Source organism: Danio aesculapii, chromosome 3 (assembly GCF_903798145.1).
Source record: "Danio aesculapii chromosome 3, fDanAes4.1, whole genome shotgun sequence".
Taxonomy (NCBI): domain Eukaryota; kingdom Metazoa; phylum Chordata; class Actinopteri; order Cypriniformes; family Danionidae; genus Danio; species Danio aesculapii.
Window position 1 is genome coordinate 52,420,626 of NC_079437.1, and position 144,179 is coordinate 52,564,804.

Sequence of the window (144,179 nt, forward strand, 5' to 3'; positions counted from 1 at the left end):
TGATCTGGCTGTAGTTTATTTATCTGACACCAGTATTCCCCAATGCATTCCGTCACTCACCTCTTTGTCTTGTTTTTCCCTAAACGAAAAAAAAAATAGTGAACCCCATCGGCACGGTCCCCCAGGTGAGCCAGTGGACTCATGCAGAGCAGGCATCACATTTCATTTCCTTTTCAATTACCGGCAGAGTGGCCGTGGAGCTGTGGCCTGGCGGGCGAGCGGAGAAAAGGCCAGCACTGATGGTGAGGTCTGGCTGCTCAATCACAGTCTGCCGGAGCAGAAGAGCAAAGGCAGCTCGCCAGATGAAATACAATAATGACTTCTCAAATGCTACGACTGCGCCTAGGAAATGGAGAGGTAAAATCGGACAACTTGCTCTGTTTCTTTTCCATTTCCGCTGAGAAAAGAGAGACGGGAGGAGAGAAGAATGTGATAGGAAGTGAAGGACAGATGAGGGAAGGGGAGAGTCGGTATATGGAAATCTCGGACGGAGCAAATTGAGGCATTGACACTGACAGTACAACTCTGACAGTTTACTCATTATAGTTGAGATGTGTCCTGCCAGTATTATAGCACTGTCAGTCAGAGGCACGCTAATCAGACACACCAAATATGTGATTAATAAAACATTTCTCTGAATTATGGCTTATGTCGGCGCTCGAAATGTAATACGAAACCTATCATCGTGTTAGAGGATGTGTTACGGACAATCTGAGCTGGAGCCATTTTAGTTCAGTAATGTGACATTTTTTCGTTTCCAAAGATCCTCATGAATGGGAATTGTTTTGAGTATGTTGTCTTTTCAAAAAACATTAAAGTAATTGGATGGGCTACAAAAACTATGTGGCTTGCCATGGTTTTTTTTATTCCATAACAGCATGTGGTCATTAAAAACTGCACTAGATATCAGTTTCTGTTGGAAAATGAAATTTTATTCATGATTTCTTGGCTGTAATGGCCCATTCTTACCGGCAACTTGCTTCTTTTCTCAATGAATAAGTTTACATGGACACTAATAATCTGATTTTAATGTGAATAAGACAATACTCTGATTAAGAGTCTACCATCTAAACAGTAATTTCTAATTAATTTAATCAGATTAATGTCATGATTGAACTAAACAGAAATCGAATTAATCAAATCGATTTTAGTCGCATTATTTATCTCATAAGTGTAATAGAGACATGTAAACACCTTAAGCAAACTATTATCATCATGCAGGGTTTTTGTCGCATTTTGCGACAGGATAGTCTATACACACATGGCTGTTTGACACTATTCTCTGCAAAGACTACAGACACCTGCATCGTGAAATGATGAGGTTTTTTTTTTCCTACACAGCGTGCCGAATCAACTTCCATTAAATCTACACTCTTCCAGCAGTTCCTCACATTCAATATCTTGTTTGTCATTGGGAGCATGCATGAAATATTCCTGAATGAAAGGGAACGTGCCAAACTGCAGTTAAAGTCAACAAATTAAAAATGAAACTCTCAAAATTACATGAAACTCCAGAGGAAATGTGGATAGTGTTGATGTTAATCAATTTATGTACTATAACATGTAAAATGGGATCATGACAGGAACATTCAAAAAGCAACTCATGTAAAACTTTATAAACGAAATCTTCCGAGACTTCCTCCATTGCTTCGTCATTGTGTACATTGATGACATCTTGATCTACTTCCATAACCTCACCGAACACCAGTCTCATGTGCAGAAGGACCTCCAGCGCCTCCGAGAAAAACATTCTTTATTTGAAGGCTGAGAAGTGCGAAATCCATCAAACCTCGATCTCCTTTCTCGGGTATGTGATCTCCACTGAGGGGGTTAGTATGGAAACTGGAAAAGTGGACGCTGTTTCCAAGTGGAACGAGTCCAAAACCTTAAAGGAGCTACAAAGGTTTCTGGGGTTAGCAAACTTCTATCGACGCTTCATAAAGGACTACAGCCTCCTTTCAGCTCCTCTAACCTCTCTCCTCAACGGCGGTCGACATACACTCTCCTGGAACTCTTATGCACACCAAGCTTTTGAGCTCCTCAAGTCTAAATTCACTTCTGCTCCCATCCTCTGTCATCCAGATCCAACTCAGCCTTTCAAAGTAGAAGTGGACGCAGCTGATGCTAGAGTGGGAGCCGTCCTTTCTCAGTGATCTGGTGAACCCCAAGCCCTCCATACGTGTGGTTACAATTCCAAGAAATTGACATGAGCAGAGCACAACTACGGCATAGGTGACCGCGAGCTGTTGGTCATCAAACTCACCCTAGAGGAATCGCGACACTGGCTTGAGGGATCTCAGTTCCATTTTACAGTCATTACTGACTACAAGAACCTCCAATACCTGCGTAATGCCAAATGCCTCAATGATCGCCAAGCCCGCTGGTCTTTATTCTTTGCATGGTTTGATTTCCAAATCACCTATCAACCAGCTCACAAGAACTTAAAAGCTGATGCCCTATCTCGTATCCACTTACCAGAACCTGATGTCGATACACTCGAGTCAGTCTTGCATTCCTTTGTCTTCCTTGCACTCATACTGTGGCAAATGGATGAAGAGATCCACACCACCACTGTGGACGAGCCAGCACCACTCAAACTTCTGGGTCTGGTGTACGTACCTACTAGTTGCCGTCTCCAACTCCTGGATAGTACATACACCTCCCTTGGCTCAGGACACTCTGGCAGCAGGCGGACCCTCTTGCTCCTCGAACAAAAGAATTAGTGGCCCACCATATCTAAAGACGTCACCCGGTATGTCCAGGATTGCTGGGTCTGTGCCATTTACAATACTTAACGTCGTATGCCTGAAGGGAAACTGCAGCCATTACCTATTCCCCGCCGACCCTGGACCCACCTTGGAGTGGATTTTGCCAACAGCCTACCTCCATCTCAGGGGTATACAACCATTCTCGTGGTGGTAGATCGTTTTTCAAAATCATGTAAACTAATTCCTCTGAAAAGTCTTCCCACAGCCCTTGAAACAGGTGCGGAGCACAGACGCTCTTGATTCTGGAGGTCATTAATGAAAAACTAATACTTAAACGGTAAGGCGTTTTAGAATGACCAAAACAACAGTTCAGATGGTTTACAGTGTGCTCAGCCTGCTGGTTTGTCCATTTATGCACATTTTCATCATCACATGATCTCTTATAACAAAATCACATGACCTTTTTTAATGCACATACTGAAATTTGTGTGGTAAAAGTGTTTCAATCATAGTTTATGCGCATCTTTTCTTATTGAATAAAAAGTTTATCCTAAGTTTTTTATGCAAATTTTCAAAATATATGAGCATCATGGCGTTTCCATCAACCGATTTTTTTTTTTTTTTTTTTTTATGCACATATCCAAAATGCGCATAAAAATAGGTGGATGGAAACTACATACAAGTCTACTCTGCATCTAAGTATTTAATTTACCTGCTTCTCCTGTTGAACAATCCACTGTGTTCTAAATAAATTGATGAAAAGAGATAACCATCCTTGTCTTCATTGTGTGACAGTAACATTAATCATATTATTGTCTTGTTCAGATTAAGGCAAATAATTCGATTACTGATGTTCATGTAAACATAGCCATTGAATCAACTATTTGAATAAATCAATTGAATTTGTTCACAAATTAAAAATGACCGTTGCCTTTCAGAATTACTTTGGAGATTTCATATTAAAAGATTAATCACACAACAATATGTTAAGCATTTAAATACATTCATATTACTTGTTAAGCTGTGCTAGCTCTGCAATACAATGATGAATTTTGCTTTTCAAAAGATTTTATTTTATATATAAATGTTATAATTTTGCAAAAAAGACTGAAATTTAGATGGATGTGTATGAAAAAAAATAAAACACCTTAATAAAAATTTAAAATAAATAAAAATACAATTAAAAATAAAAACATCTGATATTGAACCATATTGGTTATCTACAATTTATCAGAAGATGCTTGCATTTATTTTCTTTAATTTTTAATATAGAGAAAAAGTAAACCTAAAAAGAAATGTAAGCTTAGATTCATGATTCTAAATTTTGTATATACAGTATAAAGAACATCTGTCTAACACATGCAAATAGCATGGAACACAACGGAAATGTGCTCATTGCTCAGTGAAGTTTCTTTGAAAGGTGAGGTATTTTTTGGTTTATTATAACATCTTGAACACATGATTCACTTGTCTTTTCTATTTTGTCAGACTAAATAACCATGGCTGCATACGTAATTGCATTCTTCCTTACTGTATGGTGTGCTAAAAACAGTATGCGAGCCAAATAGTATGTCTGAATTCATAGAATTCGAAAAACCGTGTGTGATAAGAACCCAGATGACCTACTACATCCAGCGAGATCCTGAAGTGCGCATATATTGTGCTACGCTATCCCGTGATGGTCTGCAAGAGAATTCATGAATGGGAGGGAAGCGACGCAACTGACGTGGATTGGTCGCGTATTGATGACAAAATGGCAGATGTATCACATCCAAGTTCCATTCATACTACTGACATACATACTGTATAGAACATGCTTTTCTAACGGCCTAGAAGTATATTTAAATTCCAATGCAGTACATATTGAGTAGTAGGTGGTTTCTGACGCAGCCTATAACTTAAATAGCTAGGTTCGTCACTTTTTTGGGTCCCCTTAAAGCATTTCCATTGTGTTCTGTGCTATATGTATGGCTTATGAGAAAATGCAACATGTTTTCTAAATTTGTTTGTATTATGAGTATTTGCAACATGTTTGCTGTCACACTGATGAAGATCTTTTCCTAAGTTGCTTGTGTTTTTTGTAATTACATGTGTTTTCTTAAATTGCCGCACATTAAGCTCTCTCGGGCACCATAGAAAAGTCCAACAAACCTTCGCAGAAAAAAATTCAGTTATTTTACCTAGTGTTTAATTTAAAAATGTTGTCGTTTCTTAAAATAAAAAGGTTTAAAAAAATAATAAATATATATATTCATTCATTTTCTTTGGCATAGTCTTTTATTTATCAGGGCTTGCCACAGCAGAATGAACCACCAACTATTCTGGCATATGTTTTGTGCAACAAATGCCCAGCCTCAACCCAGCACTGAGAAACATTCAAACACTCATTCTCACACTCATATACTATGGCCAATTGAGTTTATCTAATTCACCTATAGTGTAAGTCTTTGGACTGTGGGGTAAACCGGAGCACTCGGAGGAAACCCATACGAACACTGGGAGAAATTGCAAACTCCACACAGAAATGGGAACTCGAACCAGCAACCTTCTTGCTGTGAGGTGACAGTGCTAACCACTAAGCCACCGTGCTGCTCTATATTACTCTTTAGCAAAAACATGCACTGAAAAAAATGGTCCACAAAAAAAAACAAAAGGAAAATACATTTAAAATATGATGTTTATATGTACATGACAATGGTATCTCATAAGAAAGCTACATGACTGAGGCTGTCAAGTCAAGAGAATTCAAATATTTTAAGTTTGCTCTTGGAACATTGCAGAAGAGTGAAATAGCTCATAAAAAATAAAAAAATTATAATAACTTGAGTGAAATAATCCAGGCACTGCAGACTAAAGCAAAGTTTGAATTGTGGCTCAGGTGCAATGTATCAGATGAGATTTTATCTAAATGAATTCCAGACTCACAAGAGCTACAATGACAATCCTATAGGAATAAAATGAGATAGAAAGCATTCCCCTAATTCATATAGACATCCTCGAGTATTGTAAACCATCTTAGACAGTTTTTACCGTTTTTGTGCAACACAGGCTTTACAATTTATGGTCTGAAAAAAGCACATGTCTCTCTGTTTGTAAAAATACATTTCCAAAGTAGTTTTATGCACACCAAAAGAATAAAACATGCAAATAATGTGTCAGCTTTAATGTTTCTAATACTTATATATTGAAAATAAAATATTAAAACATGGTAAAAAGACATTCTTTTACAATCATTCAGAGAAGATTTGTTCAATACATTTTGTAAACATAATAGTTTTAATAACTAATTTCTAATAACTACTGCATTTATTTGTCTTTGCCATGGTGACAGTACACATTGTTAAACTAGTTATTTTGCAAGATATGGTATTCAGCTTAAAGTGCAATTATTTTATTTATTTTTTATTATATATATTCCAGTCAAACTAATGAAATAAGATCATGATCACACTAAATAATATATATTTACTCTACTATATAATTTTAAATTATTAAAAACATGCTCACAAATGGGTAAAAATCTTGTAATTTAAAGCAAGGGTGATGAACCCTTTTCCTGGAGATCTACCTTGCTGTAGAGTTCAGCTCCAATCCTGGTCAAACACAACTAAACCCATTAATTAGGACCTTATTAGCACTTGATAGTTACAGGCAGGTGTGTTTTATATGGGTTGCAACTGAAATCTCCATAAAAGTAGATCTCAGGAACAGAGTTGGCCACCCATGGTTTAAAGCAAAGTAGAAATGTTTAAACATCTTTTAAAGAGACTAAAATGATTAATCAAAATATAATAAATAAATAAACATTAAATAAAAACATACAAAACAGATTAAATTAAAAATATAGCTGCAAGCAGCAATTATCAGGGCCAAGCAGCCCAGCGGCCACATCATAAACAAGCAAGGCAACAAGCTACAGAGCAACTGGAAATTTCTATAACTTTTTTGGCAGCATGGTCTGAGCCAAGTTTGGTGGAAATGGCTAACAATCTATGGAGAGTTCAAAGCAACAGATTTTCAAACTAATTTAAGATGATGAACAGGAAGTCGTGTCAATTAGTGAATAAATTATATCAATGTTCTCTGTATGATACAAAGAATCTACAAGACTAGTCTCTTGACAATAGACAAAACTATTCAAAAGTAATTTGATAAAATTTGTATTTCTATTGAAATAATTTCATTGTTTGTCAATTTAACCCAGAAGGGGGCTCAAACTGATGTAGGTTGGTCAATGTCAGGTCTCGATCACACACATTAGGTTTGGTTTCAATACTTTGAACCATTGCAGTGATTCAGCCTGGAATGTCATCTGGCAGCATTACATCAAGTTTACGCATATGCTAACAGTTTTGTCTATCAACATGAATTTCATAACTTTTGGTGTACATGGTCTGAAGATGATCCAAGTCAAATTTGATGAAGATTGGGCCAACGGTCTAGGAGGAGAACCAAAAGAATGGTTTGAACAAAATCAAAATGGCGGACAGGAAGTTTGGCAGATTATGGCATAATTGGTGTCTGTGTTGTTGGCGTGACCCAAGGAATAATTTGAGACCAATTTCATCAAAATAAGCACATGCAGTCAAAAGTTATTACTTAACGTGTAAGTTTCATTATTAATGGCTAATAAATGTTTTATAACTCTTGACCCATGGGTGGGTCAAATTTTTATGGTGTGGTCAGCGTGAGAAGACAATGACAGACCTAAATTTTTGTGTCATTATCTTTAACTATTGATTCAATTCAATTCACCTTTATTTGTATAGCGCTTATACAATGTAAATTGTGTCAAAGCAGCTTCACATAAAAGGTCACAGTAAATAGGAACAGTGTAGTTCAGTTTGTAGTGTTTAAGTTCAGTTCAGTTTAGCTCAGTTCAGTGTGGTTAATAATCACAACTGAGAGTCCAAATATTGAAGAGCAAATCCAACGATGCGCAGCTCTACAGATCCCGAACCAGAGGGAAAAAAAACTTCACTAATGTATTGCAGAGATACAGCCTCAGATGTAGTTTGGCATTGTGCCATCACATTTGTCAGTGCTGTAAACAAAAAACGTTACACCTATCGACACAATCTCCATAAATTTTTGTCAGCATGGTCTGAAGATGATCTGAGTCAAATTTGTTGAAAATCAGTCAATCAATCTAGGAATTAGAAAAAATAGGTCTCTGACTTAAGGCTAGATGGTGGACAAGAAGTTCAGTTAATTAAGGCATAAATGGTATCGATATATAATTAGGATAACCCAAGGAATGAATCAAGACAAGTATCATAACAATAGGCAAAATTAGTCAAAAATTATTAGCATTTATAGAAATATTGTTATAACGTTTGATCAAAAGGTGGTGCTGCAATGAAACTTTTGAGCACCTTCAGGGCACAGTCCTGAAGACACATAGCGACTTACATAACAATTCGGCAATATGTCTGTAAAATAAAGCAATTTTTTGCATAATTCAAAATGACAGTTAGCCAAAATGGCTGACAATCAGACATCATTCGACTCAGCATACTTCACCGGATGAGACCAAGAATTTCATACAAAGGGTTGAGAAGTTATTAGCAAAAATAGTAATAAGTTCATTCAATTAGGTTTTACAAAAAACTCTAAATAGCAAAAAAAAAAATTCATGACATCATCGGGTGCGTTTGAATCGGCTTAAGCCAAGGATTCAGAGGACAAAATCATTTTGATTGTAGCCAATTTGGTACAGTTCAAAAGTTATAAAGTTAAACATAAGTGAAACTTTGGACAAGTGGTGACGCTACAGAGTTTGAGTTAGAGAATCCAAATTTGTAGTGGTTGAAGAGCAGACTGTCCTCTATCAGTGTACCAAAGTTTGTGCAAATGCCGCAAACGATCCATAGGGCAGCCATAGACTCCCAGAGTGGAAGAAAAAGCCTGAAGAATAAGAAATGTAACGGATAAAATAGGCGCCTAAATGTCGGGGGGCTTGGGGGGTTGGATGTGCGTGTGACTGTGAGGAGGGGGATCTGTAAAATGAGGTGCTCGATCCGGCTTTAAGCCCTGATCAGAGTAGAATATTATCAAAACATACTACTTGCCGTGTGCTGCATGTATAAATGTTGGATAACAGCCTGCTATGAGCTCTGCTTCATATTTCTATCATTGAAGTTACTCTTTCATGCGAGCTGAGTGCTTTGGCACGTCTAAAAAAAAAGTTTGTTTGCTAGAGGAGAATTACAAGCTTTTTGATATTGCAAATACAGTTTGTTTTATCTTGAGAAGCCAGCTGCTAAAGCAAGGCTGGATATGGGAATTGAAAACAAATGCAATTTGCAGATTTATTTTCTCCTCTGTCACACAATCCCCTTCAATGTCACTGTCATTTTGTGTGCTGCACGCCTGCTCACGACAGCCACGCTTTTATACTAACAACCAGAAAAAAGAAATCCATTCTTCTCATGAGCTCACGCTATTGAAACCGGGTTATGTTCTTTATTGAGTGCAAACTCTCAAAGAATTGTAATCAATATAAGCTGGACTGAACTATTACTGGGAAAGCAGAGACGTCTATAGGTGAACACTCTACTGGGATTGACTTTGATGAATATTATAAACACTGAAGTGCTTTGAGAGGCTGCTTGTTTGAGCTAAGCTCATGGTTAGGTCAAAAATTACTTCCAAAAAGCAGCGTGTTCAAAACTAATATTTTTCCAATGGCTAAAGAATCTGCAGACTTTCTCAGTAGAAGTTTAGAACATCAATTAACAGTGGGGTTTGCACTCTAAAAAACATGTGATATCAAAGGTTTAATTTTTTTTTTTCAAATGCTAAAGTAAAAATACAGTATGTAACCTGGTAACCAGTTTCCATAATATAATGAAAAACTACAGTAAAAATCTGCAACTTGGTTAACAGTTTCCTTAAAGGTGCAGTTTGACACCCAGTGGTTGAACTAGGTATTACACTCCTGGATCATAACATATTTTCACTAGACTCCTCCTCTAACAAGTGCACGCAAGTGCAGGTTGCCAGATTTATTTAAGTGCGCCAGACTATCAAGCCTAAAGGTTGATTTCAACCTTTTTTTAACTTATAGCAACGATACACGATAGAAGGAATATTTTCCATAATAAAAGGAGTTTTTGTCCTAATCAATGTCTGAAATTTAAATTGTAGAAACTGCTTCTATTTCTCACAACAATCACCTCTGGTAAACCTCACATGCTTTATTCAGTGCTAAATGCTAAAATTGTGAGTTTGAATGTCTTTTCAGATGACATTTAGTGCCATATACTGAAAGCAGCAGATAGTTCACCTCAGATCTTGAAAATATTTTTAAAGAGGTTTATTATGTATTAATTAGATTACAAGTCTTACCATTTCGTTGGGTGCAGTAAGTGCACTATTCTGTGCTTCTGAATGGCTGTAGTTAAATTTATGTCATATTTCGTCTGGGGCAAACAGCCATATTGCTTATCACTGGAAATCTTATCATGTAGCATGTTGTTAGGACACGTGGTTACATTGTAACCTACTCACCTAATGTTTGAGTTCGCAATATTTATATTATTTGCTAATTAATAACCATGTGGAACTCTGAATCTGCATCTTATTTCAGAGCTGCTACTATCCACCGGAGGTTTAATCGTGGGCACATGCTTTGAGAGCTTTCTTAACTGAATGAATCAAATATGCTGTTTTCCATGAAGGCAACCCAGGGTGCTGAAATATAATTGGTTAAAGTGGTGGGTGGGTTAAAAGAACCAAAATAAAGATACACATTTTATAATAAATAATACACATTTTCAAAGCAGAATATCTGACTTTAGCATGCCTTTTCAGATAAACAAGAATGCTCACTTAGCATGTTTCTTAAATATCTGTAAACATATTATGGTATTTTTATGCTTCAGAGAAGTCAAAAGCTTACATACAGCTCCTTTAATGTATTGTGAAAAACTGTCAATTGATTTTGCAAGAATTCTCTGCATGACACTTTTTTTGTTGACATTACTGGTTCCTTATTCATTCATTCATTCATTCATTTTCTTTTCAGCTTAGTCCCTTTATTAATCTGGGGTCGCCACAACGGAATGAACCGCCAACTTATCCAGCATATGTTTTACGCAGCGGATGCCCTTCCAGTCGCAACCCATCAATGGGAAACCCATACACACTCATTAGCACACATACATACACTATGGACAATTTAGCCTACCCAATTCACCTGTACCGCATGTCTTTGGACTGTCGGGGAAACCAGAGCTCCCGGAGGAAACCCACGTAAACACAGGGAGAACATGCAAACTCCACACAGAAACACCAACTGACCCAGCCGAGGATTACTGTTTCTTTTTAGGCTTTTTCCTTATCAGTGTTGTACATTGGAGTTTTATGTTACATCTGTTTAAATGATGTCTATTGCATTGCTTCAGCATTCATATGTGTTCCTTTGGTGGTGTTTAGTTGTTTGAATGACACTGAGCATCTTTTTATATCAGTATGTGTTTCTGCTTGTGGGAACAGTTGCTTGTTATGACCTTTGGTGCATCATAACGTTTTCATCATCACATTTACGGATGTATTTTTGTCTGTGCAACAAAGTATGAAGTGTAGATGTTAGTACTTTAAAACATTGGTGTATAATACTATAAATTAATGAATATGGTAGTTTGCCATAGAATTTTGAAACCTCTATAATGATTTTTACTTTATTAATAATGTTAAAATTCTGGCAAAAAGCTGCAAGTTTTTTATTGTAAATGTTATGATTTTTTTTACAGCCTAGCTTGTGATTCATGGGTGTTTTCTGTTTATTTTGCTTTCTTATTGCACCATGGGAGCTTGTTCTCTGCCTCGACAGCTTTTGTTGAAAAGTTTAACAAAGTGACTTTTATTGAAATTTTAGTAGTTTGAGTAGGGCGAGGAACTTTGTCACCCGGCACGAAATCCAAGAGAACATCGAGAGAAGCCAAATGAGATCTGTTTCGGATACTTCCTTGAAGCCTACCTAGGGAGGTGTTCTGGGCTATTCCCACCGGGAGGAGGCCCTGGGGAAGACCCATCATACCCTGGAGGGACTATGTCTTGCCTGTGAATGCCTTGGGATCCCCTGGAGGAGCTGGAAGAAGTGTCTGGAGAGAGGGAAGTCTGCTGAGGTTTCTCCTGAGTCTGCTGCTCCTGTGACCTGGCCCCAGATTTAGTGGGAGACAATGAACGGATGGATGGACTCGAGAAATGAACAGATCAAATATTTTTCCGGCTTTGACTGCATATTATTGGCTAATGTCTTTCATGTGATGAAGGAACGATTCAAACCAAGAACTCGAGAGGTCAATGGATCAAATTTTTTTCTGGCTCTTATTGCATAGGTTTGGCTTTTTTCTTTCATGTGAGGAATGAATGACTCAAACCGAGGATTCAAGAGATCCTGAATCAAATTTTTTTCCGACTATATATGATTGGCTTATGTCTTTCACGTGATGAACAAACAACTCAAACCTGATAAAACACCCAAAAAAGGAACTAATCTTTCACCCCAACTGCACAATGTGCGCATGAGTTAATGAACGAATCACTCCCTGAGAGGACTCATTGTTCTTGAGTCACATAAAAGATTCAATCTAAAATGAACAAATTGTTCAAGAATGATCCATCACTAATGGAAAGTTGAGATGATTTTAAGAGTTCACACTTAGCTGATGATTTATTAAAAGCTTGTTTGGCATGCTGTCCCGGGAGAGAGAGCTCAGGTAGAGTGAGAGGGGAGATTGACCTCAGGTAGATCCCAAAAACTCCTCGACTGACTGGCTAAGGTGAACTTCTTTGTGAAGGAAAGATACTGATTCTGGGAGCTAGACAAATTGCCCGTTTGGCTTAGTCTGTTACATATAATGCATACTGTACCTTTGGATGTTAGGAAGAACCCAGGGGAAACCCACACAGAGACAAGAGGCAGTGTTCTTGTTGTGGGGTAACAGTGCTAACCAATGGGCTACCGTGTTGCCCAATCTAGGAGAAAAGATAAATGTGGAATGAACACTGTGGTTGCTTATACTAACTTAGGAATCATATGATTGGAGGATCATGATTAGCTAATGTGGGAGCGGCTGTGGTTAATTTAGAAATAAACTTTACATATTAAACTTTACATTTTGGTTGTTCATGCAAAATATGGTAAACAAAACAAAACAAAAAAAAACAGTAATGACAGCATGGTGACTTAGTAGTTAGCACTGTCACCTCGCAGCAAGAAATTCGCTGGTTCGTGTCCTGGCTGGGTCAGTTGGCATTTCTGTGTGGGTTTCCCCCACAGTCCAAAGACATGCACTATAGGTGAAGTGGATAAACTAAATTGGCTATAGTGTATGTGTGTGAACGAGGGTGTATGGGTGTTTCACAGTACTGGGTTGCAGCTGGAAAGACATCCGCTGTGTAAAACATATGCTGGATAAGTTAGCGGTTTATTTCGCTGTGGCAACCCCTGATGAATAAAGAGACTAAGGCGAAGGAAAATGGATTAATCTTATATAATATGTTTAAGCTTAAAGATGCTGTATCTAGGCTTGACACCAAGTGGTTGAACTAGGTAACTGCACGTAAGTGCAGGTTGCCAGATTAAAGAAATCAACATGACCAAGCATGTCTGACTATCAAGCCTACACTAACGACACATGATAAAGGAAATATTTTCCATGTTAGGAGTTTCCATGTTAAAAGGAGAGCGACGCCTGATATTTCTGACATCGATCACGTACATTTTACTGATTTTTCACAGCTACCGACATGGAAAGAACCTATATGAGAATATATAAACATACATGAAACCTATTTGCAGTATATACACATTTCTAAACATAATAGTTTTAATAATTCCTTTCTAATAACTGATTTATTTTATCTTTGCCATGATGACAGTAAATATTATTTGACTAGATATTTTTCAAGACACTTCTATACAGCTTAAAGTGACATTTAAAGGCTTAACTAGGTTAATTAGGCAAGTTATGGTATAATGATGGTTTGCTCTGTAGACTCAAAAAATTAAAAAAAATATATGGTTTAAAGGGGCTAATAATTTTGACCTTAAAATGGTTTTTAAAAAATGTAAAAAAATAAATAAAACATTTTATTCTAGCTGAAATAAAACAAATGAGACTTTCTCCAGAAGAAAATGTTCTTGCTCTGTTGAACATCATTTGGGAAATATTTAAAAAAGTAAAAAATGTCAAAGGGGGGCTAATAATTCTGATTTCAACTTATTGCTGCATATATGCATATATATGCAAAATTGAGGTGCATATATGTGCATATACAGGCCATATAGGTCTCCAGTATTGCTTCTTAATATCCACATATAAGCCCTATACGGTATGTACATACAAGATAAGTCTTCTACATGCTCATATCTCACTTTAGTAACTCTCGCCACCCGTGGTCTTCATTCTTTATCTGGACTTTTGCTGTATCAGCCATGCTGTAAACTAAAGACTATGGGTGGTCGTGCTTTTTCGCACAGTGCGCCTAAGCTATGGAATGGCCTGCCCATCAGTATCCTCCAGGTGCTCTGGTTTCTCCAACAGTTCAAAGACATGCGATTTTTGAATGTACGGTTGAATAAACTAAACCGTAGTCTATGTGTGGAAATGAGTGTGTATGAATGTTTCTCAGCACTGGGTTGCAGCTGGAAGGGAATCTGCTGTGTAAAACACATCCTGGATAAGTTGGTGGTTCATTCCACTGTGGTGACCCCTGATTAATAAAGTGACTACGCTTAAGGAAAATGAATAAATGAATGAATTTCATACAAGAAGACTAACCACAGGCAGCAGACAGATTCAACCACATATTGTGTAGTAGTGACAATGATGTCACTGATGATGTCAAGAGACGGTCTCCACAATTGCTTTACACATTTTTCACTTTAAATACTCCTCTGTGGGTTGCTGCTACATATCTTGAAATCATATTATTAAACTGAGTCACTGTCTGGTTCCTTTTCACAAGAGAGCGTCATGCACAGCACCGTGTCCTTTTCTAGCGAGCAGCGAGTGATGGAGGGCTCACGTCACACTCCACATGGCCAGAGACAGAGATCAGCCAGGCCTGACAGCAGGTTGGAGGAATGACGGACGGCAGATGCTGAGCTCCAGACTATAAGCTCATTGAGTGGCATGGGGGAAAAAGTGGCCTGTAAACTAAAGTGTAGGATGCATAGGGTTTTTTTTTTTTTCTGTGGTTATGTGATATTTCATATTTGGTAAAAATACTAACTAACTAATTAACTAACTAAATAAATAAACAAATAAATAAACAAAATAAAATAAAATAAATAAATATAAAAAAAATTATAAATAAGAAAAATAAAAATACTAAACAAATAAAATAAATAAAAACTAAGTAAATATGAAATAAATAAATGTAAAAATATAAAAAAAATAAATTCATACATATAAAATAAATAAATACTAAACAAATAAATAAATAAATGATGAAATAAATAAATTAATTAAAAAATGTTTTAAACAAAATGAATAAATAAATTCATACATAAAAAATAAATAAATGAATAGTAAATAAATCAAATAAGTGAATAAATGAATAAATATAAAAATAAATGCATGTAAAAATACTAAATAAATCAAATAAATAATGAAATAAATATTAAATAAATAAATATAAATAAAAAATATTAAATAAAATAAATAAATGCATACATATAAAATAAATAAATACTAAATAAAATAAATCAATAAATGCATACACATAAATGTAAATGAATACATAAAAATAAATAAATGTAAAAAAATCCAAAGTAAAATAAATAAATGCATACATATTAAATAAATAAATAAATAAATAAATAAATAAATAAATGAATGAATGAATAAATAAACAGTAATTTTAGTTTTAATACACTGTAAAAAGGTGTTAATTAACAGTTGTATGACCATGGTCACATTATATTTTAATGTTTCCTCGTCACAGTGTAACTATTTATTTAACTGTTGAATAATATTAATGAATTCAGGTTTTGGGTTAGGTTTTGCAGTCATGCGGGTTAAGTTTGAGGTTAGTTAAGCGTAACTATCATTAATTAATCGTAATTACTATAGTAACTACACAATAGCCGCGTTTCCACTATCGCGCCTAAAGCGAGCGAGCCAGGGTGAGCCAAGGCCAGTCGCGTTTCCACTATCACTTCCGGGGCGTAATCGGGCCAAAGCGGGGCTTCCTTGGGGCCAGCGTCCGGCCTTTTTCGGCCCGCCGAATACCTTGGGCCAAGAAGGGCCAACTGGGGCTTCGGGGCGGGGTTACGTACAAAGGTGGAGTTTTCCTGTCAGGTAAAGAGGAGACAAGATGCTTTCTTCCCTTACATTTGTTTTGCTATCGCGCTTGATCAACTCACTCGCCTTGCAGCCAAAATCTGTGTTCGAAGTAAATGCCGCCGAACTCGAATGTCCTTATCCAGGGATCGCTGTCTGGCCTTACACCAACAGACCACAAACAGTAAAAAAGCAATCGCTTCGGTGTTCTCCATCTTCCAGCTCTCGTAGTGATGCCAGGTTGTGTTTGTGGTTATAATTTGAGTTTTTTGCATAGACTGTAAAATATATGGACAGAGTATCCGTGACGTCACCCATAGGTTTCTGAAGAGCGCAAAAGAAGCCACAAGTAGGCGCGGCCAACCGTCGCCATTTTGTTCGCGCGTCATCGCACCCACGGCGGGATACCAAACAAGGGCAAAGAGGCGGAGAGTGGGAGGAGCTACAGACACCTGCTGGCACTTTGCTTAGACCCTATGCTTAGACCTGGCAGACAGACTTTACTTTGGGAGAAATGCTTGATACTTTATTACCCGCGACTCGTTTGTGTTCTGACCACATGTGCTTGGCTGTACACTATATCAATAAAGTGTTTAGACTTTCAAAAACACTGTAGTAATACATTGAGCCACTAAACATTGTTCTTATGACGTTTTTCTACAGGAGGAAAACGCAAATTACTTCCAAACACTTCAGATGTGTGTGTGTGTTAGTAAATGCAAGACTATTGATAAAATCCAGCACAACACTGTATGACAACGCTTCAGATGACTGTTCTAGAGCCTACAGCTAATCAATCGGTCACATTCTGGAGTGCTTTACGGGTCTAAAGAAAAATATTAATGATAAATGATCTTAAATAAAACAAATACATTTATAGAGATGGTATACAAGTATATAACTTTACTCACATGGGAAACGGAGGCCACGTAAACGGTTTGTGAGCACAATTAAATGCACACAGCATCCCATATCATCTGATAATTGTAAGAAATAAGTCCAAAAGGCAGCTGACTGTGTAAAGCCACATAAAACAAAACAAAAATACGATGAATATGCCGAGATCAGTGGCTAATCTGCCGGATTCAGCTGAGGTGAAGTGACGGCGACCAGCGAGACCTAGCTGTCACTCAAGTGGCCACGCCCTTAATTATGCAAACTTAATATAACCTAATATAAAGGAAATGGATGAGTTATAAAAAAATTCACCCCCTCACAGTTGTCATGGAGGGTAATAATGGCTATATGAACCAAAATCGTTCTTTGTACCAGGCTGTAAACACCTTTTTTTCTGCTGTAAAGTTGGCCATTCTAATAGTGGGCTCAATTGCAACTTGCTCTATTATGGAGCCAGGACTAGCGGAATTTTGATGAATTGCAGTTTCTGTTACTTCCGTATTGGCTTCCCGAGGGAGAGCGGGAGGTTGCCGCTTGGTTTTTTGTTCCCGCTGAAGTGGGCGGGTTGTGTGACGGGTTGTGACGTTTGATTCGGGGGACGTTCTGGGGGCGGTGTTTGCGTGACGCGCTGCGAGCAACTAGCCCGACAGTGGAAACGCGACATGATTTCTGCCTCATTTCTCAACCTACCGGGCTGTGGCCCGGCCTGGCCCGATTAAAGCCCTGGCTCGCACTGGCCCGATAGTGGAAATGCGGCTATTGTGTAACAAGACTATAGCTTGAAATAAAGTGTTACACTGTATTTTAACAGAGATTAACAGTTCTGTTTATTTACACTTTAAAATTTTGCTTTGACTGCATCTGATGTTGAAAATGTATATCAGGGGATTTTTATGGATACTTTCAGTTTTGCAGTCAAACGATATACCAGTGTTATTGCTAACACTGCTTCTAAGATTATTTTCATGGTGAGACAATTACAGTTAGAGGTAGATTATATTACATTTTTACAATTGTTTTGCTAAAAACTCTAAACCTGTATTTGGTTAAACAGTAGGCCTGCACAATATTGGAAAAATCTGATATTGCAATATTTTATTTTTCTTCATGCAATAAATATTGTGATATAAATACAGATTCACAAGAGAGTTTGAATATCTCTATTTGACAGATTTCTGGGGAGTCTAACAGTATTCAGGTACAGAAATTATATTTTAATCAAATATATAAAAATACTTAGATCAATGCAAAAAAAAAAAAAAAAATGTGGTAACACTTTATTTTGATGGTCAATTTGAGTTTTAGTAGACTGTCTGCTTAATATCTGTTAATACTGCTGCTAAACAGACATTTAACTGACTATAAGAAACTTTGCAAGTACAATAGTCTAAGGCAACCTAACAGTCTGCTTATAATCTAATGAGAATTAGTTGGCATGTGGATGCAATGTAACTTAAATTCAACAAACGGGCCATATGGTTACCCTTTATAGTAAGGTCTGATTTGTTAACATTAATGTATTTAACAACCTGACCTAAGAATGAACAATACTTGTACAGCATGTATTTATCATAGTTCAACATTTTATAATGACTTATTAAAATTTCAAGTTGTGTTTGTTAACATTTGTTAATGACTGATGTAACAACAATAAAAAAAACATAATACTTGTATTGTTCATTGTTTGTTACATTAACTTAACATTAACTATTTGCTATTTGTTTTAGTCAGGGTTAGTTTATAGTTTAAGCTAAATATATGCAAACTAGCTTTTACAAATAGTTGTCAAAGCTTAGCTTTACTAAACTAAACTAAACTAAAATATTAGCATAAAATTAATAAAAATCTATATACTGTTTAGGAGTATTTACTGTATAAACTAAAACCCAACAGATAAATTTATCAAATGAAATGAGTGAGGTTAACTCAAAATTGACTGAAAGTTAGTTCTACTCAATTGAAAAGAGTTTCGAACTCAGCGTTGAAGATAATGAGTTAATTAAATACATCATTACTTCAATTTAAATTAAGTAAGTTCACAGTACTCATATACAGTTGAAGTCAGAATTATTAGCCCCCGTGTTTAACAGAGTTTAAATGATGTTTAACAGAGCAAGGAAATTTTCACAGTATGTCTAATAATATTATTAATAAATTTGAATTATTATTAATATATTTGAATGAATTTGAATAAAAAAAATCTGAATAAAAATTTTTAAATAGAATAAAAGTAGTTATAAATTTTTTTAAAAACCATTTTAAGGTCAAAATTATTAGCTTCTTTAAGCTATAATTTTTTTTCGACTGTCTACAGAACAAATCATCGTTATACAACAACTTGCCTAATTACCTAACCTGCCTAGTTAACTTGATAAACCTAGTTAAGCCGTTAATTATCACCTTAAGCTGTATAAATATCTAGTAAAATGTTATTTACTGTCATCATGGCAAAGATAAAACAAATCAGAAACGAGTTTTTAAAACTATTATGTTTTAAATTGTGTTGAAAAATTGAGGAAAAAAATAAACTGGGAGGCTAATAATTCTGACTTCAACTGTAGATTAGTTTTTTTTAACTCAAATGGTTTGTAGCAATCGGTTTCCTCAAACAGTTTGAGTTGCCTTAACTTTTTACAGTACTCGGTTGGTTTGAGTTCTCTTCATTTAATGGGTTTTATTGTGCTCAAATTGCTTAATTTACTCAAATGGATTAAGTTATAAACAAACCAATTAAAATAATATCCAATTCAAACACTTAACTAATAGAGCCCACAATATTTAATACTTTATTGATATTCCATCTCACATATTACACATTACCTTACACATATTATCCACATTACAAAGCATAACATAGTCTGATTTCACTTGTGAATATTTACAGAAATCTTTATAATGATTTTAACAACCCTGAAAGGATACAAGAGGTTTAAAAGGTTAAATGATGTATAAAAATAACCAGCAACATTTGTGCAAACACTATCTGAGAATGGCGATTTGAAAACGTATTTAAGATTTGGTTTTATCTGTCAGGTGACCTTTTCTCAGGGCCGCACAGTATTATTCGGCCCCAGCCGGAATCCATAAATCCTATTCATTCAAGATATACTGCCGCCGCTAAAACAGTCTGGCCAAGAAGTAAAGTATCGACAAGCTAAATTGGGCGTGATGTTTCATTGCTCACCATTTGCCATTCTTCCAAAGCCAAAGTGACGCAAGTCAGAGCTTTTTCAATGCCATGGTCTGATCAGCATCTCCGAGACGCTCGTGCATGGTTTCATCTCTCTAAACAAACTTTGGTTCAAATCCCGGAGGAACGACTGCACTATTTACAGCAGTCTTTAAAGATACAAAGCGGAAAAAGAGCCACGAATCCCCTGACAGCCAATTGTGAATAAAGAAGCTTTCTGCGGCTCGGACGAACATCAAACGCAGATGAGCTGCATTTCTCAGGTGGCAGATGGTGCTTTCAAAAACACTGTTAAAATTCCAGATTAACACCCGCTCCCAAAATAAATGATCTATGACAAACTTTGTGTACGTTTGTGCGTGATCAAGGCCTCTCATTGTGATGGTGATAACAGAGAACTTGACAAATAAACAATAGCTGAGCATGCAAATGACTGCGCTATCTGCAGTCTATGGAGAGCACTGGAGAATTCGTCCTGAAAACTGCATTGACAGTATCAGTTTTAGTCATGAATATCTTCCTTTTTGATGTGCTGAAAGTGTTGCTTTCAATTACATTGCATTAAACTGATCTAAACTTAACTGAAACATGGATAACTTACAGTATTTTGATCCTTCAAATAAGCAAAAACGTTGTTGTAACAATGGGTTTGACAGCAGGGGTAGGGTTCAAATGCAGCATTTATAAAGCTTATAGTCAGGCAGACAAGGTTAGTACAGGAGCAAACAGTAGCATAAAGATGATTCAAAAGAATAGCCGTATTAAGCGAAGAGGTCGAAGCAGGAGACAAAGCAAACATATACAGTAAACTAACAATGGGTCAAAAACATAGCAAAACAAGACAAAACACAGGAACTGCTTTGTAATGCTCACTGTTGATAACAAGACTCAGCACTGGAAGTGTGTGAATGGTGTTTATATAGTCCATGTAATCAGCGGTGATGATCTGCAGCTGTGTGTGTGTAATTTGAAGGTGAACTGAAGCTAGTGTGTGACTGCAGGGCATGATGAGATTTGTAGTCTTGTTCAGTAGCAAATGTGATGTGTAGAGTGCCCTCTAGTGTGTCTGGTGGGCATTCCACTTGGTGATTGTGACAGTTGTAATGACTTAAGTAAGTGCTTAATTTGATCCGGATCTTGCTGGATCCTGCTTCGGAAAATGTCAGATATTCGTGTTTTGAGTTGGGTATTTATTTTTTAGTAGATCAGGTATTAACTTGTGGATGGTGCATACCTATGTGTGTTTGTGTGTGTGAGAGAGAAACAATATTTTCAGCCTATCGGCTTTCTTATGTTTACAATCCCAATTAATTGGTTGGCGATTGTTTCGTGTGCAGTGAGCAGCAAAAATAAACAATAGCATAGTGGCCAACCTATTTGTATTTTCAAAATTACAAAGAGGCAGTCAAGCATATTTTCATTTTATAAAACCAAGAGTAAATCTGATAATAAGCTTGATCAAAAGAGATCTTGAGAAGATGAAACTGCGCGAATGGATCAGGATAGCGGGAGACAGAAGCAAATCGATCTCAAGTCAGCCAACATGACAGAAGAGGTAATTGTGGGCTTTTGTTGAAGACTAGACAGAGTGAGTCGTTTAATTATTTTTTTCACTTGTAACATAATAGTAAAGTGAACTGAATAGTGATTGTTCATACGATTTATGTTTGTTGCTACATGTTTTTATTATCCATGACTGACCTATAACATTATGTGACACAAAATAATTTAAGACCAACCAGAAATGTGATGCTGTTTTTTTTTGCGGTATCACTGAAGGATGTTATGTTCAGGGAAAACTGAAATTGTTTGGTGGATGTCAGTCATGTTACCCTTTATTTCCTGATTTTGTTCTGGGAATTATTCACCTACAGATTAAACACTGGGTGTAACTGCATGTCTCAAGCTGCATTTTGACCGTCTTTCAAACATAAGCAGGCGCAGCAATTGGAACCTAATTGACTTTTTTTACGCTAAAGTTATGCCGACTGTGGTTCAATAACAGAAAAGATTAGTTCCTAAGTCTTGAGTCTTCACATTATCGAGTCATCCATTCAGCCAGTGGCAGCACCAATGACTGACAGCTGATTGTGATCCGTCCACACAAACGTTTCCATTTCATATACTTCTCTAGGTTTCAGGATGAAATGGATGAAATTGTATATTATCCAGCCTGCTGTCTGCTGTGTGCAAGTCACTTATGAACACATTTTCACCATTTTTCATGTCAATCGCCAATGTTACTCTATTATGATGCCTGTAGACAAAATGGCTGAAAGCGACAGGGGGCACAGGATATTGCTGTTATGATTGAACAAATCGCATGTCGATCAAACTGCTGGCGAAGGGTCAGTTGTTTCAAGACTTCCAGTCTCATTCACTTCCATTGATTTTTACCTGTAAACTTTTATTAGATTGTTTTTATGTATGTATAGTCATAAACCCAATTGCTTGCAGAGCAGGTACTTTGACTGTTTATTTTGGTTTGTTATTCTTAGTAATCTACCCCATATGCAAATGAATCTGAAATCTTAAACAACAACAAAAAAAACCTTCCACTTCCACATTGTAGGCGAATACTGCTAGTTCCACTCTAAAACCATGTTTCTCACCCATGTTCCTGGAAGACCACCATTACTGCATGTTTTGATTGTCTCCTTTGTCTGTCACACCCATTAAAGGTCTTTGGTGTGTTTGGTTCAGGAGACACTTGAAAGTGCGAGAGCTGGTGGTCCTTCAGGATTGTAGTTGAGAAACACTGCTCAAAAATATACGTTTTTTTCAACTAGATATGGACAAAACTCAACCCCAAATTTAATAAATATTTAGTAAATGTTTAACATACTTTACATAGAACTTCTAAAGAATCTGTAGTCGACACTAATAACCTAATGGTTACGTGTGTTGTCATATTACCAAGGTGTTCATGGTAACCCAATTTGATTTTTGCCAATTCTTCCTCTCACTATCTTCTCCCCATGATTTTCTGTCAGTACTCTCCACTGTTCTATCATTTAAATATTCAATAAAGAACCTGTAATGACTCTCCAGCTATTTTTTTAGGGTGGCTATGGAGTTATATGCTATGCTATATAGCACCTTGAGCTCAAAGAACTGCTGGAGAACCATTACAGGCTCTTTATGGTTCTACAGCACTTAAACAGTTTGCTATGATTTCAAGCCAAAGAACCGCTAAAGAACCTTTTTATTTTTTTGTGTGGGTTTGTCCATATGTTATCCAAGTTTTGACAGAAAGAACGCAGAAAATTTTGATGTGTCGTTATTCCCTTTTTCATTTATACTTCTGCATCGAGTGATCAGTGTGACCTGCAATACCTGCCTTGTGCTTAGTTGTGCATTTACTGTATACTTCTGTATACTACTGTATACTGCGTGCTGTTTGTGTAGCTCTGCACACTGTAAAAAATTACACAATAAATTAGTCCTGACATCATATGCTTTTAGGTCCTTGTAACTTATTAAGATATAAGTTAATCATGTTCTAACTTAAATTTATACGTTTCACAAGCTGTTTTAAGTCAGTTTAACATAATATACTGTAAGTTCAATGGACTCATGAAGTTAATTTTATTCAGTTTAAAAATTTAAAACAACCAGGATTTTTTACAGTGTAATAACATGTCCGAAACACTAGCTGGCAGTAGGTTATGTTATGTTCCTCTGTGTCAAGTTTCTTCGTGGGTGTTTTGTTTTTTCAATATGCTTGTTCAGAGGTGGGAACCAGTGGATTTGCAACAACTTCAATCATAAGGTAAACACAAAATAAAATTTTTCATCTGGAGCTCCATCACGGGACTCAACACTTGTAAACAATCGCTCCATTGAGCTCGATGCTCTCAGCACCTCCCACACTTGTCACAGCTACCCAAGCCGACCAATCCCAGAGCTAGCGAGAGTCACTTCAAAGGCTATGCAACCGGACCATACCATATGTGCGGTAGCATAGAAGTACTTGTCTTGACACAGAAGTATAAATTAGCCTTTAGAGGAAAACCTAACTTGTTATGTTCTTGTATTAATAATTCATCATAAGAGGGTGCTATGGGCTACTCTGTTGGGACATATAAAAGGTGTACAGGAAGAATTGAAAGTGAGCAGCCATGTGGCATTCTGACATTGTTTATTGTTGAGCTTTGACGGTAGTAAATCTGTGAAATGTAACTTCTGAAATCTGATTCTACAAGCTTGTTTGGACATACAGTACATAACAAGATGGCAATGAGGATTTTACTATTTTGAATGGCAGATGGCCTACACCACTGAAACAATCAGGAACAAAGGAAACATGAGGACTATGTATACCACACATACCTGTGAGCACATGATTTGAAACAACCAATGAGAAATGAGAAGAAACAAGAAAGCAACAAGAAGACAAGGCTAAAACAAATAGACATGACAAGACATGACAACAAGACATCCATAAACACAGGTTATATGCAAACATACTCATGAACACACGTTTAGTTATTGGATTAGATTGCAAATTCAAAATGTACAATTTTTTGGCCCCTTTTTTGTACAGTGGGGAAAACAAGTATTAAACACGTCACCATTTTTTTCAGAAAACATATTTTTAAAGATGCTGTTGAATTGAAATTTTCACCAGCTGTTGGTAACAAGCAAAGGAATCCATTTATGAAAAGAAAACAAATCGAATTAGTTTACAAATTAGATCATGCATAAAATGAAATGATGCAGGGAAAAAGTATTAAACACATGAAGAAAGGGAGGTGTAGAAAGGCAGTGAAAGCCCAGATAGCAGCTGAAATCTCTCAGTAGTTCTTCAGCAACCCTCTGCCCTTCCCTTATTGTAAATTAATATCAGCTGCTTCACTCCGACATCTCCATTATCAGGAGGATGAAGATGAAAATAGAGTGGATAATTCAGCAAGGCAATGATCTAGAACACAGCCAAGGAAACTCTCAAATGTTTTCAGAGAAAGAAATCAAGCTGTAGAATGGCCCAGCCAACCACCTGACTTGAATCCAGTTGAGAATACAAAATAAGATCAGATTTCATAGACGAGACCCACAGAACCATCAAGATTTTTACTCTCTGTTGTAGTTTGTGAAAAACTCCAGAGCAATGCATTTGACTTCATTCTTCACATGAGTCGTCTTTATTCATATATAGCATTGAATGCAAGAAAAAAAAAAATTTTCAGTGTATTAATATATCATTGGTTAAATAATACTGTATCTGTTAAAATATATCAAATAATCATTGATATTATCAAATTATATTACATTTAAAATTATTAAATTTAAATAAAATACAAGGTCTTTTGATCTATATATATTGAATTTTTTTTCTGTTTTAAATATTTCCCAAAAGATGTTTAACAGAGCAAGGAAATGTTCACAGTATGTCTGATAACATTTTTTCGTCTGGAGAAAGTCTTATTTGTTTTATTTTGGCAAAAATAAAATCAGTTTTTAATTTTTTAAAATCCATTTTAAGGTCAAAATTATTAGCCCCTTTAAGCTAACTTTTTTTTCGACTGTCCACAGAACAAACCATCATTATACAATAACTTGCCTAATTACCCTAACCTGTCTAGTTTACCTAATTAACCTAGTTAAGCCATTAAATGTAAATAAATAAATATAAATATAAATAAATATATATATGTATATCTATATATATATATATATATATATATATATATATATATATATATATATATATATATATATATATAAATATATAGATATATATATATATATATATATATATATATATATATATATATATATATATATATATATATATATATATATATATATATATATATATATAGATAGATAGATAGATATATATATATATCCCCATTTCATCTCATATCAAGAAAAAAGGCCATTATTTAGTCAAGATAACAAAATAGAGCTCTCAAAATCTTTATCATTTCTGAAAGACATATTCGGTCTCCAGAGAGAAAAGGCCTGCTGGGATGCACAACAGAAAAATGGGATAATTCACTATGTATTGACCTTTAAACAATGGGGTGCATCTCCTGCGCAAACCATCATTCAGCTTCAGCTCTCCTTTATACAACTTTGACTATCTTTGACGTTTTATGAGTTTGCTCTCTACATGAATGCTCCAAAAGAAGCCATAAGCCTTGCTTTAATGTGAGACACTGCAGGCAAATGCACTGTTTATTCATGCACATGTCACTTCCGAGATTTTAAGCTTTTCATAAAGTGTTTATTTTTTTTTTGTCTAAGGCAAAGAAACTAAAATCTAAAATACTCTTTTAAATACAACACAGGCTCTTTTGTTGCAATTTATCATTTTGTGTCTCTCAATTTTAATTAAAATACAAATAATTCTTTAAAGAAATTAGCCATAAATCTCCAACAGATCTTACTTATACCAAACTGCTCAGATTTATTCCTATCTACTGTATGTTCTGAATTAAAAAAAAGGATACATTCATACATAATATGGCAGATACAACGTTTTATTCTACAATAATTTGTGAAGAAATGTTTATTCCATCCCCCAAATTATGTAGTGTTAAAGAAAGAGATTTCCAAAATACACTTAAAAGGGTAAAAACCCTTTATTTTAATATTTTGAAAAAGGAAAGCAAAATGTTGAGCCTAACTCCATCGAATGTTTTTTTTGTGTGAGAAATGTCAATAAATAATACTTCTTTTGCACATTTAGCCAAAAAATCTTTAATATTTAAATAAATAAATAAATTCCTAATCAATTAACTGACATGATTATCCACTTCAGAATCAATCAATCAATCAATCAATCAATCAATCAATCTATCTATCTATCTATCTATCTATCTATCTATCTATCTATCTATCTATCTATCTATCTATCTATCTATCTATCTATATATATATATATATATATATATATATATATATATATATATATATATGAGGAGTTCAGATGCAAAAACCTCACTTTAAAGGTTATGGGTTAGGGGTTATATTTATATATGTTCTTAAGGTTTTTAAAAAGGGATTCGATTAAACACAATTTGCCTGAATAAATACTACAGTTTACTTCACAAAAATTAAAAAAATGTATCTTTTTCTTGCAGTATTTTCCACAAATTATGGAGTTATAAAAGGAAATTCCTGAAATTCCCCTCTGTAAAAAAACTTACAAAAAAAACAGATTTGTTTGTCCTAAAAATGTTTGCAAATGGGTCCATTTTTAATAATAAAGCCTCAGAGGCACATTTATTACACAATAATTAAAAAGAAATGTTTGCAATTCTTAATATCCTCAATCAACTGGGCAAGTATGTTGATAATATATTAGTTTATTATTTTCACCTGATTTACCTGAAGTGTATTGCTTTAATACAGTTGCATTAGCACTTTTCCCTTCATACAGGTTACAGTTTCTTCCACCTAAGGCAGGTATATTTGTCCTCTCGGAGACAAACAATGCAGATTGCTCGTTCATCTGAATCAGTGTATAATTAGCTTATTCTGAGCTCAGGTCTTGTTTGCTGTGCCAAATGCCCAAAAGGACTGACTGATCCTATAATTTTGTAAATAGAGGCCATACAAAAAACAAGGGATTAGGTCGGAATGTAACAAAATAAAATTGATTTATATCATCTCTCTTGAGATACGCAAGCCTGTCTGGGGGTTGAATTTTAATTGTGTAATCAGATGTGTACTTGCCAGCTTTACAAAGGTCTGCATACAATAAAGACTGTGATCGAAAACCCTGAATCTTGACAATGAATCAAATGGACTGGATGGATTCAATCAGTTTATTAATGTTTAATGTGTGTTACATTCAGATCAGAATTGCAAAGAAAAAATACACAGAAGTCTATGCTTTCATTACATTGCCTAAACACTCAACATATGTTAAAATCAAAACAGTGAAATCTAAAGGAAAAAGATGAGGAGTTTGCAATAATGGACACTTGATCATAAAATGTATTTATTTATTTATTTATTTATTTGGTTTACATTGAGCTTTGTTAAAATGCAAGCACATTTTAATTCTATAGACCATTTCAATGTGGTCATATCATTGGCCCATGAACATTTTCATCTTGTTATCAAACTATTTCATAACTGTAACAAGAGGCAATTCATTCATATCTTAATGTTAAAACAGCAGTCATAACATTATTTATCAATATATGGACCTTTTCGGATTCTCGAAAGCTATAGAAATTAAAAATGTAAAACAGGAAATAGGTTAAAACATTGTTATTGTTTACATCCCTAAAAGTGGACTATCAATGATTTTACATTGCAGCTTCCAAATTATTTTCACATATTAAAAATAATTTGATCAATAAAATGTGCAGGTGTTTCTTGTCAAAATGAACCAGCTAAAAAAATATGTATTTTGTAAAACAATGATTAATTTCCTACATTTTAGGGCTGAATGAATTAGGGCTACAGCCAAATTCATTGATTTTAATATATGTTCTTATTAAACTTTGGACACTCATTCAAAGGAGGGTGTCCACACAGTAAAAAAAAATGCAGGATTCTACACAATTCATTCATGTTGTCCCAACACAAATCAATTAAGTTATCTTAACAAATTCATCCACACATTTTCTTCATGTTGGTACAACACAAATCAGTCAAGTTAACTTAATCGTTTTTACAAATTTAAGTTGATTAAACATATAATATCAAATACGTTGCCCTGCCACAAAATTAAGAATTGTGTTTTTTCACAAAGAATTGTGTTTGTTTTATATTCAATCCACCTATTTTTTTTTAAACAATTAAGTTAACTTGTCAATTTGTGTTGGGACAGATTTGAGGTATTGTGTGTAACCCAGCATCTTTTACAATGTAGGCTACATATGTAATATAGGTGTGCAATATTTGTAATATTGTTGTCCAACAACAACAACAACAACAACAACAACAACAACAACAACAACAACAACAACAACAAAAGGATGGGAACTTATTAAAAACTCTTTGAGAATATTTTGAGATATTTGTATTTATATATTTATGCACGGTATGGTGTATGTATTATTCAAGGTTACAAGAGGTATAACAAGAGGTTTACAAGAGTTTTTTTAGCCAGTTTTACTTTAGTGTTTGACAACTATTTTTAATTTTTATTTAATTTTTATTTTTTTCTGTAAACAATCAGTTCCTGTTAAAGACAGATGATTTGCACGCTGCTACAGTCGCGTTGTTTGTTTGCGAAAACATTTTTACGCGCAACACGTGCTTTACGTAAAAATGACAAAACATGATATTGATAGACATCTTCTGCTCCCCCTCTCTTTCTCTCAATCCTTTTGTTACTTCCATGTGCCCATACTTGGGTCTCTCCCCTCCTCCTTCTCTCATCATTACGCATTCAGTCTCACTCAGCGCTCCGTTCCACAGCCGCTCATTGCGCTCCAGACGTTCCACGCACCCGAGTGCGCAAGACCGCCGCTGATTACGATCGGTTATAATAGTAGAAAAACTCAGTAGTGTTTATTTCAATGACACACTTGGAGCGCTAGGAATTTGCATTAACACGTTCACACATTTGCACGCTCCAAAGCCTCTATTAACCAGCCGTGGCGCAGAAGTATCCTCAAACATGAGCAGCATCATTTCGGATGGCGGTGATGTTCTTGATGGAGATCTGCGTCCTGACACTTCATGACAAAAGACACACAACTCTATCTTTCAGCGTCCGATCAGCCGTGGCAAAGAAGAGAAGAGAAGAGCGCAGGATGAAAAGCACTGGCTTACTCTTGGGCTACTTTTTGATGAAAGTTCTTGTGTGCGACGCGGAGGGAGAGCCAGGCAAAAGCCTGGATGGTGCGGTGACAGCGTCCGGGTCCAACGACTCTAGAGACGGGGAAAACGGCCTTTCCGAGACCCCCCACACGGAGGACAGGTGTCGGGGCTATTACGATGTGATGGGTCAGTGGGATCCTCCGTTCGTGTGCCGGACTGGTAGTTACCTGTACTGCTGCGGGACCTGTGGCTTCAGGTTCTGCTGCGAGTTTAAGAACTCCAGGTTAGATCAAACCACCTGCAAAAACTACGACACCCCGCCGTGGTCCATGACGGGCCGACCACCGCCGAAAATGATGGACCAGCACGACCCGACTAAGGATAAAACCAATTTGATTGTGTATATCATATGCGGAGTAGTTGCTATCATGGCGCTGGTTGGGATTTTCACCAAACTTGGCTTGGAGAAAGCGCATCGACCCCACAGAGAGAACATGTCCAGGTGAGTTGAACAGACGTTCAGTTTAAAAGCTGTTGATTGTTGTCTGTGTGACTGCTGTAGATCTCTGTGAAAATTGATTCAGCCTTACTGTATATCGGGCTGTAGATTCTTTGTTGACATTTTTGGATACTGTTATAATCTGTGTTGTTACGGAGCTGATCTGTTCATCCCAGAGTACAGAAAGAAAACCCAAATTATTATTTTTATTTTTTTATTTCAATGTTGTGAGTTAATCTACACCATGACTGTGTTGCTACTGCATACAGCTTTATGACCTGACTGTATATGCATATCTATTGTTATTTATAAATGTTGTTGTGTATCTGTATTGTTGTGGAGCTGAAAGTTTTATTCATTGGCAAGCAATAAAATACAAATAGAATACAATAATAATACAATATCTCAGCTGTTTATTACAACAACACAAAAAATTAAGCAGCTTTAACTAATAATTATTTAGTAATTAATAATTATTTAGATCCAAATATAGAGTTGAAGTTATAATTATTAGCCCCCGTTTATTTTTTCCCCCAATTTCTGTTTAACAGAGAGATTTTTTCAAGACATTTCTAAACATAATAGTTTTAATAACTCCTTTCTAATAACTGATTTATTTTATTTGACTAGATGTTTTTCAAGACACATCTATACAGCTTAAAGTAACATTTAGTAACAACTTAAAGGCTTAACTAGGTTAATTAGGTTAACTAGGCAGGTTAGGGTAATTAGGCAAGTTATTGTATAGCGATGGTTTGTTCAGTAGACTATCAAAAAAAAAATCAAAGGGGGGCTGATACTTCTGCCTTCAACTGTATATTTTTAATTTCTCTCTTCAAAAATGTTAATTGAATTGTAACCTATTTTCAGTTGGCCAACTTCAACTTTCAACATATTATTATATTGTCCGTATTACCTACTCTGAATCTTGACTTGGATGTGAAAATAACCCTTAATTTAACATTTTAAAATTAATTTTTGCACATTTTAATAGAACATGTTCTTAACTAAGCGCAAGAAAGAATATTAATTCCATTTTGCTCTTTCAGCATTTCATTAATTGACATTTCTGAGCATTTCATTGGACATTTCTGAGCACTTATTGCAATTGCTTCCACTGAGCATTTCATTAATTGAATGCATTCAATCTAAGAGTCTGTTACTTCTTAGAGTTTCAGCAGAGATCACACAATGTCACAATTTGTTGAGATGCCAAAGTCGGGGCAATCAAGTGTCGCACATTTTTTTTGAGAAAAACTATACAAAAGCTGTCAATGGAGTGGTATATGCTAGGTGTTTTTTTAACAGAAATTCATAGCTGATGATTCACTGGTGTTTATGTTTTCGAACTGCGTTCTGGGACCTTGATCTCTGCTTTGTTGTGATGTTGAAAAATTCATTCTGTAGTGTAACAAACTGACTTTTATTGACAATTTTTAGTAGTTTAAAAGATATATTGTTTCAGTTGGTCAGCACTTTATTATTGTAGTTTCAAAGACGTATTTATTGAGTGCAATATCAAATACTTTAGTTACTAACATGTACTTTTTAGATACTAATATGTACCCTATAAATGAGGTACAAAAGTGTTTAAAAAGGGCCTCACCAGTGAGAGATTTTCTACCTTCTATCTATTTTATTACATTGTAAAGTTTCTGTTAATTAACAGTTTATTTGTGATTTTCAAGTGTTTTCCATTTATTTACAGTTGTGAATTGTATCATAGGACACTGATCTCTGTTCTGTTGACTTTCAATGTTGAAACTTCAACTCTACAGTTTAACAAAGTGACTTTTATTCAGTTTTTTGTTGTTTGAAATAATATATTGTATAAGAAATAATATATAGAGAAACAAGTCTGTAAAATAGAAATTGTACTGGCAGTTTATTTTGCAAGGATTTTGTATCGTAATATATAACACCAACTATACTGCGAATAATAATTATTGAATATTTTTAAACAATACATTGAGGAATATTAGGAATTTTTAATTGAACCATTTTATTTTAATTTACCAACATTACCAAGGCAGATAGTTTTAATAGTCAAATAAAAACATATTAAAATAAAATAAAATCTCATTACAAAAAAATAAATAAAAGTGTTAAAGAGACTCTTAAACTTGATAAATAAAATATTACAAAGTGTGTGCAATGGTAAAGCGTAAATACTGATTAAAGCAAACTTTAAGGTGTGAATAATAATGATACAGTAAACCTCAAACTCAAAAACACTAACTATGATAATCAAATCTGAGGTTTCAAGTAGAGGAACCAACCATCCTTATATATTGCAACATCACAAATTGTGAAGTTGGATGACTATATTACTCCCTATGCTAAAAAAACATCTTTCAGATGGGGAGCTAGTGGCTGGGATGCACAAGAAAAGAAACCAAAAAGCCACTCCAGCGTCATCTTTTTTTATTTACAATCTCCTCACTGCTGCTAGCCACAGCACTCATTTTCGCATTGTGTGTCGCATTTTCGTTAGTTCTGCTTACATTAATCGCGGTGTGCTCACGGCATTCTGAAAAGTTCAGATGTTTTCAACGTGCCCTAAGCTTATTGGAATTGCTTCCAAGGCACATGCTGAGCAGCCACATTTTAATAAAACTATAGCCTTCATACCAAAACTACATACCAAATCTTTTTTTTAACCGATGCTGACAATGGTGTTCGGTCAATAAATATCAATACCAATTCTATTGCCCTAACACCAGCCCAGACAGTACTACATTTCAACTTTAAAGTTGTTGGAAGAAAGATCAAGGTCCCATTATGCAATTCAAAAGCATAAATAAACATGGAAAAATAAATCAAATAAAAACATAAATCACAAAATATGAAAAACTGCTAATTTACGGATATTTTTGGTCAAATATTTGTCATTATACTTCTCCAAATTTAACCGAGCTATGCAATTTACATAATTTGTTTTATAGCTTAACAATATACAGTATGTCAACAATTGCCTTATTTGTGTCCATGTTTAGATTCTGTCCTAAGGACTTGTATTTTGTTTCATCAAAGTTGACACTGTATCACTATGAAGCATAACAGAGAATGCTTATGTATTCTGAGCTATCAATGAGTAAGCTCTAAGCATGAGAGTTTTCCTCTGGGATGCCATTCAGTGCAGCTCAAGGCTTTCAAGGATCGCACCGACACCATCTATCACCATGACCTTGTGCTAGTTTTCCTACAACTTCAGCTTGCTTCATTTTCCTGTCGATCCGTTTATCACTCATGCAGTCTACAACACTGACATGTTCAGAAGCTGGGAGTACAGTCCTTTAGATTCACAGGCAGACGTTTATCTGACGTTCAAGGTTTAGTAGACTGTTTTAAGACATGGAATGTGCAAAGTAACGTTCAATTAAAACTAAGAAGGAAAGATTTGCTTGCTTTCAATGAGCGGTAAAAACCAGACATGCTTTCCTCTGAAGACACGGGATAAATTGTGAATAAATCAGAGAGAGAGAGCTGAAAGCAGTCGCACTACAAAAGTCTGCCATTCAGGTTTAATTCATCTGTTGATCAGCGGTGTTTTAAACATTCATCAACATCTCCCTAAGTCTCTAATTATCTCCATAGCGAGGCGCAGATTTCATTTGAAAAAGCGTCTACTCCAAAACAATCGAGCACTCACGTACGCTCGCATCGGTAAAGAGGTGTCCGTGACATTAGTAGGATAATGGACACTGATCTGTGTCTAATGACGCTAATATTTCAAGGACATTCTGTTTGCGCGGTGACCTTTTGCTCTATTTAGACTGACCCGAACAGGCGTGAGCACAATCTAAACTCACACTGGCCATAGTAAAACACCCACCACTCACAACTATTAATTTACACCCTTTTAATCGAGGGTCTATTGAGAACTGCGCCATGCAGACATATTAAGGATGATTTAAACGATACAAAAAAGCTTTCATTTCAGATTGTGCATGTTGGTTTCATGCATGCATGCAGTACATAATGTGGTTTAAAGACACCTTGTAAAACAAGTGGGGCTTTTGTTGCTCTTAAGTAGGGCCAGATGGAATCTGCAGACATTTTTTGCTATTTCTGCGCAGAATTTTGTTAAAATACTGCAGATTTATGCAGAATAATTTTGGGAGTGTCATAACAAAAACTTAATATATGAAATAAAAAGTAATACCTTTGTAACTTTTATTTAATGTTTACAATACAAATCCAATTAGATCGACTTTATTTGGTAAAGAAAGCAAGTCTCTCATATAATATATATACTAAAAGACAGAAATGATACTTTACAAACTGTATTGTAAATAAACCATATGATTATTTTCATATTAGTCAATAATACTACTGAAATTAATTTAAAAACTGAATAAATATAAATGTACACACATTTACACAAGTAAATAAACAGAATGATGAGCTAAAAATCTGCGGAATTCTGCGCACGTAGATTCTGTGTGGGCCTAGTCTTTAGGCACGTTCACAATACAACTATGAAGAATTTACATGCAGAAATCTCTACTGTATGTGGAATTTTTGCTCTAAAATGAGCATTTTTTCTCAGGCCCTGTGTGTAGGTTCAATATGTTCCCTTCTTTTGCCATTGAATAGTTTGTTTTGTGAAATAACTGAACATAAACATAGTAGGCTGAGAAAAATGCTTATTTTAGGGAAAATTTGGCGCATATATATATATATATATATATATATATATATATATATATATATATATATATATATATATATATATATATATATATATATGCGCCAAATTTTCCAGAAAGAGAATACAAATTTTGCATAAAGAGTTCAGATGCAAAAGCCTATATATATATAGGCTTTTGTATCTGAACTCTTTATGCACATTATAAGTTAGTTTAATATAAGGGAATAGGGGCTCAGTGGTTAGCACTGTCACCTCACAGCAAGAAGGTTGCTGATTTAAGTCCCGGCTGTGCCACTTGGCATTTCTGTGTGGAGTTTTCATGTTCTCCTCATGTTGGCGTGGGTTTCCTCCGGGTGCTCTGGTTTCTCCCACAGTGCGAAGACATGTGCTTTAAATGGATTGAGTGTGTATGGTGTTTCCCAGCACTGGAAGGGCATCCGCTGGGTAAAACCAGAATACTTGGTGGTTCTGCTGTGGCGACCTCTGAAATAAAGACAAAGAAGAAGAGAACTGAATGAATGAATGATAAACACTGTGTTGTTAAATTTGGTAGTGTGACTACAGCATACTGTATATGATCAGACTGGCCAGACGCTTGCGTTATGATTGTCTCATTAATATTTTACACAAAGCTTAAAGTTCATACTCCTTCTTCACTTCTTTCAAATCTGTTTGACTTTCTTTCCTCTGTTGAACACAAAAGAAGATATTTTGAAGAAAGCTGAAAACCTGTAAGCATTGACTTCCATAGTATTTGTTTTTTTTTTGTATAGTTAGGTCTTCAGCTTTCTTCAAAATATCTTATTTAGTGTTCAGTAGAAGAAACAAAACTCATTATTAACTCAATAATTATTTGTGGGTGTACTATACCTTTTAAGGCTGGGACACACCAAGCCAATGCCAAATAACAAGCGTAGATGAAACCCAACTGTGTTGTTGCCTTGTGTCGGCAGCAAAAAAACCTGTTTAACAACTATAGTGAGACGCGATCTAGCGGTACATCCTTGATAAACCGTCCGACATGCTCTGCTCTCTGGGGTTTAGTGCTCAAAGTACCTGCTGACTGCCTGGAGCTCAGACGTGCGCATACAGTATGCTGCAGCACATGCCAGAGTGTGTGTGTATGGTCACGTGATGTGTGTTTTCAGCGGTATAGTGTGGACGAAGATCTTTTTAGAAATGCTAGATGAAACGCCAGTGTAGACGTGGATTGTTTTCGTTGCCATTTTAAAACTAAGATTACGCATCTCACACTAAGAAAAAGATAGTTCTATAAAGAACTTTTCATTGAAAGGTTGTTTAATAGGAACCACAAATGGTTGTTCTATGACGACATTAATAAATTGTGAATGCTTATAAATAATATTTTAAATATACCTAAATGGTCCAAACTGTGTGGTGATAGGGCAGAGCAATGATGTTAGGGTGGAGCTATGGATTTTTAACAGGTTTAATACTTTTCAATGGTTAAGTATTTCAAAACCCACAGACAGGCCTGTTCAATACTACTGAGATTTGAAATATGGATTTCTACCTGATTAAAAATACACAGCACTATTAAACATGACGAATTTCAATTATTTTAAATAAATATGTAATATATTTTCCATTAAAACAAATTGAAAATATTCATTATCCTGTACCAAGGGACTTTCTACAACCAGAATTCCCTCCAACTAAAATGTTCAGTGGTTCATAGTGTTTATTGAAAATGTTTTTTTAATATAAAAATCAACTACTGAAGTTTTTTCACATAGTTAATATTTCAGACTTTTTAGTTCTAATTCAGGGTGTCCATGGGGTCTTAAAAAGTATAAAAAATTGATCAATCAATTTAGAGAAATTTAAGGCCCTTAAAAAGTATTAAAAAGTCTTAAATGCTACTTTACAATGTATTCAATTTGGTATCAGTATGCTAAAGTTTACCTGAATTTAATCTTTAAATATTGGGATGATGTGTAATGTATGAAATAAAAAAAAATCTGCTAGATTTCACATCACTCTGCTTTGTTTATTGCAGTAACCAGGGGAAACACTGTTATTCCTGTTGCTGTAAAGGCGCCACCTGCTGGATTAACATTTTTATTCAGTATATAAATACAGTTTTAGTTTAGGATTTGTTTCTTGCAACCAGTAAATATACTGCAAGTTAATGTCGGCAATGTTACTGGTTAAATCCTGAAGTGGTGATGAGGTCTTAAGGTCTTAAAGGTTATTTAAACCTCTGATTCCTGTAATTTAACATATAATTTTTTAACACATCTGTCAGCATTTCCTTTAATATACTCAACAAATGATTGTGATTAAGAAATGTCTGTCAAGAACAGTATATAAATATGTATCGCTCTACATTAATTAACAGTTTTTTTCGAACGTTGAGTAAACAAAGCCTTTCTCTGCAGAGCGCTGGCCCAGGTGATGCGCCAGACAGCTCCAGGAGAACATGTGGAGAGAGAGGAGAGCTTGGCGGTGCATGGACAACCCTACGAAAACCTGCAGGCCCGAGCAACAGGAAACAACCTGCGTAAGTAAATCTCCTCACACACAACAGGTCCAATCCATGTCACTTAACGCTCAGTTCGGCCCGTTTTAGAAAACACTCTCCGCTGTGACAATCCAATGGCAGCAGATGTATCTCCTTCACCCCGGAGAAGCAGCTGTGAGGTCCTATGGCTATTCATCAGTAAATATCTTCGCCTGCTTGATTCGACTCCTACTGAGAACAGGGGAAGTAGTTACAGAAGCCCATTTTTGGCGTGTCCGGTGGGCTGCAGTAGCACTTGCGTCTATAGTGATCATTTAACATGCTGAGATAGTAATTACCACAGGCTAAGTGGCTGACTAACACACACAGCAAGCCACATACACACTCTTCTCTTTCGCACACAACTCCATCTCCCTCTTACTCCCTCCCCTCTTGTCTCCTCACTCATGCTGTTATTTCATGCAAATAATACAAATGTGCAGGGAAATATGAGAACTGGCAAATTATCACCTTAAAAATATCCCACTTGATTTGGCAAGTGTTAATTTTTTCGGAGAGTTCTTATATAAAATGCATGGTGCTGGGTGCTGATTTTCAATATGGAATAATATAAAATGTGTTTTTCTTGGGCTTGGATGCATGATTTGTCCAATCTATTATAAACTGGATAGTTGTTGGTTGCTGATGATGAGTCAATGGGAAACTTATGTGGACTTTTATTTATTTTCTTTTAGTTTCCCATGTTTTCTTTTATTGTCATGGGTTCTTACTAGTATATTTTCAGTTGTGATCATCATTATTAGATTCATTTTGCACATATTCTCGATTCTTGCAATATTTAGCTAGCAATGTTACAATATTATTCTGATGCTGGATGCTAATTGGTCAGTAAAATGCCTTACAAAATGCATTATGTCATTCTTGCATTCTGGTTGGTCAATAAACGTAGTCAATGTAAAGCATTACAATGATATTACAAATTCTATGCAAAATATTATAAACTTATTATGCAACTGTTCTGGCATATGTTTCATGCAGTGGATGCCCGTCCAGCCGCAACCCAGTACTGGGAAAGTAATAAAATATCTTCTAAATAATTTTGTTCGGGTCCTGGATGGCGATTGGTCAATATGAAATAGGATAGCATAGGATTGGTTTTGGGTTTCGATAATAATTGTTCAATATGAATTATTATATACAACTGGTCTATTATATTATGTATAGTTCTGCACACTGATTGGTTAATATAATATTTTATAAGAAAAACTGTTCTGTCCTGAATGCTGACTGGATAAAATAATATTCATTCATTCATTTTCGGCTTAGTGCCTCTGGGGCCTGGGGTCGCCACAGCAGAATGAACCGCCAGGATATAAAACTAAAAAATATATATATATGTATATTTATATGTCTATGTATATATATATATATATATATAACAGATAACAGGTAACAGATATGTAACAGATAATCATGCTGGTCAATGTGAACTATTATGAAACAGGTAGTTTCAGTGCTGTCTCATTGCAAGTCATTAATTCAGCTTTATTGGCTAATTTGTATGAATTTGTACAATCTCATTCAGAGGCTGCATCTGAAATTGCATACTTCCATAGTATATGGTACGCTAAAAACAGTATGCGAGCCGGGTAGTATGTCCGAATTCATAGAATTCGAAAAACAGTATGCGAACAGTAAGAGAATTAGTACATTAATGTTAGTACAATTTGCTCATCTCCCAATGAGGGTTGGGTTTAGAGATGGGGTTTGGTGCCACACCTCCTTTTAAAAATCATACATTTTCATATGACTGAACTAGCCACTACACTGATAAAGCGTAAAATAGTTACGTTTCCTTATGAGATCAGGCTGGTAGGTCTGGTGATGCTGGTAGTGTTGTTGATCAATTCAATTCAATTCAATTCAATTCACCTTTATTTGTATAGCGCTTATACAATGTAGATTGTGTCAAAGCAGCTTCACATAAAAGGTCACCGTAAATAGGAACAGTGTAGTTAAGTTTGTAGTGTTTAAGTTCAGTTCAGTTTAGCTCAGTTCAGTGTGGTTTAATAATCACTACTGAGAGTCCAAATATTGAAGAGCAAATCCAACGATGCGCAGCTCTACAGATCCTGAACCATGCAAGCCAGTGGCGACAGCGGAGAGGGAAAAAAAACTTCACTAAAGGCGGAAGTGAAGAAAAAAAACCTTGAGAGAAACCAGGCTCAGTTGGGCACGACCATTTTAATTTCTCCGCTGGCCAAACGTCTTGTGCAGAGCTGCAGTCTCAGTGGCGGAGGCTGGAAGCTGGCCTCAGCGAAGGCTCGTCTGTCTCTGGAGCGTCATAGGAAACAGTCTCATGTTCTCCACTCTTCCATGACCATCGCAGTAGTTGTTCAGGATTCGGCCAGGTCCAGGATATGGAAACCTTGGGATCATCTCGTCGTTGGTCTTGGATCGAATCAGTGACTCTGCATAGTCTGAGGGCCTCGGGAAGAGTATCCCCAGGTGGAAATGGAGAATAAAGAAAATAATTAGCGTAGCTGATGTTCACAGTGTATATCAGCAAGATGCATAACCTGTGTGGAAGCCCCCTAAGTGGTGCACTAAGTGTATGCTTTACTGAACAGATAGGTCTTTAATCTAGTTTTGAATTGGGAGAGTGTGTCTGAGCCTCGGACGTTATCAGGAAGGCTATTCCAGAGTTTAGGAGCTATAAATGAGAAGGCTCGACCTCCTTTACTCGACTTTGCTATTCTAGGTACTACCAGAAGTCCTGAGTTTTGAGATCTTAAAGAGCGAGTTGGATTGTAGCGAGACAGAAGATTGGTTAGATAAGCAGGAGCTAGATTATTTAGAGCTTTATATGTAAGAAGCAATATTTTAATATCAGGCAATATAAACTATTATGAAGCAGGTAGTTGCAATGCTAACTCATGGCAGTTCATCAATGCAACTTTAGTGGCTAATTTGTATAAATTTGTATCTCATTCAGAGGCTGCGTCTGAAATCGCATGCTTCCATGCTATATAGTACGCTAAAAACAGTATGCAAGACGAGTGGCATGTCCGAATACATAGAATATGAAAAACAATATGCGAGAAGTACCCGGATGACCTACCACTTCCGGCGAGATTCTGAAGTGTGCATCCGATGGACGCCATGCTATTCCATGATTCACGGCGAGAGAATTCATGAATGGGAGTGAAGCGTTCAAATTCATTTGTTTAAATTTGTATCTCATTCAGAGGCTGCGTCCAAAATCGCATACTGACATGGGTAGGTGACATGATCATGACAAAATGGCGGATGTAGTACGTCCGAGTTCAATTCATACTACTGACATTCGTACTGTATAGAACATACTTTTCTAACAGTCGAGTAGTACATTTAAATTCAAATCCAGTACCTACTGAGAAGTAGGAAATTTCCAATGCGATGTTAGTACGATTTGCTAATCCCAATGATGGTTGGGTTTAGGGGTGGGGTTTGGTGCCAAGCCTCCTTATAAAAGTCATACATTTTCGTATGAATGAACTAGCCACTAAACTGACAAAATGTAAAATATTTAAGTTTCCTCATGAGATCAGGCTGGTAGTTATAATGAATGCTAATTGCTCAATATAAACTATTACGAAGCAGGTAGCTCTGGTACTGAATGCTGACTGGTCAGTACTAAGTACAATTCACATTTCAGTAACAGCTGTGCAGCTCCCATAACCAAACGCTCAGTTATATAAGGAATTGTATCCACTGTGACACCGAATAAATTTGCTTACTTAAGTGAGACTTTAATGAAAATTTGTTTTCTTGATATTTTTAATATGTAGGAACCGATAAGGCACTCAAGGCTACGCTCACGACTGTATTTATAATATATCAATGCCTCCCTCTCAAGCTGTCTTATTGCCTAAATATAACTTCCTTTAATTTAGCCGAGGCAAAAAAAAAATAAGATTAAACAGTGTCTTTCAAGTCGATGCAAATATTTCATTTGCCAAAAGATATCTGGCATGAAAAACAATCACTGTGAAGTTTCCTCCGTAAATAATGATTAAAATGAAATATTACAAGCTAGGAAGTCTAATTCAATAAACTTCAGACTACAGACAGCGCTGATTTACTTACATTGTCTGGTGGCTTGTCACAGTGTTGCCATGGTGCTGACAGATTACCGATCTGTTTCCCAGTTGTCTTCCGGATGTTTAGATCAATATGCCTCGCATCGAGTCAAACAGTTACACTTTATTTGATAGCCTCCTAATGAAAGTAAGAAAAGCAGTTGCAGCAGATGCTCTTATGCTCTTTTTATAGCCTGCATGTTTCATGCAAACGCTCTGATGTGCTTGGTAACACATGTTTATGTAACTAAATCGCCGCACACAAACTCTGGTGGCTTTTATTTTTCCACATGGTAATTCAGTGGCCTGACAGCTGTTGCTTTGAAGGAAATGTTCACACAAAAATTATTAATATGTTGTAAATTTAGTAACCCTTTAAGCCATCCAAGATGTTGATTGAAGAAGATCTTCAGAAGAAAATGATCTGAAACCGTGGTGTATAGTGGTGTATAAAATGCATTCAAGTTCCATACTCATGAAGTGCCATTAGCCTTGATTAGCCTTTTAGGAATAACCAAAGACAATAGCTTTTGAGCTAATTATCTTCTTTAATGTACATAATGTTTATAATGATTTTTTTTCTAGAAATATAGGGATTTCCAAACATATTTGTCAGGTCGAACCAGTTATTTTGAATCCAAAATTACCTCAGTCCTAAAGCTAAGTAAGTTAATATATCAACAATGTAACACATGCAACACAGGCTCTTTCTGAAAATGTAGGTCTACAGACATTTCTGAATGGCCAGAGGTACGTCATACCTGCCAACATTTGCCTCTGAAAATCCGGGGTGGGCGCGGAGGGGCGGGATGTGTAGGTGCCATGCAGAGACGAGTGGCATGCTGGAAATTACGAAAAGTGGGGGCGATCTACACTAGTTACAAAAAGCAGAGGAAGGGGTGGGGGGTCGGGGTGGGGTGCATAAATTCCGGGAGTTTTCCCGGAGACAAAACAGGAGATGGGTCTGAAATACGGGAGACTCGCGGGAAAAACGGCAGTGTTGGCAGGTATGAGTTATGTATGGCTGCATTTTTTTTTTTTTTCCAACGAACACTAAGGGGCGGTGTGACATCGACTTTTCGTGCTTACCAGCTGACCGCTTACCTCTGTATGGACAGCATTCCGGCTGCAACCAATTTGTCCAGTTAGAGCGTGTACATTGGCGGACTTTAAACGCAGAGAGGAGTTGACCACGTCGCCGGGGTTTGAGTCCAGTGAAGAGCGGTTCCAGAAAGCAGGTAAGACAAAAACAAAATCCAAAAAATAAAACAAACAAGTAAATAGCAGGGTGAGAATGTGGTTAAATCTGAAAACGTGGTAAAAAAAAATCAGATGAGGGCTTTTCTTTTTTTGGATTGCATTTGAAACGTGTTGGTTGGGTTTAGGGAAGTGGGTGGGCGGGTCAATCAATAAAATTGGTTGGGTTTAGGGAAGGGGGAGGGTAGGTAAGTCGATCATTCGCTCAGTCAGTCAAAAAGTCTGTCAAAAAGTCAGTCGACAGCAGCCTCTGGTGGGTTTACGCGAGAACAGCAGGCTCGAATGGCACTCGCAAGGGAAATTTGAGATCTCAAAAAGCGTACACATCGGCCTCACGTAGATTCGCGAAAACAAAAAGTGCAGAAAAACGTGCCGCCGGGACATATTTCGCACTCTTCAAAAACGTCTGTAGAGGTTTTGTTTTCAGAATGAGCCTGGGTTACACACATTTGCTGTGTTCACAGTTCTCTAATAGTTACACTCAGGTAAACAAAATAGTTACCTCAGCTTTTTTAGCATTAAAGTGTTTTATTTTGACAAAATTTTGGTGTTGCAACTCACAAACCTTCTTCAGTTCCTACGCTAACCTGTAAAATTGACATTAAACTCGAACAGGTTTGGAACAAGTAGAGGGTGTGACATTTTTGGCTCAAAAGCAGGGGTGCCCAAACTTTTTTGTATAAAGGGCCAAAAACCAAATATCATTGAGAGCTGTAATTTTCCTAATTTATTCATAATATTTCAAAATAAATAGAACACATTACTTTAATTCCTATTAACTAATGCAACATAACATTTAAAACATTTAAAATAGTAACTTATTGCAATAAAAACATAAACAGTCACCTTTATATCACAGGGGAGTTCAATGCTGAATACACTAGTCAAGCAGAATCTGCCTTTGCCTTGATTTGCTCACCATAGTCAGTTGGTGGCAGTATGTACATTTACACTAAATCTCAATAATTTACACCATTTGATTAAATAAAATAATTTCATTTAGCTTTTAACAAAAAAACAAACAAAAAAATGTTACATTAGATTTGAAATGACAATCTCTAAATCTTCCCCATCATTCTTACTCTCTTCTTAGATGGGATGGCAGACCAAATCAAAGGTTACCATGTGCCAACTTTGGCCCGAGGGTCCTAGTTTGGACATCTCTGCTTGAAAGTGATCTAAAAGTAATCAAAAATGCAGCCTGATTACATTACTTAAAACACAATGCATTTAGAAAGTACTCACAGACTTTCCTTTTTCAACATCTGGATATATTACAGCCTTAATCCAAAGTTAATTTAATTGTTTTCCTCAAAGTACTACAAAAATACCCCTTAATGACAAAGTGAAAGAAGTTTGTTTGAAATACAGAAGCACCGTGAATACTATCCAGATACAATTTACCTAAAAGTGTCATGTGATTTGTAATCAGTACTGCAATTTCTCAATAATCACACAGCATCTCCGTAATTGACAGCAGCTTTCCATTTTAAGTTGAATGATCCTTTTAACTGCCGACAGGGAGAGTATAATTTCAGAATTTAAATGGAAGTGAAAAGCTCTTTGTTTATATCTGGCTGTTAACAAAAAACAAGGTGCATGCTTGAGTGTATTCATTGGTCTCTACTGATTCTCTGAGACAGAAAGGGGATTTTGCGGAAAGGAAACAAATCGAGCACTTAAAGGTATCTGTCAGCTCTGAGCGAGAGAGTGAGATCTGTAGTGCACACCCGTGTTTTTCCTGCATCAACACTTGAGAGGCAATGGGGAACGTATGTTAACAGGCTGCCTGAGTGATTGAGCTTCTGCTGCTTCTGGAAGTGCAGCGGAGCAGAGCGGAGCGACAAGCAGGTACTGCTCCTCTAAAGAGCTGTCTGGGTGAACGCAGGGGAGAAATAACCAGAGATGGGCTAAGCAGGAGGAACTCTACAGTGTTCAAGGCTCTGCAGTCACAAACCTATTAAAAAGGTCTGCTTGAGAAGTGCTGCCATGCTGGAACCAGTGGCTGGTTTGGTCTTGTTTTTTGGTAAACAAAGTTACACGGATGGAAAGAAAAGCAGAGAAAAGTCAAGCTGAGCAGAGGGAAGGAACTTACTGAGCAGTGTTTGGTGTATTTGCTTCTGACACAGCGCTGTGGGTGACAAGTTTAGCTTTAAATGAAAACTGAAGTCTCACCTATTATGTTTACCTATTAAAAATACAGTAAAAAGAGTGACATTATTATTGTGATTGTGAAAAATATCGCTCTTTTATTCATTTGGTTGGATATGAAAGTGCTTATAGAAAATCATCATGCCCCTTTAAAATAATGACTTTATTTGTCATAAAGCTTGAAATCTAATCACATCCCAAGTAACTTTTTTGTAGCCTTCTCCTATCATGAGCCTTTCTACATCTTTATCTCAAAGGTCTTTTGAAAGGAGGGTCTGATCTGAGTAAAGGTATACATTTTCATAATGGTATATTGCCTTTCTAGACACTATATACAGTATATGTTTAATATTTTGTTCTTTTTTAAGTGCTAATGTCAATATTATTAGCTACCTTAATAAATAATTTATTTTGATTGGCTACAGAACATTCATGACTTGCCTAATTAATATAGGCAAGCCTTAACATACACTTTAAACTCAATACTGATACAGTATTTTGCAAAATAACTAGAAAATATGAACTGTCATAATGGCAAGGACAACATAAATAAGTTATTAGAAGTTAGTTATGAAGCTATTGTTTAAAAATGTGTTGCTAAACAGCAAAATAAATTCTTAAATTTGCTTAATTATTGCAGTCTATACTTCTCACCATGTATTGTATCTTTTCTAAAACATACAGTATAGTGTAAAAGCATGTTTATTACTTAGAAAACTAAAACAAACAAAGTTAGATTTTAATTAAATACATCATATCACATAAGGTACAGTACACATACAGTACCATTGTGAAAAGGCAAAGCTGAAAATATATGGTTAAAGCTCCACGCAACGGGCAAAAATTTTTGAAGTGGTGACATTGTATATATATATATATATATATATATAAGCAATATCACACAAGTAGCAGTGCGATTTAGATGTATATCGGCACTGGTGGGAGGCGTGTGTTAGTGCGTGCCTTAGTGTCCTACCAGTGACAATATACAGCTATATCTCACTGCTATAAGTGTGATATTGCATTTATACAACAGTTCAATGGCATAATCGTATATAAAAAAAGAAAATCAAACAGTCTAAAATCCTTTTGTGTGAGGAACTACTTTCTTCCACCATTTATTCAAATCAGCAGCTGACATCAGAACAGCAGAAACCGTTGCTACTTCACCAACGTTAGTTTAGAGCTAGTATTTGAATGATTCTCTAGCATATTGTCTAAAGTGATGACAAAACAGGTGATTTTGCAAACACTACCAGATCGGCTTAGCAGTTTAAAAATGATTAAATCAGCTGTAGTTAGAAATTACGTTAGAGTTTTTCTCCTCTAATGGCTTATTATGCGGTCTCTTTTGTTATCTTGTGAATAGACAATGCCAACTGTCTTTGCTCTGCTTAGTATGACAGGCTGGTGGATGCCGACACGCTGTATCTCCGAAAATATAAATATTTAAAATAGGCACTATCCTTATAAATATACTGCATAGTTGCAATCTAAACAACTACATTCTTACCTGAAAAAGCCTCAAAGGTACATTACTGTATGTTGTCCAACAGCTGCAATATTTTTCAAACTGTAGTGAGTTTATTGATCTGCTGTAACTCTGTGTGGATGGAGTAATACAGAAGGGTGAGGAGGCTGTACGAGTGCAGTTATTATGGGAATATGGCACAGCTATAAGCCAATCAGATTCAAGAACCAGACAGAAATGTTATATATGTATATATATATATATATATATATATACACTAATTTAGTTGAGTGTATTGTGGTTTATTCAGGTTTCTTTTTAGTCATTTTTCAGCTCAAATCAGTCTAATAATGTGTATTTTTTGTAATTATTAATGGTTATTTATGCTTTCGTTCATATCTACTTTACAGACATTTCTGTGGAAGTTTGTTTTCATCCTGGAATGAAAAAATCGATTAACTGAAACAGGGAATTACCAATTCTGAGGTTGTGAATTTAAATCACTCATTTCTCACTCTTTTCCCCAATACAAAATCAGACTTGTGGGTTGCAAATGTGCGTTATATCTTACAATTCTGAACTTTTTCCTTACAATTCAAGGGGAAAGAACAGAGCTGTGAGATACGCTCAGAATAGTTTTTCTCTGTAGCAATCGTATTAAGAAAACAGCCAACTAGGGGCTGGAGAAATTTGTTAACCAATCACTGAAATTAAATGCATAACTCCAGTCCAGCAATCCAGGGTAACCAAGCTCCTTGGTTTGGCTTGAGTGCTTTACGAATTTACAGGCCGACCACTACAATTTTTTCATTACCATACAGATCAGAGTGGCACAGTAATCTGGGATGCCCAGAGTTCTTCTGTAAAGCGGCAGCCCAAACATTTACCAGCACTAGCTCAGAGAGTCTGTTTTCACTGAAACAGGTGACAGCAATGATATATAATTAATTCACCCCCAGAGTCAGTGTTTGTACAGCGCAGTTTTACTCAAGAGATTCTGCGAAAACTCTGAATCCGCTGGGCAAAGAGTGACGGTGACTCATTACTATGCCAGTTAACCTAATCAACTCACAGTCTTCTGTTTACACATCACTGCAGCTCAGAGCAGTTTTTAGGACTGTTAGAGGTGAAAGCAGCTTTAAAATAAATCAAAATGCAATTGCTTCTGGAGTTCGTAAAACTGCAGCTGAGTTAAAGTTGGTAACACGTTACAATAACAGTACATGAATAATGATGTGTTAATATATAAACTAAACATTACTTTATTATGAATTAATGATTGTATGCACTAATGAAATGTATGCACTAATCATGAACTAACATTAACCACAACATGATTCACAAGAGTTCATGTGTGAATACTGGCTACCTTAATTACTTGTTAGTACATGTTGTCAGTTAATGTATTAATCAACATTTCAAGAGTTCACACTTAGCTCATGACTTACAAAAGCTTGTTTGGTATGCTGTTCCAGGAGAGTGAGCCCTGAGCTCAAGGGATGCTTGAGTTCAGGGCTCCCTCCCTTTGCGGGGCGAGAGGAGATTGAGCTCAGGGCGGTCTCAAAAGCTCCCCCGCAGCTAAGGCCAAAGTGAACTCCCTGAGAGCGAGACGTCTAGTAGAACAGACTTGGGTTTAGGTGGTTTATAATGTAGAGTGTATTTAGCTTTGAGAAACCTGTGTGGACGTGTGCCAGCTCCGCCCAGAAATGCCGGATGCTCCAGCAAGGAGCCAGAGCCAATGGAATTCCTGCTGGGCCACCGAACCACCTATTCTGGATAAAGGTGGAAGGATGGGAGGAGGGGGGTTTCTTCAAGATGAAGATAGTTGCAAAGAGAAAAGGAGGATATATATAGGAACTTACAATGCTTTGATTGGAGGATCGTGATTAGCTAATGTGAGCCAGCTGGGTTAATCATGAGCGCGTACTCCTCTCGAAATTAGTTTAAGATATTAATCTTCACTTAAGTGTATGTAACCAACATGAAATTATGAGCTGTTAATGTATAATTATATCATGACTTTACTTGGAGGGCATGTCACCATTAACTTATCCTTAACTACTCATGAACTCCTCTGTTTAAACTGTTAATGCTGATGTTGACTGAACACTTTTCTATTTTTAATGCACTAGACGGACGTGCATAAAGAGTTCATGAGTAGTTTAGAATGGGTTTATGATGATGTGCCCCTTCAAGTAAAGTCATGATATAATCATATATTAACAGCTACTGAGTTCATGATGGTTAAATTAAGCATAAACTAATACATTTATTAACAAACAATCATGTACTAACAAGTAATGTGTTGTAGTTCATTATTCATGTAGTATTATTGTAGTGTTACCAAAAAGTCATGAACAGCAATAAAAATAAAAAAAAATTATGAGGCCACTTGTAAACTTTTAGTTTGTCTAGATTTGCTAGATTTATTATGTGTTTGAGTAGCATATTAAAGAAACACTTCACTGGATCTTTAATAGGCTCATTTTACAACACCACTAGAGTTAAACAGTTGAGTTTTTCCATTTTTGTATCCATTCAGCTGATTTGCGAGTCTGGCGGGAGCACATTTAGCTTAGCTTAGCATACATAATTAAATTAGATTAGACCATTAGCATCTCGCTCAAAAATGACCAAATGGTTTGATAATTTTCCTATTTAAAGCTTGACCATTTTGGAGTTAAGTTGCTATTTTCTAGGCTGATAATACGCTTATTCTGGCACAAGAGTCTAGGATAGGGGTGCCCAAACATTTTCTTATGAAAGGCCAGAAACCATTCTTGATTGAGACTAGTGGGCCAAAAAGGTATATATAGTTGTCATGGGTAATTTTCAGATTTTTGTTTAATAATATTTTAAAATAACTAGAAAACTATGTTTGATATTAACTAATACAGCACATATTTTACATTTTATAATGAACTTATACCAGTAAAAAAACTATTTGATTTTTGACAGAATGGAGTTAGACAAGACTACACATAGTCCTCTATCTGTCGAGTTATAGTATTTACATTTTAAAAATGTGGTTAATTTAAAACATTTAATTGAAACATTTCATTTCAGTTTACTTTTTGTAGCTCAACAATCAAACAAACAAACAAATAAACAAAAAACGTTACGTCAAATAGGAAATGATGATCTCTTTTTAACGCATTCGCCCCAACCCTCTCCATCATTCTCACTCTCTTCTCAGATGGGATGGTAGGTCAAATCAAATGTTAAAATAGGCCAACTTTGGCCTGGCGGGCCCTACTTTGGCCATTTTTGGTCTAAGAAGTATGCTGCTGTACCATGGCTTAAGCAGGCTCAATGATAATACATTACACAGAAAATTGCAACCTTTAACCTACTGTAGTACAAGATGTAACCACAGAACAGTCAAGCTTTTAATAGGAAAATGATATAAACTTTTTTAATAATTTGAATGAGATGCTGGGCGACGTGGTGGTGCAGTGGGTAGCGCTCTCGCCTCACAGCAAGAAGGTCACTGGTTCGAGCCTCGGCTGGGTCAGTTGGTGTTTCTGTGTGGAGTTTGCATGTTCTCCCCGCGTTCGTGTGGGTTTTCTCCGGGAGCTCCGGTTTCCCCCACAAGTCCAAAGATATGCGGAACAGGTGAAATTGGGTAGGCTAAATTGGCCATAGTGTATGTGTGTGAATGAGAATGTATGGGTTGCAGCTGGAAGGGCATCCACTGCGTAAAAACATATGCTGAAACAGTGAAACTCAACTATTTAACTCAAGGAGTTAAATAAGACTGACTGATAAAGACTGCTGAGTGGTAAATTTTGGTGTTTCTTTAATATCTGGTATTCAGATTCATTTATAGACAAAAACAGTACCACCTGAAGAGTTTAGATGCAAAAACCTCTAAATGTTGTCTGAAATTTCCATTGAAAATGAACTTTTTTTTCTCAGCCTCCTTTGTTTATGTTGAGATATTTCACTTTAAAGACCAGGAAAAGGACTCATTCTTTGCCATTAAAGTGATATTACTGAACATGCACACATGAGCCTAATAAAAATGCAAATTTTAGAGGAACATTTCAGATGGCATTTGGAGGTTTTTGCATCTAAAGTCTTCACCTTTACTTCATAAGAGTTTTAAAAAATCTATATTTAATAGAATCTTGATTTTTAATCACAGTAAATGAAAAAAAAATGTTGCATTTACATTTTCTGAAGAAAAAAATGCTCTAAATGACAATATTTTTGTTTGAAATTTGTAAGAAATGTTTTCAGATTTTCATAGAGTAAAACAAATATTAACATTTCACTCAAACAGATACCATAAATCCAAAGAAAATGAGGAGAATTTAATAGATTCTATTACATATTAATGCAATGTTTTTGTGGAGAACCACAACAAAAGATATTTGACCAGGAGTGAATATTCCTGCCTGAAATCCTTGAGTTTGGCTGTGGTTTAGTTGCACAGACAGCTTTACCTGGTTTGCTGCACTGCTTGTTTCCATGGAGATAGTGAAGGATTTTGCTGACCATTGTTTTTGTTCTCGATGAAAAAAAAACAAAAAAACAGCTCAACTGGAAAAAAATATGGTGAAATAAACCATCAGATGTATGTTATGCCAGATGTACAAACGTTGCAAGTGATTGCCCATTTAGCAAGATGGGAAATAATGAGCTGCTCCTAAATTCTTCCATATATCAGTCTCAATATGACAGACACTCATCACAGAGTTTCATCATGTCACGAACTTTGTGTCCTAAATGTTTGCCAAAAATATGTCAATAAGATGGAAATTGTGGGAAATCTGTTGATTTTGGTTAATAAAAATCTGCGACTAGGGAAGCAATTTAAAATGGTACCATGGTTCTCATTTGAAATTATATTTATGATTTTAATTTGCCATATTGGATGCTTAATTGTATTAATTTATAAAATTCTTTACTTTTAGATCACCTCAATTAAAAATGTAAGTAAAAAATAGAATAATACAAACATATTGTAATATTGAAAATATTTAATAAAAGAGATAACACTCAAATATTCTCTATATGACATCATAGAAAAATTAACATCTAATATTTAATAAGAAATAGCTGACTTCATGATTTTAGGTCATGCTAATAATATGATTTATACTAAAGAAATTGCATTAAATGCAAGTTAGTTCAAAATAAAAAGTTAAAAAAGTAAAAATAAATATTAAAAATAATTAAAATTTTGGGAACGACATACAGCTTGAAGCACCAATTTTTCACAAAATCTATTTTTAATTGAAAAGTGAAAAATTAAGGCTGAAAAAGGTGTGATTTATTTATTTATTGTTTTTATTTATTATTTTTTTTCAGTTTACCTTATTGCATATGCATTTGTAGAAGTTTCTCTTTAAAATTAATGCAATGTGATTTACTAATGTTTGCAATTTATTAGTATTTGCAGCTCCATGTCCCATTTTACCTCTGTGTTTTGTCTGTGTTGTATTTCCAGTGGTGGAAAGAGTACAAAAACATCATACTCAAGTAAAAGGGTCACACTTTACAATAAGGTTCATTAGTTAATGTTAATTAATGCATTTACTATTATGAACAAACAATGAACAATACGTTTACTACAGTATTTGTTTACATTTACTACAGTATTTGTTCATGTTAGTTAACATTAGTTAATGAAAATACAGTTGTTCATTGTTAGTTCATGTTAACTAATGTTAACAAGCATGGACTTGGATGTTAATAATGCATTAGTAAATGTCCAATTATGATTAAGAAATGCTGTACAAGTGTTGTTCATGATTAGTTCATGTTAGTAAATGCATTAAATAATGAACCTTATTGTAAAGTGTTACCAGTAAAAGTACCATTACTTGCCAAAAAATGTAGTACAAGTAGAGTAAAAGTATCTCTGATAAATATTACTCAATGCATGAGTAAAAAGTAGCTCTTTTGAAAGTACTCAAGAGTAGTGAGTATAGTGAGTATTATGCTGTGAAACGTTGAAGCGTAACATTCCAGCCTGATCTCACGAGAAAACGTAAGTATTTTACGTTTTGACAGTTTATTGGCTAATTCGTACGAATTCGTACGAGTTCAGTCGTACGAAATTGTACGATTTTAAAAAGGAGGCGTGGCACCTAACCCCACCCCTAAACCCAACCGTCATTGGCGGATGAACAAATCGTACTAAATTGTACGAATTAGATCGTGCAAATTCGTACGAATTAGCCACTAAATCAAAAAGTTACGAATTGCCGTGAGATTGTGTTGAACATTCTGTAGTGCATTTAGTTATTGTTTCTGCCCAGTCTCTGCATCATTGTGTGTGAAGATTTTGGTCATATTCTTGGACACTTTTAATGCTCCCAAGTGGTTTGCTGCATTTATAAAGCATCCATGTCTTCAGGTTATTCAGTATGGTGTGATTTACTTTCTATGTGTCATTTGATTGGATAGGAATCACTAGACTGATGCCAAGTACTAAGCCAATCCCCATAGACGAGAAAAAATAAAGTAGTGACTGAAGGTTGAAGGAAAATAGTGAAGTGAAAGTACAGATACAGCACTAAAAATGTACTCAAGGGAAAGTAACAGTACACATTTTTAAAACTACTACTAAGTATTTGTAATTTATTACTTAACACCACTGTGTTTTTCCACAGCTCTCAGCCCTGCTTCATTTTTCACATGCACAATGTCAATTGATCCCTTGCAAAACTATCCACTTCCATTATCACTTTTTCACACCAGAAAACTGGGCTGATTTTCAGCAAATTTTCCCCTTTCCAACAATTACAGAAATAGTAGATAATTGATAGATAATTAACCCAATTATCTTGGTAATTATCATGATTTATCCGATTTCCTGTGGTGCAAGAAATTTTAAGAGTGACTAAACCCTTGTGTGGTTCTAGGGGTCAAAAATGACCCGCCTTTACTGAATCCAAACATTTAAAAATGTAATTTCAATTCTCATATCTACTTTGTATGAAGAAACAACCTAAAATTCATCCCAAACTGTGAATGTCTAGATTTTCCCTCATCGGTGTCAGCGTCAATAACAACAACAATAATAATAACCTTTATTTAACCAGGTAAGTCAGTTGAGAACCAGTTCTCACTTACAATGATGACCTGGCCAAGAGGCCACATAAAAAGATTAATACCTGCATACAGTAGGTGTAAAAAAGTATTTAGCATTCATTCATTTTCTTTTCAGCTTAGTCCCTTTATTAATCAGGGGTCGCCACAGCGGAATGAACCACCAATTATTCCGGCATATGTTTTATGCAGTGAACGCCCTTCCAGCTAAAACCCAGTTCTGGAAAACACCCATGAACTCTCACATTCACACACTATTGCCAATTACCTGTAAGTCCGCCTAATTAATCTATGGCACATGCCTTTGGACTGTGGGGAAAACCAGAGCACCCAGACGAAACACATGCAAAAATGGGGAGAACATGCAAACTCCACACAGAAATCAGAATCAGAATGAGTTTTATTGCCAAATGTGCTTCACACACACAAAGAATTTGTTTTGGCTACAGAAGCTTCCAGTGTACATACTGTAAAGTGACAAGTGACAACAAAAAATAAATAAATATGAAAAAAAAAAGACGATAAACATTAAACAGAGATGCAGTTAAAAAGTCTGGATGTTGAATTGTGTGAACGGATTTGTTATAAATATACAGGTTATAAGGTGCTGTGTACAAATACGAATGGAGAAGGTATTGCATTGTATATTGATATAAGGTGCTGTGCACAAGTGCGGTTGAGAAAGTATTGCACATATTTATTGCACAGTAGGGGAATATTTAACTGTTTATAAGGTAGATATCCTGTGGAAAAAAACTTTTCCTGTGTCTGGCTGTTTTTGTGCTTGGTGCTCTGAAGCGCCGACCAGACGGTAACAGTTCGAACAGGAAGTGTGCTGGGTGTGAGGCATCCAGAGTGATTTTGCGAGCCCTTTTACTCACTCTGGAGGAGTACAGTTCTTGAAGTGTAGGAAGGGTAGTGCCAGTGATTCGTTCAGCAGTCCGGACTATTCGCTGTAGTCTACGGAGGTCGGTTTTGGCTGCTGAGCTGAACCAGATGGTGATTGAAGTGCAGAGGATGGATTGGATGACAGCTGAGTAGAACTGTACGAGCAGCTCCTGTGGCAGGTTGAACTTCCTCAGCTGACGAAGGAAAAAGAGTCTATGTGAATGTCCCACTTCAGATTCTGAGAGATGTTGGTGCCCAGGAACCTGAATGACTCTACTGCAGCCACAGTGCTGTTCATGATGGTGAGTGGGGGGAGTGCAGGGGGGTTTCTCCTAAAGTTCACTATCATCTCCACTGTTTTGAGCGTGTTCAGCTCCAGGTTGTTGTATCCGCACCATAAAGCCAGCCGCTCCACATCCTGTCTGTATGCAGACTCATCACCGTTCCGGATGAGGCCGATAACAGTAGTGTCGTCTGCAAACTTAATGAGTTTGATGGAGGGGTCTTTTGCAGTGCAGTCGTTGGTGTACAGGGAGAAGAGCAGTGGAGAAAGAAAACATCCCAGGGGGGCACGAGTGCTGTCGGATGTGATTTTGGCCATTTTGACTAGCTGCTGTCTATCTGTCAGAAAGCTGGTGATCCATTGACAGACAGAGCTAGGAACAGAGAGCTGGGTCAGTTTGTACTCGAGCAGTGATGAGACGATGGTGTTAAAGGCAGAACTGAAGTCCACAAACAGAATCCTTGAGTAGTTCCCTGGTTTGTCCAGATGTTGTAGGGTATAATGCAGTCCCATGTTGACTGCATCATCCACAGACCGGTTTGCTCTATAGGCGAACTGCAGGGGGTCCAGCAGGGGTCCAGTGATGTCCTTCAGATATGCTAGCACCAGTCTTTCGATTGACTTCATGGCCACAGATGTTAAGGCAACAGGTCTGTAGTCATTGAGTCCTGTGATCTTTGGCTTTTTCGGGATTGGGACGTTAGTGGAGCGCTTAAAGCAGGATGGAGCTTTGCGCTGTTCCAGTGATCTGTTGAAGATCTGTGAGAAAACAGGAGCCAGCTGGTCAGCGCAGGTTCTCAGATGCCAACTGACCCAGCTGGGACTCGACCCAGTGACCTTCTTGCTGTAAGGCAACAGTGCTAACCAATTAAAAAGTTAAATTAGAAAATGGTCTTTTTAGAAAAAAGTAGTCAAACTTCAAGATAAAAAAATTATTATTTAGGTTTTTTCCTACTGTTAAAATAATCATGGGTCATGTTTAACCCATAAATCAACAGCAAGGTTAATCTGCTTGGAAGAACATCAGAGGCAAAGAAAATGAGCGGCTGCTTAAATAAAAAGTAGTTCTATCAATGTAGCATTCAGTGACTGAAATGTTACAGCACAGCTAAAATGACTGTTATTGATTTTAATGAATTTAGGCAAGACCAGGTAGAGCCCGGGCTCTCAGATCAATTATCGCATCTTAAACAGAATTCCCTCATCCCTCTAATGCCTCCCTTGAATAATTATCAGTTAATTTTCTGCCAGTCGACGTGCTGACAGGTAGGTGTCTGTGTAAATCTGACTGGCAAGCGATGGTGTGGACTTCTCAGATCGCATAGACTCCAAGTTAACACATTATAATTAGAAAAAAATGTACACCATCAAAAACAAGCAAAACATATAAATAATCCCTGTGACATGAATCGCGCGTCTGGCTCGTCAGAGGGGGCACGGAGCTCACACTGCTAAAGCAACTGTTGAGAAGATGAGAGCTGAGAAAGGCTGCTTTTTCATCGGGCCCAAATTGGCTCTTTGAGAGCTGTGTCACAATAGGGGGTGGATTGCTTCAGACCTTCATACATCCCACCCTCAGTCAAACACTCCTACGGCTTGAGCTGAAAATGGCCACAGGTGATTGCAGAGGAGCAGTGTTTCCATTTCACGTTAGGGGGGGGGTCACATGATGAAGAATCTAGTTTGATCTGTTAAAAAAAAATACATGACTTATTCTAAAATCAGTCACTAAAGAGTCTATATTAGGCAATACGTTTTGTTTTAAAAGTCTCTTAACACATTTATACTGTATGTATGCAGGCAAATTCTGGCATTGCGAAAACAAGCATCGGCAATCCCTCAAGCAAAGGCTCAGGGGTTTGTTTTTAAAGCCACTTACCCTGCGTATTAAACTTAATAATGCTGTGGTCACACTAGAGTTTGTGCATGCGAAATTCTGTTGGACGGCATTGCAAAAAGGGGCGGGAATAAACAAGATGATTAGACATTTAAAAATGCGACCGAATGGTCCATGTTTTAAATTTCTGTCCAGAGAGGTCATGTTTTGATCTTCGATTGGTCTCACGCAGTCAAATGATGCAATTTCGCAGGTCAGAGTTCACCAAGCTTGAACTTTCCAATGCAGCGAACTGCGAAACCTGTCACACAAGCTTGCGTTTCCGGTCTGACACATTCGCATGGATATGAATGGAAGTCCATGGGGAGAAAAGTGCATTATTAACGATCTTAAAATAATTAACGATCAAACTGTATGATAAAGTGTTTAACACTTTTATAACATGTTTATAGGGAACCTATTATGCGAAGTGACTTTTAAATAAATAAATAAATAAGATTTGACTATTGCATTTAAAAATGTTATGTGGCATGTATGAATGTAACCAGCTTCTAATGGGAAATATTTAAAAATTCTATTTTTTATAATCATACTTGATGAAAACAGACTGCAGAAACACTTTGACTGGAAGGGGAAAGCCCCACCCATTAGAGACGACCTGTTCTTTTACCCCTCCTTTATGGCCATTTGCACTGAGTGGTATGGTACGGTGCGGTTCAGTACGCTTTTATGGCCATTTCCACTGTCAAAAGGTACAAAAAAGTTAACCAAACCACTTGTTGGGTAGCCCTAGCACAACAAAAGGGTACCAAAAGGCGGAGCAAGATGTGCAGTTGAACGCTATTGGTTTATAGAGATACGTCACCAGTGCGTACACAAGCAGGAGAATGAAAACAAAGGAAGCGCCATTTTAAATACACAGCTGATACATTACATTGTAATAATATATAATAATGAGCCCTGGTTGACCCGAGCTCAAACAAACCTTGTCGTTGTCTTGATGAACAGCCACAAAGCCAAGAAGAAGAGCAGAATCTAACTTGTGCACCGTAGTTTTCCGACCCACAAACGCAAGAGTGACGTGCGAAAAAACAAAGGAGAAGCCGGAAAAAACTATTATCATCATCTTTTGGACTATTATAAACTCAGAATGATAGGGTTACTCTCTAACAGAGGTTACCTGTGCTGGTGAAGATTAAAGATACAGATGAGAGGTTTAATCTGACTGTGGGCTATATGTTGCGGGTTGTTTTTGAAGCCAACTAGGGACTAAATGTATGCTGTGTGTAGTTTTTCTGTAATTGGTAACATATCGGAGACTGTAAGGGGCTGTATGTGTTCATATATTTATTTATTTAATCTAATTTCAGACGTTGCAGTAGGCTTTTACACACTATCATTAATCTGCAGTTATAATCAAGTCATGTTCATAGAAAGGTTAGTAATGAACATTTTAACTCAAGTGTTTGTGTATAAAACATTTGTTTTGTGAGAAGTGCTTCTCATATGATATGTGCACGACCCGTACAGCTTTACTTTGACATTTCCTTGAGCGACAATGACATTCACTGAAACTTTCTGTCGTACACCAGACCATTGGTACTCTTTTGGCAGTGGAAAAACATAAAGGTTACCCGTACCGACCTGTCCCATACTGTACCATTCAGTGGAAATGGGCCATTATTAGCAAAAGACATTAGTCTTGTTTTGAATCTGTCACATGCTGACTGACAGGCATTTGTAACTCTGTCCTCTTTTGAAAAAAAGCACATTCAATCTCATTTATATTTAAAGTGGCAGTCATCAAAACAACACAATTAGGATCAAAGACTAAAAGGGGCAGTTTTAAGGAGTTATAAACTATTATCTGTGGGGTATTTTAAGCTAAAACTTCACATAGACACTCTAGAAACATCAGATACTTATTTTACATCTTGTAAAAAGAACAACAATTGTAAAGTTTGTCATAATATGCATTGCTTGAACAACTTTTTTGCTTGCCGTGCCTGAAATGGTTTATTCAAGGATTCATCTCTCTAAACTCCACCTTCTGCGTGTATACTTTGCTCTGATTTGTCAGATGGTTCACACTCTTGTGATTTGTCTACTATTAACTAATGGTATGCTCAAGTCTGGTTGGGCAAATCGTATTTACGTGTTGAATGCACATGATCGTCACTATGAAGTTAATATTATAAGTGGAAAACTCAACATTGTCTTTAATAAGTTTCTGAGTTGGGGCGTGTCAGTGAGAAACATGGCGGAATCAATAATATATACACCATTACACAGTAAATCTAATTATAAATAAATCTGTGGGTGGAATTTATGGATGCAAAGCCAATGCTTGTGGTTGCCAGTGACAAAACACAATTGTTGCGATTTCTTTGCTCTCCGTGTTCTATAAGCAGAGTTAACAAAACGTGGTGTATTTGCTTGTAATTTATCAAAAGTTATTACTACGCCATCTTATGCCCATGGAAGTGAGTTGAATGCATTCACATAGTTTTTTATGACTTGGCAACTTAAGAAGGAATGCATGATTGTTAGAAACCGAATGGCCATCATCACATCTGAAACTCAGCTTGTGTGCTTGCTCTTAATCAAAAGGCCCAGGGGTAAATTTAGCTCTTCAAGACTGGCCTGGTGACATGTTCTTATAACTGAGAGCCTACTATAACTAAGCTGTTCAAAAGCCCCAAAAGAGACATTTAAAAATGTCTTGGAGATGTTTATGATATAGGGCCAGGACACAACAAGCTGATGTCAAAAACCTAGTGGAGATGAAAGCCGACTGCTTCATCTTCTCGTTTATGGGCCAAAAGGATTCATTTGAACACACCAAACAGAATATGAACTAGAATGTGCAGTATTTGCATGCATGGTAGGAAATACCTTCCCATGCCTATACACTACCTGCCAAAGTTTTTGTTGCCTATCCAAGTTTTAGGAAGAACAAATAATAACTTGACTTCTAGTTGATCATTTGGTATCAGAAGTGGCTTATATGAGGCAAAGGCCTCTAGATTATGCTTATTTTACCAAAATAAAATATGATCATGCCTTGATTTTAAATTATTTAATTAGGACAGTAAGGTCTGACTTTATTTAGACAAAAGTCTTGCCACTTAACAGAAATAATTTACAATATAGAATATAAAGTCATGGTGCAATAGAAAATGTTTTAATATTGTGTATGACTCTTATGAGCTTGGAGGACTGCATCCACACTGTTAAAAATTGTTCCGTCAAAAAAACAGTAAGTTACTGGCAGCACGGTTGCCAGCATGTTACTGTTAAATCAACAGCATCTTGCTGTTGCTCTGTAAATTAACAGTACAATACTGGCAGCTGCAGTTACCAGCAATGTACTGTTATTTTACAGTATGTTGCTGTAAAAATACATGGACTACACTGATATACACAATACTCAAGTGAACTCATTTTGTTCAATGAATGTGACTGCTTCAAATTGGCCAACTGCTGTATGAGTTTATGAAATAATGTGCCATATATGCTTAGAAGCATACTTATAATGATAACTGATTTTAGTTAATTAGAAAAGTTAAACCCAAATGTCTTAAATTTCACAGCAGCACACATACATGTAAAGCTGGAATTAACAGAGGGATTCTTGGAATTAACAGAGAGATTCTTACTGCATCAGCAGCTACACAGCCACTGTCTTTAGCATCAGCGCTTCATTGTTTTTCTTTGACTCAAACACTGGCTCTACTCTCCTACACAACAGTGACACAGAAGAAATTTGCTACAGGTTTTACTGTTTTTTTCTTGATTTTACGGCAAACTACTATCAGCTGTGGTTGCCAGCAATCTACTGTTTTTTTACAGTCTACCTCCGTAGTTTAAATTAACATCATATTACTGTTAAAATACATTTTTACACCGTGTTTTTACCTCTCACACCTTTAACCCTTTAAACCACAGAGCAAATACCTCAGTTTTAATAGAACACTTCTGAGTGTCCACACTACTGATAGTTCAAAAAACATGGAGCAAAGCTGAAGTAAATGAATCAATTAAATGACTAATTAAATGATAATTGAGTATTAGCGATGAACACATGAAGAAGTACTGAAGGGAAAATCAAGAACAACATACAAAAAACTACGATTTCAGTCACAACTTTGTAGGGAAATAACCTGAAGTACAACAAATGATTAAATCATTAAAATTATCAGCAGATGATTAAACAACTCTGCAAACAGCATCACCAGCTACACTTATTATTAAAACATTTATTTTTGTATAACATCTACTAAAGTTCTTCTGGAGGGAAATGAGGTGACATTTTAAATCACCATCATGGAGAACAGAGTTTGCTTTAGTTCATTTATAACATTCATTTATTTTGGCTACTGCAATTGATAAGAACTTTGTTTAAAAAGCTCATTTAATATAACAATCATGCTAAAAAAGTAAATAAGATCTGGTGATGTTTATGTTGTTAATAGAAAGGCACAACCTGCTCTAATTTAATATCATATAATTTACTGCTCTTATCCAACATTTAATTTATTGTTAAATGTAATATAACATGCCTGTATGTGACATTGAATTCAGGAAGTTTTTAAGAATATCTTGGATAAAAACCCTTTGCTCTGTGGTGTAAATTGCACTCAAAGAGACATCAAGAGTCAGCGTATAAACCTCAACAACGGTAACAAGTAACAAAATGAACAGTTTAACTCACAAACATCACTAACAGGCTACTGAAAGTCTACACATAAATAACAGCAGAATCAAACACAAATAAAGAAAACTGTAAGACCATTATACTACATCATTTATTCAAACCGCAATGCATGCTGGGATATATATATATATATATATATATGTGTATATATATATATATATATATATATATATATATATATATATATATATACAGTGTGCCACACCCAGCATTCATTGCGGCATGAAACATTTTAATTGTTACCATTGTTGAGGTACAAGGTCTGATTCATGAGGCCTGAGCATGACTTTGTTATAACGGAACTGTTTTTGAATGGTATTTCTCAACTCTGTAAAAGAGTTAGTAATATTTCCGGTATATTTGCCAGTCATCCAGACCTTTATCAAAACTTTTATCAGAACAAATTTCAGACAAATAGAGTTATCTACCTATTGACTTTCCAGCTTTATTGGTATAATAATAATAATAATAATGTTTTATAAACTCTGTGTTACAGCAGCTGGACAGTCTTAACTAATAAGTTCAAGAGTGAAGACCCCAACTAAACCAGCCCCTCTCTCCATTATGGTGACACAAAAACAAAACAAAAAAACACCTACATTTTTGTTTGTTCTCAATAAGAATGGTATGGAAGTCAAAGCAGTCAGTAATAAGTGTGTCTGCTGTTTGTGGAGTTATTTAATGATCCTCTGCTGAGACTGAAAGTGTTTTATTTTAGTTGATGTTATTTAATGCTGTAACTGAAATCACTGTTTCTTGTTTCTCTTTCCTTCAGTGATTGTGATGATTAACTGCAGGTGTTCATCAGTGTCTGAATTCACTCATTAGTGTTCATGTCAGGTGAACTATATTATTGAACTAGTGTATGGAATAGTGAACGAGAGCACAAAGTGTGATTTCAAACACAGACTTGAACATGTCGACTCTGAGCTCTGTTAACTTAAGTTTTCTGCTGTTGGTTACTTTCTTGAAAACAAAAATATTACCCAGAATGCCCAGTTTAAAAAAATGTTATTTTACTGTAGAATCTGACAGTTTTTTAACAGCAATTTTTTACAGTGCATATATCTCATATAACTACAGTGCAATGACTTATATAACTTATTAATAAAGTCATCTAGAAAATGACAAAGAAAGCGTTCTTGCAGGACTTAGATTTTCCAACTCGAGCATCACAGGATGTCTATTCGTGTTTTTTTGTGTTAGCTTAACATGTAAATCACTCTCGCTTGATGCTTCATCCATGTCTGGTGTGACACAGCATTAGAGCAACCGACTCCCATTTCAAGAGTCACCGGTTCGATTCCAGCTCAGAGAAGGTTGAGTGGTGAAGGACCGGCAGGTTATATTGGTGCCATGATCTGGGATGAGAGTGAGGTTTAGGCATGTAAGTGTAGTGGAGGCCAGCTAGTGAAGTGTTGTGCAGATAAACCTCACTCCTTTGATCTCTAAAGACCCGTTTCCACTGACTGGTACAGTACTGTACATTACGGGTCACCTTTATTAGGCTTGCGTTTCCACTGCCTAAAGGGTACCAAGGGTTTTAGTCAATGTCATTCTCGTAAAGTACAGGTACGTTCATATATCATATGAGAAGCACTTCTCACAAAACAGATGCTTTATACACATAAATACTTCTGTAAAATGTTTATTACTAACTTTTCTATGAACACAATTTGATTATAACTGCAGATCTATAATAGAGCGAATTAGCCTCATGCAATGTCTGCGATTATATAAAACAAATAAATAAATGCAACATATATGAACACATACAGCCCCTTACAGTCTCTGACATGTTACCAATTACAGAAGAACTACACACAGCATACATTTACATTTAGTTATTTCGGTTCAAAAACCACACACAACATGTAGCCCACAGTCAGTGCAAATCTTTTATCTGTAACTTTAATCTTCACCAGCACATGTAACCTCTGTTAGAATATAATTCTATCATTCCGAGTTCATAATAATCCAAAAGGCGATGCTAAACATGGCAGTTTGTTTAGTATTCAGGTTGCTAAAACAATTTCTTCACTCTCGCGTTTGTCCTTTTCTTTTTTGAAAGGATCAGATGTCGGAAGCACTTCAATAATCACACACATGTTATTATCATCAGCTCAAGAAGCTCCTTATTTCAAATATAGATGCAATCGTGAGATCCCTGGAGAAAGCGAAACCACTCGCACTTTTATACGGCCTCGTAAAACAAAAATAGGACACGGCTGAGTTTGTTCTTCTTGGCTTTGTGGCTGTACATAAAGACAACGACAAGGTTTGTTTGAGCTCAGGTCGACCATGGCTTGTTATTATATGCATATAGTATTAATATAATACTTAATACTATAAAAGATACATTACTTAATACTATAAAAGATACTATACATTACTACTAAAAAAGATAGTAATATCTGTGTATTTAAAACATGGCGGTTCCTTTGTTTTCATTCTGGCTAGCTCCACGAGTGAGTGACGTTTCTCTGTAAACCAATAGCGTTCAGCTGCACATCTAGCTCCACCTTTTGGTACCATTTAGTCCTGCTTGATTCTCTTTGCGAAGAGTGACCAAAAAGTGCTACGGTATGGTTCGCTTTTAGGTAGCTTTTAAAAGTGTACCGAAGAGTAAAGTACTGTACCACTCAGTAAAAATGGGCCAAAAGGTGTTCTTGCAACAGACACAGGAGGCAATGGTCTTTAGTCTCCTTGTTAGAGCAACTCCCATGCGGAGAGTCGCCGGTTCGATCCCAGCTTGGAGAGGGTTGGGGGGTGTAGGACTAGCGGGGGTACATGACTGATCAGAACCTTGTATGTGTAAGAATATGTAAAAATAATAGGAATAAAATCAATTACTGGTGCAAATTTGTACCGTTTTATTTGAAAGTCCTGTGTGGATTGGGGCTATTACCAACTACCTGAATAATCTTAACTAAAATTGCATGATGGAATATTTAAGGTAAAATTGCACAGACAGTTATAATCTTACTAACATTACTTTGATAAAGCAATAGAGGAGCTTGCTGTTAGTTTAGGACAGAGCCCAGTAAATGACATATGCAGAAAAAAATAGGAATTTGTTCCCAAAACGTATTAATTGCTGTAGGTTTTGTACTATACTCATTGGTGTAAAGTCACAAATTACAAATACTCAAATTACTGTATTTGAGTTGTGCTTCTCAGAAATTGTAGTTTACTAGGTAGTTTTAAAAATGTGTACTTTCCCTTCAGTACATTTGTAGTGCAGTATTGGTACTTTTACTCCACTACATTCCTTCTACCTGCAGTCACTATTTTATTTTTTTCTCGTCTATGGGGATTAGATTGGGGATTAGATGTCCTGTGATTCCTGTCCAATCAAATCGCACATAGAAAGTAAATCACATCAATATGAACTACCTCAAAACATGGACCATTTCTAAATGCAACAAACTGTTTAGAAACATTAAAAGCGTGCAAGTATGTCAAAAAGTCTTCACACGCAATGATTGATAGACTGTTCAGACTGCATGTGGTGATGAGAAGAAGATGGATGATTACTGTATGATGACCGAAATGGCCTTAACTATAACTAAATGCACTACAGAATGTTACGTTTACACACACACACACACACACTCACACACACACACAAATTACATGTAAATGCATCAGCTTTTTACAGCGTAATACTCACTACTCACTACACTTGAGTACTTTTAAAAGGGCTCCCTTTTACTCATACTTTGAGTAATATTTACAACAGATACTTTTACTCTACTTGCACTACTTTTTTGGGCAAGTAATGGTACTTTTACTTGGGTATGATTTGTCAGTACTCTTTCCACCACTGACTATACTATGGAGCCAAATACATGATAGGAAAAATGTGCCTATATTTTATTTCATGGTGCTCTATACTGTGAATAAACTGAATCAATGCTTCCTAACAAATAATACTCATGTAGTTCAATAACCCTTTATAAACCCTATTGTGAGCTTATGCTAAAGAATTGTGTAGGTTAAGTTCTAAAACTGTTTTCTCATGCTCGTTATTTCAAGTGGATACATACACAGTTTATAAATTTTATAAATCGAGAGAAAATCTATATTCAGCCTTTGAAAAGAGTCATAATTGTTGTCATACTTTTTGCTGCATTTGATTAAATGTGGATTATTGGTTTGTACATGTTCTATAGCTTGCAGTATTTGTCCAAATGTATTCTGGTAGCATAATGGCACCCTACCAGAGCTGTTATTGTTATGCAAGTGCAGAGCTGTCATAAACAGCATGAAAATCATTCTTCACTTTGTGTTTGAACAGCACGGTTAGAGTGACAGAAGGACATTCAAAGTCTAAATCAATGCAGACTTTGTCTGTAAACAAGACAGCATCATTAGAAAAAAAAAATAGCCTCTTAAGAAATGGCATTTCAAAGAATGTCATTTCAAAGAGCCCAATTTCACAATGATTACGCTGGCTGCAAACAATTAAAGTAAAGCAATGTTAAATAAAGCAATACAAACTGCTCTCTTTTCCCCATTACTGTCTGACTGCGCTTTTATTCAAGCATTTCTCCAGGTGTCAATATGCCATTCCTCTGCCATACAAGGTGCCCGTGTACCAGATGAGTGCCGCTCCTCCTGTTCCTATCATTTTTCCATGCTACAAGCCTCCCACCACAACTAGAGCACTTATGGTAGTATGGCCTCTTTTTCCAGCGGGTGGTCAAGCGGGGGAGAAGTATTTCCTCTCAACTTAAAAACCATGTCATCGAGTGGCTGTCAGAGCACTTCCCTCAGTCAAAATGTAAGCCCAGTGGTGATGTACGCTGCCGAAGTGGGTCAGTCCAATCTGGATTTTATGGCACCGCTGAAAGAAATGGGTCCACTTTTTTTATTGGACTACATTCTTCAGTGGCAGAATTTAGTCTGGAGGGCATTTCATCTTCCAGAGTTTCTGTAGCGAGTGTTTGAAGCATTTACTGAGAGACCAGAAAAAAAAAAAAAAAATCAGGTTATTACTATGTTTAGCATTTAGAGAGTGAGGCAGATCAGATCAGATAAATGGAGGAGTTTAATAATGCATGGGGATGTTGAGCTTTTTTTAAATGCGTCTTCTTCAGGTTGCATGTGGTTAGTGTTTGTTTACAGCAGCAATCCATTATAGTCAGTGCAGAGTTGCCCATTGTGAAAGAAACACAAAAACACCATGGGGTATTCAAGAGGAGTTGTTTTTTTTATTTTTTTTACAGTATATGCTCTCTAAATTAAAACAGGATGAGTACATATCCAAAGAGCACTTCAGAGTGAGAACAGACATGGCCAATATACTAAAGCTTTGTTCCAAACTCAAGTGCTCAAAACTGAACACTTCTGAGGGCCCTTCGGTACTGGTGATGGGCACTTTTGCGCTTACATGAATATTTCCGCATGCTTAACTTGTGGCGCAGAAGATGCGCAGAATCCTTTCATCCCTTTGAAGCTCTCACGCTGGAGGATAAATGCTTTGAAGGGATTTTGGGACAAAGACGAGCCCTTCAGAGAAGAGTGTACTGTAGCCATCGTCTTGAATTGTTTTTAGCATTGCGGAAATAAGGAAGTGTTTACACAACATTGTATTTTTTAAAAACAATACACCCAACAGTAAACTTTATCAAACGAAAATGAGTGTATGGTTAACTCAAATCTGGCTGAAAGTTAATTCTACTAATTTAAAAAAGAGTTTTGGACTCAGTGTTGAAAGTAATGAATTAAATAAATACCTCATTACTTCAACTTAAATGGAGTAAGTTCACAGTACTCATATAGATTAGTTTTTTAACTGAAATGGTTTGTTGCAATCGGTTTCCTCAAACGGTTTGAGTTGCCTTAACTTATTGGGTTTTACAGTACTCAATTGGTTTGAGTTCTCTTCATTTATCAGGTTTTATTGTGCTCAAATTGCTTTGTTTACTCAAATGGATTAAGTTCACAGTACTCATTACGATTCATTTTTGAACTTAAATGGTTTGTTGCAATCGGTTTCCTCAATCAGTTTGAGTTACCTTAACTTTTTTGAGTTTTACAGTGTAAAAATACAACTTTTACATTGGCCATGCATTTACACAACGGCCTCATTTTTAAATCCTGTGAATGCAAATTTTTTGAAAACAAATTTAAAGTGCAAGTATTCCAAAATAAAATAATTAATTTCAGACAAACTACAAAATGCATACATTGTTCATTCACATACCGTCCCTTTGTGCCCACTTGTGGCATTGTCGCAAGCATTGTAATAATCTCTTTGTTGCTTGGAGATTAAATACATTTTAATAAGTAATTAGAATTACCATATTTTATCTATAACCTACAGAAGTTAAAAATAGTAGTTAATAGTTACAGTACATTTAAAAAAAAATAAATTAAACAAATTAATAAATGACAAAAAAAAATGTTGTTAGACTGTTGTATTTTTTGTGTTGTCAATATGCTCATGTTTATATAGGCCTACTGGTGTATGTGCACCGTTACGTGCAACGTTTGTATATTTATAACCACCTCAGAAGATTGTTAGGGTCGAGAATCACTGGCATTGTTGGGGGTCGTGAGCAGAAAAGTTTGGGAACCCCTGATGTACACCATTGCTGATTTGATCAACATTTATTACGGTTTTATAACATTTTACTACATTTGTTACGGTAGGGCTAATGCGTCAAAAATGTGTGGAGCAGGTGTTTCAGTAACAAACACACCCACTGAGTTGTTCCTGATCAGTATCTGCCTGGAAAATATCCCTATGGGAACTACTGTTAGTTTACTCTTGGAAGTGCTGATGTTGTCAGTGACATCACACACGGAGGTAGTGGTCATTTTGAATTGTCACTCACTGTATTTGTGATGTCATGTATTCATTGTAATAGGTTAGTTGTCTTGACTTACAAAGTGAGTAAACCTTTTGTAACATGGAACTAGTATGTTGTCTTAACCTCATTTTTATACTTATGCACAACGTTAATGATTTTAAGGCAGTGGGTTTAGTCACTTTTTTAAGTAAATAAACTTTGTGTATAATAATAAAAATCAAGTTCAGTCAAATTAACAGCTCCAGGTTACAACAGGTTTACTCACTTTTGTTTTAAGCAAAGTAACTAAATGCTTTTTTACAGTGTGCTTGACAACCAAAACAATAATGCCAGACAGGTGTGAAGGTGCAAAGTGACATCAAGACCTGCCATATAAAGTCATTTCATGCATTTGCGTGAACAGGGAGCATTTGACAATGCTGTCTGTATAGGCTGTCTGTATTTTTCATTTTTAGTGCATTGTTTTTGGGTAAATGTATCATTGCGATAGTAGACTGGCTGTACATTTCACAAATTGATTCATACAGACTAGTACATAGTAAAAAATGTTGGGTTCCAAACAATTCCTTAATGTTAAACAAATTAAGTTAACTTAATTGTTTTTACAAATTGAAGTGGATTGAACATAAAACAATTAAGTCCCCCCACCATAGACATGCTCCTAGTAAGTAGTTTTTACTTAAAAACAATCTCTATCTGTTCATTAGCTTCTACAGTAGGGGAGTTCTCGAGATCTACCTGAGCTCAAACTCCCCTCTTGCCTTGCAACAGTAGGGAGCCCCGGGCTCCAGGATCTTTTGAGCTCAGGGCTCTCTCCTGGGACAGCATGCCAAACAAGCTTTATAAACAATACTCAGCTAAGTGTGAACTCTTGAATGACAGTGCAGCTCATTTGAATAAGTGTGAATGCTTTCAATCAGAAACCATTACTGTATCAAAGAAGAAGATTGAGATCCAATTTTCAGCAGTCATATACAGCTTGTTTGGTATGCAAACAACTCTTGCGTACCAATGTTTTTCTCAAACTCTCAAACTTACTTTGCTTCAAAGTTCATCCAAAATGCAATGCATCCACACCATCGTTTTCAATCATTTACCAAAAGTTGGTCATTCATACTGAAACCTCTGAAAAATGTCTGTCCTTGCACTGCATCATTTTCACCTGGCATTTATTTACTTTTTGGCTAATTTTTATATGATATGGCAATTTATGGAAGAAAAATTTCCCAGTTCCCACAACAGTGATCAACTCTGAAGAATATCAATCTGGAGCAGGAACAATCTGACTATATATTACTACATAGCAAGTATATGTGGCCAAGACTAATGAAGAGAAACAAATTACATGTGTGAATACACCCAAACCATCTTCAGATCTGACAGTTTTCTTATTCAGAGGTGGTTAGTTACTTAAATAACTAATTTTTGATAAAATAACCACACCTTAAAGACACCCTTGAACATTTTTTTTTTTTTTACAATTTTAACAGATTTGTGTGTGTGTGTTAAGTATCAGTTCAGACAACGTTAGCATCAGTCATCTTAAATTGTGCGGAAAACTGGATAATTTAGAGTTTTTGTCAGCCAATTTTTTTCTTCTGGGTTTAAAATAATTTTTAGGACAGGATCAAAATCAGTGATGTAGCACGAATCTGTTAGTGGAGTGATGAAGCGTCAGTTTCTCATTATTATTCAGAGTAGAGTTTTCTTATCCTATGAGAAGACCCTGTTTTTAATTTTTTTGTGAAAGCACATGCTTTCCGAAAGCAAAGCAGACCTGCCAAGCTGTGAGTCAATGACTGGGTGAGACCATGTCTGCATACGGCAATCATTTAGCCTTTCATGAAAGGTCGTAAAGTTATGTGTTTGTTTCCATGATTCACTGGGTTTGTTGTATGTTTTTCCCCGCAATGCTGTCAGGGCTGATACAGCAAAGCTGTTTGTGTGCAGCAAGCTTTTTTGTCGGGAGAGCTGTACGAGAATTGGAGAATGGCGGACTTTGTCTTTTATCAGTTGAGTTTGTTACCATTCAGACACATCGCCTATCTGTGCTTCTGTGTTTGCCTATGTTTAAAATCCTCCAGATTACCGGCAGGGTTAATTGTTGGAATAGACAGGGCAAGAGACCTGCTGCTCTGCTATCCACTTTGTCTGCATTCAGACCCGGGGATTCAGGCGGAGAGAAATCCTCCTCATTTATAGTCTTTACACGGTTATATTTATAATGATATAACAAATTGTGTATATGAAATTACGAATACCATATGTAGCAGGGCATTAAATTACTTTTAATTTCTTTGCATTTTGACTTTAAAATCAAGGGTCTCCTCATTGTTTGTTTCCCATTTTGTGAGCCAACTGACAGTTGTTCACTCCCCTCTTCTTCCCCTGCCCTGCTGGCCATGGCCACTCTTCCCTCTGATCTCAATGCTCCATGCCCATCATGAAGCATTTCATAAAAAAATTCTGAGGTAGACTTGAACCGAAAGAGGGGGTTTCATGGCCATTTAAGTCAGACAGATGAAAAATTAACCTCAACAGTGAAAACAAAATCTCATCAAATATTAGCACCAAACACAACACTTTATAATACATTTATAAACATCCTATGCACACTGTAAAAAATCCCTCTGCCTTCATTTTTTACTTAAATCAAATTAACTTCTAGTCATCTCAACGTAAATCATTCAAACTGGCTAAAAACATTACGTTAAACTTATTACAATAAAAATGTATTTACTTATTAAATTAAAGTACCATAAAAGCATTTGTTTTTATGACTTTTTGTCATAATTGTTTTACAGTGCATTAGGTACCACTTCATTATTATTATTAATAGGAATTATAAAATATTGTTAAACTATGACTTTCCCATTGAGTGTTTTTATGGCACTTCAATGATGCTGCCACGAAATGATTCATACTTTCACGCTACACTTGAAAATTCAATTTGATCTAAAACATCAAAACAAGTGGCATCTGTAAACAAATCAACAGTAGCTCTTATCCAAATCTACAAGACATTTATTCCTAAGGTGTTTTGATTGCTCCATTAGATTCCTGTACCATCGTATGCCTCACATTTTGTATTCCCACGTTATGCCCTCTGGTCACTGTGGCGTGGCTCATTGAAAATCAAATAACATGTTTCTGCTGTTACCAATTTTTTCCAATCTTGCTCTGTCTGTCTCTCAAGGCTGCATCGCTTCAGTGTAAAGCCATTCGCTGCGGAGAAGCAAAAAAGTAGTACTAATAACTGTGGGAATATTTGAAGGTGGGTAATAGGTAATGCCGTGCCAAACTCTGTCCATTAATATTTATTAAATCTGAGGCTGAGGAAGGACATTGAATATTTATGAATAAAAAAACACATGAGGAGGTACCATACTAATGATGCGGTACTGTACAAGCTGTACTCAACAAAATATTCAATTTTGAAAAGTGGCTGATTTAAGGAATTTATTTAATTTATTCATTTTATTGATTTCATTAATTTATTTATTAAGGAAATATTGATCATTCACAATCATTTTGACATTCGACATAAGGGTATCACTTTAGGTTTATCTCAGTAATGTACACAATGTTTTCCTGAATAAAAAAAGAGGGCTGTGAAAAAAAGATGAGAGACAGACTCAATGTTTGTGCCAGAGAATGAAACATGTATGGCTGAATGGCCACAAGGCAAGACTACCAAACAGTTTCACATTGATATTCACCAGATTCTCTATTATTTACCCTGTTTACTAGCATATCTTCCACTGAAGAGGTTATGGTACTGGTGATGAAAGCCAAAGAAGCAAAAACATCTTGAGACTTCTGAGGTTGGGGTTTGAGGACATGTTGGCCACAAAACAGGGCACCTTTTATACTTAGTGACCAAAGGGTGGTTCAGACTACACAATTGATTTGGTTGCTGGTTATGATCAGAACTGTATCAAAATAGTGCAAAAAAACAACAACAACAACAACAATAAAACGCTTGACGTTAAACAACATTTCTAGCTTGCTCAAAGACAATATGGGCTGTCAATCTTACAAAAATAAGTGAAGTTTATTTATAAAGTAATTTCAAGAGGATCACATGCTTATAATTAACCATGACTGGTCCCGCATTAGCTATCATATGATTTACCAGTCAGACGAATGCAAACACACACATAACTAGATGTCCTTACCTTAGTTATCTCAGTCTTGAAAAATCCATCCATTAACCCCTACTCCTCCCCATCTTTCCTAAATTAATCCAGGACAGAGCAGCACGGCAGCTCAGTGGTTAGCACTGTCACCTCACAGCAACAGGTTTGAGGTTAGCTGGTTTGAGTTTACATGTTTCACCCGAGTACTCTGGTTTCCTCCCATAGTCCAAAGACATGCAGTACAAGTGAGTTGAATAAACCATATTGGCAAAGTATATGAGTGTTTTTGTACTGGGCATTCACTGCATAAGCATATATGTTGGTATAGTTGGCGGTTCATTCCACCATGGCAACCCCTAATAATTAAGGAATAGGCCAACTCTTGAGACCTACCTGAGCTCAGACTCCACTTACTCCCGATTTAACGGAAAGGAGGCCTGGGCTCAAGGATCTTCTGAGCTCAGGGTTCTCTCTCAGGGGAGCATGCCAAAAACCGTTTATTATCAATCATCAGCTAAGTGTGAACTCTTGAAATTGAGGTCAAATATTGTTTGTGTATTGTTGTATATTTAATAAAAAAAAAATATTGAGCTATCATCATCATCACCCAGCCCTGTTGCACATTTGCTGAATAGATGTCTTTTTGTCCTTGGCTACATGCAAATCTATTGTAGGAGATCTCCAAAACAAAATAAGAAAAGCAACTTCAGGCAATAAAGGGATGGTTCACAAAAACATCAAAATGACCTTATCATTATTAACTCTCCTTCATGTTTTAAAATGTTCTTTCTTCTATTGAAGACAAAAGAAGATATTTGAAAGAATATTGGTTCCTGGGACCTATCAACCTCCATAGTATAGGAAAAATATATGCAATGGAGGCTAATGGCTGACAGCAACCTGAATTATTCAAATGATCTTCTTTTGTGTTCAACAGAAGAAAGAAACTCAAATAGGTTTTGAAAAACGAAGGATGAGTACATTTCATTTTTTGGGTGCACTAAACCTTCAAGCCTAGAAAAATTCTTAAAAGGGGTGGTCCACTACAATATCATATTTTAAACTCTAGTTGATGTGTAATGTAGCTGTGTGAACATAAACAACATCTCTGAATGTAATACGCTCAAAGTTCAATGCAAAGGGAGACATTGGCTTTTACAGAGTTAGCTTAGCAAAGCCTACAACAAACGTAGTTTGGGGACTACAAAAATACATCCGGGTTAGTGGGATCACAACTTCAGGTTACACATATTCACCATGCGCATACAGCCCGCGCAGCAAAGGAGCGTGGCCAGAGGCGTGTAATGTTATAGCAGAGAAAGCTAAAATGCTGTCCAAATGCTGCTTTTCCACAGAGCTTGTTCTGTTTCTGTATTTGGGCTTCCGAAGGACATGACACAAAGAGAGAAGTGCTTACAGTTTAATTTTAATTATGTTCCAGAGAATTTAATATGTAAAAAAACATATAGCTAGCATTTGACATAAGGACAGCTTCCAGATTCTCTCCCAGTTCAGTGCTGGATTCGGCTAAAAACTCCTCAAAGAAGGAGCAGCTCCAGCTATAATAGAAGATTGTGAGCCACAACATGTAAGTGTTTTTATTTTTTAAAAATTGACCTATTACATGCACAGTTTCTAGCGTTAATCGTATGTTGTAGCAAGGACATAAACAAGAGTGTACATAACAGGAAATGCTGTTTGGCACCGTTAACAATTTAACTACAAATTCATAATTATCAGTCAAACACAATCTCACGACAATTCGTAACTTTTTGATTTAGTGGCTAATTCGTATGAATTCGTACGATCTAATTCGTACAATTTAGTACGATTTGCTCATCCCCAAATGACGGTTGGGTTTAGGGGCGGGGTTAGGTGCCAAGCCTCCTTTTTAAAATCATACAATTTTATATGACTGAACTCGTATGAATTCGTACGAATTAGCCACTAAACTGACAAAATGTAAAATACTTACATTTTCTCGTGAGATCAGGCTGGTCAAACCCCTGTAAACAGCCACAATCTTCAGCAGCGCACAAATTGTCTCTCTATGCAGCCATCTTTCCTGCGTTCTACATCTCAAATAACAAACTCGCAAAAGATATGTGAATATTTTATATTACTTACACACGCTTATTCTGAATATATGTGAAAGACCCTTGTTAGATTTTATTTTAGAGAGCAGGCATGAGGTTCAGCTGTCCTCTGTGTCATTTTTTGCCTTATTCAGGCACAAACTGATACAGCTAACAGCGACTCTGACTGACTGTTTACATAGCACAAAAGCATGTGATTGTAGGGGTGTAATGCTTCCTGGTGACATGGAGCTGATCTGCGAATCATAGCACGTTATGTTAGCTGACTAATCAGAGCCTCTTTAGGGCGGGCCTTTCAGAGGAACTAGGAAATATGACAGTCGTTTTCATGTTATGAGTAGCAGTAATCAAAGTAAGATATATGAAAAAACAAGGTGATTTTCTACAAATGAAGCATGAGCACACATTGCTTTGCATCTTATAAACACAACCAAGCCTTAAAATTACACTCTGGACCACCCATTTAAAATTAAGTGAGTTTACACTTAATGAACAAGTGTGCCAGTGAGTTTTTAAAATACCTTTTGAAAAGCTGCCTAACAACTATTTTATGAAATTTCTAAACAAATATTTTTTTATTGAATTGAACTGAATTCAAAGTATTTTTACCCCAATGGCAGATGCATAAAAGCACTTAATTTTGCTTATTATATTAAAAAATCTTTAAGAATGTTGATTTTTTTTTCTTGAAAACAACAACAACAACAACAGCAGCAACAACAACAACACCAGCAACTTTTTGTAGTAGTAAGAGTTTTTATAGTCTCCACATCAACACTTGCCTCTCTGATGGATAATGAGGTCTCTGTCCATTTGTGGTGTACTTATCCAAAAGCAACGGGCCATTGACAGCACAACATTCCAATTTCCTGGGGAGAGATGAATATGCAGACGTGGGTTTCCAAATTTAAGATGGCTGCCCACGTGCGGAGTTGTGTGGAGTGTGTAATGAGTCATGTAATGGCAGATCAGGAAAAAATCAAAATAAGTCAGAGCTTGTCCTGCTTTTTTGGGGGAGGGCTGTTGAATTACATGCAAAACCTTTACAAAAAAAAAAAACAAAGAATGGAAAGGGTATTCCTGCATGACAGAACTGACTACAGGGCATTTAAGAAAGACCCAACAACACAGTGCACAATGCCTTCATTATGATGTAGTGACGGTGAAAATTGAGCCATATATATATATATATATATATATATATATATATATATATATATATATATATATATATATATATATATATATATATATATATATATATATATATATATATAATTTTTGAAAAAAATAGATAGTGTATAATACAACTAATACAACTACTATATATATAGTATATAGTAGTTGTATTTAAAAAATCTGGTTATTTCATAAAATAGTTACATAAGTAGTAAATAAAAAAATACTCTTAAAGTATATCTTTTAAACATCTAGTCAAAAATACCAACTCTTATGCAGTGATTCGGATATATAAAACTTATTAAAGGGTTTCTGTGCAAGAAATGAACAAACAGAAAATAAATAAATGTGGATTCATTTTAGGGCAGAGATTTGACAGTTAGCCTCTGAAACAAGAGATGCTGAAGGTCATAAAACAGAATGGAGGAACCACAGACCAGCATTAGCCTTTTAAATTATCAATACACACACACACACACACGCACATGCACACACGCACGCACAAACACCATAGCAAGATATTCGCATACTTTCCCAAACGAAAGGCTCATGGAATGTAGTGAAATGTTCTGAATCCATTACTTCTGTTCCACTTTTCAAGCTGGCTACAATGTCTGCGCCCTTCTCATGCCACTATTGTGTTTAGATCCCAAAATACTCTACTGCATTTTTAATGAGGCCTTGCAGACTATCTGTGACTGTTTTGGATTCACTTTGACTCATTTGAGCAGGTCTTTTGTGTCCTTCTTCTTTAAAGGTACAGTTCACAAAAATCACCAATTCACGGTCAACATTTACTCACAATACAGTATGAAATACAGCAAAATCCGTTTCTTTTTGCTATTAATCATAAAGAATATGATTTCAAAAAGGACATGAACAAGTCCTTTTCATCAGACTAGAACAACTTTACAATTGATAACGGTTCGTTGACGTTTTTATGTGAAAAATATGAGAAGACTCCCAATTATTAGTGTCTTACAGTGAGGATTTTTTCGAATATGTCAAAGTGTCCTCTTCATACCCTGCGCTATTTAGCGAAGACTGTTTTTATCAGACACAACATGTAATTTCATGCCCCTCTCTAAAGTAATTAGCTTGGCACTGATATCTGTTTTTGACCAGTGGGAAATAAGGCTGTAATTAGCCCAATTTCTGCATTCATTATCTCTTTTTATCATTGAGATACAGCATTAAGTGGGCTCCTTCAAACTAAAACTTGCCACCACAAATACTGAAGTAGGATGTTTTTTTTGGAAAAAGAAAAGTTCTTGTACTTTTGGTCCCATGGACCCCTCTGTGTGAGCCGTGTCATGTAATTGAAAGACATTACAGATGCAAAAATTAATGGCAGGATTAAAATATGGCATAAATTCACAGAGTAAACTGATTATACACATAAACTAACTCAAGATTTATATAAGAAGCTTGTTGTGAATCTGCATGTACTCTAGTGTCTGTAAATATAACATGTCTGCATACTCTGTGAATGAATGCTGTGGTTTTATATTTATACTCATATGTGCACATACTCATTGTCGTCTCACTATGTAAAGACATAAAAATGAATTTTACCTCCACTTGTCCAGGATTTTATCATTTTATGTGAAAAAAAAACTGTAGCATTTAGTGCTGCCCACACATACTGTGCAACCGGAAAGTATTCATAGCACTTTAGTTTTTTCACATTTTTTTATGTTTCACCCTAATTCCAAAATGGATTAAATTCATTTATTTCCTCAAAATTCTACACACAATACCCCATAATGACCATGTGATTTTTTGAAATTGTTGAAAATTTGATAAAAATAAAAAACCTGAAAACTCACATGAACATAAGTATTCACAGCCTTGATTGAGCTCAGGTACATTCTGTTTCCACTGATCATTCTTGAGATGTTTCAGCAGCTTCATTGGAGTTCACCTGTGATAAATTCAGTTGATTGGACATGATTTGAAAAGGCATACACCTGTCTATATAAGGTCCCAGGGTTGACAGTGCATGTCAAAGCACAAACCAAGCATGAAGACAAAGGAATTGTCTGTAGACCTCCGAGACAGGATTGTCCTGAGGCACAAGGCTGGGGAAGGTTACAGAAAAAAATTCTGCTGCTCTGAAAGTTCCAATGAGCACAGTGGCCTCCATAATCCATAATTGGAAGATGTTGGGAACCACCAGGACTCTTTCTAGAGCTGACCGGTCATCTAAGCTGAGTGATCGGGGGAGAGAGCCTTAGTCAGGGAGGTGATCAATAACCTGATGGTCACTCTGTCTGAGCTCCAGTGTTCTTCTGTGGAGAGAGAGAACCTTACAGAAGGACAACCGTCTGTGCAGCAATCCACCAATCAGGCGTGTATGGCAGAGTGGCCAGACCATGTATATTAACGGCCGCCCAAGTATATTTTAACCCATTGATCATTCGTGAATAATTAACCAGTGGAAAATCTTCTCTTGCCCTACACATTTTGTACTGCACTTTGTTTGTATGTGAGATCTGTCAACACTCCCACACACAATCTTATTAAAATGCGTCCGGCCGTAATTTCTAAATATCCTAAATTGTCTGGGATTTTTGCTTTCACTTTATAAAGTTGTCGTTAATCCTATTTGCTTTGCATTACCTTTTTACTTAAGCCTATTTTCGCCTGGCTTCACTACTGGTTGCACACGCACAACCTTGAGAGCAAGAGAAACATTAAATACTTAATTCTTTAATAAAGAACTCAGAAAAATGACTATATTAACTATATACTCAAGGACGAAATTACATATTATTCTTGTAATTATTATAAATTTTAGCACTGCTTTTATTCATTTTTTCTGTCATTTATTTATCATTTGCTGTATATTTTATCAATTTGAAAATGTAAATACAGTTGATGTCAGAATTATTAAATCCCCTGAATTTTTAACCCCCCGGTAAATTTTTTTCCAGAATTTCTGTTTAATGGAGAGACAATTTTTTCAACGCATTTCTAAACATAATAGTTTTAATAACTCATTTCTAATAACTGATTTATTTTATCTTTGCCATGATGACAGTAAATATTATTTTACTAGATATTTTAAGATACTTTTATACAGCTTAAAGTGACATTTAAAGGCTTAACTGGGTTAATTAGGTTAACTAGGCAGGTTAGGGTATTTATGCAAGTCGTTGTATAACGATATCGAAAACAAATGTAGCTTAAAAAGGCTAATAATATTGATCATAAAATGTTTTTTTTTTATGTAAAACTGCTTTTATTCTAGCTGAAATAAAACAAATAAGACTTTCTCCAGAAGACAAAATATTATCAGACATACTGTGAAAATTTCCTTGCTCTGTTAAACATCATTTGAGAAATATTTAAAAAAGAAAAGAAAATTTAAAGGGGGTTGAATAATTCTGACCTCAACTGTATATTACATGCTTCATATCTAAAATGCTTTGGCAAAACTGTACAAAATGCCATGCCAATAAAGCAGCTTGAACTTTTATTTTTTGTATGTCACATGTAGTTGACCATTTATTTGATGGGTAAAAGGTATATTTCAACCACCGCAAGTATATTTCAAACCTGTGGGATGCACTGACATTACATTATGCTCACATTGAAACAAACAGCTTCTTCATAACAACCTAAGAAAAAAGTTAGGGTTAACTTGAAGACATATTGACAGATTATATAACTATTGTCAAAGCTAGGAGCCCTAAGCAAAACATTTCTAGGGGCCCTAAGCAAAACAGTTCTAGGGGCCCTAAGCAAAACATTTCTTGGAAAACTTTTTTTTATTTATTTATTTTTTTTGAGAGAGAGAGAGAGAGAGAGAGAGAGAGAGAGAGAGAGAACAGGTATAGCCAGAGAGGCAGTTAAGATTTGGAAGGAAAGTGGAGACTAAACAGTTGAGTTTTTAGTCGTTTCTTGAAGACAGCAAGTGACTCTGCTGTTCTGATGTAGTTAGGGAGTTCATTCCATCAACTGGGCAGATGTATATATATATATATATATATATATATATATATATATATATATATATATATATATATATATACAGAGAGAGAGAGAGAGAGAGAGAGAGAGAGAGAGAGAGAAATAAATAAATTATTTATTAAAGAGATGAAGGTGTTTGATTACTATTTTCTTCATGTCTCCCTGCGGCAATATTCCTCATGTTGCATCTATGCACTGAAGCATATTTTTCCCATCAGATATCGCCGAAAATATCTTATAGATTTCCTTTTCTTCATCAGAGCTGACCTCATTCATTTATTAGCACCGTTAGATAAGTCTTCTGAATCACAGTCCAGGAGGGAGTGGAACTGTGCATGTAACGTAACTAAAATGGGCACTTTCATTAAGTTGAGCTCTTCAAAAATGGGCTAAATTCCAATCAGACATTCTGGCAGAGGCGAACGGTGAGAACCCAGAGCTGGCTGACATCTCACGCACAGCTGACATCTCTCTCTCTCTCTCTCTCTCTCTCTCTCTCTCTCTCTCTCTGAGACGCTCACAAATTATAGCAATTTCTGTCAGTCCTACATTTATAGTTTTGTCACTTGAAAAATCTATATTTAGCCAAAAACAATCAGCTTTTCCTGCTGTTTAGCCACTGACCGGTCGAGGAGGGCTGGATTACCTGGAGAGAGCCATCCCTTTACATTACCATTCATCTCCATAGTAACTGGGGTTAGTCATGGGCGTTTCGAAACATATTTTTGAGCCAGCCTCCTCAGTCATAATATAACTGACTTGCTTTCTTCTGTGGAAAATAAAAGAAAAGATTTTATAAGGCAAAGTCCAAGTCCAGAGAATAATTATGTTTAGTTGATATAGTGTATATGTACTCTATATTGCTCTAAAAATTTATTTTAAAAATGCAAATTGGAATATAGGGTACATAATTGATGGATGGATGAATGGATGGATGGATAGATGGATGGACCGCCGCTTCGAATGTTATCACTCAATTGAATGGGCGTTATCAGTAGTTATCAGCTGATAGATATGGGCCAGTATAGGCCTTCTGCGCCTACTGGTAGGTTCAGAAGGCTGTTATCATCCATCCACATGGTTAATCAGCTATACTAATAGAGAAGACTCCTGATCCAGGTCTGTTTTTACATTACTGTGACGGTTGGGTTGGGGTTGGGTTAGACCAGGGGTGTCCAAACTCGGTCCTGGAGGGCCGGAGTCCCTTAGATTTTAGCTCCAAATTGCCTCAACACACCTGCAAGGATGTTTCTAGAAGGCTTAGTATGAGCTTGATTAGCTAGCCCAGGTCTGTCTGATTGGGGTTGGAACTAAACTTTGCAGGACACCGACCCTCCAGGACTGAGTTTGGACACCCCTGGGTTTGACGTTATTACAATTAATGGGAAATTTAATAAATAATATAAATAATTCTTGTTAACTAGATTTTATGGAGTTTATGAAAATGGATAAATTATTTGTATCAAAATACTTTAGTGTCTTGTATTTTTGTATTTTTAAAATAATGTAAAATACTTTGTAGGAAGTCTACAGACATCATAAAACTGCGGCCTCAGATTGATGCTTTCTCAGTTATTTGCCTATAGGCTTGAGATCAGACCAGAAAATTGATTAAGAAGGTGGTCAATGCTTGGAGAAAGAATGGAAGGTATATATAATACAACTGAATTTGAGTGCAAGTAAACAACCATTGAAAATAGTATACTGCACAATGCCTAGACCAATAACATGTAATGGTAGTATAGTGTACAATTCAGCATCAACATGAAATGAGATGGAATAAAATATCAGTCTATAAGATCCGTATGTGGAGCTTTCAGCACATAATCATTCTCAGTCTCAGTGCTGCAGGCGGAAGTTCAGATGCACTTTACAATAATAAAACACCTAAAGATCCTGTACTGGTGTTCACTAAGGGGGTAAACTGTGGATCATCTGGTTAAAGAAGAACTGAAAAACTTTTGGAAGAATAAGTAAACTGCACATGCAATATTAGTTTTGGATGAATTGCTGATGTAGATGTCAAGAAAATAAGACAAACAACATTAAAAATAAGTCCTACAGTGGCGATTCCTACAATACTTCATAGGCTGTTTCAGATGCCAGTAGCTGGTCTGCAGGTCCACTATATAGTTAATGAAGAGCAAAGATGTCTGACTAAAGATGTCAAAATGGCAGAATACAGTATATGAGACAGAAATATTTAATAGTACTTAATAAGTATATAATAATAATAATAATAATAATACTTTAATATTAAATATTTTAAAAACTCCAGAATTCTCCTGCTACACGGCAGCAGCAGGATATATATGAACAAACAGATATTATGTTTTATGTTGTGCATTGAAGAGTACAAATGCAAAAAAACATGATTCATGGAAATGACTCAAAGATTTTAGTAGTTGTAATAAATCATGTTTTCACATTAAATATTGAATATTTCAATTGCAAAAAAACAAAAACAAACTAGAGTTATTAAAAATTATTTGAACAAAAAATTCAAATAGCCTCTTCATAAATCACCCTTTTAAAATAAAATACTGTTAAAAGATGGTGGTAATTTTCATGATCAATAGTGCTATATAAATTTTTTTTACAGTGATTAAAAAGATTATCTTCAAGACAGATCTTTCTGTATAAAAATTTGTACAAAATTTATGCTAAAATGAAAGAGAAATAGAGGTTTATGAATACCTCCTCCATGTACAGAAGTAGAGGTGAATGAGTTGGCAGAGAAGCTGACTTACTGTAAACTTGCTCAGAGAAGCACTGTTGCTGTCAAACAGTTTACTTCACTAAGTCAGTTTAATGGTGAAGGGATTGATCAAATAGGCCCATTAGATTAGATAGAAGGTTTATAGAGAAATGTCATACACCCATGTAAAAGTTTTTTTTAGTATTTCCAAAATACAAAATACAGTATTTTATTTTGATACATTTGTGCCTGCTGTATTTTGTCGTTTATTTTGATGCATGTGAAATTTAGGCATTTGGTATTTTATTTTAAAATACATTTCAGTGTATTTTTGCCCGCCCCTGATTATACGGCATCAGTGAACAATCCCTATGTTGAGGTGAGCCATGAAGTGCATTTAATTTTTACAACAAAACCCCTTTCATGTTTACAAATACAAGCCCAGACATTTACAGGACTTTTTTTGTTCAATGATGTCAGAATTTACATGTATTGTGGAATGGATGTGTGAATGGTGTTTTTGGAACATCCTTGCCTATGTGAAAGTAATTTCTGAAATTTCTGATTTTTTTTTCTGGTATCACTGTGTGAAAAGGGCTAAAGAGAGAGCTTGTGTGTGTGCATGTAAATGGCATGGACATATCTAATAGCTCATATTAACCTGTGTTGGGTACCTCTTTGCAAAAATTATTGAGCATATTTTAAGGTGGTTTATCCTTGTTAACACTTGGTGAAGCACTTGTTGATGTTCTCAAGATTACACAGATAAATGAAGACTCGAAGAATGAAGGAATGAAGAGATACTGTCACTGAGTTACGATGGTTACTACTAATGTTTGAGGGCAGCACATTTATATCGAGCTGTAATCAAAACTGTCTGGAACTACCAGTGCATTAAACTATTTTATTGCACATTTTCTATAGCCAATCAGAATCAAGAATTTTTACAGACCATGGAATAATATGCTGTGTATGATCTTTACACAGAATGATTATTCTCAACAAAGAATGCACTTTTTACTGTGTTTATGAAAATGAGAGATCAGACAGTCATGAAAAACAAGCCGCAGTTTATACAGCATCCTAATTCAAGCCTCTCATTACATAAACTGAAAGCTTCATCTTCACAAATGAGAAGTCAGAGGTTTAGATCTTCTCAAACCCGTGATTGTACTGTATGCCAATCCAGTTATCTGCAGGATGGGGTGGTTTGTGGGCCACAAATAATAGGGATCATCTCCTTTCCACCTTCCGGTGCTTTTCTGTAGCTGGTTTCTGCAAGTGTGTGGTTTAGATACAGGAGGGAATGATACATTTCTTATTGTGTTGAGATGTTAGAAACTGACTTCAGGCTTTTCATATGCTGCATATTAGATAAACAGACTTCTAATCAATGCTTGTAATCCCTTCGTAAAGAAGCACAGACGCACAGCATGTCTGTCCTGGAACCAGCGTGAAACCTAATTAGTGCTGGATGAGAAGTCAATATTGATACTTATAGAAAAAAAAGGAAGCAAATATAAGCAATATGGATGATTGAGTTTTTCAGTATTTCTCTTTCATCTACTGTAGATGATCGGGTTGTGTTGTGTTGCTAAAAATGTGTATGTCTTTGTGTGATTGAAGAGATTACCAGCATTTCATCATTTGAATGCAAACTATGTATATTTAGGTATAGTTAAAAGTTATTTTAGTTTTGAAAGTTACATTAACAAAATTATGTGGACAGTCAGAGTTGTGGATGGATGGATGGATGGATGGATGGATGGCTAGATAGATAGATAGATAGATAGATAGATAGATAGATAGATAGATAGATAGATAGATAGATAGATGGATGGATGGATGGATGGATGGATGGATGGATGGATGGATGGATGGATGGATGGATGGATGGATGGATGGATGGATGGATGGATGGATGGATGGATGGATGGATGGATGGATGGATGGATAGATAGATAGATAGATAGATAGATAGATAGATAGATAGATAGATAGATAGATAGATAGATAGATTCCCTGTAGTTAATCAAAACTTTATATATGTACGCATGTTTGCATGTATGTGTTTGAATTCATGTGGTTTTCAACAATTGTGATGAGTAATATGGGGGGAAACATTTTTGACCATGTTGCTCATCCTCTAAGGCTAATATGAAGCCTGCAGGGTTAATAGTAATAATGTGAATCAATGGTAAATCAGCTCTGTGTCCTGTATAACAGCACAAGTGTCTCTGTGCATCAATACTAATACCCAAGAGGTAGTATGATACTCAGCTTGACTAATGACCATGTCAAAAAGAAAATTCATCATTGTCGGCGGATATGAAAAACCATTACCTGCCTACATCAGACAAAACCCACACCACGTCTTCAGAAGCAGCATTTCAGCCTCTGAAGACCTTCCAAACTCATCCAGGACCCCAGGACAGGCATTTCATTTTCTCCAAAAAGACATTTCACCCTGTTTTTAACACAGTTTCACTGCATAATGACTTATTTCCAGCCTTCTTTTGATTATAGAACTGGAATTAATCTTAGCGCTGCCTAAGAGATTATGCATCGCAGCGTAATTAATTTCCTCACATTTAATTAGATATTCTGCACACCTGGTTAATGAGCATATTAACTGATGAGTTTATGGGATCTTCATGTTTGGGGGTCTGCGGTCTGAACCGTCAAACTGATTCTAATTGTCAGAGATTATTTCCTTTATGTTTATTATTATTATGATAATGTACTTCATGAGGAGAATTTCTCTATGATTTGGGCAACTCATTATACGTCGAACAAGATTATTTCAAATTTCTCTTGACTATTGTATGTAAAACACTTTTTTGCAGTTATTTTTTTTATCTTACAACCAAAGGTGTTTTTCATCCATATTTATGTGCACATTAAACTTGCAAAAAAGTTATGTTATGGCGCTTGAAAAAAGTGCTTAAAAAGTCAATTAAAATACAAAAATTTAAACCAAAAAAATGCTATTATATTATTATTGATTAACTTGTAAAATGTTTTTTGTTTTGTTATTTTCTGTAAATGTATTTAATTTATTGTATTTATAATTAATTTATTGGGATTTTTACTCATATCTACAGTGTATTTAAATATACTGTTAATTATCTACTTAATTATGGCTGTTTACTTAATTATTGCTGTAGAAAATAAAAGTTTTTTTGTTTTAAATGCAAAAATAATAAATACAAATCATTTAGATTTGTACCATATACTTGCAGTAAAGTTGCTGTACAGCAATAAATAAATAAATAATAACCAATCAGGGGTGCGTTTCTGAAAACCATCATTAGCCAGCTAAGTTCGCAAGTTCTGTTGTTACAAATATAGTTCAATAATTTGGCGTTTCCCAAATCAATCATTCCATTGAACATTTGCAAACTGCGTACTTGTACGGTTGCAACTTCACCTGTAGAGCTGAAGTTAGAATCATAGTTCCTGGTTGTATTCTATTCCCAGTTATTCCCCCTGTGCCCTATTCATTTAGATTGTTCCAACATTTAAACTCGGAAGGATAAAAAACAAAACAAAACAAAACAAAAAAAAACATTAGAGTCATCTCTCTTACGTGTAATTTGATTTCAGAGTATTTTTACTGTTCAGTTTTAGCAATCTTCATATTGACAATTGAAGGCGTGGCATGGCGTAGCGTGGCGTGGCTCTTGACGAAAGCTACTGTATAGGTGACCTATGGAAAGTGGAATCTACCTTATGTCTCCAAAGCTTGTGAAAACAAAAATATATAGCATACTTTAATGCTTTTAATTTACAGTAGGTTATTTTTAAAGAAATGTATATGCACTGTATTGGGCCTATATGCTAGAACATTTCTGCTGTAGTTTGAATTTGTCATAGATGTAAAAGTTGACAAAAAAAAAAAACAAAACATAGACTACTTAAAATTTACTCAATAATATTTGTAAGAGAAACATGGACCCTATATGTGCAATTTACATATGCTTCAATTATTATGTTGTTTTTATCAAAACTAATATTGGATTTTTATTTATTTTTTAATTGTGTGTTTGTAAAACAATTTGCACAAAATAGTTACGGGGATAATAGTTTTCTCTAAAGAAGTTGTTACTCCACCCCGTTTAGAGCATCATTAAGGATGTTTTACCTTAAAACTAATGTGGTTCAAATAATGGATCTGTGACAGAGAAACTAAAGGTTTGGATAACATTCATCACTACATCGTTCTTTTCCCAAACGATGCATCATACTATAGTAGTTCAGTCACTGAGTTACTGTATGCCGTTGTTTGGGAAACGCACCCCTGTCTAACAGACAGCAGTTTTTTGTTGATCAATGGTTTTATTTTCTACTTGAATTCTTAAAAAAAAAAATAATAATAATAATAAAATATATATATATATATATATATTCAGGAAACTTCAAGGAAAATAAAATTCCAGATTATCCAGGTAATTTATTAGATGAAGCAAAAGATCATTTGATTTGCACAGGTTTTCAGTTATCACTACAAAAAAGAAAGAAAGAAAGAAAGAAAGAGAAAGAAAGAAGAAACTTTTGGATTATTTGTCACCACCATCTTAATCTGTACAATATACTTACGGTAAATTTAGATTATCTTAATTATCGATAAAGAAAACTCTCTTCCAAAATAATTTTTGTAGTTAATGAAATGACAAATTTTTTCACCTTCATTCTATTATTTTATTTCTGACTTTCAATCAAGATAAAAAAAATATATATAAAAAATAATACTCAATTTCACACTTATGTATGGAGGTTTAAACCATATGTGCTTCAAAAAACCCATGCTAGTTTCTGCCCTGCTCACCCATATTTATACATATGCACAATCAATTGAAGTGTATTTTATGTTCTATAAACAGCAAAATAAGCATGTAACACTTGGACTATGTCACTTTGACAAACCTAGACATGATTGAACAGGAAGTATAAGACTGTAATTACTGACGACTCATTTCAGGCAGTTCAGAATCGCCTATTTCTTTTGGGAGACAATAACTCCATTTATCCTGCACTTTGATCTTGAATCTTCATAGACCTTTTCCAAACTGGTACATTACACCCTACATGAAATGTCGGATCTGAAGAAAGCATAATAGGGCCACTTTAAATCCTTTTTAAACACATTTAATCTGATTAAAGTATATTTTTGAAGAAGCTGGGGGTCACTGCAGTCTCTGAAATGTATATAGCACCTGCCACATTATATATTTATTAAGAATCAAGGACATTTACATTGCAGATTTTTTTCTTGAGAGATCTAGGAAATGTGCCAAGTTTACATATTTGTTTTCCTGTAAGACAATACAGCCAGATACTACTTTAAAAAAGAATCGTATTGTGTTTTATATTGGATGTCTGTTATGTTTTGGTTGAATCCCGCCTACAGCCAGTTCACCCAAGAGTATTTAAAATATACAGGCTGCCAGTTGGCCAAAAACACAGCGTATCGCTGCTATGGAATACAAAAGCTAATGCAAATAGAGTCAGAGATCACAGATGTAACACTAGTAATGCCGTTTGGGTTGTTATGTGAACCATGGATAGGTCAAAAATGGACAAAACCATCCGGGTTATTGTATGTGTGGTTGTTTAGGAATACTTTGTTGATTTTTGGTAGTTTATTTGCAAAGGTATGCCAACTTGTTTTTAACTCATACATGGTTAATACTTGGACTCATTTTATTTTATGACGAATTTTATGGTTTTAATTGAATGTGTTGTTTTATTTATGCAATATTAAACTAATGTAACAAGAATTTTAGAAAATACAATTTTACATTATCAAAATATCCCTGATTCTTCTGCTGGTGAGAAAAACAACAGTGACTGTCTTTCCATCTGTCTTCCCAGTAAAATAAATGCAAACCCGCATCTACTTGAGGAGATTTAGAGAGATTATTAGAGACAGAGAATGATAGAGAGAAAACAAATAGATCAATCAATCAATCAATCAATCAATCAATCAGAGTTGCCTAATGAACAAAACTAGTCAGAACCATTATTCATTCATTCATTCATTTTCCTTTGGCTTAGTCCCTTTATTCATCAGGGGTTGCCACAGCGGAATGAACCACCAACTTATCCAGCATATGTTTTACACAGCGGATGCCCTTCCAGCTGCAGCCAGTACTGGGAAACACCCATACACTCTCACATTCATGACAATGAGTTCACTGTATTCAAATGGCCTCCACAGTCACCATTTTACATTATTTGTTAATGTAAAATATGCCAGCTCTGGCCCAATTCTGTTTGTTAAAAGAGCCTTTAAAGATCATCCACCCCCTCTCTTTTCAGTTTTCTTCTCTGTGTTACCCATATTTCCATCATTGTTTCTCCTAAAATTGATAATTTTTTGTTTTCCTATTCGGAACAGCATATTTTGGTCCAAAATTAAATCATTAATTATGAAAGACTCTTCCTATGACCGACCCATCTGAGGTCTGAAACAAAACAGAGAAAGAGACAGAGAGACAGAGAATAAAAGTAAATAACTTAGACAACAGGTGTATTTTGCTTCAGCCCACTAGTGTCTGAAGTGTGTTAAGGGAAGAGCCCTTCAGTGCATTTATGATATAGACGAAGTCTCGAAACGAACAGACATCCAGCTAGAAAAATAGACTTCAAGGTTTCCACGACAACAACAGGTCAAGGAGAGTTCAACAACTGAAAACACACATGGAGGACAGAAACAGACCGTACAGCGTCATTGCACTGCACAAAGAATATGCTTTTTTTCTGATTACTTTAAAGCAGACACAGAAATAAAGCACAAGGTAAGATTGCATTTATCTGAATGAAATCATTGGCATAAAAAAGAGATGTGCGTGTGTTTGTAGTTTTTCTATATGAACAGCTGCAATTTAATTGAAAAACAGTGAAGATTCCAACTTGTTGCTGAAATTTTTAGCTACAGTTATGCAAATCTGTTTGATTACTATTCATTTTAAGATAATTTACATAATTCCTAAATTAATCAGCTGTTTGGACAAATAACTCAATGTTAGTTGGCAGTTTATTCATTAATTCAGTCGGCTTGACCTCTGTTCCAGAGGTCGCCACAGCGGAATGAACCAACTATTCCAGCATATGTTTTATGCAGCAGATGCCCTTCCAGCCGCAACAGAGTACTGGGAAACACCCATACACATTCATTCAAAGACACACTCATAGACTACGGACAATTTAGCTTTCCCAATTCACCTATAGCGCATGTCTTTGGACTGTGGGGGAAACCGGAGCACCCGGAGCAAACCCACACCAACACGGGGAGAACATGCAAACTCCACACAGAAATGCCAACTGGCTCAGCCAAGACTCAAACCAGCGACCTTCTTGCTGTGAGGTGACATTGCTAACAACTGGGCCACTGTGCCAGCCATAGTTGGCAGTTTTAGGTTCTTATGCTTATAAAACAAAAATAAAGATTCATCTTTGTATAAATGTCAAATAATTAAAAAGTACAAATCACCCAAAAAGTTCAGTCATCGTGCACTCACATTTATGTCATTGTTTCTGGCATTTACAAAATGTTCTGAGATACTTTAATGATTAAAAGCGCAATGTGACAGCTTACAGTACAAATGACTCAAATAATGACAATCATTTGTGAAATAAATACACAAAAGCTAAAAATAAGTGGGACAAAAAAAAAATCATTAAAATTATGGCAGAGCACTCAAACAGACAATTAATTGTCATATCCCAAAACTCACAAGTCAAGTCAAGTCAAGTCGAGCTTTATTATCATTCAGCTACATGTGTGGACATACAGAGGAACAATATGTCGTGTCTCGCAGGACAACGGTGTTACATAAATTAATCATAAATACAAAAACAACACTGGACATAAAAGCTATTTTAAAAAGCTATGCATTGTATATTTATGTGTATTACAAATAATTCTACACATTTCTTATAGATAGATGAGCCCAAGGGTCCTGCCTGGTCAATAAGCATTAGGAGGGATACGAGATCAGATAGTTCTCGATAACTTCCCAAGAATAGACCGCCAACTGCACCAGTTTGTACGTAGTAGGTGCTTGTGACTTTAACTTTTGTCACATGTTTTTGACTGTGGAAGGAAACCGGAGTACACGGGGAGAACATGCAAACTCTGCACAGAGAGTGTCGACTGGCTCAGCTAGCATTTAAACCAACGACCCCCTTGCTGTGGGGCAACAGTGTTAGCCACTGAGCCACCATGTCGCCCAAACTTTGAATTGAGGAGGAGGGAGAAGGGATGGATGGGGGGTGTGGGGGGTTGGGGTTTCCAAAACGAAGATGAGGAATGAAGTTTAGGCTGCATATTTACATTAAATTTGGAATGATCCGATTGGCTAATTAGTGATAAGTAATAGGGATCAGCTGTAATCAATCCTATCACATGCTCCTCTCGAAATTAGTTTGTGAAACTTCACATATTAAACCCATAGAAAAACATTTCCAACATAAATAAACATTAAAAACTGTAAAAACCCCAAAACATTTAGTGCGTCTCACGCAAATCATTATTGTATGGTAAATTTTCAAGTAATAAAGACTCATTCCAGCACAGTGATTTGCACAGTACTATCATATCATGTTGAATAGTAGTTTTACATTACTTGTTTGCTGTTCAGGTGCTTTAAAGAAATGTTAAAATTTATTAGTCTATAGTATAAATCATGCTTTTTAACAGAAACGCATGATTTGTAATGTAAATTAATACATTTGAACATTTACTCAGCCATGTTTGGCCTTTACAAAATAGCAAATTTACTTGTTTGCTTCATTAAATGTTTTTTTTTTTTTACTGTAATGTGAACACTTTAACACTATATTCATCCATATTATTATCCTTCCATATTCTTAAGTTTCATATCCTGTCATGTTGTTAGTCACCAGCGATCTAGCTACTGCGGATCACTGAAGAACTACAACTCTGCCACCAAACTGATTACAAATCACAGCATGCACCGCACATACACACCAGTTCCTGATTCTGTCTGATTTGCTCACACACATTGCTAAGTGTTGTTTGTTGGTTTTGTTAGTTAAAACGAACCTGTAACTTTACCTAGCATTTGCATTTTCTTGTCTAGCCGTGTTCTTTGATTCTTGTGTTTTATGCTATCTACTCCTAGCCTTGTTCCTAGTTTATCTTAGCTTTCTCTAATAGTGGGCAAAGCGAGGCTTTTTGAAACAATACTAAAAGTCAAAGCAAATGTGTCGAAGCTCCGAAACATTTCGAAACTAGTCTCTACAGGGACCACTAGTGGTCATTTTATGTATTGCTTTAGAGCAGCTTCACCAAAGAAACCGTTAAGCATATTGAAGTATTAAACCCCATGTTGTAGAGTTGAGGTTTCAAGTGATTTAGTGAAGCTGTGAGAGTTCCAGACTATCATGCCGAAATAATGGATTCGAATCCAGGGTGATGCAACTATAGATCTTAGTTTTTAAATGCTCTGTTCTTGTAACGTGTTTTGTTTTAACATTGGTCTGACATCCGAATTAAACTTTGTGAATAAATATGTACAGTAGCCAAGAAAGCTTAATGCGCTGCAATTTAAGAAAGCACATGCACTTACAGAAAACACTAGCAAAAAAAGAAACGATCTTCACCAATTTGACAGGACACATGCTGCAAATTGGTCACAACACGAACAATTGAAGAAACGCGCAGCAAATTGGTCATAACACTTGCAAATATCCACGTGACATAACGGAAATGTCTCTATAGGGGACCCCAAAATATGACAGACCTTGAGGAAATAGGGATGTGTTATGTCGTGACTGTTGCTCATTGAAGTGATTGGTGGTCTTTGAAAGGCGAGTAGTTTTTCTTCTATTGTAATATCTTGATTACACAACATAACAACACATCCATATCTCAGCAGGGTCCATCAGGTTCTTTGGTCCCCTTAAAACATTTATTTGCAAGTGTTGTGATCAAGTTGCTGTGCGCTTCTTCACTTGTTTGTGTTGTGACAAATTTGCAACACTTGTGCTGTCAAATTGATGAAGATCGTTTCTTTATTTGCTGTTTTTTTTTGTAATTGCATGTGCTTTCTTAAATTGCAGCATGTTTTTCGGCCACCCTAAATATGTCTTATTTTGGTCTTTACAAAATATTAGAATACATCAAGTCACAATTTCAGAGTTTTTGTACAAGTGGGGATTTAAACTCATTTGCAGCACAGTTACTCTGTGCACACACACTGTCCACTAGGCTACATGAGATAGAAGTTATTTACTGACCCTGTCAGTCAAATACAGATTCGCCAGGTCTTGAAACATCTCTGAAATGACTGATGCTTTGAATCGATGTAGTCACGTGACCTGGTGTTTTGAATCACTTTAGTCACGTGACCTGGGTGTTTTGGATCATGCTTCGGTGCAGTGTTTCAAATTACTTGCGATTTGAGATCTCGACACTGTGTCGAAACGTCAGTTTCACATCAGCCATCCCTACCGTTTTATGGTTTTAACTACTTGCCTGTTAATCGACAACAACTTCTGGTCTGGATTATCTATATGTTCTCGATTGCTTCTGTTGTCGACCCTTACCTGATTTACAATCATTGTAAATGAATCAGCATTTGGATTCGCACCTACGTGAAATCCTCCATCAGTTACACATATAAAGTTCATTTGTGAACTTCAGCTATATTTGCATGAGGTGAAAAAATATGCATGAATTGATGTACATAATATAATTTTTGCAAAGATCAGGCCTATTTTCTTCATACTCCTGTGTTGTTATTGTTTGTCAATTCTTTTGCACTATCTGGCTGCATTTTTTCCATCTCTTGTGACTCATCAGAGTGGTTAGAAATAATACCCACAACATCTGGTTGGTCCCTCATGCCAGTCGGCAGCCGGCCAGTGCATTTGCCATGCTCCTGTGCCCCCCTTCAGCTGGCCAGATGTCTGCTAATGCAATCTCTAGAATAGCATTTGTGATGTACTCCATCTGCGGCCCTCAATGTGAAAGTCTTTTGCCATAATCAAGTGTGAAAAGTTGCGAAACAAACAATTAATTTTCCATTGTGACCACGGCGTTGCCAGTGCTCTTGGCATTAACATGTTTTGACATTAGCAGTTCAAATGGATTCGATTAGTAGCACTGGAGAGCCTGGCTGGAGCTCCCGAAATCCATGACTAATGATCTGCTTCCTGGGGGTTTAAAGTGAATCACCAAAGAGAAAACTCGCAACTTGTGTTGATGGGTCGATGAAACAGGCCTCAAGCAGCTTAAGATATTGTTAAATGTTAATTTAGCGGACTCTGATGGGAGGTATCCCAACTGCTATGAGCTTAAACAAAAGAGAACGAGACTTCTCAGGGTGTTAATGGGTAGGAGAACAACAGATTTCAATATACTGTTTTGGCTTCTCTAATAATATGAATAATGCTAGCCCACGAAAAACTAGCTGGAAGCCTCATAGACATTCAGAGGCATGTGCCACCTCGAGTCGATTTTCGACGCACCTTCTAAAGACATGCTGTTATTGATAATTGTTTAGAGCGGGAGGAAAACACAAAAAGAAAGAAAAGAAAGCCCCCACTGATATTGTTGGTTTAAATCTTGATTTTGTTTATTTATTTGTTTTTACATTACATAAAAAGTTCCCTCGAAACTGTTCTAGAGTACTTCTTTCTTTCTTACTTTCTTTCTTTCTTTCTTTCTTTCTTTTCTATCTTATTTTATTCAGAGTAGCACATGAGGCAGAACTGACATCGATTCTTATTAAAGATACAAATAAATAATTAATTGTGAATGACATCACTATATGTATTTATGAAATATTATTATTATAAAAATAATTGTATAATTCTATTTCTGTGGACTTTAATTACAAAAGTGCAAAAGTTAGGATGTTTATTTCCCTTTTTTCATGATTTATTTAATTTAGAAAATAGATAGATAGATAGATAGATAGATAGATAGATAGATAGATAGATAGATAGATAGATAGATAGATAGATAGATAGATAGATAGATAGATAGATAGATAGATAGACACAGACAGACAGACAGACAGACAGATAGATAGATAGATAGATAGATAGATAGATAGATAGATAGATAGATAGATAGATAGATAGATAGATAGATAGATAGATAGATAGATAGATAGATTAAATGATTGATTGATTGATTGATTGATTGATTGATTGATTGATTGATTGATATTATCTCTCATATCTTTATGTTTCTGTGTCTCTGCTGTAGAGAGTGCCCAGATGAACAGTGTGGGTCCCAGTTCATCTATGATGCAGGCCATGACCCCATACCCTGCTCTGGGACAGGTGCCAGTGGCTCACCCCTATGAGCCGTCACCAGCTGTGAAAGAGCTCAACAAGTACGCCTCGCTCAAGGCTGTTGGTAAGATGTGATATTTAGCTTCTATAAGACTGAATGTAAACTAAATATAAAACTCAGAACATCAGGAACATCTTAAAAGTACTTTACTTTTTTTAGACAGACTCTTCAATATAACGATGTTCAGTGAACTTCTTGATAGTGTGGTCTTTGTCTGAGATCTGGCAGGCTATGCTCTGAATCTTAGATGGTCTAATATTGATCTTAAAGGGGTCATGAATTGAGAAATCCAATTTCCCTTGATCTTTTGACATATAAAAGGTTATTGTTCTACCAACAACAAAAAAGTCCTGTAAGTTTCAGAACTCAAAACGTGTTAGTTCAAAAACAGCTTTTATTAAAACCAAGCTCCCAAAACAGCCAGCTTCAGATGTCGTCTGCTTTTGTGTGATATAATACACTGAAAAATGACCTTTGCTGCTTGTTTACAGTACTTATTTAAAATGAGTTGAATTAACCCAATTCTTAAGTTTTTTTTTGGACTTAACCTAATTGTTTTATGTTCAATCCAACTTCAATTTGTAAAAATTATTAAGTTAACATGATTGATTTGTGTTGGGACAACATGAAAGAATTGTGTGGAACCCATCATATAATTAATTTATTTATTTTTGAAGAAGTTATTCATTTCAAAACCATTCATACTTAAGGCTGCAATGTACAGTACTTCATATTAAAAAAACAAAATCAAAGAATGAACTAAAAAACAAATCTAATCCTAACACTAAATCCCCCCCAAAAATCATAAAATCCAACCAAAACAAAGTTTTTAGAGAGTTAATTTCAGAAATTTTAATCAGCTCACTCAAACTAATTTAATTAATTTATTTATTTATTTTTATTTTTATTTATTTATTTTTTTATTTAATTTTGGTCTTGGTGAGGGAGGGGTAGGGGTGGAGGAATGTTTTGGCTTATAAACAACTTCAAGCTACCATTGGTCTGTGGTGATTACACAATCAGTGGGTGTTTTCTGAAACTCCACTCACCTTTTAAAATGTGTAATTTCAACAACATCCAAAACAGCAACACTAGTCAGATGAATACATTTGAGAGTCGCGTAGCAAAGCTGGTACAGATGTATGACTGCTTTTGGAGAGATTTTAAAGACTTTTTGGGGGTTACATACCAGGCAAGAATCCTACCTCATTGTGCCATGTCCTCTCTATAAGTTTGCGAACATTGATTGAAAGAAAGATAGACAGAACGACGGACGGATGGACTCATTCATTGTGATAGATAGATAGATAGATAGATAGATAGATAGATAGATAGATAGATAGATAGATAGATAGATAGATAGATAGATAGATAGATAGATAGGTAGATAGGTAGGTAGGTAGGTAGGTAGGTAGGTAGGTAGTGTTGTGGTTTCTGTCTTTTCTCTTAATGAATCAAGCTCAGACTGGGGTTATGAATATCAGAAGAATATACTTAATTGGAATATTTCCCAAAAAAGCAGAGACATCCATAAGCAGACCCATATTTAGTCTCACTCCAGGACAATCCCATGTCCCTCAAATTTGCTATCCCCTTTATCTTTGCTTCCTCCCACCTTTTGTTTTCACAGCTGTTTACTGGTTCAACAGGTAGGTAGGTACATGTAGATAGACAGACAGACAGACAGACAGATAGACAGATAGATAGATAGATAGATAGATAGATAGATAGATAGATAGACAGACAGACAGACAGACAGACAGACAGACAGACAGACAGACAGACAGATAGATAGATAGATAGATAGATAGATAGATAGATAGATAGATAGATAGATAGATAGATAGATAGATAGATAGATACTAAACAAAAATGAAAAACACCTCATTGTCCCACGTCTTCTCTATGAGTTTGCAAACATTGGCGGCACCATTCAGTGTCTGTCCATAGCAGTTTCTTCCTTAAATGACCGTCAGTTTGAGCTACTTCTACAGTAAGTTAGCGTTTCACTCACTTTCAGGTTAAACATGCACTGTTAACAATTTCCTGTAGAGAATAACTTACTGTAAATACATTACAGCAAACATACTGTATTTACATTTACAGCACCGTATATCTTGCTGTACATGTATTTACAGTGTTGTATATCTTCACTGTAAAATACACAGTAACTTTCACAATGCACTTTTAAAATACAGTACCAAACTGCAAAACTGTCCTACAGTAAAATACAGTTCATATTACAGTAAAATACTGTAATGGAAGGAAAGTTAATTGCAATAGTAAGACACTATCCCATTTGTTTAATTAGTTTTATGACATATTTCAAGATGTGGTTTGACAAAGCACTTGATGGAATCGCTGACTGCCTGTTACATATATGCACTATTGTTTTTAAACTCAAATGACCAAATGTTTTTCAGAGTGCAACCATAATATTTAAACATGCTTATTATTTATGAATTACCCTGATCTTTAGTGGCTCTTCAAGATATTACTAACTACATCTGTAAAACTGGCTTCTTCAACTTGTTCAATAAATAGACTATCGAAAGGATTCTAGAAGGATTGTTGTGTTGTAATTATTCTTTATTTTTGTCCTATTTTAAGATCACAGTTTAATCAACATGAGAATTAGCTGCTGAACAGGTAAAACAAAAAGTTTGTTTGAAATTTGTGAAAACTGAATTTCCAGGGAAGTTTGTTTCATTTGATAAACTCATTTAACGTAAAGGACACTTAGTTTACCCCTTTTTATGATTTAATATTAATATTATGGTTCTTCTGAGTGTGCCAGTTTAGGTTCAGTTCAAAACACAATTCAGACTGTTTTATTATAATGTGCTCAAAAGTGTTATTTTGGGGGCGTGTACACAGCTTGCTGTTTTAGGGGCGTGTTGCTTCACATGAAAATTAGTTTTGACTTCCTGCCCAACATAACAAGGGGGCAGAGCCAAGAGCTCCCCCGCTCTGTGTTTAGCATCCGACAGGCAGACAGAGAGAAGCAACATGAGTGAGAGGACCAGCATTCAGCGTACATGTACGACACAGACCAAGCAGAGAGTACAAAATCATTCGTGTCTTTGTGTAGTTTTACAGCCAACTGTGTGCTAGTTTAAAGTTCCGAGCTTGTACACCGAGACTAATAACTGAATTAACTTTGACTGAGGCACCAGAGCCGCGACATGGCACACTCAGACATGCACATTCGGATGTCATTAAAAATTAAACTATTCAGATGGCGCACTGCGGTGCGGCAGAAATATGAAGTGTCCCGAATCGTGGCTGGGTGCCGTGGACAGTCACCGACTTGAAGCGCCGTTGTGTGTACACTGATAGAAACCTATGTTTAGAATTCTGAAATGCATGATGCTGCGTGGCGCAACGCTTTGCGACGTTTCTGGTGTGGGACCTGGAGGCAAGTTCGTTATTTTATTTCCAATGGAGGGACGCACACGTGAGGCAACACGCTTGCACTTTCCAGCTGCACCTAGTTAAGATCGCAGGGAGCTTCTGTTACCGCGAGAAATGCAAATTGATGAAGTTAAAGGTAGACGCAATCAAAAAAGTACACATGTTTGCAAACTTACGTACAAACAAACTAAGTTACAAACAATAATTCTGAATAGAGCGATCATGTGGTGAATGTTGATCTTGTGTTGAGCCCAATGAGCCTTACATCTAAAAATAGGGCAAGGGTGGCAGACGTGAAACAACAAACTGAGGATATGGTGATGCGCTCCTGTCAATCAATATTTGTGGGCAGGGGGACTGCACTCCTACGTTAAGTTGCGGTTGATCTGAAAACCGCTCCAATTGGTCCACCGTTTTTATGTTGTTAAATTGAAAAAAACGGACTGGGTGTGTTTATTTCACCCCAATATGACTGTCTATACACCATACCTACACAAGTCTGTCCAAACAGCTTGAAAAGTAGATTTTTTTACCATAGGTGCCCTTTAATATTGGTCCATGATGATTACATAATAGATTGTTGCTTTATACCACTTACTACAAAATATAGCTGTAGGCTACTCATTTAAAGAGCCCCATTTATGGGTTTTTGACAATGACTTTTGATGCTTTAACGAAATAGTCGACTCAGAGTCGAATAAATGAATGTGTTGGGTTCTGAACTTTAGCTTGATTGCGTCAACGTCGATAGGGTACATCACCAAATATGAAGTGCCGGATCCGGGAAAACATGAACACGCCTTTCCCTTTAGACAATAGTGGTGCGTGGGGGATCACTAGACTAATCATGATGCGAAGATGATGATCACTGACAGATGGAGATTCAGTTGCGTGGAATAAAGGGTTAAAGTTCATTAAAATGTAGGGGTCTTTAAAATGTAGACCATTGATTTCTTCATATAAAGAAGCACAGCTGACAGCTCAAGCATTTGATGCAGAGTTTAACACTGTACGGCTCTGTGGTAGCATTCAGTTGCTTGTGCTCACACTGCATGATAGATCAGTGACTGGATGTATAACATTTTACTTTAAGGAGTGTTCATAAGATTGTCATGACACCTTTACAGTCATAACATACTACATGTCATGAAAAGAATGAGAGATCTGCATGATTTGAAAGTTCTGCAAACTGTTCTGCAAACGATTTTTCAAAGTAGTCGCGTCACATATGTTTTCACACTGCATGACTATCTGGGGTAGCATTTCTTCGCTGCTGTGTTTTCACTGCAAGATGAATGCGCAACAAGGGGTTTCACACTGCATGACTTTACAATAGGAAGAATTGAAGACAACTTTATCTTAGTCCACAAACTACGTCTCACAATCAAACATGAGAGAAGTGATTATCTTTTGTTATTAACTACATCATGAGAAAGAAGGAAATTAACAATTTCTCTCCAACTTTTTTCTTTGTCCACCCAATTGTGGTTGCTCAGATGACACATCAAACAGACACGGGTACTCCTGCCAAATTTCCACTAGTTTTTTCTCCATTTTTGGGTCCAAATAGACTGAAAATAAGTAATTTTCTCAACTGAAGCCATGCTTGTTGATATTGTGCCTGATAGTGTACCTTCGTAACTCCTCCCCCAACTTCCCGCTGCCCTGGATGCTGCTGTCTCATTGGCTGTAGCTAATCGCGATGTTATTTTCAATCATAACACATTTCATAGGACATGATTTCGAATCACTGACAGGTCAAGCATGCCAATTATCTCATGGGGGTCAGCGACACATCTGCGATTCTCTCAGATCGCGTCTTTGATAGTTCACACTATGTTATTGTTACTCACGTGAATGAGCACCGATTTGCCTGTGATTTTAGGCATTTGTGGGCAATTTCTCAAAACCTGTCAGCAAAATTGGGGCTAAAATCACGCAGTCTGAACTTGGCTTGTGTCAGTCACTCAGTTTTGTCATTTTAAATGCAAAGGTAAAGTTTTTTGAGATGTTTTTGTTATGACACTGTAATGTTATGACATAAATAAATGTTCAGATAGTTCAGACTGCTGAGCGAATCACTGGTACAACCCTCCCAACTCTGCAAGAACTATACTTATCCAGAGCGAGCAGAAGGACTGCCAAAATCACTCTGGACCCCTCACACCCAGCACACTCTCTCTTTGAACTTTAATCTTCTGGTTGACGCTACAGAGCACTCTGCACCAGAACAGCCCAACACAGAAACAGACCTTAGGCAATCCGTCTCAGGAACACTTTATGATGGTAATTGTGAAACAAACGTCATCTACTTTATACACATGTAGACTTATTTATTTAACAACATACTTACATGCCATTTGCACATAGTAGCTGCACATATAACATTGTATATAGTAATATACCTGTACATACACTCAGGGCCGGATTAAGAACATATTGGGCCCTGGGGCTATAGCAAATCGCCTCACAAAAAGTTTCTTTTTTTGTTCTACTACTATTATTATTATTATTATTATTATTATTAACTTGCTAATTTACATTATTGTAAAATCTACTTTTCAATTTGATTTAAATTTGATTATTATAAGTGTTTTTTATTTTACTAAAGTAGGCGTACAAGAATACGAAATTAATCACATAACATGAACTTTTAAAATGTTAAAAAGGCTGCCAAAATCTGAAAAAAAAAACAGATTTGCAATACTTCCTAAATAGGTGCTTTACAAAAAATACTTTAAATATGGTTATCTTTAAAAGCCATGCTTCTAATTTCCCATTTGGTCTTGAGTCAGTCAATTACAGAAGGTTAGCATGTTATAGTTTTTTTTTCCTGAGATATGTTGTCTAATGTAAGTCAGCGCAAATATTTCAGTGCTCCGGGTCATTTTTATAAAATAGGGATATTCATTCATTTAAAATTTTGCTTTTTAACTGGTTCAGTTAGACTTAAAGCATGTATTTTCCTGGCTGAGATTGATGCTCCACAGTGATGGACATTTTGATAACTCTGTGTGTAAGCTATTTGATTCAGTCGGACGCAGGCGCATGGCGGCCGAGACAGTGCTTCATTTATGAGTCCATTCTGCATGATGCCTATCCTGAGCTCTCTCACTACACATCAATAATGAATACTGTTTGTATCTTTTTTTGTTCTACGATGCGATTGGTTAGCCTACCTTTGACTGGATCGTTTTTTTTTGTAGAGCTGAAATAAGGAACTGTGCTAAGGGACTTTCCTGGGGGAAAAAAGGACAACTGGTCAGCCTTATGGGGGACTAAACAGGGCTACTCAAAACTCTGATTGAGCTACAGCCACTCTGAGCTATAGTTTAGCAGCATCGCTGTTTTTGAACAGCAGCGAGCCGAAAGGAATACTTCACATTATCGACATGCGAAAGCATAGAGGCGTTTCCTGCGTCATGATGCAAATTAATTCATCGGCCAATCAAGGGCCCTCTCCTCTCGCGGGCCTAGGGGCTTCAGCCCCACCTATCCCTGCATACACTTGTCAATTTGTATATTTGCATTCACTATTTACTTCTATTTTTTAAATATTTTATTATCGTTTTTTTTTTTTTTTTGTCCTGTCTCTGTCCCTGTCATTCTGTTCAGCTCTGTCAGGGAAACAAATTCCTCGTATGTGAGAACATACCTGGCAATAAAGCTCTTTCTGAGTCTAATTCTTTTAAAATGTATCATAACCTGTTTTTGTCTCTGTTGTGACAACTTGATATGTCCAAGACAACCCAGTATGTCATAAATCTGTCATAAACATGATTGCCACATGGCCATTATAATTGTGATGAATTTTTTTATTATTAATTTCAATGTAGAAATATTAATTTGTCATAAACTTTTCAGCAATAGTGTCAATATTCTGTTAAATAATGTTATATTATAATATAAGTTTTTATCAAATTTAATGACAAATTAAATTTGTACCTTGTATAAAATGTATAAAAATGTTCAATGGCCTCAGGACAATCATGTTAATCAATGTTTTATTACAAGTCATGTTGCCTTGATAATGTCAAGTTGTCCTGACAAAGATAAAGACAGCATGATATGTATTTTTTATTGTTATCCTGTCTTAACAAAAACATCTCAAACAATGACCCCTTTGCTTTTAAAATGACACAACTAAGCAAATGACAATTAATGACAATTGTCATAAGCATGCATAAAATCTTATTCATATTCAAGACATGTGATGTAATGATTGTAAAGGTTTAATGACAGCCTTAAGAACACATCTTCAAGTAATGTGTTACCACAGGAGGTTCAGGGCACACTTCAGGACTACACCACAAGCAATTGCAGGCAACTCTGTCTAGCTTATAAATGTACATAAGAAGAGATCAGATAAATAACTTAAGATTAAATTAGATTGTAAATGTAAAATTAGCTTTAACTTGCATTTGAAACTGTCAACTTATCATTGCATCACAGACGTGATGATCAAAATCTTAGCGGTCAGCAACAAGTGCGTGAATTTATTCAACCAGAAGAAATAACACATAATTGATCATCTTATCAGACTAATAGAGATAATAATAAAAATAGCTTTTATTGGCCAACATCGATTTGGCCACTGATATAGTATTGTGTGTCCCTTCTGATTATATAGATAGAGTTTCAGTAACCAGCACAAGCTTTCTCTGTGACTTTCCTCAGATGAAACAGCTTAGTTGTTAATCCACTGAAGTGCAGTCTGTGCAAACCGATGACTCGAGAAAAAAAACAAAAAAACACCTAAACAAAAAAAAAAGGACAGTTTGTAATGAAAGAGGCCCAGGAGACGAGCTGCACAAGCAGTGGAGTATATAGCCGGGAGAGCTGAAGCATCTGAGTTCAGTTTTGCTACCTTCCTCTGATGTGCGCTAATCTCAGCGGATTGATGTGAATGAAAGAAAGGCGTCAGAGATCAGCCTTCCTCTCGTCCGGCTGGCTTATTTTGCCTTCTGCCTCCCGGTATGAGCTTTCAGATCTGTGGTTTGCTGCGACTCGTTGGGCATCAGACCTGTTAAAAAGGTCATTTGAAGGATATTTAATTAAAAAGTCTGAAATGTCATGCTGGAATGAGGAGGACTTCAAGCAGAGGGTAGTCAATCCCAATTAAAGCCCGGCTGAGCTGGAAGATACACTATGAGGAACGTTATGAAATATGCTGTACCACAAAAAAAAAAAAGAAATAATAATAAATGATTTGTGACGCCGTCTGAAAACACATTAGGAATATTTATACTCGCTTGTCTGATCTGATCCTAACAAGTTGCATTTCATGCTGTCAGCGATCGACTAACTGAAAACGATTGTGGCACAAAAACATTTGCGACTCCTTTGCAAGGAAGCTGTTGTGTCTGTTTGAATGTCAGTGTTGATGCAGTGGGGTTTGTTGCCTGTAAACACGTACTGTCCAAAAATAACATGCAATATTAACAGTTGCAAAGCGACTGTGGGGTTTTAAGTGCACAATAACTAGTGCAAGTTGAAAAAAAAAATAAGTAAAAAGTGGTTTCAACAGACAGATAAAATCCCAACCCATCTGCTGGAAGAGAGGAAAAAGCGGCACTTTCCATTTGATGATGGAGGCAATCCAGAGCAATTTGCATTCAAAGAAACAAATTTACATGAATCGTGAAACAAACAGAAACCTTAGGCAAAAAAAGCATTAGCATGTTGCAGACAGCTCCAAAACAGTCCAATTACTTTGGTCACCATTCACACTGGCAACTTAACAGCTCGTTCTATAAATATGTAAGGCACTTTTGTATAATTTGCTGTGACTTTAAAAGTTATTTTTGCAAAAAACCACTGAGTTTTTTAAACAGTGCACTGAATACCTAAATAATGTACTACATAATTCTTTAACTGCCCGCACCAAGCAAAAAAAAGGATTGCATTTCTTAACTCCTAATGTCGCTAGTTAACACACAATGCATTTTTTTAGCACATCCCATAATTTCTAAAATATCAACCTCTACAAAATGATTGATGTGTCGTTTTGTGGTAAAAGTACCAGAATTAATACATATACTATGAAAATAAAAAAGATCAAAATAAAACATTTTGAACACTAAATCATCTTTATGTATTGAAGTATGCCATAACATATTTCCGATTATCATTTAACATGTTTTCTTATTTATTTTATTTATTTATTTTAAGTGTAGTAGTGCGACAGAATTAAGCTGGTTTGATTTTGTTGTAAATCAACAATGCTGTGTGTATACCATTGTTTAAAACAGTCACGCTTTAAATTACTTTAACAGTCAGTATTTAAAACAGTCAAAACATGGTCACTATTTGGTCTAGCAGGCACTTAAAAGGATAAGGAACTGTTAAAAAAGTGAGGTACTTAAAAAAATTAAATTCTTATTCTGTTGAATGCAGCATTTATATAATCATATATTAATATAAAACATATATATAAAACATATATTAAAACAGTACAAATGTGAAATATGTATGTATATATATATATATATATATATATATATATATATATATATATATATATATATATATATATATATATATATATATATATATATATATATATTTAAAATTAATATATTTAAAATGAAATTTAATCCTGTGATGCAAAACAAAATTTTCCAGAATCATTGTTCCAGTTTTATAATTTCTTAATATGCTGATTTGATGCCCACAAAACATTTCTAATTGTTATAATTGTTCGCATGACATAAGGGAGAAATACATTTATTCATTCATTAATTCATTTTGTTTTGTTTGTTTGTTTGTTTGTTTGTTTGTTTGTTTGTTTGTTTGTTTGTATACTTTATTGTCCCTCAAAGGGGAAATTTTCTGTGGACTCACAGAGCACTTCATCAATCAGTGTTCAACTGTATGATTGACACTGGGATAAAAGGATTCTTAAGTCTATTCCGCTTCCAGCCGAAGGTTCTGTATCTTCTACCAAGGCAAGCGATCATAACATGGGAAGAGTACATGAGATGGATTATTCAGAATTCTTTTAGCTTAATTCAGTACATTGCTCATAGAGTGTTTGAATACTGGTAAAGGTTTCTGATCCTATTAGTCTCATAGCAATTCTGATATTACAAATTTCAGATTTACAGAAAGACTACCATACCATGTAGACACACCATACCTGATGACACCCTCAAATACAGCCTGATAAAATAAGTGAAAATAAGTTTTCTTGTCAACACCATAGAACCATAACTTTAGTAGAAGCTTTTCACAAATCCAATTTACTTGAGCTTCTCATATAGGAGAACTATCTATGTAAATTCCCAAATCCTACAAATACTGAGTGATTTCTTGATTATATAACACTGGTAATGCTCAACAACACACTTTGGATGAAAGATTATTTCTATCATTTTTGTATTTACTTTTAAAATGTTTTCATCACACCACTCAACAAATTAATCAATTTCCGAAAAATAAGCGAAAACAATTTTTTTTTCAGCAAACTTAACATTACTGCATCATCTGAGTATTTAAGAATAAAGTTCTGTGAGTGCCTGCTTGAGCACTCATTAGTATATAAATTAAACAGAAGTGATTAGCTCACACAACCCTGTGGGACACCAGAACTACAGTATTTAACTTGGGACAAACTGTTATTTACTTTGACTGTCTGAGTTCTGTTTGTTAAAAAAGGCTAAGTCTCTTAGTCCCCAGCTTAGTCCCTTTATTCATCAGGGGTCGCCACAGCAGAATGAACTGCTAATTGTTCCAGCACATGTTTTACGCAGAGGATGCCTTTCCTTCCAAGGCAGTTTCCAACTTTTTGTCTCTGGAGGTACTTTTTTTCAATAGTTACAATAGATGTGTAGCTCATCGATGTGTCCATCACTGTTTTTAATATCCCACAAAATAAATAAATTAAGATGGCTCCTCAAAGCAACATTCTGGTATCATTTTGTGCATGTTTTCGACCCAATTTTTCCAGTTTTGATTGCATTTCTAGCAAGGAGCTAGAAGCTATCATATAAACCAAGGGTGTCTAAGCTCAGTCCTGGAGGGCCGCTGTCCTGCATAGTTTAGCTCCAACTTCCTTCAACACAGCTCCCTGAAGTTTCTAGAATACATAGGAAGAGCTTGATTAGCTGGTTCAGGTGTGTCTAATTAGGATTGGAACTAAAATTTGCAGGACACCAGCCCTCCAGAACCAAGTTTGGACACCCCTGGTATTAATCAATATTCCCTTGGTTATCAGCGAAGCTTTCCCTTATTTGTTGTACATGTTGAAATCATTTTGTTGTCTCAGAAGTCTGTCTGAAATCAGTATAATGAGGTTCCTCCATGCACAATCTGCTTTTAGACTCACTGCCTGATAGGACATACATAAGCAGCCCACACTTTCAGACACAGCGCTTGTTTAACTTAATTGTTGGCCTCATCATTTTATTTTTCCATTGATATAAAATAATTGACTTTATTTGCAAGAATACATAGCAGTTATTTAATCATGCAATATAATATTGTAGCATATAATGTGCAATTTCTTAATTTATGCACATTCAATACATAAATGTATTAATTTACGTACTAATAATCATTTATTAAGCATCAATAAGTAGTTAATTTATCATCAACGGACAAAGTAAGCAGTTTATAAATACAGCTGCAAGTGCTGTATTTTCCTTTTTCTTACAAGCACAAGTATAATGTGCTTAATGACTGTATTATCATACCTTGTTAGTGATTTTTCATTACTAAATTGAAATAATTCTAAATGAATCTGAATATTTATATTTTTATTTTTAAATGAAGTAAATTAAATTATTGTGTGAAAATTGGGCGACGCAGTCGCGCAGTAGGTAGTGCTGTCACCTCACAGCAAGAAGGTCGCTGGTTCGAGCCTCGGCTGGGTCAGTTGGTGTTTCAGTGTAGAGTTTGCATGTTCTCCCTGCGTTCACGTGGGTTTCCTCCGGGTGCTCCGGTTTCCCCCACAGTCCAAAGGCATGTAGTACAGGTGAATTGGGAAGTAGTGTATGAGTGTGAATGAGTGTGAATGGATGTTTCCCAGAGATGGGTTGCAGCTGGAAGGGCTTCCGCTGTGAAAAACATGTGCTGGATAAGTTGGTGGTTCATTCTGCTGTGGCAACCCCGGATTAATAAAAGAAAATAAATGAATGAATGAATGAATGTGTGAAAAATGTGTTATATTGTACATGGGAGAATGTATTTCTGTAACATTTTTGTGAAAAGTTTTGTGAAATGTTTAGCAAAAATAGATCTTTTGATTTATGATAGAGTATTTTTATTCTTTGTAAATTGTAAATGGAATAGCATGCATTTACACAAAACATTGTTTAAAAATGTCAAAAAACAATTTGATGTTTTATATTTACAGAAAATAATTGACATCTTTTGGATATAGCAAACTGCCTTTAAATAGTTTGTGAGGAAACACATTTGACACTGTTAAGGTACAAAGTGTCTTGTCACTGCAGTGGTACCTTCATGGATCAGATTTGTACCTTTGATGAAGGTATAATATTGAATGTGCATTTTGGTTTCCCATGGTACAAATCATGTCGTTAAAGGTTAAAAAATAAATAAAAAATAGTTTTTTTGTCTTAAGGTACAATTCTGTCCCATGAAAAGGTACTGTCCCAGTGACAAGGGTTTGTACCTTCTTTGGTACAACATTGTACCATTTTTTTCTGAGAGTGTACAGTTTTATACATTTACAGTCATTAAAATGTTATTAAAAATGTCATCCATGCTATATTAAAACATTTACATTTTACATATTAACCCCCTAAATGCCAAACTCTCAGAACTAAAGGTACGCAAGCTGTCACTGGGGTGGTACCTTTTCAAAAGGTAAATTTTTACCTACAAGGTCCATATTAATACCTCAAGGGTACATATTAGTACCTAAAAAGTACAAATATGTTCCTCTTGAAAATTTTAGGTACTAAAATACACTTTTGAGGTACCAATATCGACCCTTTAAGTACAAATGCGTACCTTTTGAAAAGATACCACCCCAGTGACAGCTCGCATACCTTTATATCTGAGAGTGCAGTGTGCATTTCTTATTTGAAATTATTTAATGTGTGAAATTAAAAATAAGGAAAAAAGCATGTCAAGAATGATGTACAGTATTTATCAGTAAGTATAAATAATGGTAAAACGTGAACTACTCTTCTACAAAAACATTCAATAACTACAGGGTTTATGCACATTAACAGAAAAAAGCTCATTTGTGATCACTCCTGACCTACTAAATGTCTTACGAGGGAGATAAAAACGTATAATCAGTCGGGATGTTGTTTGGCTTTTTTGTCCCTGCATCTGACTAATGAAGTGTTGTTGAATTCTCTTCGCCTTTGCTCTCTTTATTTTGTAGCTGAAAAAGCCAACGAAAACTTCTACACCAACAGACGGCACTTGGCAGACCTGGCAGCGAAAGGCACTCTTCCCATGCACTCAGTGAGTCTGGAGCAGGAGCCTACCAACCCGTACAGCCCCGAGCTGCCCTGCCAAAAGCAGAACGGACACAAGTCCAAAAGCACCAAGGTCCACAGCTCCCACCCGCTGGCTTATGGCTCCAACACCATCGCCAACCCCGGCAGGATGAGTAGCTGGGAGACTACAGAAACGCTTGGCCGCCGGCACACGTACGGCCCCAAGAAACACAGCGTCACAATGGAGCAAATGAACGAGCTGACGTCCGCCCATAGCCAACATTACCTGCCGCCACATCCGTACTTCGTCACCAACAGCAAGACTGAGGTGACTGTGTGAACGTGGCCGAAGCACCGGCTTTATCGAGCCCAGGCTTGAGTGGACTTGGAGAACGAAGATAACCAGAGACGCCTGACGGAGGAAGAAGAAGAAGTATGGATTAGGAGCCCGTCCTGCTGGAAGGATTGGGCGATTGGGTCTGGCTCAAGATCTGCATGGCTGTGTGTGTGCTGTTTGTCTTAGAGCGGTTGGAGTGTGCATGGACCAGGCATGCATTGGCATCATTTTCGAAAGGCTAAGGATCTCTTTCTGTGTCCATTCAGTCACAATGCAAATGAATAAATGACCTGTTGTAAAGAGTCTGTTGCATTAAAGTGATGAGGAACCCACTGAAAACCAATCGTACTTGAGGAAATCACTGTCAAAAGGCACTTGTTTTTTTTCTTTTCTTGTATATAACAGAATGTCAGAAGCTTCCTCAGATAATCAGAGAACATCGATCTGGAAGATGTTAGGACAATTTGGGTTTTTAGTTCTCATCTCAACCAGACTTTTTCCAGAGCGTGTGCACCAAAAAAAAGAGAAAACAACATGAAAAAAATAAAAACCTCCTGTAGCAACGCAACACGCTGGATCCTGACAAACACTGGGCTTGTGCCTTTCCGACAGAAGAACTCATTATATGTAAGAGCTCTTGTGCTTTTCAGCGAGCACATGGTGTTTCTTCAATAACAAAGATGCATAAAATATAAATCTATTGTTTACGGCTGTCATCTTTCGGTAGAAAATCTGGTAACACTTTACAATACAGGTGCTCTAATTTGCATTAAATGATGCTTAAACAATGTACAGTGAAATATGTATAGCTTGTGAAAAACTAAACCATATTTTTAGGATGACTGCAAGAGCAACACATGAACATTCTATATGAATCATGCATTAAGTAGTTTATAAATTGTTATTACACTGTTAAACCCAAAAATTTAAGGTAACTCAAACCATTTGAAGAAACTGATCGCAACAAACTATTTAAGTTCAAAAACTAATCCTAATAAGTAATGTGAACTTAATATATTTGAGTAAATGAAGCAATTTGAGCACAGCAAAACCCAGTAAACTAAGGCAACCCATTTTCAAGTCCATTTTCGAGTTCAAAAACGAATCTATATAAGTTCTGTGAACTTACTCCATTTAAGTTGAAGTAATGAAGTATTTAAATAAAGAGTTCAAAACTCTTTTGAATGAGTAGATTTAACTTTCAGTAAATTTTGAGTCAACTACACTCATTTTATTTGATAAAGTTGACTTTGGGGTTTTACAGTGTAGTAATAAATGTCTATTTTAAATGATATTCACTAGTATAATATCTTCTGCGATTAGCCAGTCGATTCGAATGTTATCACTCAATTGAATGGGCATTATCAGTGGTTATCAGCTGATAGATTTAGGCGAGTAGGGGCCTTCTGCACCTACTGGTAGGCTCAGAAGGCTGTTATCATCCATCTACATGGTTAATAAGTTAACAAGTATTATATATTATTTATTAAATTTCCCATTAATTGTATTTTATTAATGTCTACCCCTACCCCGACCCTAAAACCAAGCATCACAGTAATGTAAAAACAGATCTGGATCTGGAGTCTTCTCTATTGGTATAGCTGATTAACCATGTGGATGGATGTTAACAGCCTTTTGAGCCTACTAGTAGGAGCAGAAGGCCCCTACACAGCAAAATCTACTCAGTTTAGGTAGTATTTGGTCCCTCTCTAAATTGAGTTAAATTTACTCAAGTTAAAGAGACGATGCAAGGATTAATAAGGTGATGATTGAGCACTGATGATGAACACCTGCTGTTAATAAACAGAAACACAGAAGAGAAACTCAAAACTACAACTGACTTCAGTCACAGCCTTAGATGAAATCAGCTGAAATGTAATACATTGAATCTCATTGAAGCAACTTCACAAACAGCAGCTTTACTTATTACAGACCTGTTTGCACTTATTTAAAGAGGGACCGAATACTCTCTGAACTGAGTAAATTTTACTCAGATGATGTTGCTGTGTACTGGCCCATATCTATCAGCTAATACCCATTCAATCGAGTGATAACATTCGAAGAGGGTGAACAATACCACAATCCTCTCTTCTACCTTTCCTCACCACACCACATTACAACCTCAAAACATTATGCAGTTCTGAGTGTGCCTCATGCAGGTGAGTGGGCTTGACAAACCACCTGTAGAAAAACTCTATCCAAAAAATCCTATTCCCTCCCACTTAATTCTCTGAGCACAAAGAGTTCCTTGAATTGTTAGTACTTCTTGTGTGTTTTCCCTCTTCTTGTTGAATTGCTGAATGCCTCCTCAATTGTAAGTCACATTGGATAGAAGCATCTGCTAAATGACTAAATGTAAATCCCTAACATATTAAATAATAGTGTACATTCATGTGTTAATTACCGCAACATGTCAAAGTCATGCATTTCAACTGCCAGTTTTCTACTTTAATTAATCATTATCTAAAGATTTGCTAAGGTATCATTATGTTATGACTTAATTGTTGAGGCACAGACAGGACTAACTAACTTACAGTTCAAAACCAATTAGTTACAGTAGCTGTCATGTTCCTCAACAAGTAGTCACAACATAATGATTCATTCATTTTCTTTTCGGCTTAGTCCCTTTATTAATCTGGGGTCGCCACTGCAGAATGGACCAATGAACCAATGGGGTGTTGTTGCGGTGGATGGCTGAGGGGTGTCGTGGACGAAAGTGAAGAGGGTTGGGGAGTCGCGGAAGATATCGAAAGTGAAAAGCGGACAGGGAGAAGGGCTCGTTGAGGAGGGGGATCTGTAAAATGAGGGGCCGGATCAGATTTCAGAGGTGCCAGATCCGGATACGGCATTTTCCTGCACAAATTAAGCCCTGAGCGCCACCTTGACACCTTAACATAATGACACCTTCGGAAATCATTCGTTATTTTATTGATTCATTTTCCTTCAGCTTCAGTCTCTTTTTTTTCCTTTAGTTTCTATTTCAGATGTAGCCACAACGGAATGAATCGGCAACTGAATGACACCCTTCCAGCCTTAACCCAGCACTGGATAACACTCATGCACTCTCACATTTACACACATATACTATGACAACTGGCAGTTGAACTAATATGGTTAAATGTTTAGTGTGGTAATTGTGGTAATTAACTTATAAAATGACATAATTATTTAAAATAATAAGTTTAGATAAGTTTACCTTAGATTTTTGAAGGACAATACACACAATGCATGGTATCAGGTCTTAGCAAAATGCTACTTTCTATCTGTAGTCCCTGAACTGGTTGGTGTTACATTTTTTGTGTAAGTTGATTAGGGAATTAATAAATTACTAACCCTCTTACAACTCATTTAACTAATAACAATTCATAGATTTCTCACTCACTCTTGGGATTTATTATGGTAATGTATATTTATATGGCCATGTTGATGTATTTGGTCTTGGCGGTATATATCTGTCAAGCTGCTGCTGCTGCTGCTGCTTTGGTTATTATGGCAGAGCAAGTACCCAATACCAGCTACTGCCAGTATATACACAGACATGCCTTCTGAGAATATAACACGCTGCTGCAAACATAATATATGTAACCACCATAGCAGATCTAAACGCAGGTGGAGCTGGGGTGGAGGAGGGTCTCTGAAAATGCGCCGCAGCTTAATAGCTTAAAACAACGCAGTGCATTTAAACTTATGAGGAGCATGCTCTTTGGCTGCCGAGGTGACAGCAATCAATATCGTGCGCCATGTAGTTAATGACGCAGGAGCAGATTAGGTGACCTATCAGCCTGCGCGCATAGAGTTTCATGGCAGAAATGTCACTACTTCATATATGAATCATATAGAATGTTCATTAGTTGCTCATGCATTATTCATTAATAAATGGTTAAGTTTTTCATGAGTTATACATCATCTCATAATTATTAAGCATTAATTATTGAATATCAGTGCACATATTGTAAAGTGTTACCAAAAATGTTGATTGTCACTGTTCTAACTTATTCATTGCCTCCTGTTTCGTGTTTACAAACTGTACGCCCCTGTTTCTTTCAACTGTAGAGTGTAGAAAAAGAAAGTAACGTAGGGTTAATGATAGACATTTGTTTTCTGTTAATGTTAGGTATGATAAAAGTGAGTGGTTCATTCTGATTCCGAACAAGATTGTTACGATACTGCCATGGTTGCATTCCCAGTATTTATTTGGTGTTGAAAACTGCTTCAGTGGGTACTTTTGTCTTCTGCGTCATAATGTGAGGCATTTCAATTAGCATAAGTGCAAAAGGCTGCTTTCAGTTTTGAATAGAGAGCATTTTGTTATCCACATTCAAATTATCCCAAGTATCTGGTTGTGTGTAATGAGGGTCACATAAACTTTAATTGCTCCGAAACATGTGGCTTTATCTCTGTGCACTTATTGTTTTTACCTACATTGTTTACTTTTACCTAGATCGAGCTGGAAAATATGAAAAAGTTTGTTCTGCAGTGTCACACACAAGTAGAAAACATTCTCAATATTTGCAATTGGACTTAGTGCTGTCACACTAGATTTTGTTTAGATAAACTGCTGTTTTTTTTAAAGGGATAGTTCACCCAAAACTGAAAATTCTGCCATCCTTTACTCACCCTTGTTTCAATCCTTTTTGGCTTATTTGGATATTTCGATTAAAGCTGGAAACCTACTACACTGTTAAAAACCCTGGTTGCCTTAATTTTATAAGTTATACAAGCTGTTTTAAGTCAGTTTAACATACTATAAGTTCAATGGACTCATGAGGTTAATTCAGCTTAAAAATTTAAGTTAGAACATGATTAACTTTAGTTTAATAAGTTACAATGAACCAAAAAACATATGCTGTCATGACTAATTGATTTTTTTTTTACAGTATATGGAAGTCAATGGTTACATGCTTTCAGCATTCTTCTAAATATCTTATTTTCTGTATAAAGTTTGAGAATGAGTAAACAATGAGCAATTTTTCTTTTTTTGGTTGAACTATCCATTTTAGATTGATCAACAGCTTACATGAATCCTAACCCTCTTTTATTGTCAAAATTTATAACGAACTCTTAGTGAACAATTTACACAGACACAAAATAGTGTGTAATGTCTGAAAAAGCTTCTCTATTTTAGAATATTTTACGTTTTTAAGCTATGTGTGTGTGTCATCGTCTTTGAAGGAGGAATCCAGAGAACATAGAGTGCGTAAAGGATTTTCTGCATTCGAGTTCATTTATTTGCAGTGCAAGAACATCATCTGAACATATCAATTACCAAGCCACATTATTTGTAATTTGCCCTGCTCTTGGTAGAGTTAATTCATAATTACTGCATCTGTGATTATTAATTTTGCACATTGTCAGCAGAAAGAGCTGTATACTTTTTTATGCTCCCATTGGTGCTTTTATGGGTTGTTACTTTGCCCTGTTTAGCAAATCTGGCTCTATGTTTGAAGAACTCTAATTTTGTATAGTCATGTCGGATCATTAAAGGTTCTCATGCTGCATTTACTAAAGGGCCTATATTCACAAAACATCTCAAGGCTAATAGTAGCTATAAATATATAGAAGATATTTAAAAATAACAAACGCAGGTTCATTCTGAAGCCTTAAATACATTTCTGGAGAGTGTAAATTACAACATACAAAAGAAGTATGTATGGCCGTTCCAGTACACACTTACCACTTACATCCGTATGGATGGCTTTCCGCTGTTACCAGTCTGGCCAGTTAGCTCGCCATGTACATTGGTGGTTTAGGGAAGGAGGAGGGTGGATCAGACGATCAGTCAGTCAGTCAGTCGACAGCGGCCTCTGGTGGGTTTCCGCAAGAACAGCAGGCATGAATGGCATTTGCAAGAGATATTTGAGATATCAAAAAGCACATACAGCGGCCTCTGGTGGATTCTTGAAAACAAAAACTGCAAACGTAGCTTCTGGGACGTATTTGGCAGTCTCCAGAAATGTATATAGTGGTACATTTTCAGAATGAGCCTGGGTTGAAAATAACAGTGTATCAGTTCTAAATTTAACAACATTAGGAGCAGTATCCCTATGATCAGTTTTCAAATATATTTTTACATTTAATTAAAGGATAATAAATATATTCACTGAAATATATGTTCAATTGATACAAAATTGTCAATTTTTATATATTGTTTTCAAAATTATTTATTCTTTAATTTAATTCATTTTCCTTTGACTTGGTCCCTAATTTATCAGGGGTCACCACAGCAGAATGAACCACCAACTATTATTTAAAAACATAAAAAAAACATATTGATTAATTATATTCAAAAAACAGAGTAATTTGTAATAGAAACATTAGAAACATTAAAAGCAAAGAACATACTTTATAAAAATGCATTTTTTCACTTAGCCTGCACTTTGATATATTTGATTGTGTCATTATTATTATTTTGAAACCTTTATTTGAATATGGCAACATAACATTGGACTCATCAGAGTTTCCATTAATTAATCTGACAGAAACTCCTCTCCCTATCAGCCAATCACTGTGTGCATAATTAATAATCATGCTGACATCATCCATTGCAACAAGGTCAACCTTGTTCTTTTAGCTTAAGACTTCTATTGCTTAGGAATAGTTTGTCTCAGCAGCTTTGTGAAGACGTTTAAAAAGATTATACAGTTTTTACTTTTCTTTAGGAGAACTTTTAGTGACTAGATATAGGTTTTGTGAATACAGTCCTATGTCCACTTCCAATGTTGTGACTGTCAGATTTGTATATCATTTTCTAAAAGATGAAAAAAGTATTTATGTATCTATTAGGATAAACGTTTCCCCCTCAAAAAGGGGAAGCTAAAAAGCATCATCTTCAAAAGTCAGCTAAACACTGAAAAATGTTATTGTAGATATTGCTCATATCAATCCTGCAGTAATGATTGCTTCTACATCGGTTCATCCTTCACCGTCATTATTTAAATGGCGCCCGACTCACATTGACAGGTGAATATCTGATCTGACTGCTTACATTGCAGATGCAAATGCAAATCTCTGATTTATATTGGATTTATTTCCACATATGAATGAGGTCTGAAACCGATCTGAAAATATTGAAATTCTTGTGTTTTTTCATGCTTATGCAATTGTGTCATATCTAATATGTGCCACAGATAAAAAAAAAATGTAATTAGTTCACTTGAGCCATGCAGTGTAAAGACAGAATAAAAGTCACAGAAATTATGCACTTGAAATTAAAACATAAATTAAATTATGAATATGAAAAGACTGATTTTGAAAAGACATTAAAGCATCTGTGGAAAAAATGGATAATGCGCTGACAGAAAATTACTAGTTTCTCGTCCATAATGTTTACAGACATTTCCTACAACATGACACAATGCAATGCAACTGTGTAAAAATCTAGGTGTAGTTTGTCGGTGGGAAAAACCTGAACTATAGCCCATGTATTGCATGTCTAAAAATAAAAAACCCAGGCTCATTATTTGAAAAAACATGCCTCCACCAACATTTTTGCAAAAACATACCTATACATACAATGCACCATGACAAAGATGATTCTTTTTCACACAAACTATGATTACAGGGTGGATTATAAATAAATAAAGACTAACCTCAGCACCATTTCTTTGTGAGAAATTTTAAAAAGCACAATATCTTTGTCAATGTTTTAGAAACTCAAAACACTTTTACAAAACTCAAATATGCTCAAATAATAAGGTAAAACACCATATTTGCCTAAACAAAGGCATTTTTATCACTTTTTTTAGCATAACTTTTACACCTTATAGTAACACTTTAGTTTAAGTAACAGTTCCCACTATTTACTACTGATTTATTATTATATTAACTGTTTATTAGCTGATTTATTTTACATCCCTAATCCTACCCAATACCTAAACTCAAATACTACCTTACTAACCATTATTAGGCAACTAATTAGTAGTTTACGGAGCTAAACGTGTTAGTTAATGGTTTGTTAATACTGTGAAATGTGCATAAAAATAAAGTGTGACTTGCTTTTTTTTAAGGTGTCCTTAAACTACTGAGTAATAGTAATTGACCATATGTACCTATTATATGGTTAGTGTTAGAATGTGGTTTAGGCTTAGTTGCATATAATTATACATAATTAGTAAAGTAAGTACATGTGTAACGAGGACACGTTAAAAAGTGTATTAACATTTAGGGATCAGTTACAGTATAGGCCATTAGATTTCCAAACTGCAGGAATATGTACACAAACTAACATAATAAAACATTTCCACAGTGAAGTTTTTCTTTTTTAGAAATTTGATTTTTAGCACCCTACCCTGGAAATCTGACTTTGAAACAATAGTGAAGCATGCAAAAAGTAAATTATATATGATATAATTATTTAGCAAAAATGCTGCAACAGGCATATATTTTTCACCCAGCAGGCACCTCGATGTCAAAATGACAAATCAATGGCAAGTCAATTTGATGTCAAAATGTTGCCCTTTTTGACCACCAAAATAATGTAAAATAAATCTTTTATTCATCTTAAAGCATTAATTTCACTTTTAAACTAGATTTTGTAGCTCTTCAAAGCATGTAAACCCAATACATGTAAATCTTTGTATTTCTACAATGCATGTAAACACAAAGTGGGTAAAATATGGACCTATCAATTAAATAATAAAAAAAAAACTCTTAACTTAGGTCAGTCCCTATTTTGGGTTTAAAAAGGCTATCATTTTTTTAGTGTTGACGTCAAAATGACATCAAATTGACATCTAATATTGGTATCAAAAAAACAAAACTGTTCTGTAATCATTTTTTGATGTGTTTTTTGATGCCAATGTTAGATGTCAAAATGATGTCATTTTTACATCAAGGTAGTTAATTGACATCAAAAACACGTCAAAAACATGTCAAAAATTTATGTGATGTCGTTTTGACATCAAGGTGCCCACTGAGAAAGAACCTAGTTTGGAATTAAAATAAAACATGTCCATTTTAAAAATTAACCCAGAAGTTGGGTTAGTCTCTGTTTTACCCAATCTGAGTTGAAAAAGTCTAGAATTTTTTTGAGTGTTGCATAAAATTGACATCAAATGTACATCTAAAATTGGTGTCAAAAAAAAGTACTATCCTGTAATCCATTTTTGATGTGTTTTTGATGCCAATGTTAGATGTCAAGTTTATGTTGTTTTGAGATGAAGGTAGTTAATTGACATCACATCAATTTTTGGCATGTTTTGACATATTTTTGATGTCATTTTGACATCAAGGTGCCTGCTGAAAAGAATTCAAATAAAACGTTCATTTGAAAAACTACCCAGAAGTTGGGATAGTCCCTATTATACCCAGTTTTGGTTTAAAAAGCCTAGCATTTTTAAATGCTGACATCAAAATTACATCAAATTTACATCTAACATTGGTGTAAAAAAACAGTACTGACCTGTAATAAATTTTTGATTGGTTTTGTTGATGCCATTATTAGATGTCAAATTGATGTCATTTGGAATTAAAATAAAACATGTCCATTTTAAAATCTGAATATAATAACCATATTTATTATCATGTTCTATTTAAATGTGTTGATGATTATTTATAAAAATGAAAATAGTGCATACAAAATATGGGTAACACCTTATTTTGATGGTCCATTTGAGTATTAGTAGACTGTCTGCTTAATATCTTTTGATACTGCTCTTTCAACAGACATTTAACTGACTATAAAAAACCTTGCGAGTACATGTCAACTTACACTAACCCTAACCCCAACCCCAACCTGACAGTCTACTTATAATGTAATGAGAATTAGTTGCAATGTAACAAATTCAACAAACAGACCATCAAAATAAGTGTGACTAAAATAAAGTATTGTGTCAAATGATGTTCTCCGCTTTCTCAACAATTCCCTCTAAAAGAAAAACAATGTGAATTAATACAAGCCCTACCTTAACTTCAGTTTAACTGCTTCTCCATTGAATAATGTCTTTGTGCGTCACTGCCAAACAGCCTGCAACAAACCACTACTTAGTACTGACATAATGGCTGCTGGTCTGTCAGTCAGTGAGTCCACTCAGCATCTATTAAACCTGAGTGTCTCGCTGCAGGTCAGCTCATGACTCAGAGCGCACTACAGGATCACTCACCGGGGGGCACATTTCCTGAAATTATAGCACGTAGTGAATATCTTTTCCCTTGAAATCTTCGAACAGAAGAAATGGATTAGCACAGATAATGTCAAGATCCAGCATGCAGCTAAAAAGATCTTCACAGCTGGATTCCAGGGGCTCAATTTGCCTGTACAATCTTAAACATGAAATCTTGATGTAGATTATGTGCTTGTTTGAAATAAATGCAGGTTAATCAATTTAATAATTGATTAGCTTAATAGCATCGTTTTAGCACAGAGGTCACGTGACCGAAACAACTCATCCTATAGTCTGTATGAACTGGAAGTTTCTGAGACTTTTATTTCAGTATGTTGATGTACTTTCAACTGAAATGGAATATTGAGCAGGGGCGGAGCTTTCTTTTTGTGTATCATTCACTTGTAGCAAACTACCGGTAAGAAGGGCTTGGCTAAGAATATTGTGGCTGAAGCTGTCAAACTGACGTCAACAGAGAAAGACTGCCATTTCAAATGCAAAATGGACAGATTTTGTTCAAATAACTGAAACAAACATTTGTTTTCAGTGGATTAACTTGCGCAGATTACTAGTTCACCTATAGAATAACAATGAGTGCTAGCAAAAAAACAATATAATTTTTTTAAGAGTTTTTACATGATCAAATCTAGTGTGACAGCACCTTAATGTCCAAAGAAAAATAAAACAGATTTAAAAATACTATTTAAATAATTTAAAGCTATAATTTGCATATGCTAAGTGCAAATAAGGGTGTTAGCAAAGGGTGTTTTCACTGAAGGATGGCCACAATTACATAGCAAATTTTCACAGTAAGATTTGATAGCAATTTGGACGAACTCTGTGAATGTAACTCAAGGGGTCGTTCACACTGAACATGTCTTCACTTTGAAAAATGCAAGATGTGGCCAGTTTGATCAAAGAGCTTAATGACCAAGAGGCGACACTCAATAGAACGTTCCATTGCAACAGCAGTGCCCAGCAACAGGCCCGCCATTTTGGAGTGAAAGCGATTGGCCATCCATTAGATCTTATAGCTGTCGCGATGGTAAGCAGCTGTTTTGTTTTTTATTTATTTATTTAAAAAGCACATTAAAGCTGAGATACAATCTGAAAGACGACAACACAACACTTACTGTCACAATCATCAGCACTTTAATAGTTTATTTTACAGACGTTCTATCGGAATCTTCATTCCGAAATGGCCGCCGCGCCATCTAGTGGCTGTTTACCAAATCGCACTAGAGTGTCACCTCTTGGTGATTCTATGCTCTTTGGTTTGATGAAAAATAAAACTACAAGGCCTCAATCTGACACTGTTGAGCATTGGCCATCTTGTAGCACTATGTTCTGGACTGTTGGCACAAGCTGTGGATGAATAAAAGCGAAGTAGCCACCTTCTAAAATACTTGCCACTTTAAGATGTATTCACACCATAATATAATTATAGTCATTGCATAATTCCAGAATTTAATAGAGATTGGTTTGAAAGTGTTTTTCTGTGTGAGCTTTGCTTCTTACAGACCCACATTGTTGACTATGAAGCTTTCTATGGTTAGGATTTGTCTAGTAATCTTGTTGCTTCATTTACTAACTCACATCATTTTCTTTTACACTTAATTTAAAATAAAGATGATTTGTGTTGTTGTTTACACTTAGTTATGCTAAGCATAATTTCTGCCTAATTTGAATATGTACATGCATCACTATGATGCACATACACTTACCGGCCACTTTATTAGGTACACCTGTTTAACTGCTCGTTAACGCAAATTTCTAATCAGTCAATCACATGGCAGCAATTCAATGCATTTAGGCATGTAGACATGGTCAACAACATGAAAGCACAGATTCATCCTGCCTTGTATCAGTGGTTCAGGCTGCTGCTGCTGCTGGTGTAATAGTGTGAGGGGTATTTTCTTGCCACACTTTGGGCCCATTAGTACCATTGAGCATCATGAGCAACAGCCTACTTGAGTATTGTTGCTGACCCGGTCCATCCCTTTATGACCACAGTGTACCCATCTTCTGATGGCTACATCCAGCAGGATAACATGCCATGTCAAAAAGTGTGAATCATCTCAGACTGGTTTCTTGAACATAACAATGAGTTCACTATACTCAAATGGCCTCCCCAGATGTCAGTCCAATAGAGCACCTTTCGGATGTGGTGGAACGGGAGATTCACATCATGGATGTGCGGCCGACAAATCTGCAGCAACTGCATGATGCTAACATGTCAATATAGACCAAAATCTCTGAGGAATATTTCCAGTACCTTTTTGAATCTATGCCACGAAGGATTAAGGCATTTCTGAAGGCAAACAGGGGCCCAACCTGGTACTAGTAAGGTGTACATAATAAAGTTGCCGGAGAGTGTAGATATTACATTCTAATTTCATATTATGGTTGGTTGTTCAACAAAGTCTTGTTTAGATTGTCAAACCAAATTTGATTGTTGTGTTTATCTGCCTTAGAATCGAAGTGTGAAGGACAATATGTCACATGAAATAAGAATTGTACAAATCAATTTGAAGGTATAGTCATAAAGAGTTTGAAAAATACATTTCCAGGTATTTTTTCAGTCAGACGGTTATGACTGATTTATTATTTTAGTTTTTGTCAGTTGCTTTCTAATGTTACACAAATTGGAAACAGTGAATAAGAATAGCTTAAAGCTAAAATAGTCATCAAGTAAACAGATCCCTACAGGCACAGGACATCAACATGACGTCATTTTGACGTTGTACCCCAATGTCGTGGAGATGTTGTATTTTGTTTAGAAATGAAAATCGGGTTGACGTCACAATCCAACATCAGGCTGACATTAATGTCCAACATCCAACCTAATATCAACCTGAAATCAACCAAAATTCAACATCTAATCATGTTACACCTTGACGTTGTGTGGACGTTACCACTATGACATCTATCAGATGTAGGATTTTGGTCACTTTCCAACCCAACCTAAAATCAACCAAATTTCAACGTAATTTGACGTCATTATTGGACGTTGTCCTTAGACGCTGGCTAGACATTGAATTTTACTGTGTGTAATTCATTCCTGTCTGTTTGAAGACTAGGCTATTTTGATCTATAACATAAATTTGACTGTCCAAATTTTACTACTGTGTTAGCCAATATGTCTATGTTTGGACATATATTACATGTTTTTTGAACAAACAAAAATGCTTTCTGGGATACACTTGCTGGGTTATCTTAACCCAGTGTTAGATCAATACCAATGGTGGAAAGAATACAGAAAAATCATACTCAAGTAAAAAGTACCATTACTTGCTTAAAAATGTAGTGCATGTAAAGTAAAAGTATCTGTTGTAAATATTACTCAAAGTATGGGTAAAAAGTAGCCTTTTCAAAAGTACTCAAGAGTAGTGAGTATTACTCTGTGAAAAGCTGTGATGTGTGTAAACATAACATTCTGTAGTGCATTTAGTAAAATGCACGTTGATATTTGGTTTATTTAAGATTGTGTTAGAAAGTGACCAAAATCCAACTGTGAGCCAACATCTTAAACCAGCGTCATACTGACGTCAAATACTGACATTTATTCGTCAGGTATGGAAACCAAAATCTAACGTCTGATAGACGTCATAGTGGAAACGTCTACACGACGTCAAGCTGTAATATGATTAGACTTTAATAATAAAGTGTTTAAGGCCATTTCGGCCATACAGTAAACATCTGTCATCTTCTCATCAGTGACATGCATCTAAACAGTCATTGGGTCAATGCGTGTAAAGATTTTGGACATTTTCTTGGACACTTTTAATGCTACCAAACAGTTTGCTGCAATTATAAAGCTCACGTCTTGAGGTAATTCATTATGATATAATTTACCTCTTTACTTCTATGTGCGATTTGATTGGACTGGAGTCACAGGACTGATTTTTCTTATCCCATAGACAATAAAAAATAAAGTAGTGACTGCAGGTTGAAGGAAAGTAAAGGAGTAAAAGTATCGATACAGCACTAAAAATGTCCTGAAGGTAAAATAAAAGTACACATTTTTAAAACTACTAAGTAAATTACAATTGCAGAGAAAACTGCTCAATTACAGTAATTTGAGTATTTGTAATTTCTTGCTTTACATAACTTGTCAAAACTGCTTGCAAGTTAAACACAAGATAGATTTGGATCTTTTTGCTGCATCTCACATGACTCTGCATTTAAAAAAAAAAAAAAATCCTTCACTCCTTATGTCGCTAGTTAACACACTCAATGCATTTTTTTCAACACATGCCATAATTTCAAAAATATCAACCTCAACCAAATGGTAGATATGTTGGTTTATGGTAAAAGTGCCAGAAATATTACATACTGTATGCTATGAGAAATCTGAAAATCTGAAGTGTAATTTAAAAAAAAAAAACTATCAAAATAAAACATTTATGAACACTAAAAGTTCTTTATATATTTACCTATTAAAATAATTCACATTCTCATTTAACATGTGTTCTTGTTATTTTTTTATAATAAAACCAAAATCAAGCGTAGTAGCACAACGAGATTATGTTTGTTAGATTTTTATTTTTATTTATTTTTTGTAAACCAACAGTGTAAATCATCAAAGCAGTCAGTCTTTTTAATGACTTTAACAGTCATTATTTAAAACAGTCAAAACATGGTCAACTATTTGGTAGAGCAGGCAGTTAAAGGGTTAAAAAATTAACCCAATATTTGATTTGTCCATATTCGACCCATTTTAGGGTTACGTTTCCGGGTTAATAATGAAAAAGTATTGCATTAGAATGAGAAAAAAAAACATGTTCTGTGTGACCTCCCTTTGAAAGTTTTTGTCTCTAAAATACCTCACAAGAAAAAAAAGTGGCACAACTGTTCAGTGAATTAGCCTCTCGGTCTATTGAAATGTATGAAACCGCATGCTACTTTGATTCTACATAGGGGGTAGTCTTATGTCTGATTGCTGTTTCCACCTCTCATTGTGCCTTTGCTGTTCATAAACACAAACTAGGTCTTGCTTTCATGGTTTTAACATATGCATCTGTTTCCTTGTATCGGTTTTGGGTTGGCTGTGGATAAACGCATTTAAAGAATTGAATTATCATTTGACATCAGCGCAAGGTCTCGTTAATTCGAGACGCGTCAAACCAATACATTACACCACAAAAGGGCTGAATATATAAGCAGAACAACTTTAACGCTGTGATCTGTTGAGCGAATGCATTCCGACTCTCACTGAAAATACACTGACATGTACAGGCAAGCTGTGCAAAAACGATATCGCCCTTTATTTCACATCTGAAAATCTCCACAACACCATCGCAGTTGATATTGATGTTAGTTTGTCCGTTTGTGTCTGTAAACGGTTCATTTTAAAACACACACACACACACACATACAAATGTGACTATGTTTTGAAAAGTAATACCTCAAATACAGTTGACAAGTAGAAAGCCACTGCTGAATTAATTGAATTACTTGTTATTTTGGTAATAATGGTTTACTACTAAAGTGTCGGGCTCTTTTATGATACGATGTTCTCATATTCTTCACATAATGCCAGAACAGTATCACAGTAACTTGATATTTGTAAGTAGTAGCATAGTAGTTGCGGATCAGACCAAGTTGTCCAGTATAGTGGTCAGTATTGTAAATCACATAGACCAAGCGTTGAGGATTCCCGCCAAACCAATATCCGCGCAAGCTCAAATTATACCGTAAATCTGAGTGTCTTTTATTGAAGGGTTATTTTGTTATTCGGGTTTATTTGAAAATGAAAATGTGTCAATATAGTATTGAGTTAGTCATAATACTGTGTGTATTTCGGTGTGCTTTGTATTGGTGATGCCAAACGAAGCGTCTGGGAAACAAAAACACTTTGGCTTATCCTACTGCCGGTGGATCATATTTATTACACTAAGGTACATTTTTTTTTCAAACAACGTACTCTATGTAACATTTCTATGTGGAAGTTGAAAGTTTAAGCACTGTTGTACTGTTAACATCACAAAACTTATTTACAATAAATGTCTCTTCTCAATACATTCTGTGGGATTTATTTGAGTTCGCTCATTTTAACGTTAGCTGTGCTACTGCAGGTTATGTTTAACCTTTTAATATTTATGGTCTATTTATATGTACTATGTATTTTCTATGGTCAGATTCATTTCTGATCTTAAAAAAAATTCAGTTTATACTTGGCCTAATATCACTGCAAGACAAATCTAAATTCAACTTTTAGTTTCAGTGCATTATATAAAGCTCATATCACTTTATTATCAGTTCATTTCACAGATAAGAAAGTGAAGCGGTGTTTGGCTACCACACAGTATAACACTTTTATAGATTTATTGTTACAGTTTTGAAGGCATTTATAAAAGCTTTTTATTTTCTGCCACAAATCCTGAAAAAAATATGCAGTGCTCAGCAAAGTAAGTACCCCCCCCATTTTTCAAAATGAATAGTTTTATCAATTTCTCAATGAATATACAGTTAAAGTCAGACTTATTAGCCCCCCTGAATTATTACCCCCCCTGTTTATTTTTCCCCACAATTTCTGGTTAATGGAAATAAGATTTTTTCAGCACATTTCTAAACATAATAGTTTTAAAAACTCATCTCTAATAACAGATTTTTTTATATATTTGCCATGATGACAGTACATAATATTTTACTAGATATTTTTAAGACACTTCTATACAGCTTAAAGTGACATTTAAAGGCTTAACTATGTTAATTAGGTTAACTAGGCAGGTTAGGGTAACTAGGCAAGTTATTGTATAATGATTGTTTGTTCTGTAACTATTGAAAAAAAAAGAGCCTAAAGGAGCTAATAGTTTTCACCTTAAAATGTTTTTTAATGAAAAACTGCTTTTATTCTAGCTAAAATAAAACAAATAAAACTATCTCCAGAAGAAAATAAATTATCAGACATACTGTGAAAATTTCCTTGCTCTGTTAAACATCATTTGGGAAATATTTAAAACAGAAAAAAAATCAAAGGGGGTTTAACAAGTCTGATTTCAACTGTAGGTCAAATATTTTGGCAACAAAACAGGTTTATTAAACAGACGTATTTATTAAAATTAATGTGAAATATTGGAGAGGGGGGTTACAAACTACAAAATGTCAACAATTTTCTTTAATTTTTCTCTTTTCACATTTTGTATTTAATATTTTTCTATAACATTTACATTTGGGCTACTAATTTTGGACCGTTAGATTAGCTCCAGATTTGGTTTCAGTACTGACTAAACTAATGTATATTCACAAAAATAATATTGTAAAGCTTACTATGGAAAACATTTATTTAAATGAGAGATTTATGAGGGGTGTACTTGTATATGCTGAGCACAGCAAGATATTCAATTTGGAATTGTGAGATTGAATATATTGCATTACATTTTTGATGTTTCTTTTTTTCCATAACTGCTCAACATTAACTTCTCACAAAACTTGTGAGATATAAAGTTCTATAAAGTTAATAAAAAAGTCATAACTGCAACGTAGACTCCATGAACTAACATTTTTTAATTGTGTGTTTATTTTGCACAGTCATTATTTATTTTTATTTCTCAGAATTAAATAATACTCAAAATGACAAGATACATTCTAAAAAAAACAATGCTAGGTTGTATTTACCAAATGTTAGGACAAATATGGACAAACCCAACAGTTGGTTTAAAAAAAACTATTTAAATTGTATTGAAAACAGTTCCATATACAGTGTACATATTTTACATGAACATTGGGTTAATACAACCATTATTTTTGGTATTCAGTATTCAGAGTTGCATTTTCTTTGTAAGTTTATAAATCAAAATTGAAAGATATAAGGTAAGTGTTTGTGACGAAAATATCTTACTGATTGGTGAGATATAAACTCAAAATTATGGGAAGAAACAGCAGTATTATGCAATCTGATTATAAATTTATATCTCAACTCATCTCATATCCATCTTTTTTCCCCTCTAAGATATAAATACACTTAAATACAAAAAAAAATCTGATTTGCAAGTTATAAATAGTGAGAAATTCAATAATTAATAAGTATAATCTTGCTATTGCAAATGTATGTTTTTTTTCATCAAAATTGAAGGTAAAAGTTAAATATAAACTTGAAATGTTAAGAAAAGTCAGAATTGTAAGAATATAATAGCAAAATTGTGAGATTTTAATTTAATACTGACTCACAGATTAGTCAAGAAGTCAGAACTAAGTAAAATGTCAGCACTGCAAGATTTAGAACGGGGTTGTCACGGATTGGTCAGGCTCTCACGATCCCCACTCACGAAGATCACCATCACCTGACTTCTAATGAGCACACAGCTGCATCACATTCACGAGCACCAGATAAAAGCACAGCACTCCAGTCGCTCATTGTCCGGGCTCGTCTCGACGAAAGCGGACAACTGAGCGACCACTCAGCGTAGTCATCCTCAGCTAAAACAAACGATTTACTTACCTGTTCTCTTTGTATTCCTCCTAGTCTTCCTGGTCCTCCCGAATCGTCCTGTCTTCCAGTCCTTCCAAGTCTGTGTCATCCTCTGTCAGCTGTATCTGGTGTGTGCTGTCCATCCTCGTGTATTCCTGTTACCCAGCCACGGAGGAAAAGACCCCAACATCATTCCTGATCCTCCTGGCTATCCTTCATGTGCTCCTTGTTGTCATTTAATAAACACCCTAACGTTTCCTTACCTCTGTCTCCTGTCCGCTGCATAACAGAAGCCCGGACCCATAACGACGACAACATGAGCACCCCCGATCACCTTCAAGAGCTGGTGGACCAGTTGAAGCGGATTCTACAGCCACCAGCTCCACTTTCCAACGCACCACCAGCACCGAGCACTTCCGCCTCCACAGTTTCTTCTTCGGCCCTTCCTTCCAGTCCCATGGCCCGACCAGCGCCCTACTCAGGCGGAGCGGGGGAGTGCAATGGTTTTCTGTTACAATGTTCCCTCATATTCGAAATGCAACCTTCTCTATATCCCACAGATAAGTCGAAGATCGCCTACATCGTATCTCTACTCTCTGGACCTGCACTTAAATGGGCTGAGACGATCTGGAACCAAGCCGGGCCGGTCATGAATTCCATCACTACCTTCACGGAGTATTTCAAAGAGGTGTTTGGACGTTCTGATGGGGAAGTAGCCGCTGGAGAGCAGCTGTATCATCTAAAGCAAGGTACTCTATCTACACAGGAATATGCTCTCCGGTTTCGCACTCTAGCAGCTGCAAGTGGATGGAATGAGAGATCGTTGTTGACCACGTACCGGCTCGGCTTGGAACCCACTCTCCGAATCCAACTGGCCACATTAGATGATACAATGGGTCTGGAGAGATTCATCCAACATTCTCTCCGATGTTCCGATCGTCTCCGTTCCTATCAACAGGACACCATCACCCCCTCGTCTGCACTCCTCCAATCGCCTGAGTCAACAGCCTCTCCAGAACCAGAACCCATGATAATAGAGTCTGGAAGACTGACATCAGCGGAACGACAGAGGAGGCTGACCCGGGGTCTGTGTCTATACTGCGGTGTCAGTGGACACACCCGTATGGAGTGTCCCCTTCGTCCCATTCGGACTTCAGTGAGTGTATTCAGTACGAATATTGAACAATGTAAACCACTTACTACCACCGTACAAATAACTACTGCCTCTATTTCTCTCCTTGTCACAGCCCTCATCGACTCCGGGTCAGCAGGGAACTTCATCTCCCAATCCCTCTGTCGTCAACTCCACCTCCGTACTGAGGCGTCCTCGCATATATACCAGATACAACCGATAACCCAGTGCACTCGATCTTCGACCCGTATCCATCGACAATGCGAAGACATCCTTCTTCAAGTGGGGTTGTTACATCAAGAGAGGATTCAATTTCTGGTTCTGGAGGGTGCAAATATGGACATCATTCTAGGGCGCCCGTGGCTGGTGAAGCACGATCCCATCATCTCTTGGGGCACAGGAGAGATAAAGAAATGGGGATCTGGATGTACACCTGCCTGTTTTCCAAATCTCCCTCTTCAAGGTCGGAACCCCATTTCTTTGTTTGCAACATCGGTCGAGAGCCCTCCTGAGAAGCAGTCTATCCACATTCCTAAGGAGTACAGCTCCTTTCATGATGTCTTCTGCCCCAAGAGAGCTTCCCAGCTACCGCCGCATCGGCCATGGGACTGCGCGATCGACCTAGTTCCAGATGCCCAGTTGCCAAGAGGTAGGATCTACCCGCTCTCGCTTCCAGAGAATCAGGCAATGGAAGATTACATAAGGGAGGCTCTGAGTCAGGGGTACATACGTCACTCAAAATCACCAGCCGCCTCAAGCTTCTTCTTTGTGGCCAAGAAGGACGGAGGGCTGCGTCCATGCATCGACTACAGGGTCCTAAATAACGGTACAGTAAAATACCGATATCCTCTTCCTCTGGTACCAGCCGCTTTGGAACAGCTCCGAGAAGCTAAAGTCTTCACTAAATTGGACCTCCGCAGCGCGTATAATCTGATAAGAATACGTGAGGGGGACCAATGGAAGACAGCATTCGTGACCCCTACTGGCCACTATGAATATGAGGTCATGCCTTACGGTCTGGTCAACGCCCCCTCCGTATTCCAAAACTTCATTCATGAAGTCCTCCGGGAGTTTCTTCACCACTGTGTAATAGTGTACATAGATGACATCCTCATTTACTCCCGGAGTGAGGCCGAACATCGCCAACACGTTGCGGAGGTCCTACACACATTGAGAGAACATCACCTCTACCTCAAAGCGGAGAAATGCTCATTCCACCAGAAGTCGATTCATTTCTTGGGATACATCATTGACCAAACCGGTATACGTATGGATGGGAAGAAAATTGAGGCTGTTCTATCCTGGTCAGAACCCACTTCCATTAAGGAGCTCCAGAGGTTTCTTGGGTTTGCTAACTTTTATAGACGGTTTATCAAGGACTACAGCAGGATTACATCACCTCTCACTAATCTCCTCAAGGGTAAACCCAAAGGACTGGAGTGGACCAAAGAAGCAGCCGCAGCCTTCCGCCTTCTTAAGAAGGAGTTCACAAGGGCCCCACTCCTGACTCATCCTGACCCAAATCTTCCTTTCGTGGTGGAAGTGGACGCATCCACCACCGGCGTCGGGGCAGTATTATCTCAACATCATGATACACCGCCCCGACTGCATCCCTGTGCCTATTTCTCTCGGAAGTTGAGCCCGGCGGAGCAGAATTACAGCATAGGAGACAGGGAGCTTCTAGCAATCAAGCTAGCCTTGGAGGAGTGGCGTCACTGGTTGGAGGGAGCCAAACATCCGTTCCAGGTGATCACAGATCACAAAAACCTCCAATACATCAAAGAGGCCAAGAGACTATGTCCACGTCAAGCCAGATGGTCACTTTTCTTCTCACGTTTTGATTTCTCCATTTCCTATCGTCCAGGACCCAAGAATCTAAGAGCAGACGCTCTCTCTCGTTTACACGAGCATCACGATCATGAAGAACTCCCAACGAAGATTCTTCCCGAACACATCTCCATTTGTCCGATCACCTGGAACGCTCCTCCAGTCGTTGCCACTCCGGACGCCCCTGCTCCGCCGGGATGCCCTCCTCATCGGCAGTTCATACCACCTGAACACCGGGTAGATCTGATCCACTCCTTACATACCTCGCTAGGCACTGGACATCCAGGGATCAACAATACTCTCTCGCTAGTATCCCAACGATTCTGGTGGCCAAACATGGCAAGGGATGTGAGGCAATATGTTCAGGGCTGTAAGGACTGTGCCCAATCCAAGAGCCCACGTCATCTACCCGCTGGAAAGCTCCATCCCTTGCCGATTCCGAACCGTCCCTGGTCACACCTAGGAGTGGACTTTATCACTGACCTCCCTTCGTCAGAAGGTAATACCTGTATTCTAGTCATAGTAGATAGATTCTCAAAGTTTGTCAAACTAATCCCTCTGAAAGGTCTTCCCACAGCCTTTGAAACTGCCGACAATATCTTTAATCAAGTCTTCAGGTCATTTGGTATTCCAGAAGATATTGTGTCGGACAGAGGTCCACAGTTCATCTCACGTCTATGGAAAGCCTTCTTCAAGCTCCTAGGTGTGGCCGTCAGCCTCTCTTCTGGATATCATCCCCAAACCAACGGGCAGACAGAGAGGAAGATTCAGGAGGTGGGACGGTTCCTGAGGACCTTCTGCAGTGGTCACCAGAACTCCTGGAGCCAGTATTTGGGCTGGGCAGAATATGCCCAAAATTCACTGCGGCAACCCTCCACCGGACTCACGCCATTCCAGTGCGTCCTGGGCTTCCAACCACCGCTCTTTCCCTGGGATGGCGAACCATCTGATGTCCCCGCAGTGGATCACTGGTTCCGGGAGAGCGAGAGAGTCTGGGACGAGGCTCATCAACATCTGCAGAGGGCAGTCCGTCGAAGCAAAGTAACCGCCGATAGGAGAAGGTCTGAAGAACCCAGATACACACCCGGACAAAAGGTGTGGCTATCCACCCGGGACATACGCATGCGACTGCCCTCTCGCAAGTTAAGTCCCCGATTTGTTGGTCCCTTCACCATCGTGGAACAGGTTAACCCCGTCACCTACAAACTACAATTACCCTCTCACTACCGTATTCACCCTACATTCCACGTATCACTCCTGAAACCCTATCACGATCCTGTTCTTCCCTCCACAGAGCCTGACCACGAAGAGGAACCCCCTCCTCCACTGCTCCTAGAAGAAGGAGCCGTCTACGCAGTGAAGGAGATCTTGCGTTCCCGACGTCGTGGTGGCCAGTTGGAGTACCTGGTGGACTGGGAAGGGTACGGCCCCGAAGAAAGGACATGGGTTCCCAGAGCTGATATTCTCGATCCTAGTCTCATGGTGGAGTTTCATGAGAGCCACCCTGAGTTCCCAGCGCCTAGAGGCAGAGGGAGACCACCACGGCGTCGGAGGTGTCGGCCCTCAGGAGCGGGCCCTGGGGAGGGGGGTACTGTCACGGATTGGTCAGGCTCTCACGATCCCCACTCACGAAGATCACCATCACCTGACTTCTAATGAGCACACAGCTGCATCACATTCACGAGCACCAGATAAAAGCACAGCACTCCAGTCGCTCATTGTCCGGGCTCGTCTCGACGAAAGCGGACAACTGAGCGACCACTCAGCGTAGTCATCCTCAGCTAAAACAAACGATTTACTTACCTGTTCTCTTTGTATTCCTCCTAGTCTTCCTGGTCCTCCCGAATCGTCCTGTCTTCCAGTCCTTCCAAGTCTGTGTCATCCTCTGTCAGCTGTATCTGGTGTGTGCTGTCCATCCTCGTGTATTCCTGTTACCCAGCCACGGAGGAAAAGACCCCAACATCATTCCTGATCCTCCTGGCTATCCTTCATGTGCTCCTTGTTGTCATTTAATAAACACCCTAACGTTTCCTTACCTCTGTCTCCTGTCCGCTGCATAACAGGGGTGTGTGCACACAGACTTTTAAATTCAGCCAGCCTCAGTGCTTACGGTGAACTGTCTTCCCATTAAGAAATTGTCACGTTTAAGGTCTGATTTCTTTAAAAATCAGTTATCTTCACTGCCTGATAGATATACAATATAAAGAGTGTCCTGAAATGTACAAGAAGCATTGCATTAAATTCCATTTTCCCCTGGGATGTCTTTCAAATTTGACAGTTTATTTTACCCCAGTATTTTCAATAGAGTTTCTGCAGTCACCTGCTGATCCTGACGACATTAGAGTCAGGATAGGTTATATGGTTAGGTTACATGGTCTTTCATCTCGTTTTACACTTGAACAACTAAATGAATGCTTAAGTCTATTTAACTGAATGTATTTTAATTACATTACAACATCCTTGCGGTAGAAGAAACCTTATGAAATTGAAAATAGTCACATTAAGCTTTCACCGGAAGTTTATCATTGGCTGAAAATCATTAGCTGTACATAGAGCCCATTCTGATTATAATCTCACAAATTATTATAAACTGATTTTTCTAAACGAAAAGCTGTCTGATCAGACAAACTGAATGAAATGCTCAAGTGTAAATAGGAACCGGCATGTTAAACCACAATAGATAAACAGAATTTAAATGTAGAAAGATATATTGTTTCCTATTCTGGCTAATAGTTTAGAGATTTTGCTTAACATGACTCTTGAAAAAAAAAGATGTGTGTATTCTGGCAAAATATAGATTTTTTTTTTCCTGTTGTTTCTGGAAGGCTCTTAAAAGTGTGAAATGGACCCTGCCTGCTGGCTTGAGATGTCACAGAGACCAGGACATTCATTACAGAATTGACCTGATCGAGATGAATGAGAGTGCTAACAAATAGCTTTCTCCGGGTATTATAGACATGTCTGAGTCTGGACAAGATCGCCCACTTAGACCCAAAAATGAAGATTCTGTCATCTTTCACTCCCCCTCATGTCGTTCCAACCTGGAAAAACAAACAACAAACCAAAAGAAGATGTCTGAAGAGCTGAACTGGTCGCTCCTTTCCATAATATCACAGTAAATGATATGATAAATAATATTATTAGGATAGCCACACTGACATTAGCTATGTCTCATTTCAGAGGCTTCATCCTCCGAAGGATACATTCGAATGGTGCATGCGTCATCGAGGCTCCTACAAATGCACCCCCTTCGTTTCCCAGATACAACTGTTGGATCCTTCACGACCTCGTTACAGTTTTAAATGTTTGAATTAGGTTTTATTTTACTCGCATATGTAAACACATGGGGTGGCAAGGTGGCTCAGTGGTTAGCACTGTCGCCTCACAGCAAAAAGGTTGGTGGTTTGAGTCCTGGCTGGGTCTGTTGGTATTTCTGTGTGGGGTTTGCTTGTTCTCCCCGTGTTGCAGAGGCGAACTGGGACAAAAAAACAGCCCTGGCACTGTAGCCACACCAGCCCACATTACCACACCGACACAGCCTCACCCACGGACATGTACATTCACTACTTATATCGGTGTACAGATGTATGTGTATTAATGTATTAATGAATGTGACTGGAACAAAAACAACCCATTTATAACAAATTTATACTTACATTCATTTCATTCATTCATTTTCTTTTCGGCTTAGTCCCTTTATTAATCTGGGGTCCCCACAGCGAAATGAACCACCAACTTATCCAGCACATGTTTTACACAGTGTATGCCCTACCAGCTGCAACCCATCACTGGGAAACACCCATACACACACATTCACACACATTTACTATGGACAATTTAGCTTACCCAATTCATCTATAGCACATGTGTTTGGACCGGAAACCGGAGCACCCAGATGAAACCCACACGAACACGGGGAGAACATTCAAACTCCACACAGAAATGCCCCAGCCGAGGCTTAAACCAGCGACCATCTTGCTGTGAGGCAGACCCAAACAGCACTACCCACTGCGCCACCGCGTTGCCCCTTTTTGAGAATATTTCAGTTAATTTTATGCATTTGACAGCGTCAGATTTTAGAGCCTACTCTGAGCTTTCTCTTAGCTTTTCGGCCCTGCCTTTCCTTTTTTACGGTTCATCTCTGACAACTAGCTTGTGTTGCATTTATACTGTTTGTTTGACATTCTTGCCAGATTTTGATTACGTCCACGTAACCTCTGATTGCGTCAGATTGGGTCGGCCCATCTTAAAACCAGCCGGCTGTTGCCGATTGGGCCAATGCTTAACATTTATTATTATTTTTACTGTTGTCATCATCATAATATTCATATCTTGCAAGATATAAAAGCTGCCTGCATGTAAAAATAATACACATACATTTTTTTTTTTAAATTACAAATTCACCGGCCCACATTTATAAAATGGTCCGACCCTTCTGGCTGTTTCGAGCTGTTTTTAACATCTAAAAATGAATGGAAGTAAATGAGACCGGATGTCTGAAGCCAAAAAGAATCAAATGGCGGCGCCTGCTCATACACGGAGAATAAGGTGAATAGGTGAATTGAATAAACTAAATTGGTTGTAGTGTTTGATTATGTATGGGTGAATGAGTGTGTATGGGTGTTTCCTAATACTGGGTTGAAGGGCATCCACTGTGTAAAGCATATGCCGAAATCGTTTTACACAACAAAAAAAAAAAATGACAATGCAAATGCTCTCATCATTTACTCACCTTCAATTGCTTACAGAGATTTTTTCTCAGCGTAGGCTCCTTCTAAAAACGTACCCTTATATAAATTTCTGGAGATGGGTAATTATGTAGTCAGAGGAACGTCTGGCTGCATTTCGTGGTATGACGCCATTCCTTTTCGCTCTTACCAGCTGACCGCTTACCTATCGTATGGACTGGTTTCCCTGCTGTGTTTGTCCAGTAGCTCGCCATGTATGTCAGCGGACTTGAGATGCTGAGAGAAGTTGACTACAACAATGGGGTTTGAGTCTTTCAAAGAACGGTTTCAGAAAGTAGGTAGGACAAAAACAGAACCCAAAAATAAACAAGTAAATAACAAGGTGAGGAAGTGGTAAAATCTGTGAAAATGTAGTAAAAATCAGGCAAGGGCTTTTCTGGATTGCTTTTTAAAACTGTTGGTTGGGTTCAGAGGAGAGGGGGGTGGGTCAGTCAAATGGTCAGTGAGTCAGTCAGTCAGTCAACAGCGGCCTCTGGTGAATTTATGCAAAAACAGCAGACACTCGCAAGAGATATTTGAGGTCTCAAAAAGCATAAACAGTGGCCTCGCGAAAACAAACAACTCTCCAGAAATATATATAGCACTACATTTTCATAATGAGCCTGGGTTGAGTAGATTTATTTTTCTGTTGAACACACACATATACATACATATATACATACATATATATCACATATATAACGATGCAAATTGGACTTGAGTGCAAAACTGGCATATTCCTGAAAACAATCACGAATACAGCATCATTTCCATCCAATGAGTCAAAGAGAACAAAATCATAATTTCCTGATGAATTGACACCAAATATTAAATTTGCTGTGGTACAAAATGTCACTGTGGGCCTTTTTCCTTATATAATAAATCACATATAAAATCACTGTTCATGACAGTTCTGGGTGGTAGTAATACCAAAATTATCAAAAGTTACCACTTTTGATACTTTATAAAAAAAACACATTGATAAAGAGCTTTGGCTTTTGTAATGAGCAAAACAACATTTCAAAACATTTTGAAACATTTCAAGTCCACTGGTTGTTCATTAATGCATCATGATCTCAGGGTTTCTGTGAGGTCTTTAAAAGTCTTAACATGTCTTAAATCTCAAAATCTAAATGTTAGGCCTTAAAAAGTCTTAAATTTACTGAAATATTGTATTGTAGGTCTTTAACCCGATCTGACCAAAAGCCATACATACTTTTTATTTAAAAAGGTCATTTTTAACTTGTTTATCTTTAATTATTTTCCTTATAATAACATTTGATTAAAAGTGCTCCATGTGTTTACTGCTAAAGACACCGACCTGGACAGATTGTTGTGGATAGATTTAGTCTATTATAGATTTGAAAACTTTTAAAACATTTGTTCTTTTTTTATTTTAAAGAAAGTTTATGTTGGAATAAAGTGTATTGATACAAGTAGAGCTTTCTTGTTCTTACACAATATTTACAATATGCTAAGAAATATCTAAAATATTTTATTTTTTTATAATGAATTTTTTATTGTATTATTAAATGTATTAAATTATACATATTTTTTAATAGGGCAAATAACAATCTATTCGCCCTGAACCATTTGAGAAATTTCTTTGAGTTAAGCTATTTATGAGTCTAAAATTTCATTCATTATGGTCTTAAAAATGTCTTAAAAAGTTTAATTTGGTGAAACCTGCAGAAACAATTGAAAAAAATAGACTTTTTGATGTATCTGTACATGCTCAAATTTATTTAGTAAATGTGTTTTTATCACTAATCACCTACGTCTTTATGTGCATTTTCAAAATTGATGTGCATTTTGCCATTTCAATTAAGCATTTTTATTGCAATATTCGAAAATGAGCTTAAAAGTATGTGGATGGAAATATAGTGACTACCTTTGCAATACTGACGCTTTTACAGAGCTGAAAACAAATCAACAGTGAAATGAAACCGAGCTAAATTATTAGACTATTGTCTTCTGCTTTATGACTGAAAAGAACTCATTTAGTATTTAATGAATTTTGCACTATTGACACTTTTATTAATCTGAAGTGATTGACTTGAGCTGAATAATGACGCTATTATCTTTTACAGAGCTGCTTATAGGTGAATTGCACTCGTTTCGTAATTGATGAACATCGGTGCAGTAATGGAAGTAAACTGAAAAAGCACTGAACAAAATCAGTTGAATAATGACGCTATTGTCTTATGTAGAGCGTCTGGGTGAGCAAACCGTGACAGAATTTCAATTTTGGGAGAACTGTCTTATAAGTAGGGCTCCTAAAGTGTTGCTTAATATAAATAAATCAGGTAATACCTCCGTCTGAAAGTTGGAGGTATTTCAGAAGCAATGCCAGAGTTACAATCATTACACTAAGGAGATGATGTGAGGGTTTAGATCTGCAGAAAAAAGAGTCAGCACTAAACTGTATTTTGCTGAAGGCTTTGCAGTTGCCAACTGTGATCAACATAAGTTTACAAAAGCACAGTTTTAATCATGTATTCTCCCTAATGAGCGTTAATCAGCTCATCTTCAATAATAACCATTAACAAGACCGTCAGCTACTTCACAGTAGGGGAATGTGGTCTTTTTTTTTTCAGAGTAGCCAGGATGTTAATTAATAATCTAATGTGCTTCTGGCCATTTTATGAACGCAGACCTCAGAGACCTTTCATTTGAAATGATCAGTTTTTCCTTTAACCTCCTGCATTGCAATCAAATCTGCCCACAGGTCAAGAGGTTAAGGTTAGGAGATTTTATATGAATTTCTACAGTGTGATCTGTTTGAAAATGGCACTCTTAAATGTTACCAACAGTATCTAGATGCAGCCTTTATGATCTACCCATTCTCACTCCAAAGGCGTCAAAATCTGAAGCATGGTCAAGCACCTTGCGCGTCAGTTTGAGGACCCCAAAGGTGCCCCTTGGCAACACTATACCGACGCAAAAGGAATTCCATTGCTTTCAATAGGTTGCCTCAGGCATCATATGGAGATGCTCAAAGCGTTGAATAATTACCAATAGATGTCAACACAACTTTTAAAACCTGGTTTACGCCTATTGTCGCAGTTTTCATATTTAAAAATATGTGATTTTTGTTTTGTTCATGAAAAGTGTCTGTAAACTGGGGCGAGATAACTGTAAATAAGATTAAGAATAAACTTCAGTCAACGTGACTTTCATTCAACGGTGAGTTTAACATCGCTCAGCTATTGGTCAAACTGCATCACCGGTGAGTTAACCGATGAGTTCAACTGTTCTCCATGAGGCGGACAACAATAAGTGGTAAGTTAATGCTGCATAATGTATTTTTTTTTTATTGTAGATTAATTGGTGTTGATAAATATGTTATCATTTACTTTATATTTAATGAGTGAAATTATATTTGAATGCCCAGTTTAGGGAAATTATGCCTAATAAAACTAATTCATTTTTATTTTTCATACTTCAAAATATATTACATTTAAAGTACTAAGTTAAAAAAATAGTTTCAGCTGATCTTTTTTATTATTAAATTATTGAAGTTGGGGTTAATTAGATAACGTTGCTAGTTTACAGCACATGCTATATTTATATCAAGTCTGCAGTTATTTACCGCATCAGGAGATTTTAAACAAACCCCTAATCTGACTCAACAAATCATCTTTATTTATTTACTTTTTACTTACCGAGTGGAAAAACGCAGTGGACCTTGGGATCGCAATGAACCTTGGGATCGCAACCATAGACTGTAAAAAAAAATAGGTCGCAACATACAATGACCCCAACTTAAATAATTTAATAATAAAAAAGATCAGCTAAAAATATTTTTTAAACGTAGTACTTTACTTACTTTGTCCATAAAGGTTAGCACTGTTGCCTCACAGCAAGAATGTCACTGGTTTGAGTTCTTACCAGGCCAGTTGGCATTTCTGTGCAGAGTCTGCATGTTCTGCCCGTGCTTGCGTCGGTTTTCCATGAATTCCCCGTTTTCCTCCCACCGTCCAAAAACATACAATTTAAGCAAACTGACTAATCCAAAGTGCCATCATATACTAACTCTTAGTCAGCTATGTCTCATAGCAATTCCTAACTCATTAACCATAACAAGCAGGGGAGGTCTCGAGACCTACCTGAGCTCAAACTCCCCTTTTGCATTTCAAACGGTAGGGAGCCCCAGGCTCTAGGATATTCTGAGCTCAGGGCTCTCTCCCGGGACAGCATGCCAAAAATGCTTTATTATCAATCATCAGCTAAGTGTGAACTCTTGAAAGGCTGTAAATGTGTTCATAGTTGTAATGTCAGCATTATTAAATAATAAAAAAAATAAGTAAACGTAGAGAGCAAATCTACAGTGTACTGTATAATAACTCTTTCATGAATGCACAACATCCCCCACACACATAATGTTGTTTTCCTTCAAAGAAATTCCTTCAAAGGCACTTGAAATGAAATTACAAAACCATATTTCCACCATCAGCCTGTGACAAAGTGGCAAATCTCTGAGTGTAAACTTAGTCATGCCAACTTAAAGTGGACAGTTGCCACAATTAATTAGTTCCATGATATGCTTTATAAATAAAATGTACGTGTGAAACATTTAAGGAAATCTTGCGGAGGAAGTGTGAAAAAGCCCTGTCAAAAAGTCTCCAGAGTGAATGCAAACCTACCAAAACATGAACAATGGCCTCCAAAAGCATTCATAATTGATTCAATACAGGAGTAGCAGCTTGTGTTTCCTCCTACCCGCCTGCTAGCTGGACCTGTGCCTCCACCACAGGGCTTTAGAAAGGACCGGGTCACTCAACAATCTCCATTAAGCTGACACTACACAACCAGACGCTATTTGACCACAAGAAAAGACTACCACTGGGAAAGGTTTGGATATTCACAAACCATGTTATCTGGCAAACACTGATTACTCATTCCATCATAAAAAAGCTTAGCCACTAAGCCGCCATATTGGTATTCCCTACTATGTCCACAGGTTCTACTGAATTGACAGGAAACTATATAATTTTTAATGAGAACGCATTGCTTAATAAGATGTCTTATATTGCATCTAACATCTTGTTTACTTTTCTACAACATAAAAGCTTTAAACACGAGCTGATTATTTAATTGGGATTGACAAGCACTTCTGATATCAATTGAATGACGTTATTAAGGATGCATAGTGTTTTGGTTAACAGTAGGTGGCTTGTTATTTATCTTTTTTTTTTTTTTTTTTTAAATCAAACATAACAGTAAGTAAATGAATGGAATTACATTTTAAAGGGCCTTGAAACCCCCCTGTCTCAGCAGGGTGTTTTCACACATCTAGTTTGAAAAAAGCCAGAAAAGTGTGTGAGTCCAGCTTTATTTAAGTGTGAGTGTCGATGGTGAAAGAGGGAAGGCTTTGCATGAAAAGGGGAGTTTCAGTACGTTCACTACAGCTGATTTTCACAGCGGCAACACAAACACAGACGGAGGGGAGATAGACAGTGACTACGTTTACATTGACATCAATAATCTAATTATTTGCCTTAATCTGAATAAGACAATAATATGATTAAGGTGTTTACTTGAGTTGCATTGGAATGTTCCTTTCATGATCCTGTGTTACATGTTACAGCACATAATTCGATTAACGTCATTGTGTCACCACGCTATCCACATTTTCACTGGAGTTTCATGTGATTTCATGTGATTTTGTTGACTTTAACTGCAGTTTGGCACCTTCACTTTCATTCAGGAACATTTCATGCATGCCCCCTGTTATGAACGAGATATTGGATGCGAGGCACTGCTGGAAGAGTGTAGTTTTTATGGAATTTTTGATCGCGCATGCCAGGGGCATCACTAGACGGCATTTACTTGGGGGACGTACCCCAGTAAAAATCGTCAGTGCCCCAGTAAATGCTTTGAGATACGATTTACTTTATATGAAAGTGTATTTACTAACAGTGGTAATCCCAGAATAAAGACTATGTGCAACTGAATCAACACTGGTGAAAGCAATGTAGTTTAATAAAAAACAAACTAAGCATGTGCGCAGAAAAAACTATACCTGTGTGCTTCACACACTGCTCCTGCTTGACGCTGATGTGCTGCTCTACTCCCGGTGTAAGTTCCGGTTGTGAACATGCATGTCGAAAAAATAGCTGCGCTGCTCATGTAACCCTGCCGATCCTACACCACCTAACCCACTCCAAGCTGGGATCGAACCGGTGACCTTTCGCATGGGAGTTGGTTGCGCTAACAAGGAGGCTAAAGACCATGGCCTCTAGCGACTGTCGTTAGAGCACCTTTAGAGGTCAGAGGAGTGAGGTTTACCTGCACAGCACTTACTAGCTGACCTCCGTTACACTCAACCCCCTAAATCTCACTCCCATTCGGGTCACGGCACCAGTGCATCCCCGCCGGTCCTACACCACCCAACCCACTCCGAGCTGTGATCGAACCGGCGACCTTTCGCATGGGAGTCGGTTGCTCTAACGAGGAGGCTAAAGACCATGGTCTCAAGCGTTTGTCGCTAGAGCACCTTTAGAGGTCAGAGGAGTGAGGTTTACCTACACAGTACTTACTAACTGGCCTCCGTTACACTCACGCACCGCACATTTCTTGTGAAACTGGCATAACTGTCTTCTATGCGGAGGTGTCTGCATTTTTTGCAAGTCGACCAAACAAAGATTAATTAATATGATGGTGATCTTATTTAGACTAAACATGGCTCTTTTTTGTATGAAGCAAAAAAGGGATGATGAGTCAGGGGGGTAAGACTTCATAAATCTAATTCTCGGCCATGAGTTGGGTCTAAGACAACACACAATAGATAATTCTATAAAACATATATATATTTGTTTTCTATAGAATTGTCTATAGAATTTTATTCTAATGAAAATAATATTCATGCAAAAGAATTCCTAAATTATCTTAGCATCACTCCAGTTGTGTCATTAGATTGTTTTCCAGTTACGTTTAGGATTAATTTATGTTATTTATTTTGAATAATAATTGTATAATAACAGTAATACGGTTATGTATTTATAATATATTATTTATTGTATAATACAATATTGTTTTAATAAAAAAATATATATTTATTTATTAATTTTACTTTTTTTTTTTGGGGGGGGGAGCTGTGCCCCAGTAGAGTTTTATGTCTAGCAACGCCCCTGCTGCATGCTGTATGGGAGAAAAAAAACCCTCTGTATTTCTCGGTAGATGCAGGGACTCGTAGATGCAGAAAATAGCATCAAACAGCCGTGTGTATAAAGACTATCTTGTCACAAAATGTGGCGAAAATCCTATATGACGGTAATAGTTTAATTGAAGTGCTTTTTGTGAAAGATATGTGTCCTAATAGTGTTTTTAGCAACGTGGGACACATGTATGACTGTCAACATCTGAAAAACTGTGTTTTAGTGTTTCATGACACTTTAAAAACTGTTTTAAAAAGAGTTTCTACTTCAATTTTTTCAACCTATTAAGTGGTGTTGCTATCAGACTATTAGTAATTGGTATATATAGTTGGCTATTTTATAATGCTTTTTTTATTTCAACTCTTTCTTCTTAGAAAAACTGTATGGGTGCCAAACTCTCTCTCTCTCAGTCACTTTCTTATTAACACTCCATACTTCTTGGAAATTATGCAATTGTGCAATTCTGAGTGTGCACCACACGTCAGTGGGCTTGACAAGCCACCTGTGGGACAGATACTCTTCCTTTCTGTAAAACTCATGAATGACCAGTATGAATTTTTTTAGCAGTTAAAGGAATCATGAACTGTGATCTCAACCTTTTCTTGATCTTTTGATATACACAAGGTCATTGTACTAAAAGAACATCCTGTCAGTTTCAGAGCTGAAAATGTCCTAGTTATTAAGATAACAGCTTTTATTGACAACAGGCCCAGAAAATGCCAGATCCAACAATGTACATATCTAGGACTACATGATTTATACCTACACTACCTGACAAAAGTCTTGTCATCAATCTCAGTTGTAAAAGCAACAAATAATAACTTGATTTCTAGTTGATCATTTGGAAAAATGGAAGAAGGTAGATTTTTCAGATGAATCATCTGTTGAACTGCATCCCAATAATCACAAATACTGCAGAAGTCCTATTGTAATCCACATGGATCCAAGATTCTCAATGAAATCAGTCAAGTTTTGTGAAGGAAAATCATGCTTTGGTGTTACATTCAGTTTGGGGGTGTGCGAGAGATCTGTAGAGTGGATGGCAACAACTACAGCCTGGGGAATCAAGACATTTTTGCTGCCCATTACATTCCAAACCACAGGAGAGGGCAAATTCTTCAGCAGGATAGCGCTCCTTCTCATACTTCAGCCTCCACATCAAAGTTCTTGAAAGCAAAGAAGGTCAAGGTGCTCCAGGATTGGCCAGCCCAGTCACCAGAAGTAAACATTATTGAGCATGTCTGGGGTAAGATGAAGGAGGAGGCATTAAAGATGATCCAACCAATCTTAATAAAATCTGAATCTTTCTTTGCCATTCCAGATGACTTTATTAATAAGTTATTTAAGTCATTGCACAGATGTATGGATGCCATCGTATGGATGCCCAGACTTTTGTGATAAGCAAAGTCAGACCGTACTGCCCTAATTAAATAATTAAAAATAAAGGCTTGATCATATTTTATTTTGGTAAAATGAGCACAATCTAGAGGCCTTTGCCTTTCAAATAAGCCATTTCTGATACCAAATGATCAACTAGAAGTTAAGTTATTTCTTGTTGTTCCTAAAACTTAGGCAATACGCAACAAGACTTTTGTCAGGTAGTGTAGAAACAAAATTGAGATCATGATTCAGCAAAATCTGCGATTCTCATGCACATCTAGTCAGGGAAACCCAGCTCTGTGATCACAAGTAAATCTTCTCAAAAGGCGCTATATTGTGTAAACTGCAAACACGCCACAAAAATGAGAAGAGGTCAGGAAATCAAACTGAGCAAAGAACACAGCTAAAACACAGAGCCATAGATCACTAAACAGTGAGGTTCATGTGACTGAGGTTCACATAATCATTGATCTGGTCAGTATGGTTGTTATGGTCTTCGGTACAGTAAGTTGTGACCACAAGACTGATTCCTGCAATGACCCTGCAGTGACAGACAAATCTCTGTAGTGATCCTGTACACTAGTCTGAACACCTGTCTAGTGGTGACCTACATGGACCTGCACCTTCCGCTCATCGTTCACAAGACTCAGATGTTCAGACTGCAGCTCTACTCATTACATTTGGCCTGAAGAAAACTAGTAGCTCTAGCTAAGCCTGGTTTCTCCTAAGGTTTGTTCTACACTTTTCTCAGTTCGGTGGAGTTTTTGGTTTCTTGTCAC

The 144,179-nt window shown here is 36.4% G+C and overlaps 1 protein-coding gene across 1 annotated transcript; it reads left to right on the top strand.

Moving 5' to 3' along the window:
* Window positions 1-29,701: 29,701 nt before the first annotated feature.
* shisa9b (shisa family member 9b) lies at window positions 29,702-108,942 on the top strand. Its single transcript, XM_056452309.1, has 4 exons — window positions 29,702-30,327; window positions 37,381-37,502; window positions 94,403-94,555; window positions 108,267-108,942. The coding sequence occupies exons 1-4, from the start codon at window positions 29,702-29,704 to the stop codon at window positions 108,662-108,664; spliced, it is 1,299 nt and encodes a 432-aa protein (XP_056308284.1). The 3' UTR covers window positions 108,665-108,942.
* The last annotated feature ends 35,237 nt before the right edge of the window (window positions 108,943-144,179 follow it).

What these genes read in the sequence shown, in the direction of transcription:
- shisa9b (XM_056452309.1), top strand. Translation starts at nt 29,702, where the DNA reads ATGGCGGTGATGTTCTTGATGGAGATCTGCGTCCTGACACTTCATGAC. An exon ending in CACAGAGAGAACATGTCCAG is followed by an intron (nt 30,328 to 37,380) that starts GTGAGTTGAACA and finishes CTTTCTCTGCAG; the next exon opens with AGCGCTGGCCCAGGTGATGC. An exon ending in CGCCTCGCTCAAGGCTGTTG is followed by an intron (nt 94,556 to 108,266) that starts GTAAGATGTGAT and finishes TTTATTTTGTAG; the next exon opens with CTGAAAAAGCCAACGAAAAC.